Raw genomic sequence first — 144,179 nt, 5'->3', positions numbered from 1 at the left:
GTTTTTTAAATCATTTCCCTGTTTTCTTAGCCTCTCAACACCACAATAAGCTCCACTCTCTTTAGCTCTCCTTTGACAGAAAATTGCCAACATAATGAGTTAGAAACTCAGCTTTGCAAATGGGACCAAATCAAACTTAAAACCTTTTGCACAGCAAAGGAAACCATAAACAAAATGAAAAGACAACCTACGGACTGGGCAAAAATATGTGCAAATGATGTGACCAACAAGGGCTTAATTTCCAAAATATACAAGCAGCTCATACAACAACAACAACAAAAAGCCCAATGAAAAAAAGAGCTGAAGACCTAAATACCGGCATTTCTCCAACGAAGACATACAGATGGCCAACAGGCACATGAAAAGATGCTCGACATCGCTAATTATTAGAAAAATACAAATCAAAACTACAATGAGGTATCACCTCACACCGGTCAGAATGGCAATTGTTAAAAAGTCTACAAACAATAAATGCTGGAGAGGGTGTGGAGAAAAGGAAACCCTCCTGCACTGTTGGTGGGGATGTAAATTGGTACAGCCGCTATGGAGAACAGGATGGAGGTTCCTCAAAAAACTAAAAATAGAGTTACATACGATCCAGCAATCCCAATTCTGGGCATATATCTGGACAAAACTCCAACTGGAAAAGATGCATGCACCCCAGCGTTCACACCAGCACTATTTACAATAGCCAAAACATGGACCAACCTAAATGCCCATCAGCAGACGAATGCGTAAAGAAGATGCGGTGCATATAAAATGCAACATTACCCAGATATAAAAAAGAATGAAACAATGCCATCTGCAGCAGCATGGATGCAGCTAGAGATGGTCGTACTGAGTGGAGTAAATCAGAAAGAGACGGACATACGATATCACTTCTATGTGGAATCCAAAATATGACGCAAATGAACTTATATACGAAACAGAAACAGACATAGAGAACAGACTTGTGGTTGCCAAGGGGGTGGGGTAGGGATGGATTGGGAGGTTGGGATTAGCAGATGCAAACTATTAATATATAGGATGGATCAACAACAAGGTCTTACTGTGCAGTACAGGGAACTGTATCCAGTATCCAGAGATAACCCACAATGGAAAAGAATATGAAAAAGAATGTATATATGTGTATAACTGAATCACTTTGCTGGACACCTGAAACAAACACAACACTGTAAATCAACTATATTTCACTAAAAAAATAAAAAATAAAAAAATAAAGAAAGCAGCTTAGTTTTGCCTGCCCAGAGCCAACTTTATGGGTGTGTTACAGATTCTCAAAGCAGAGAGAGAAGCGTTTTGCTCAGGGCAGGGGAAGACCCAGGGAGTAATGCCAACACACAGGTGATGACATAATAAAGGAAATGACATCATAAACCTAGTCTCACATCTACACCACACCCACCTCACCATGAGGGTTTATGGGCACTCAGTGTCACCACGAGTTCTCATGGTTTCCAAGGAAGGAAGATGGTGGAGGACACATCCGACTCCATTCAGCTGACCCTTTCCTCAACAGTCAGGAAATTTACTGATTTACTCCAGTATTTTTTCTTTTTTTTAAAGGGAAAACTTTGCTTTATTTTATTATTTTTTTTTTAAGTGAAGTATAGTCAATTTGCCAATCATATTAGTTTCAGGTGTGTGGCAAAGTGATGCAGTCATACACACACACACACGCACACACACACTTGTATTTTCAGAATCTTTTTGCCTTGTAGGTTATTACAGGATATTGAATATACTTCCCTGTGCTGTACAGTAGGTCCTTGTTAATTACCTATTTTATATGTAGTAGTTTGTATATCTGTTTTATATGTAGTAGTTTGTATCTGCTAATCCCAAACTCCTAATTTATCCCTCTATCCCCTTCCCCTTTGGTAACCATAAGTTTGTTTCCTATGTCTGTGAGTCTGTTTCTGTTTCGTAAATAACTTCATTTGTTTCATTCTTTTAGATTCCACATAAAGGTGATACCATATGATATTTGCCTTTCTCTGACTTACCTCCCTTAGTATGATCATCGCTAGGTCCATCCATGTTGCTGCAGATGGCGTGATTTCATTCTTTTTTTATGGCTGAGTAATATTCCATTGTATACATGCACCACATCTTCTTTATCCATTCGTCTGTTGATGACCATTTAGGTTGCTTCCATGACCTGGCTATTGTAAATAGTGCTGCAATGAACATTGGGGTTCACGTATCTTTTCAAATTATGGTTTTCTTCAGATATATGCGCATAATCTAGTACACTCTGGAACCTTGGGTTTCCAGAAATAACGAATGCATCAAGAGTTAAAGGTACGTTTCCATCTCTCCTTCTATCTCAAAACCCAGGAAGTTTTCCCAAGTTCCCCAGGACAACTTGGAAGAGAGAGAGGGTTTGGTTCCCACTGTGGCTTTCCTCCAAAGTATTTCTATGGTGCCGGCTGTGACCTTGTTTGGAATACTGACTGCAAGTGCACTGTATTATTTGAATTCCTGAGGTTTCAAAACATCACATACTTGTGGATGTCAATTATAATCCACTGTGATAGGTTCTTATGCTTATAGAAGATGAATTTTTCATATTTAAAAATATTTAAAATGCCAGGAAAGAAGACAAGAGGATGACGGAATTCCAGCAGCCACAATCCAGCATGAGTAGATTTAAACATTAAATTTTCCATTCGAAAGTTTATTTTTTAAAAAAATGTAACATGATCTTCACGGCAAGCCTGTGTCCTGCTCTCTGGCTAGACAACCCTTTTCACGAATCTGTCTTTTATCATTCAAGTGAATACAGGATTACTGCTCATAGACACACACCCATGAATACTATATAGTATTTTTCTTTTTTACATTCAAATAAATTTATCATTCTGCATTGACTCATTTTCACACAACAGTGACTCGTACATATAGAGTTCGTTCATTTTAATTGCTGAGAGTAATCCCTTTATTCCATTTTTTACCACTTATATACGTATTGTTAATTTTGTCATTTTATGTTTGTATACTAACACGATGTTCTTATTTCCTTTTCATGTTTCCTTTATTCCTCTCCTTTTATTGCCCCCTTTTGGATTGATGAAATTTTTTTTTTTTTTTTTTTTTTTGCGGTACGCGGGCCTCTCACTGTTGTGGCCTCTCCCGTTGCGGAGCACAGGCTCCGGACGCGCAGGCTCAGCGACCACGGCTCATGGGCCCAGCCGCTTCCTGGCATGTGGGACCCTCCCGGACCGGGGCACGAACCCGTGTCCCCTGCATCGGCAGGCGGACTCTCAACCACTGCGCCACCAGGGAAGCCCTGGATTGATGAAATTTTGATTAGCATGTTTCCCCTCTATCAGTTTGTAATTTGACTTTTCTTTTCTCTTCTTTAGCGGTTAATCCTCAAATTTTAATATGTGTATACAAAATATATATGATTAATCCACAGCTTCAACGTCTTCCTGAAAGATTCAAGAGTCTTAAAATAACGTAAATGTTACCTTCACCTCCCAACTTCCATGCCATTATTTTCTAGGGTTTTAAATCCAATGTTTTTGCATATCCCACAAAATTAAACAATTATTTTGACTATGGTAGTTATCAGATTTGGGCTCAGGATGGCTTTGTATACGACTACTTACGTTGCTTCTTGGTCTGTCATGTTCTTGAAGCCTACAGGCATACTTCTGTATAGTGTAATGTAAAGTATTATGGCACTTTTCCTGTGCTTGGCAGATAATTGTAGTTTTTTGTTTTTCCACGAATTGAAATTTTGTGACAACCCTGCATTGTCCGATGGTATTTAGCATTTTTTAGCCATGAAACATTCTTAAATTAAGGTAAGTACATTTTTTTTAGATATAATGCTATTGCACCCTTAATAGACTACACTATAGTGTAAGCATAACTTTTATATGCACTAGGAAATTTAAAAATGTGTGTGACTCGCTTTTCTGTTGTATTTGCTTTATTGTTGTGTTCGGGAACTAAACTCACAGTATCTGGGCATGCCTACATTCTCTGGAAGTTTTATTTACCAGAGTCGCAAGTAGCTTCTGCTTGAGTGTGTGCACGCCTGAAAGTATTTGACTGGCTCCTCGATCTGGAATGACATTTTAATTTGCTATCGAATTATTTCTTGGTGTTTCTTTCCATGCAACTCATTTACGATAACTATGGTGTCCTGTAATCTAGCACTGACTGAAATGACGTATATTTTTACTCCTTTATATGTAATATGTTTTTTCACAAAAGCATTTCAGCTCCCCCCGCCAACACACACACACACCATCTCGTCTGTGTTATTGTATTTTTACTTCCATGCTGGCATTTGGAATTTCTCTTTCTTGTTTTTGAGGCCAGTAATGGTTGCGAATGTCCTAAATCCAGTATCTCTATGTGTTTGCAGCTCTATAGGGGATTTCCTGCATCCTTCAGAAAGGATGTGACACAGCTTTTACTGAACAGAGGCAATGATTTGTGTTTTGAGTTTTGAGTTTATGAACATTAATCCATGGATGGCTACAAAGTTCCCTTTTATGTATCAAGCACTGATTAGAAAAAGGTTTATAAAGTCAACAGAATCAACGTCACTGCTCTAAAGGAATTTATAGTGTATGTATCAGAGAATTTGAATTATGCTCAGTCCGCCAAAATAAGAGAGTTTCAAACTTCTGCTCCATTAAAAGGATCCGTCTCTCGCTACGCCTGTGTGTACAAACACACATTTACAGAGATGCCCCCAAAGCGAGGAGTATAATTTCTTATAGATGGAAAATATAAATGCACTCTCGAATCTTCATGTTCATTCAATTTCCAGGTGGGAACCAGGTGGTAAATATCTCTGTGAGACTCATCTTTTCATTGGACACAGAAGATACAAATTCTCATTTCTCAGTAACTGTTCTATGGTAGCCGCTCAATTAATATTTCATATCAAGTGTTAAAACCAAAATGATGTGATTCTTTCATTAAAAGTGCAGCGGGTTTCTGGCATGCCGGCCCTGGTAGTAACTGCATCGTTTCCGGCAATTTCCAAATCCCTCCACGTGAAGAGACAGAAGAAGCAGACAGCAACCCCTGGCACTAGACAAGATGGCCCCCCAGAACTGCCACCAGCATATAAAACGGGTGCTAGTGGGATTCTTCCATGACGTGTTTTAAAACTGTGGTATTTGTTGGTGGATTCCGAACCAAGTCCCACTACTATTACGTGTCCCGAATGAAGTTCTTTTCATGTCTGTTTATTTGATTCTTTGCATACCAGAGCCAGCTGTGCAAACACCCAGATTTTAGTATCTGAGCTAACTTATAGATATGTAAGTTAATGTAAATATTTAACCTCTCTGTGATCCCAAATCAGTCATTCTATCTATCTATCTATCTATCGATCTACATATCATGTCTATCTATCTTTCTACCTATCATATCATTCTATCATATCTATCTAGTTATTAGATCGATATAGATTACATATTGATATATATTCTATATGTAAAATATATCTATATAGGCTATAGAGGATACATAGATATAGGATGTATATATAATATACATGACATAGCTATACAGAATACATAGTCTACATTCAGATTCTATTACACAATAGAACATGTGTAAGACAACTCCCATTTGGCTAATTTTTATCTTAAAAATTGTTAAATACTCAGGTAGATCATGTTTTTATTGAGAGAACTCTCTCGAGGCCATTCCACAGTAGACTGATCTAACATCCTAAATGGAAAACTGCTAGGCAGTGCTAGGGAGTTAATATGGAATGACTGGACTTTATTTTTGCCAGGTGTTCCTTCTTTAGAGTAACTGCTCTTGCTAAAACAAAAATATTCCGTGGCATGATGAAATGTTCACTTCCTGGGAGACACATGGACGGCTGAGTACTTAGCTACCCCTCACACAAGATCTACTAGAAACCTCTCACCACCCTCCACTGGCTCTGCAATTATCGTGTCTTTTTCCTGAATCGGATTAACTGATGGGTCAGAATGATTTCTGAACCTGACCAAGAATGATAAAAAAACAATGATACAAAAACATCAATAAAAACACAAATCATTGCCTCTGCTCACTAAAAGCTGTCTCACATCCTTTCTGAAGGATGCAGGAAATCCCCTGTAGAGCTGCCCACACACAGAGATACCGGATTTAGAACATTCTAAACCGTTACTGGCCTCAAAAACAGGAGCCATGCCAGCATGAAAGTAAAAACAGAATCACACAGACTAATTGTGTGTGGCGAGGTGGGGTGGCGGGAGCTCCCTTTACTGAAGCGATGGTCCCAGTTTAATATTTTGTTCTTGTCGGAGAATCCAATGAGAAGCCGTGTGCTACTGTTCACTGAAGTTAAGGGAAACAATAAAGTTTCAATTGGCTTCTCCATTACTGAGGAAATGTGAGACCGTAATTTGATGCTGTAAATGACCCAGGACTGCGGACAGACATTGGAAAGTGGATAACAGAAGTTACAGGGGAGATGCCAGGATGTGATAGAAAAGATGCCAGAGGCAGGTGTGCGAGTCCTGATGGGGGGATATTCTTTGAGTTGGTGGTACGTTCACCACTACTCATGGAACATTCTGCATTCTAGTGTACGTTCTAACTGGCTGAATGGTGGCCACAGAGATATACCCATGTTCTAATACCCAGAACCACTGAATGTGACTTTACCTAGAAAAAGGGTGACCCCTAAATCCCCTCCCATCCTGTTTCCTTTAAGGGCTCCTGTCACTGGGTTTGGAGTCCACAGGGTTAATCCAAGATGACCTTTTTTTCCCCCAAGTGTCTTTATAAGAGACAGAAGAAGAGAGAGACAGACACAGAGGAGAAGCCCCGTGAAGACGGCGGCAGAGACGGGAGGGATGTGGTCACAAGCCCAGGGACGCCTGGAGCCCCCAGAAGCTGGAAGAGGCGGGAAGGACCCTCCCCTGGGGCCTCTGGAGGGACCGCGGCCCTGGGACACCTTTACCTCAGATGTCTGGTCTCCAGGACTGAGACAGGATGAATTTCTGTTCTTTTAATTATATGTCAAGGACAGGAAACATACATACATATACATAAAAATTATGTTCTTTTCAATACATATTACATAGAAGTGTTACCCCATCAACAGATGAATGGATAAAGAAGGTGTGGTACATATATACAATGGAAAACTACTCAGCCAAAAAACGAAGGAAGTTTTCCCATTTACAGTAGCATGGATGGACTTGGAGGGCATTACAGTAAGTGAAATAAATCAGAGAGAGAAAGAGAAACAGTGTACGGTATCACTTATATGTAGAATCTAAAAAATGCAACAAGCTAGTGAATATATCAAAAAAGAAGCAGGCTCACAGATACAGAGAACAAACTAGTGGTTCCCAGCGGGGAGCGGCAAGGGGGCAGGGCAAGATAGGGGGAGGGGATTAAGAGGCACAAACAATTAGGTATAAAATAAGCTACGAGGATAAATTGTACAGCACAGGGGATAGAGTCAATGTTTTATACTAACTATAAATGGAGGATAGCCTGTAAAAATTGTGAATCACTATACTGTATACCTGTAACATACAATATTGTACAGTAACTATACTTCAATTAAAAAATTAAAAGTAAAAAATAAAGGTTGCATTTTTCAGAACGAAGGTTTTCACAGCTGCCAACAGACGAATGAAAGATTTGGGCAGCTCGCTTCTTAGCAATGACACCAGGAACTGAACGGACCTGCATGAATTCATGCAGAACTTAAAAGGACAACAAAGTCCGCAGGAAATAACACAGCAAAACGCCGAAACCACAGCTCTGGCACCGGGGCAATCACCCCAAACCGCTTCTCATTTTCAGCACTGACAGGTAGATACTTGCAGCACACTTTGTGGTTTTCCACGTATGCTACAGAGTTACACGATCTCTTGTAACCGGTCAGAGTTACCCAGTGGATTACTGTAGTGTCGCCGCCGCCCCCACAAAAAATTGCACAGTAACAAACCACTTCTAGGACTACTAACCCCTTTCCTTAATAGTTCTAGATGTGGATTGTTAACAGAGATTTTTTTGGGTGGAGGGCTAAAGAATAAAAAATTCTGCAAACGTCGCTGTGAACCCTTCCCACACCGAACCTGGAAACCGGCCCCTTGATTAGGAATCTTTGCTTCTCAGCACGGCTCTACCATGAGTGATACTTAGTGTAATGGTCCAAATCTTATAACCCAGCTTTGCCCACATTTACTGTGCTCCTGCAGCCTAAGGTCTTTTCCACGAGAAGTAATGCTATGGGCTAAGGGAACGCAAATCAGACGGAACTCTCGGCAACCACTGTGTATTTTCCTTGCCGTGTTCCATCTGGATTGTGCAAAATGCACTTTTCAGAAAGTCTACCTCTCACTTGTATCCTCCCCTGGGGCTCACTAATTCGATCAAAGAGATAAAATCTGCTTACTATTTAAGTAAAAAGCGTGGATTCCGCCACTGCACAGAATTACAATTGTGTTGTCATCTGGCATATCAGTCATCGGCAGTTCTGCATCTTGGACACTGTGGCATATTTTCCTGGCACCTGCAAGGACCCTGGCCACTCAACCAGCCTTTTTGGAAAGTGAAGTTCGGAGACTATGTGCCTGGCTGGCCTCATTCTATTTTCTTTAGCCTATGATGTCCCTCAAGTTTTTCAATATAATACAACCATTTGCATTTTTAACTCCAAAAAAACTTTGAAAAATAAGGGAAGGGCACAGTGCAACCGCTGGAAGTGAAGAACCACAGGAGATGCAGAAGACGTGGAAAGAAATCGGGCAACTGGTGGTAAGTCTTCACATGTTACTAATTTTCTGAACCTCATTGTTCCTTGATGTGCTTTTAAAATGCACACAAACTTTGATTACACTGTGGGGAACCAAACACCAATGTATATATTAGAGCTCAACTTTATGCCAGATTAGCCATTCGACTAATGCAGGGGCAGCAGAACCCATGTGACCAACAAGAGACTCCAGTTCAGGGATGCTCTGGAGAAAGGTATCCAAAGGCATCTGTTAGGATGTTGCCCTTCACCCACCCTTTCTTGGGACTTGAAACTGGGGGAAAAACAATGAAATAAATGCTACGTTCCAGTTTTAACGTACTGCCCACAAAAACCTCCCCTTCAGTTTTCTCCCATGTTAATAATTATTGATATTTAGTGAGTATCCACTTTGTGTCCAGTTCTAATCGAAAATACATGGAAAATAGGGATGAACAAAATGTTAATAGACATTTCTAAAGTTTCTGCCATTAGTAACTATCCATTTTGATGATGAAGATGGAAAATGAATAACACACGTAAGTATCATGTTTGACAGGTTAAAAAGTTAGAAGGGAAAAATGATGTATAAAGGAAGGGGTGTAAGAAAAGGGATGTGCCAGGAGAGAGAGACAGAGAGACAGAGACAGACAGACAGAGACAGAGAGACAGAGAGAGACAGAGACAGAGAGACAGAGACAGAGGGAGAGACAGAGAGAGAGAGAGAGAGAGACAGAGACAGAGAGAGAGAGACACAGTTTTAGGTGAGATGGGCACAGAAGTGTTGTTTAGATGAAGACTTGAAGGAATCAAGAGGCCATTCTGCTGAGACCAAGACTGTGAGTGAACTTGAAAATGGGAGAGAGATGCAGGTGAGTAGTTAGAACACAGGTGGGCATTTTTAGCCTTTGGAAAGTCCTAGAAGCAGAAGCTTCCTTGATAAAGGAACCCAGGAAAGGAAAGGTCAAGCTATAGCTAAGATCACTGTGATTTAAGGCAACCAAATATGAAACCTGGCCTCTGACAACCCTCTGGGTTAGAATTCCTGCCTCTCAAGTCCCAAGATTGACTGTAGGCTTCCTTCCAACTGGGATGTAAGCTGGATGATGGCAGAAAGCTCCTACCTGGCAGTCTAGCTCTGTTTTCACCTCTCGTGAATCTGAGCCCTGCACAGGTGTTCAAATGATCTGGAGTAAACTCAACTCGAAAAGACACATGCACCCCAATGTTCATAGCAGCACTGTTTACAACAGTCGAGACATGGAAGCAACCTAAGTGCCCATCAACAGACGAATGGATAAAGAAGATGTGGTGCATATATACAATGGAATATTACCCAGCCATAAAAAATGAAATAATGCCATTTGCAGCAACATGGATGGACCTAGAGGTTATCATACTCAGTGGAGTAAGTCAGACAGAGAAAAACAAATACCATATGATATCACTTATGTGTGGAATCTAAGAAAAACAAAAAATGGTACAAATGAACTTATCTACGAAACAGCTGTAGAATCACAGACATAGAAAACAAACATGGTTATCGGGGGGAAAGGCACAGGGAAGAGATAAACTGGGAGATTGGGACTGACATATACACACTGCTATATATAAAATAGATAACTAATAAGGGCCTACTGTATAGCACAGGGAACTCTACTCAATGCTCTGTAATGGCCTATATGGGAAAAGAATCTAAAAGAGTGGGTATATGTATAACTGATCCACTTTGCTGTATACCTGAAACTAACACAACACATACTCCAATAAAAATTTAAAAATTAAAAATAAATTATACAAATGAACAGATCTATGAAACAGAAGTGGACTCACAGACGTAGAAAAGAAACGTATGGTTACCAAAGGGAAGGAGTTGGGGAGGGATAAATTAGGAGTTTGGGATTAACAGATACAAACTGCTACATATAAAATAGATAAACCACAAGGATTTACTTATAGCACAGAGAACTATATTCAATATCCTGTAATAAACCATAACGGAAAAGAAGAAAAAAATATATATGAATATATATATAACTGAATCACTTTGCTGTACACCATAAACTAACACAACATGGTAAATCAACTATACTTCAATAAAAAGTATGAAAAAAGAATGATTCGCCATCTTGGTGACATCACCCTGTTCTTGAGTGGTTCTCAAAGTGTGGCCCTCGCACCTGAAATGATTCTTTAACATTTTCTAAGCAATACAGTCACGTTTAGCCTCTAGAAAAGTCATTTGCGTGATTCCCGTTCCTACAAAATAGAACATGAGCCCCATACGTCCCGGCCACTAGCTTCTGCTTCTGCCATGCTGCCTATTCCTAGGATCCTTCCTTACTTGATGTTCCCAAATAATCCAACTGTTTACACTGCCCCAAGCACACATGGTCCTGCAGTCTAGTTGTTCCCACGCTTTCTTAAAATGTACCTGGTGGGAAGCTACTTTTTCTTTCAATCCTAGGTCACATGCCACCTCTTCCAGGCAGCCTTTTGTGAGCTCTCAGGTAGACTGAATCACTCTCTCCTTAATCCTGTCTCTGTAGTTAAGTCTCCTCTGGGACTGTAAGGTGATTGGGTTGTTTTATGTGTGTTTCTCTCCTAATGAAGTGAATTCTATTAGATTTTTTCTTACATTTCTCAATTGAGTTTTGTATAGGAAGGAAGGAAAGAAGGAAGGAAGAGGGGGAGGGAGGGAGGCAGGGAGGGGAAAAAAAGAAACAAAAGGGATATTTTCTTTCAATGAAGTGTAAGTGATATTTGGAGAAAATGAAATAACCATAGATTGCATAATGAAAATTAAAATAAAATGGTTATGTCATCACCCAAGCTAGCAGAAATGATCCAACACATTGGTAGAGTCTAATACTAATAGATTTATGAGGGGATTCAGTCTCACTTATTTATTTTATTTTTAAATATTTATTTATTTGGTTGTGCTGGGTCTTAGTTGCAGCAGGCAGGCTCCCTAGTTGCAGCTCACAGGCTCCTTAGTTGCGGCAGGCATGCAGAACCTAGTTCCCTGACCAGGGGTCGAACCCATGCCCCCTGCATTGGGAGTGCGGGGTCTTAACCACTGCACCACCAGGGAAGTCCCAGCCTCACTTGTTTAAAGTTGAAGTAAGTGATCATGGTCATGTAATATTGAAGATGGCTGTGGACACTTATTTCCCAGCATCTCCCTCATGATAGGTCCAAAGTGACAAGAGTTACTTCTAAATTTTTTTTTTTTTTCTAATTCCTCAGCTTCTCACAAACCTCTGACACTATCGTTTCTTACAACCCAGGTTCTAACTTCTGACCTCTTCCCACCTCCTAAGATTTCTATCTCTCCGCTCAGCCCTGCAAGTGGCATCCCGTGATTTCCAAAACCCTTTGGTATGACACTTTACTCCTCAATTTGCTTACATTGGTAAAACAAGCTAATGAATTTCTGGTGAAATGAATACTTCTATTAGAAGGAATTTTTATTAGAAGGTTTTATAACAAGATCTACAAATCACTGTTATGATGGGTCATTTGCTAGGGTGCAGAAATAGCTCCATGATACAGAAATGGATCTCATAATGATATCTATTCAAATGATGTTGAGCGTAATATTTTATTTCTACATAATATCTCTCATTGGAATGAATTTTACTTGCTTTATGAATATAAAATGAGGAAGTCTGACGGCCAAAGGGCACGAACTTTTAAAGTCTGATGAACAAGTTCAATGCTGACTCTCTCTTCAGGGGATGATAAACTGTTCAAGACCAATGCTCTGAGCTTTAATGACTCCATCTCTGTGAAAGGTGAAAAAGCTAGTTATCTCAGAGAAATTATGTGAATGTTACATGAAACATGATTACAAAACCTTGATTATTCAGTAGGGTTTATTCTTCTTCCCCATGCTCCCTAAATTGTAACTTTATAATAATGTGGTCATTTTAATCAGCTCTACCCACAACCAACATCGTAACGTTTCTTACTGAGTCCCCTTTGTATTGTATGGCTCTGATCATTGTTTCAATTCCTCAGGAATGCGTTTTTATTAGTTTTCTAATTCTAACTTTATAAACAATTTAATCATCCTTGCATATTTTTTGAAATTTAAATAAGGAATGATTCCCATCAAACTGCCGGTATACATGTATACCTGTAGACAATACGTAGATGATTTCATAATTGATCTTTTCAAATCCCTGTTGTTTTTGTGTTGCCGATGTTTCTCTGTGGGTTTTCTTAATTTTAATTTATTGATTTCTGCTCTAATTTATATCATTGTTTTTCTTCAATGTGCTTTAGATCCAAATTCATCTTCTATGCTTTCCTAAGACAAACACTTAGGTTATTGTTTTCACATCTTTCTTCTTTTCCAATATATGCATTTCATGCTATAAAATTCCCATGAAGCATGGCTTTCACTGTACTGTACGTTTCAATAAACTGTGTTTTCTTCCACGTGTTATCCACGACTGTGTTATTTAATTTCCAATGATTTGGGAGTTCTTCATCTATTTTTGTTATTGAATTCTAATTTAGTTCCACATGGGCTGAGAATACATTTTGTATCATTTCTATTCTTTCGCTGCGGGTATGTTATGTTTTATCACCCAAAATGTGTTCCCAATTCCACGTGAACTTTAGAAGAATGTGTCTTCTGCTATTGCTGGATGAGGTCTCCTGTAAATGCCAATGAGATCAAGCTGATTGATAGAGCTGTTCAGTTCAGTGATGTCCTTACTGATTTTCTACCTGCTGGATCTATCCGTTATTGATGAAGGTAAGTGGAACTCTGGAACTAGAAGAGTGAATTTTTCTATTTCCCCTTTCAGTTCTACAAGTTTTTACCTCATGCATTTTTATATTCTGGTGTTTGGTGGATACACATTTAGTATGGATGAGTCTTCATGGAGAAGTGTCCCCTTTAACATGTTTTTTATCCTCAATAATTGTCCTTCTTCTAAAGTCTGATTTGTCTGAAATTAATGTATCTTTTGGTATTTTCCTTTGATTAGTGTAAGCATGATTTCTCTCTATTTTAACCTATCTCTGGTTTTGCATTTTAAATGGGTTCCCTTTAGACAACATATATGTCCTTTAAAAGAAAATTAAATATGCTGTTACAATCTCTTTTAATCACTAGGTTTAAAAAACGTTAACATTTAAAGTAATTATTGATATAGCTGGATTAATATCTAAGATATTTGTAACCACTTCATTTATTGTATTTGGGCATTTTTCTGTCTTTTTATTTCTCTCATGTTCAACTTTCTGCTTTTATTGGAGGATCTTAAATAATTTCACTGTCTCTCCTCGGAACATAAAAGTTATACTCTAATAGTTCCCCAAGCATTATCACTATGCATTTTTATCTAATATAACTCCATCTTCAAATACTACTGTACGGCATTGTGAGTCACACAGGTACCTCATAATACAGACAGGCTGGGATACCAACTTTTGCATAGCAAAGATTTTAATGTTGATGAAATCCAATTTATGAACTGCTTCTCTTATGGGTGCTTCTGGTGTCACCTTTGCCTAACTATAGATCCTGATGATTTTCCCCTACGTTTTTCTTAAAAAAGTATAGTTTTATGCTTTACATTTAAGTTGATGCTCTATTTTGAGTTATTAAGTTTTTCCCCTGGGGGAATGTAATTTTATTTGGAATCGACATTTTCTAACAATTCTTTAAAAACATAGAACTGATTACTCTTTAAGAAACCACAGTTTTAAGACATCTTGTGAAATAAAATTCATTTTCTTTCCTGTTTTTTTTCTTTTTAAAAAATTCATCAGAAGTTTTCTTTAGAATTCACTATTTAAAGGAATTATGGTGTGACTGCTTTTTGGGAGGGTGGGACATCTTTTGAAGAGTGAAGTCACTTTTTAATGTGTCTGTTTTTATAAAGAAGGACACTCGTTTCAGGGGGAATTTAATTATGCTTTTCTATTTAAATCACTATTGTGGGTGATGTTAGCTATATTTTTTGGTGGTCTTCTTTATTACTGTATAGTTGATTTATAATGTTGTGTTAGTTGTGGGTGTACTATTTTCTTTCTCTGAATTCTTTATTTTGGTATGGATGTTTAATTAGAGATCTACCATCTGAACAGATGGTTCAGTGTACAGTACAGTATGGCCATCTGTAGACACAATATCGTACATCAGATTCCCTCCAACTTATTCATCTTGCATGAATGAAATTTGAAATGGTCTGGTTCGTAAAATCCTTTTCCCTTTCCCTCCAGGCCCTGGTAACCATCATTCTATTCTTTGTGTCTATCAGTTCGACTATTTTATATTTTAAATATTTATTTGGTTGCGCCGGGTCTTAGTTGCAGCATGCGAACTTAGTTACAGCAATGTGGGATCTAGTTCCCTGACCAGGGATCGAACCCGGGCCCCCTGCACCGGGAGCATGGAGACTTGGCCACTGTGCCATCAGGGAAGTCCCTAGTCTGACTATATTAGATACTTATAGAAGTGAAACCATGCAGTGTCTGTCTCTCTGTGACTGATTTATTTCACTGAGTATAAAGTCCTCCAGGTTCATCCATGTTGTCTTTTGTTTTTTTTTTAATTGAGGTATAGTTGCTTTACAATGTTGTGTTACTTTCTGCTGTACGGTGAAGTGAATCAGCCACACGTATATATATATATATATATATATATATATATATATATATATATATATATAACCCCTTTTCTTGGATTTCCTGCCCATTTAGGTCACCACAGAGCACTGAGTAGAGCTCCCTGTGCTATACGGTAGGTTCTCATTAGTTATCTATTATATACATGGTAATGTATATACGTCAATCTTGGGTTGCAGGATTTCCTTCTTTTATAGGCTGGGAAATATTCCACTGTATGTATAGACCACACTTTTTTTATTCGTTCGTCAGCCGATGATGCTCCTGTTCTTAGGACATCTTGCTATTCTATCATTTCTAACGTATTGCATTTATTTTTTTTCCTAGCATCATGGGTTGTGGCTGAGTCCACTTAGAAAGTCTTTCTGGGGTCTAAAGAATCCATTTTGATGTGTATCTCACACACTTTCATTTGCAGTACTTCTGAGGTCCTCTCTCTTGATTTCCACTGTAAATATTGAGTAATTACCAGTACAGGTTTAGAATCCAAACAGGAGGTGGTCAGGTAGATTGGGTTTCTTGTTTGTTATTTTATTATGTTAGGTTTGGTAAAGCTGACGTACGTGCTGTGATTATACTGCAGGCACAGGGGCTAGAACCTGGTCACCTGGCGTAATACATGTTTATTTACAATAAAAAATGATCCTTACATCATGTTTGTTTATTATGCTTGTCAATTTCTCTACACCCTTAGTCTCTGACCTTCTGGTATTTAAGTATTATTGTGGATTTTAAATTTCTCCTTGTAATTATCTGACCTTTAAAACTTTAATCCTCTTAGTTATTCCCAAGGTTTTCATACATCAGCATAAAATATCCGTCTTCATCTGCTATCAGTTCTTTTCGTGTTGGATTCCATTTATCGTATTTTAATGCTAAATCAATGTTCTTTTTGACAGACTCATCTAGGAGATATATATTGATAGCTCCATCTTTATATCTTATATCTATCGATCAACTGATAGATATATATGTCTATCTCTATCTATATATACAGTCATACCTCAGAGTTGCTGCAGGTTCGGTTCCAGAGCCATGCAATAAAGCAGAGACTGCGATAAGCAAGTAACACAATTTTTTTGGTTTCCCAGTACATATAAAAATGATGTTTGCACTACACTGTCATCTAGTAAATGTGCCACAGCGCTATGTCTAAAAACAACGTACAGACAGTGATTAAAAACAATACTTTACTGCTGAAAACGCTCACCGTCTTCTGAGCCTGCAGCAAGTCACAGTAGTAACATCAAAGCTCACTGATCACCACAACAAATAGAATCACGATGAAAAAGTCTGCAATGCTGTGAGAATTATCACATGTGCCACAGACATAAAGTGAGCAAATGATGTAGGAAAAATGGTGCTGACAGGCTTGCTCCAAGTGGGGTTGCCACAAACCTTCAATTTGTAAAAAACACGGTACCTGTGAAGTGTAATTGTACCTCTCTATAAATTTCCTGTATAATTTTGCTTAAGGCGTGTCTCTTCCAAGTGGCACACATTTGAATATAATTTGTTACTCCAAATATGGATATACTAAACATAAGAAAAATATTGATTACAGAAGACTACATTACAATTTAAAACATGTGCTCACCAAAAGACAGGGTTAAGTCAAAAGCCAAGTTATTTATCAGTGGAAGTAGATACTGAAAGCACACGAGACTGACAAAATTTGTTCCCGAAGAATGTAAAGAAAGTAAAAAATTTTCATTAAGTACCTTTTTGATGTAGGTCCCCACTCTAAAACTCACAATTATACGTTCAGATTAGATTTTTCTGTTTACACAAAAGGTACAAAATCTATGTAATATTCTTTTTTGTGTGTGGTACGTGGGCCTCTCACTGTTGTGGCCTCTCCCGTTGCGGAGCACAGGCTCCGGACGCACAGGCTCAGCGGCCATGGCTCACGGGCGCAGCCGCTCCGCGGCACGTGGGATCTTCCCGGACTGGGGCACGAACCCGTGTCCCCTGCGTCGGCAGGCGGACTCTCAACCACTGCGCCACCAGGGAAGCCGCAATATGTAATATTCTTAAAGTTTATGAGAATATTTAGCCGTAACGGAGTAAGTAGTCACTTTTTTAGCAAAATATTTTTATATAAATTTTAATTTTTATTAGAACAGGTAACTTATCTGTTACTGAGTCAACAGTCACTACCTGCTTTAACTAGCTGGTTTACAGACTCCTAAGACATCCATAGCAGGGAAGGATTTTATCACATTCACCCTGACCATTTGCCTAAATTAAATGCCTTTCAATTAAATTCTTTCATTATTTCAATAACATTTAAAGAACAACATGTATATTGGTCATTTTTCTACGTATTAGGGATACAGCAGAGGAGAAAAGACATTGACAAGGACCCCTGTATTTATGGAAATTATTTTTGAGCAAATGTGACATATGACTGGAGACTTAACAGGTGAGAAAGCTGAGTAAGATTCTATTTAGAGGGGTGATGTTCCAGGGGAAAGAACTAGTTTGGGTAAAGCCCGGAGGTGTAAACCTCACAGGCATGAGAGTCATAGCTGGGAGGTGAGTGTGGTTCCAATCCAGTGGCTACTAACGTAGGTTCACAGACAAGAGGGACCAGATGACATCAGCCCTGTGGTCATTCAGAGGACTTTGGCTGTGACTCCACATAAAAAGTGAGCCATGGCAACGTTCTGACAAAGGAGGGACACAGAGGGCTTCTGTTTTCCCAAGAGTAACCCTAGCCACCTTGTTGGGAAGAAAAATAGGAGAGAATGAAGAGAGAGAGGCCAGTTAGGTTGTTCAACAACAATATAGCACATTGGAACTGATGGATGGTCCCACCAAAGAAAAGCAAGAGAGGGTCTGTCCTGGCTATGCCTTGGGGGTGTGGATAACAGGATGCAGGGGGGCAAAAGAGAAAGAGAGATGAACCCCAAGGATATTTTGGTTTAGCCACTGCAATAATGAAAGAAGAAAGCACAGAGGATTTTTGCATCTATGTTCATCAGTAATATTGACCTGTAATTTTCTTTTTTTATGGTGTTTTTGTCTGGTTTTGGTATCAGGGTGATGGTGGCCTTATCGAATGGGTATGGGAGTTTTCCTTCCAAGACATGGAAGCTACCTAAATGTCCAACAACAGAGGAATGGATAAAGAAGATGTGGTACATATATACAATGGAATATTACTATAAAGACTTTAAAAATGGTCCACATCAGGGCTTCCCTGGTGGCGCAGTGGTTGAGAGTCCGCCTGCCGAAGCAGGGGACACGGGTTCGTGCCCCGGTCCGGGAAGATCCCACGTGCCGCGGAGCGGCTGGGCCCGTGAGCCATGGCCGCTGGGCCTGCGCGTCCGGAGCCTGGGCTCCGCAACGGGAGAGGCCACAACAGTGAGAGGCCCATGTACCGCCAAAATTAAATAAATAAATTAAAAAAAATTTTTAATGGTCCACATCAAAAAGATCTTAAAAAAAAAAAAATTGATGTATTTGACTACATTTTATGCATTGCATGGGAAAAGACCATAAACAAAATCAAAAGGTACAAGGAAAAGTCATTAAAGACTGATTTTTTAAATATATAAAGTGCATTTTAATATATACATGTACAAATGAAGAAGCCCAACAGAAAAGCCCAATAGAAAAAATTGGATCATATAAAAAACAGATCACTGACAAAAATGCTATTTAATTTATGAAAATATATTAGTCTCATACACATTAAGAGGAATGTCAGTTAAAACGAAAACATGCACTCATTCGACTGGTGAAGATGACAAAGTTGGACAACACTCACCAAATTAACGAGTAGATGCTGAAACTGTCTCATATATAACTGGTGAGAAGGGAAATCACTGCATCAATGCCAAGTGACGTCACACCAATCACAATTAAAAATTCGCATGCATTTTCCTCCAGTAATTCTGTATATCCCAAAGTTTGAAGTAGAAACAAAATTTCCTCCCACTTCAAGCTTATCCAGGCAAGGCGATTAGCACTCATCTCAGATCTTCTCGGAAAGGAAAACCGTTTTAATTGGTGTCTAATACACATTAATAGCCCTCCCACGCGGAAACACCTGAAGTCAAGCCATACTTGTCCATCAGCACGTGGGTGTGAATGTGGACTCTGCATCGTTTCCCTTTTGCTCATCCTCAGTTTCAAAAGATTTTCTTGTTTTTGGCATGTCTAACTGCCCCTCCAATCAGCGAGGACATACCATGTGGAAAGCGAGAGGAAAAATCAGGTTTTACCTTTGTAGATACAGCAGAAATATTTACATAGTCTTTACGATTTTTATGCATGGGAACTGGTCCCCAGTGGCCCAACGACTCTGCCTTTTTTGAACACTCCAAACCATTATTTAAACCCGGACATGGGTAAGATCTTGCACTCACAGAGAATGCAAACAGGCAGAGAGATTATGTTTCTATTTTATTCTCATTTTCCATCTCCAGCTGGGAAAGTTCAAAGTGTATTAAGACCTAGGAATAGAAACAGAAATAGGATGCTATCCTGTGGGTAGGGGACCACTGTCATCAGAAAATTAGAGGTGAACTAGGGGTGCTGGGATGAGGAACATTGTCAGAATCGGGTTGAAATGACGACTCCACCAATTTTCAGTCATAATCCTGAGTGCGTTCACCTCTCTGAGACCTACTTCCCTGGTCTTTGAAGTGAGAAGAATTTAGCTCTGAGAAGTCATATTTATAAGGATTAAGCAAGAAATTGTTTGCAAAGCATCTGTACTCATGTCTGACAGATGACAGAGAGTCAACCAGCAATATTTTTTCTTTTCCCTAAACCACAATTGCTAAAATAAGATGGGTAGAGAATTCCATGGGACGAAGCAAGATGGTGTTGATAATTCTGTAGGTGCTGGGGGCCATGTTAACCGAGCTTATTTGAATCCCAAGTTTCCTAGGAAGAGGGTTATTGATAATGGATGGAGTGGGCACAGGGGCAGAGGAACGGGGCAAGGTGATGTGGCAAATCAGAAGGAGCTGGTGTAGTTGTAGAACTGGTGATTAGGGGGGAGACTCACCATGCAGACTGTGAGTCTATCTTAAAGAACTTTACGAGTCAAAGGTAAGCAGTGACATGTCGTGGGCGCTGATTAAAGAAAACATGAAGCGTAAGGTGTTTGGTTTTTGGTTTGCTTTGTTAAGAAAGATACATTCTTGGAGATGTGTTGAATAATCAGGTAAAAGTTGGAGAAAACATAGGGAATGATAGCAGCTTACCCATTTGTTACAGGTTGGATTGTGTCCTCAAAAATAGACAGACTGAAGTTCTAACCTCCTAGTCTCTGTGAATATGACCTTATTTAGAAATCGGGTCTTTGAAGATGCCATTAAGATATAAGTTAAGGTGAAGTCCTGTAGGAGTAGGGAGATCTCTAATCCAGCACGACTGGTGTCCTTGTAAGAAGAGAAGAAACAGGGACAGACACACCCAGCGGAGGAGGCCAGGTGATGATGGAAGCAGGGGGTGAAGATGGAGCCTCAAGCCAAGGATTGACAGCAGCCCCCAGAAGCTGGAAGAGGTATGGAAGGATGCTCCCCTAGAACCTCCAGAGGGATCGCAGCCCGGCCCACACCGTGAATCCCAACATCTGTCCTCCAGACCTGTGAGAGGATACCTTTCTGTTGCCTTACGGCACTTTGTCGCAGCAGCTCTAGGACTGTGATGACATTTAAAGCTAAATAATAGAATGGAGAAAGTGAGCACAGTCATCGTAAGAACAGAGAACAAGGCATAGACTCAGTGAATAATCAGAAGTTAGAATCTGAACCTGAGAGGACAGGAAAGGAGAAGGCTGAGTCAGGAAGTGTCTCCTACCAGGACTGGTTGAATAACGGTGTCTCGAATCAGCTTAACGAAGTTTGGGGAAAACAGTGAGCGCACCGCAGATGACACATTTCAACTTTCGGCAGGGGAACAGGAAGACAAATCCAGTGAGAAGTCAAGAAAACAGAAAGGAGACATCAAAGAACTGTGAGATGAAATAAACTAAAAAAAAAAAAAAAAAAAAAAAAATGGAGCAAAGGAGAATACTACCTAAGAAACCAAAAGAGAAGGGATGCCCACGGGTATGGGGTGATCAAAGGTCCCCAGTGCATGAGGCAGCTGTGTTGGGAGACCTACATCTGATCTCCAGACCACGCAAGTCACATCCTGAGTCTCCATTCTGAGAAGAAGCAGAATCAGGGAAGGAGCTGACATTTCCTCACTCCCAGTGCAGGTGTTCAGGTCAGCTGAGACCTAAACGGATGGCCAGTGCAGAATTCTGCAAGGTTGTAAAGTTTCTATCAAAGAGGAGCTTTAGGAGACACGGTTTCTCCCTTAGTCAGATGCATCTGTTGATGGGGCTGGCTCTCATGATAAAAACTCTAGACCCTCCTCATTCACGTCAACTTCCCCTGGAAACTACCTTCTGAGGACGTTTTCATTTACACCTACCCATTACTTAATAGACAGAAAGAAGAGGGATGGCCCCTTATAACCGACTACTTACTAGGCATTGGGTAAGGCGTTCTATGAAATCAGCACTGCAAGGTATGACCGTGTCTCCTGTTTTTCCACACGGAGGAGCAGTGATATGATTTTTCAACATCAGGCAAATAGTTGGCTCACGTGGTCTTTGAAACCAAGCCCGTGTCCCAGGAAACGGCGAGCCCTCTCGACTTTTCATTCTGCTGTATTCCTACGTGACATCTAGTGCCTTCCTGAATTTTCCAAATTACTGTCAAGGTAGCGCTGTCACAGGAGTATATCCGTGCATCCTTTGACATCATTATAAGATATTTTGTCCTCCTTTTGGATATTTTTAAGAAGGAGAAGGGTGTGCTGCCTCTTCCGGGTCCGTGTATCATCTTAGCATAACTAAGTCCACCTCCTGCTTTCTTGACAACTGTCCAACTCAATGTCTGCTTTTGGCTCGGTGTTTCAGGTGATTCTATCAAAAATCCTTTGAGTTCTAAGAGTCTTGCGCTGCTCTGCAAAGGAACATGGCCCCTTGTCTCCTTGTGAATGCCAAAAATAATATAACCCAGAGCCTATGCGTAATGCATGAGCTGACTTCACGCTGGGGTTATTTCTGGCATTGAGTGTGTGCCTGCAAATAGTATATAGTATATGTATAGTGTATAGTATCGATATAGGAAGAAGCAAGCCCTTTTTTTTGATGAGGACTGAAAGATGAAAACAATGAACTGGCATTCAGCCTCGCAGATTCCGGGCTGAAATGTTACATGCATACATCTAATACTTCTAAAAACACAGGTTTGAGATGATTCAGTGGTTTGGCAGATAGATCCCTGGTTCTCTCCTGTAAGTGTGTTCTCTTTATTTAAGTAAGATGAGTAGATTTTTTTTTTTTAAATAGTCTGACTGTGTGGCGGGTTTCTGAATGATGAGAAGCAATTCCCTAAAAGAGCATCACGGCGTTCTCCAAATCTTTTACTGTGGGATAATTACCACCCCCCAGAAACAGCCACCACTAATGAGCTATCCTTGACGAGAGTTCGGTTCATCCCACAGGAAGAGGTATCTTTCCCTATTGAAGTTTGAGTGTTTAGCGGTCAAACTGGCAAAACATCTCTGGATTGCATCCAAAAATCTTTGGATAGATATTCTGATGCCTTTTGTGCCCAAACACACGTTCGAAATCACAAGGAGAAGAAAAGGTTTGGGCATGGGCAAAGATGAGCCCTGCACAGAGCTGAATACCTCGCAAAGTTACATAAAGCAGCCCTTCAGCCAATGTTGGAACATCCCCTCCCTATTCCAGAGAAGGTATCTGCCAAGCTCTTTGCATCAAACTCTAATCATAGCAGCTTCCTACATTGCCGAGTCATCCTATGCATCGTAAGAGCTTTCATTTTGAGGGTCTTCTATTGCTTTGACCTTTGATGAAATACGCCTTGTCTTTCCCAGCCCCTGGTGCCTCTGGACACCCCTTGGCTTGTGGCTGCATCCCTCCCACCTCTGCCTCTATCGTCACCTGGCTTCTCCTCTGTGTCTGTGTGTCTTTTCATATAAGAACACCAGTCACTGGATGCAGGGCTCATGACAAATCGAGAATGATTTCATCTCAAGAGCTTCAATTAATTCAGTGTGTAAGACCCTAATACAAGTAAGGTCCCATTCTGATGTTTTGGGTGGATGTGGACTTAGAGGGACATTATTTAACCTAGCAAAGCCGCCTAGAGGCAATGCTGAAGCAGGGAAAACTGACAGTCCAGAGACAAAGAGAGAGCGACTGCAGGACTGGGCCACAGAAGATGCCTGCAGCATGTATACGACTAACAGCAAGGCCAGCAGGAGTGACCCTCAAAAAAGACGGAAGTGCCTGTCACGAGGTCAGAGGAACCAGGAGAGGGCTGTTTCAGAAGCCCACAAAGGGGATGGATTGAAACAGATGAGGACGGACCCCCAGAGGAGGGAAGAGGGGCGGTTAGTGTTTAATGGGGAAAGAGTTTCGTTTCTGTGACGGAAAGGGTTCTGAAGACGGATGGTGGCGAGGGGCGCACCACATGATGGACGTATGTGATGCCACTGAAATGTACACTTCAAGACGCTTAAGATGGTAAGTGTGATGCATATTTTCCCACAACAAAAAAAATACAGTAAATGAAAGAGAAAGTTTTCCAAGCTTCCAAATGCCCTGGGTCTTCACTTTCTCCTGCCACACAAGTTTCGTCAGCTCCAGGACACGCGGTTACAGCACCTGCCTCGAAGTGGCGTTATTTCTTCCATCTCATCTAAACCCAGAAGACCACAACCTTACGTTTCAGCTGTTGTGTATCTTTCGAACAGCACTGAGTTGTGGTAGCTTTTAAGTAGCCTATAAACATGATTTAAACTAGTAGGGCAGAGAATGAACCCATAGTTTACAGAGAGAAAGAGTAGGAGGAAAGAAAATAAAATTGTCAAAGCCATTTGGAAATTAAGCTTCTTTCTCCAACCTTTGGTAAGGGAAAAATAAAAAATGGAAAGCAGTGAAACCCATGTGAACATAGCAAGAGGAATTTCAGGTTATAAGCGCTTCTCCTCTGCCATTTAAGTTAAGACAGGCTTTTATTCTTAATCATTTATCTAAAACCTACAGTCGTTCTCACGATAACGTGCCAGAAACCATTTGGAGGATGTCTGCTTGAACCTTCTTTTCGGGATAAAAGTTTAGAAAAGCAAGCATGGTGCTGAACACAGAGTTAAAGTGGCGATTCTATGAAAAGCACTATCAAAATGAAGAATTACTGAACACTTTCCACATTTTAATTATTACCATATGCTTACTTTTCATTTCCCATTGATATTCAATAAATCATGACCACACGTTGAGACAGATCATCTGTATCATATCCTTATTGATCTCCTGGGGACCTTGCTTATCTACTCAGCTTAAGGCAGCTCACTCAGCGAGACTTGATTTACAATCAGGGTGTACATTTCTAATGAGTGCGCAGACTATTTTTTCCACAACCTGAAAGGCACCCTACATTAGAGAAATATGAAGATAGAATGGTGATGGTTAATCTAATGCGGATATAAATTGCCTACAATAATCATTTTTTATTAAATATATTCAAGTGGAAAGGACCAGTGTCAATTTAGGTATAGCTGGCATGATTTCTAATGAAAGAGATTACTATATTTATTAAACCACCTTAGTTTCATGGTAACTGCATGACGACATAGGAAGTTACTTGGTATCAGAAACACAGAGAAAAGATGTATGCTACAATGAAAACATAAAATAGAAACTTGTTACTTTTTTTTGAACATGTGGAGATTTGGAAATGAACAACCAAGAAGAAATGAGCACATAACTTACATGCACTTAGGATGGGGTCAGGTTCTGAGTCCACCATGGGTGTTGTTAATTGCGGTACCCAATTAATTACATTTAATTATGTCTATAATTGTGGGCATTCAAAGGCGTCACTTGTGGATCTATAAGACTTATGATTATAATTACTGATCTGCCCTTTTTCATAAAACAAATTATGCATTACCTCACCAAAATACTCAATCAAAAAACATCTAGAGGGCTTCCCTGGTGGCGCAGTGGTTGGGAGTCCGCCTGCCGATGCAGGGGACGCGGGTTCGTGCCCCGGTCCGGGAGGATCCCACGTACCGCGGAGCGGCTGGGCCCGTGAGCCATGGCCGCTGAGCCTGAGCGTCCGGAGCCTGTGCTCCGCAACGGGAGAGGCCACGGCAGTGAGAGGCCCGCGTACCGCAAAAAAAAAAAAAAAAAAAAATCTAGAGAGACGTTGATATGATTACATTCACACATAGATATATGTAGAAATTGTTATGTGTATATCTGATGGACCCTCATAGAAGTTTGGCAATGAGAAAGGACAACACATACCTTAGCATGTGTATCATGCAGTACATGCTTCTTTCAGGACTGCACCTGTGTTTCTGGGAATTGACTGGCTATGTATTGGCTACTGATAAGGCTAATGATTTAGTTCATGAATTCAAGAAATCTGGCCTAAAACGTACGAAAATAAAAATTACGTTGTATTCACCTCTGCCTGACATATTTCCTTAAGATTTAGACACCAGGCACTTCAAAAACTAAAAACTGAATATTCCCAGAAGATATAAAATGATCTGTAAAAAAAAAAATCCATTTAAATTGAATACAAATTATAATAAATGAATATGAATATATGATGAATATGTAGTTAATATAATGAATAAATATATATCATAGTATTTAGTAATATACAGGGTATATTACATATTTCTCTATATAGCAATATATATGAATTACAGTCATGATTATAATAATCTAATCATAAAATGAAAAGCACAATGCCATTCATGATAATACAAAATATACCATACATAGGAATACATTTATCAGGAAAATATATGAACTTAGAGGGAAAAGGAAAAGGCACTATTTATTTATAGAAGGAGACTTGAAAAGGCTAGCTCCATGAGTAGCAGGACCCAGTTCTATTTTTATAATAAATGTGTTTACGTTGGAGATTGGCGTTTGGGTCCCAGCAGTCATTCCCGATACCTGTGCCACACCCACTGCTCATGTCGAGGCTACAAAAGCTCGGAAGTAGTGTTCCACGTAGAATTACTATACAACTGAGCAATGCCACGCCAAGAAAAACGGAAGGATCCACTCAAATACTTAAGCACACACGTGTTCAGAGCACCTTCATTCCTACCAGCCAAAAAGTGGAAACAACCCAAGGGTCCATCCACAGAAGAATGCAAAGAGATTAGGTGGTCTATCTGTGCACTGCAATCTCATTCAGCTACAAACAAGAATGAAGTACTGCTACGCTTGGATGAACCTTGAAAACATAGGGGAAATGAAGGGAGAAAGTCACAAAGACCACACCTTGTATGGTACTGCTTATAAAAGAAATGTCTGGAAGAAGTAACCCACGGGGATAGAAAGGAGGTGTGTGCTTGCCAGGGGCGGTGGGGTGACTGCTAACAGACAAAGTAGTGATTCTTATGGCATATGACTCAAATCTCAATTTTAAAAACTGTATAATAAGAGAATAGATAGGGGTGAATTAAGTGGAAGTGACCTTAAAAGCTCAGGAAAGGGAGTAAAATTACTCATTCATATTGGATTCAAAAAGGAAAAAAATCAGATTTTAATCTCAATAATATCCAGTTAAGGAATGGTACAAAGCCTCTGTAACAAGCTAATGGATGGCTAGAAAATATGAATTTTAAGAAAGGAAAATTATTGACAGAAGGTATGATACAGAAGAAAAAGGAACAGAGTATAGGCACCAACAAAACACCACAATTTACAATACAGTATGGTTACTTTAAATACATCAGTAATTAGACTGGATACTTATGATCTAAATATTCTGATTTCTATTAAAAGAAAATATTTCTAGACTAGATTAACAAAACATCCAATTACATGCTGCCTACTGTGTCAATACCTGAAGTATATTCTAGTAACAACAGTGTAAGTAGAAAAACAGAAAGTACGGCATGCAAACATTAACCAAAGTAGTCATTATTCTCATGTCACACTAGTTAGGCTCGAGGACAGAAGTGTGGGGTAAATGAGATTCTATAAAGAAACATGAGCAATCCAGTAAAGATATTAACTATCTTATTTCACATGCATGTCAATGACAAAAGTTCCAAAAAAATACAAATTGTCAAAAAAAAAATTAAAGATAGACATATCCAAACTGAGAGTGGGTGATTTTAACACAGTGATCACAGAGACTGATAGAAATTTATGGGGGGAGAAAAAAAAGGATAAAGAGAGTTTCAACAGTATCTTAACAAAATCAGTCCAATTGATTGAACCAAAAATACAGAATATGCATTCTTTTAAAGTATATTTGGGGACTCCCCTGGTGGCGCAGTGGTTAAGAATCCGCCTGCCAATGCAGGGGACACGGGTTCGAGCCCTGATCCGGGAAGATCCCACATGCCACGGAGCAACTAAGCCCGTGCGCCACAACTACTCAGACTGCGGTCTAGAGCCCACAAGCCACAACTACTGAGCCCGCGCGCCTAGAGCCCGTGCTCCACAACAGGAGAAGCCACTGCAAGGAGAAGCCCACGCACTGCAACGAAGAGTAGCCCCCACTCGCTGCAACTAGAGAAAGCCCGCGCGCAGCAACAAAGACCCAACGCAACCAAAAATAAATAAATTAATTTTTAAAAAAAGGTATATTTAGAACAATCACGTGATGTGACAAATATACTAGAACATAATCCACATTGATACACTGATAGTTTTACAGTGTATGTTCGATAGTCTCAGTAAAATAAGGTTAAACATCAACAAGAAAATTACAATAAATTTCCAATGTTTTGAAAATGAAGCCACACATTTCCAAATAACGCACAGATGAAAGAAGAACTCACAATGTAAATCAGAAAAAAATTGAACTATATTATAAAAAGCACACAATGTATGAAAGCAAATGTTATGGACCTCCAACTGAATTTCTTCAAAATATAGTGACACTAGTACATATGTCAGAAAAGGACAGAGACTGAAAAACAATTTCTGAATTACCTTTCTCACCCATGTGACAAAACAATCAAAAACACCCCAAAACAAAACAGCAAGTATAAGCCAAAGACTGCGTATATAATTCCAAGGAGGCACTAATAAAATAAAAATAAAATAGTAAAATAAATAGAGGGAATCTGCTTTTTTTGCAAAGAATCATGTAGTTTATAAACCTCTCATGAGACCACACCAAAATAAAAGAAAGATGACACCACTACTAAAATAAAAAATACCAAAGGCAACCTCTACATACATACCACTAGTATGAAAGATATATTAAGAGAATACTATGTGCAGATTTATGCTAATTGAATTGAAATTTTAGATGACATGGACCAATGCTTTTTACAAATTAAAAAAATTGACAGGTGAAGAAAAGAAACTCAATAACCCCTATTAACTTTTCAATTATTCACTATTCTGAAAACCTCCACAAAAGAACATCCCAACCCAATGAATACAATGGTGAATTATTCTAGTATTTTATGAAGAACCGACTGGCTCAACATTAACAAATTTGCAGCTAATATAAAAAAAGAAAAAACTTTTCCACTTTTTTTATGAGGACTATATGATCCTAATACCAAATCTGAAAATTGCATTAAATAAAATTTCCTTCATGCAGAGACAAATATTAGTAAACTAAATCCAGGGGCATATACAAGGAGCAATGCATCTTGTTTTTTTGTTTTTTTTTTGCATCTTGTTTAAGAAGGATTTGTTTGAGAAATGCATAGCTGATTTAACACTTTAAAATCCTCAATATAATTCTCCACATAATAGACGAAAAATATATAATATTCTTAAAAGATGGAGATAAAACTCTTGATAATATCATCGATTTCTAATAAAACTCTTAACTGTGAATATAAGAAACCTTTTTCATCAAACAACGGGTATTTCCAATATCTGTACAGCTAAAATTATTCTCAATAATTCCTTATAGGTTTTCCATAAATATCTGAAATGGGACAAGGATATCTGCTAGCATAATTTTATTATTTCTATTTATCACTGTACTGGAGTTTTTTTTTTTTTTTTTTTTTTTGGCTGCGTTGGGTCTTCCTTGCTGCCCAGGCTTTCTCTAGTTGCAGTGAGCAGGGGCTGCTCTTCGTTGCGGTGCACGGGCTTCCCATTGCGGTGGCTTCTCTTGTTTCAGAGCACGGCGTCTAGGCAAGTGGGCCAGGAGTTGTGGCGCACGGGCTTAGTTGCTCCGCGGCATGTGGGATCTTCCCGGACCAGGGCTCGAACCCATGTTCCCTGCATTGGCAGGCAGATTCTTAACCACTGCACCACCCGGGAAGTCCTGTACTGGAGGTTTTTTTTTTAACTTGAAGGTTGTAAAGCAAATTTTGACTGTATATATATATATATATATATATATATATATATATATATACACACACATACATATATGTATAACTCAGAATGAATTATATATATACATTATTTTAAATGAAATATATTATTCATAGAAGCCATGATCAGCTACAGAGAAAATTTGACAGAATCTATAGATATACCATTAGAAATAATAAGCTAATCTAGCAATGTGTCTGGACACAAAGCAATATAAAAACATCAATTTCTGTATGACAGTAAACCAAATTTAATGATGAAACAATCTGTCAAAACATCAAAATATGAAATATTTGAAAATAAATCTGAGATATACTAGCCATTTACATTCTAAACTGCAAAACACCATTGTGAGAAAAGAATCTAAATTAATGGAGAAACTTATCCTGTTCACAAATTGGGATATTTCTCCCCAAATTTATAAATGAGTTAGCCTAAACTATTAAAAAAGATCCCAAGTTTATGAAATACATACTGGTAAACTGATTGCAAAACTCATATGGAAATATAAAGGAAGATGCTTACCTAAGATATCTTGAAACTTCAGCACAGTACTAAAAGATATAGACTACCAGCTATCTCTAAGTTACTACAATTAAATGGTGTTTTATTGCCACAAATATAAACTAATTGATGAAATAGAACAGATCCCACCTATGACACCAGATCTATGACTACTTTCCCAGCAAACTGCAAAAAGGAATACGGTCTTTAAAATAAATGGGCTAGTTCAGCAGGATACCCTGTGGGGGGAATACACACCTTTATTCAACAGCTTTTATATAAATTCATTCTAGTTGTACTGTATATCCAAATGCACAATATAAAATAATGATGGTTTTAGGAGAAAACAGGAAATATCTTCATGAGACTGGACAAAATTCCTTAAATAGGGCATAATAATGATAACCATGGTGGGAAGCTCTGATAAATTGCACTAAAATAAAATTAAGCTCTTCCATTTATCAAAGACACCATTACAAGAGTGAAAGTGCAACCCACTAAGTGGGAAAATATGTTTAACAGATATGTCCAACAAAGGATTTTTCTTTCTTTCTTTCTATCTATCTATCATTCTGTTATCTACCTATCCATCTATCATCTATTTATCTACCTATATAACATCACTCAGCTTTCATCTATCTATCCACCTATCCCTGCTATTAAAACTCCAGGAAAAGATAAATATTCCAACGTAAATGTGGAAACTCAAATGCCAACAAAAATGTATGAACAGGTTCTCCACATGACTTGTCATCAAGATAACAGAATTTAAAACAAGATGATGCTAATGTACTCTTACTGAAAGACTAGGGATAAAATGGCAGGAAGTACCAAATGTCAATGAGGTTGTAGATAAACTGACAGTTTCTTACAGAACTAGAGAAGAGTAATATGGTGCAGCCACTTGTAAAATCTTTCCTTACACATTGTGATCTAGCAGTCCCACCCTTTAGTACCTCATCTCTAGAAATACAGCCATTTACCAGGAAGCATCCCTAAGAATGTGCTCAGCACAACGCGTTCAAAAGAGCCACATCCCAGAAAAAAGTCCGACACTGAGGAAAACAGATAATCCCATCAATATGAGAGTGAAAAAAATAGTAGTAAATTCATAGAGTGGAATTCTATATTTTATATCCAACGGTGTAAAACAACATGGATGAATCTTACAAACATACTGAAAGAGTTCACGTACCAAAAAAGCATAGCTCGTAAGTTTCCAAGTTTATACAATGTAGAAACAGGGAAAACAACGCTTTTGTGTGAAAACTCCAGTTAGTGTCTACCTGAGGAGGTCAAGACGGATGCAGCCTAGAAGAATCCGGCGTGCCGATGTCTTTGTAGGATTGTGTCCACCCACTTGAAAGAAAATGGGGGGAAAAAAAAACAACCAGTGCAGTGCTGTTTAACAGGAGTTAAACTCACTTTTAACTCCGTGCCTCGCATAAGAAAAGCAAACGTGCTGATAAAAGCAATTGCTGGTGAGAGGGAAGGGAACAATTTCAAAGCCAAAAAAGGATTAGGGAGGGGAGGGGGCCATCCTTGTGAGCATCCGTGTGGGGAAAGGGCCACATAAGGACACTACTCTGTTTATCGTTTCTGAAATACATCTTTTAGGTAGTCGGAGCGCCCGATGTCTTCTCAGTGCCAAAGGGACATCATCTCATTGTTCATGAGGATTTCATGACGCTACCGGGTTTGGTGAGCGCATGCATACTTGTATTCTAACATTCCCTCTGCCCAGGAGGACACAGAGTGTGGATGGCCAGAGTGGTTAGATGGGCAGTGATGCTGTGACCCAGGGGAGAGAGAAGTGTCTCTGTCTGTCTGTGGCAGACTCATCTCCCTGCTGGACCCCCAGCTCCCCATCTGCCTCTGTGTGGGACGTGACCCAGTCCACAATAAGAGGGAGATTCGTGTACCCTCACTTCCATTGGGCCGTAAGAGCGGTGCCCGTGGAGAAGGTTATTTTGGAAGCTGCATTAAACTGTATGAGGCCACCAGGTGACCGTTTAGGGATGCCATTGCCGTCATTTGCCATAAAATTCCTTAATGGCCTGAAAAAGTTAATGCATCTCTCACATTGCCTCCATTCTAAGAAGAGAATCATAGACGGAAAGAACTGGGTTCAGCGCATGCCTCCCCTGCTTCTCCCACACAAGCCATAGAAACATCACTGTCACCTGCTCTTTAGGAAGTGCCGATGTGCAGTGCCCAAAGCTAACGCGACGGGCTCAGATGGAGCTCTGGGACCAGTAAGCGGGAACTGGAAAACCAAGCCTGGAAAGAAGGTCGGCAACACAGAAAATGAAAACAGAGGTCTGGCTTGTTTTCTCAACCCCCTAAATGGAAATTAGGCTTCCATTCCATCACTACTCTGAAGACAAAACGAAATAGTGTATTTAAACAAGTGCTGACAGACAACTATATTCAACGGCCAATGATAAACCATAATAGAAAAGAATATTGAAAAAACAATGCATATATATGTATAACTGAATCACTTTGCTGTACAGCAGAAACTCACACAACATTGTAAATCAACTCTACTTCAATGAAATAAACATTGATTTTTAAAAGTGCTTAGAAAAGTGTATAGCACATAAGAGGAGTTTCATGAATACCTGCAACTCTTACGAGTTCAGTAAGGAGTTTTGAGTACTTATTAATGGCCACAATCCCTGCTGTCCATTTTGGAAGATAGAGCTGACGGAGCATCTATCATAGTGCTTCTGGATCAAACATTATTTTTTATACAATTTTATTTATTTCTACAATTTTGTTTTTATTTTTAACTAAAGTATAGTTGATTTACAATGTTGTGCTAGTTTCAGGTATACAAAAAAGTCGTTCAGTTATACATACATATTTATATTTTTTCAGATTCTTTTCCCTTATAGGTCATTCAAAAATACTGAGTATACTTCCCTGTGCTATACAGTAGGTAGGTCCTTGTTTATATATTTTATATATAGTAGTGTATATATGTTAATCCCAAACTCCTAATTTATCCCTCTCCTCCCCTTTCCACTTTGGTAGCCGTAGTTTGTTTTCTATGTATGTGAGTCTGTACCTGTTTTGTAAATAAGTTCATTTGTATCTTTTTTTTTTTTTAGATTTCACATATAAGTGATATCCTATGATATTTGTCTTTCTCTGTCTCACTTCACACAGTATGATAATCTCTAGGTCCATCCACATTGCTGCAAATGGCATTATTTCATTCATTTTTTATGGCTGAGTAATACTCCATTATAGATATGAACCACATCTTTACCCGTTCATGTCAATGTACACTTAGGGATTTGACCACTTCGTGTGGTCACAGCTCAGGGGTACGGTGGTACTGGCATCTGGTGAGAAGAAGCAGGGATGCTGCTATAAACACCCTACAGTGCAGGGGACGTACCCTGCAAACAAATGACTCTTCTGTCCACAATATTAATAGGGCCACTGTGGAGAACCCTGATCTTGCAGATGCTATTACACTCAGAAGTTTTGGAAGCTGCTGAAACAGAGGGAACAGAGAGGAAAAGGAAAGAGTTATCACGTAGCTGAAAAATGTCCTTCTTGGGGCTTCCCTGGTGGTGCAGTGGTTGCAAATCCGCCTGCCAATGCAGGGGACACGGGTTTGAGCCCTGGTCAGGGAAGATCTCACATGCCGCGGAGCAACTAAGCCTGTGAACCACAACTACTGAGCCCGTGAGCCTAGAGCCCGTGCTCCACAACAAGACAAGCCACCGCAATGAGAAGCCCGCGCACAGCAACGAAGAGTAGCCCCCGCTCACGGCAACTAAAGAAAGCCTGGGCTCAGCAACGAAGACCCAACGCAGCCAAAAATAAATAAATAAGTTAATTAATTAATTAAAAAAAGAAAAGAAAAATGTCATTCTCAAACTGATGCTCCTGAAATGATATTTTGACAAGAAACGCTAAGACCAAGTTAATCTTGGGAAAACGCTTCAGGTTTTTGAAATCTCAAGAGTTTGTTCAAAGGATATGCCAAGTAAGTCAGAATTCCAACGCTTCCGTGGTGGTCAAGCTCACGCTTGTTGAAAGGCTCAAGAGGAGAAAAGCCCACTTACGGGCTTTAGTGCCAAGAGTTTGGTTAAATCATTGGGTGACCGTTTTAGCAACAGAGCATTTTACCGAAATAGCTGCTCATCAAGCCCATTGATGAGTAAGGTCATCCTACGTCAAGACGTGAGTTTAGGATTCTGTAATAATCTGGCAGATGGTCAAAGTCAGCTGCTTCATGTTACGGGTTGAAGTGTGTCTTCCATAAAGATATGTTGAGATCCTAACCCCCAGCACTATGAATGTAACCTTATTTGGAAATAAGGTCTTTGCAGAGGTGATCATGTTAAGATGAGCCCTTTTGGGGGGGACTTTAAAAAGTAGTATGTGTGGTGTCTTTATAAAAAGGGGAAATTGGACACAGATATTCAGACAGAGACAATGTTATGTGATTGGAGTAACGCAGCTGTAAGCCTAGGGATGCCAAGGGTTTCCTACGGTCTCCAGGAGACAGAACAGGCGAGAAAAGATTCTACCGAAAGTCTCAGAGGATTAGGGTTAGGGTTAGCTCTGACCTCATTTTGATTTCAGACTTCCGGTTTCCAGAACTGAGGGAATTTTGTTTCAGGCAACCCAGTTTGTCGTATTTTGCTGCAGCCCCAAGGAAACTAATGCACTTGAGAAAAATGTATTTCTTCTTTAAAAAGCCAGTGCTGTTTCAGAATTTAATTTTATTAACACATATATGTACCCAACTGACTTCATTAAGCAAATTCAAATTTATAAAGCAACTGTGGCAAATACTTAGTTTTTAAATTCTACTTTACACACTTCCAGCCACAGTAATTTTTTATTTAATAAAGCAAACGCTCTGGTTTTAAAATAACATAGGTGTATTGTGAAAGGGCAATAATTTAAATCTATAACTTCAAGTGGAAGGATAAATACAGAGGCCAAACAGGAAGAGATGCATTAATGGGGCATGTAGTTGCACATATTTGCAAGTAAACAGAATCATGATAGAATGGCGAATTTAGGATTACAAAAAGGTTGGCATCAATGCTCCAACCCAAAACACGAAATTAAAAGTAAATAATTTTTACTTATTTTATAAGTAAGTAATATAAGTTATTATTTACTTATATAAGTAAATAATATTTACTTATCGGGGAATCTAATGCAGAATAGAAACGCAGACACTTCTCAAAATTGGAGATTTATTTCTATGCAAGTGCAAATAAGGATAATCCTTGAGCAATAAATGTTTGCATTCTGGCCTGTTAAGATTTAAAGAAGAGAGCATGAGAACACAAAATGATAGAGACTTTCTGATTTCTGGAATCCTCCTGGGAGGTGTAAGCCCAGCTACACCGCTTGAAAGAGTAAACTCAGTTTTGGAAGCAAAAGTGTCAGCCAAGCTCAAAAAATTATGTTTATAAAAGAATACCACTAGGGGCTTCCCTGGTGGCGCAGTGGTTGAGAGTCCGCCTGCCGATGCAGGGGACGCGGGTTCGTGCCCTGGTCCGGGAAGACCCCACATGCCGCGGAGCAGCTGGGCCCGTGAGCCATGGCCGCTGAGCCTGCGCGTCTGGAGCCTGTGCTCCGCAACGGGAGAGGCCACAACAGTGAGAGGCCCGCGTACCACAAAAAAGAAAAAGAAAAAAGAATACCACTAAAAGCTACACTGCGTCATGCTCAGAGGTATGAGCTATTCACTGTTCAAAGTGTGTTACATCGACTTATTTGTCTTACAGTGACTTTACAGCAGAAGCTTAAATGATATGATGATTTGATTTATTTGTATTTATTTATTTTCTCTACGTTTATAATGATGTGTGTGTGGGGAAAAAATGCAACAAATCAATATTAATGTAACTGGGAAGTCTGATGCCACACTAGACAATATTTTAAGGAATGTTTGCTTTGAACTTCTGATACACATGTAATAAAAACTGAAGTGGTGCACATTCCATTGTAACTTTGTTTCCTCTATATATATCTTATGCTTTGAACCTTATCTAAGTGTGATGTTTTTAATATTAGATGAAATAATGTTTATAAAGTGGCCTAAGTAATGAGCCCAGATTAAATAGTGACCAAACAAGTGGATTTCCATCTACAAGCTCCCATATTCTGCTGGTTCTAGTATCTGATTTTCTCCTACTCAATAATTAAAAGACCTCTGACCAGAGTAGGAAGTATTAAGAGGTCAGCAGAACAATGATAAATAATAATAAAGTCTCCATCTTACTAAAAGTTAGACAAGTTACATCTCCATTCACAGAATTTGTTAAAACTACCTCTGATTATTCATAAATTAATTTCAGCAAACATATGATAAGGTGCTTGTGACAGTTAACTGTATGTCTCCATAAAGTACTCAGATATTTGGCTAAACCCTAGTTTAGAAGTTACTGTGAATGTATTCTTTTAAAGATGAGACTGAGATTTAAATCAGAAGACTCTGAGTGAAGCAGACTGCCCTCAGTAATGTGGGTGGGCCGCCTCTTATCAGATGAAGGTCGTAAGAGAAAAAAGACTGAGGTCCCCTGCAGAAAAGGGAAGTCTGCCTCCAGACAGACCTCAGACTTGAGCTGAAACATTAACTGTTGGGTCTCTGGCCTGCTGGTCTATCCAGATTTCAGATGTGTCAATGTCCACAATCATGTTAGCAAACTCCTTAAAATAAAATAAATGTGTTTATATACATGTATAAATATAGACAGAGAGGTAGATAGATAGATAGATAAATATTATTTCTCTGGAGAACTCTGACCAATATGGTTGTTAAAAGTCAAATTGTCGGTACGTGACTTGCTATATTTATGAGATTCTAGCAAAAATTCCTATACGGACAACGCTATTCTCCAAAACTGACACTGAAATCAACAGACACATCCACTGGGCCAAACCCATTTCCCTGAGGAAAACGGGCTACAGTGAAGCCACAGATGATTTTGTACCGTTTCATGACATTTTATTCTCCACATACAGCTTTGACGACAGTTGTTTAGAATTATAACTAAGCAAATAACGCTCTTTAAATAACCCAAGTGCTGCTTGGAAGTGATGGGAATTTCAAGTTACTGTTTTAATTTTTCCCATATGGTGAGGCTGGCCTAAGGCACTGTATAATGTGCAGTCGACAAACTCTTTTATCAATCAGAGGTTATTTAAATTCCGAAGTCTCTTGAAACTTTGCAAAAAAGGGAAAAAGTGGGAGACAGGTGAGGGGGGTTGAAGGGAATCTGAACTAAGCATGTAAAGTCTTGAGATGTCCTCAATATTCTGAGCTGGAGGGCTTCCCTGGTGGTGCAGTGGTCAAGGGTCTGCCCGCCAATGCAGGGGACATGGGTTCGAGCCCTGGTCCAGGAAGATCCCACATGCCGCGGAGCAACTACGTCCGTGCAGCACAGCTACTGAGCCTGCGCTCTAAAGCCCGCGAGCCACAACTACCGAGCCCGCGCGCCTAGAGCCCATGCCCTGCGACAAGAGAAGCCACCGCAATGAGAAGCCCGCGAACCACAACCAAGAGTAGTCCCCACGCGTCATAACTAGAGAAAGCCCGCGCGCAACAACGAAGACCCAACACAGCCAAAAAGTGAAACAAATTTTGAAAAGTATTCTGAGTTGGAAAATGGAAATCTTGAATTCAAAGATGCCACACGTTGAGGAAGCTTACTGAACAGTTTACATGAAAACTGGTGCCAAAGAATCATGAGGAATACTGGGAAAATTTATTTTGAAGCATCCCATTCAAAAGCCCAATACTACATAAAGATAATTAGTTGTTAATTGGTCTACACTTGCATTCCGATACTAACAATGAAAATGATTTTCCTGAAGATAAAACTTACCAAGATTTTAGTGCACACGAAGTTCAATCTCTTTTAAAAGTACAGTGTGGGAGCTTTCAGCAAATTGATTCAGAACCACAATGTAGATAGAGAACATTGCCTTTACCCCCAAACACTGCTTTGTGGGCTTTTGCACACAACCCTCCCCAAGCCCTAGCCTCTGACAACAACTAATCTGTTTTCATCACTGTGGTTTTTTGTAGAATGTAGTACAAATGGGATCACTGACAAACAGACTTGATCATAATATAAAATACCATGTTGCCTTTGTGTCTAGCTTATTTCACTCAGCACAACGCTTTCGGGATTCATCCACACTGTGTGCGCGTCCTCAGTTTGCTCTGTGTTATCACGGAGTATTCCATCTTGTGGCCAGACCATGATCCATATCTCTCCTCCCCAGTTGATGGGGAATGCATTTTTTTCCCTCTTTGGGGCTATTTTGCATGAACTCTGCTATGAAAAGTCACCTACGTGTCTTTGTGTGAATGTATGTCCGCTGATGTGGAGTAAATTTGAAAGACTGAAATTGCAGGATTGTAAGACAAGTGTATTTCACTTTATAAGAAATAGTTTTCCAGTGTGGTCCTACCATAATACACTCATGGCATGAGAGCTCTAGTTGCTCCAAATTCTTGAGGATCTTTGTCTTCTTAACTTTAAACATGAGCTGTGAGGTGGGGTTGATAGCACCCCCATGGTCCTTTAAATTAGCTAGTGATGCTGAGAATATTTGTATGCCCATAAAGATCACTCATACCTTATTTGTATGTGTGTGTTTAATTGGGTTCTGCTACGATGAAGCAGCCAGATAAATTAAATGAGTCACACAGGGTATCCACCTACCTATCTCTCTCTCTCTCTCTCTCTCTCTCTCTCCCCCTCTTTATCTATCTATCTACCTGCCTTTAATAAAGTTACAACCTAGAACAGGAGAAAGCAATTCTAAGCAAACATAGAAAAGTAACAAATACAGAAAACTTTGAAAACTTTCAGGCTCAGTCTATACTCCACCCAGGTCAGCTGTATATAACAAGTCATTTCCCTCTGTTTGACGGCTTTTGTTGTTGTTTAATTTTATCTTTGGACCTTAACAGTTTAATATTTCCTTTTCCCCAATCCTATGAGGGATTCATTACATTTCTTGAACTATTAATACATGTTTTTCACAAAATGACGAACTCTACTGCCATTTCTACTCCATCCTTTCAAAAGAATTTGATATTTTCGTATGGATTTCTGAGGCCCTGTTTATTCATTTATTTTCAACCTTGGTTTTCTTTCCGTTGTTGAGATGGAGTATTTCTATAAATCTCTTTACAAATCCTCTTTCTTCTGCCATCTCCAAATTACAATGTTTTCTATAATCCAATTTTAGGAGTGACACTGATCACCTCTGCCTTACTGTATTGATCACACAAACCAACCCCAATAAATGTACAGAGGGCATTGCACTGGGACATGAAAAAAAAAAGGGGGGGGGGCGGGCCAGGAGGCAAGGGTCATTGGCACCTAACCTGGAGGCTTGCTATTACACACATACAGTTTCACTTTTTACATGTGTTAAGAGTTCAAGGGCTATAGTGAGTAAAGTAGGGTCCTTTGCCTCCAATTATGCCAATTGGAACAGCAGTCACATGACAGTAATTGCATACCAAGGATCAGGTGGTTTATTTCAAACTCCACACAAGAGATGAGGGTATTTTGTAACCTCAGCTGCTGAAATGATGGGCACACGGATAATGATTTTTACTATGATCAAGGAGCGTTTTCATGAAAAGAGTTAAATATGTAAACTGAAGAACTTAAAAATAAGGCCAATTGTATAAAGTGCTCATATGACAAAATGGGTCCTAAAATGTCTCTTTATTGCGCTTTGCCAGAATTTGTAATGAATTCAGAAAGTAATACTTTTCTTTTTTTTTTCTTTTTTTTTTTTTTTAAACATCTTTATTGGGGTATAATTGCTTTACAATGGTGTGTTAGTTTCTGCTTTATAACAAAGTGAATCAGTTATACACATACATATGTTCCCATATGTCTTCCCTCTTGCGTCTCCCTCCCTCCCACTCTCCCTATCCCACCCCTCCAGGCTGTCACAAAGCACCGAGCTAATATCCCTGTGCCTTGCGGCTGCTTCCCCCTAGCTATCTACCTTACTACGTTTGTTAGTGTGTATATGTCCATGACTCTCTCTCGCCCTGTCAAAGCTCACCCCTCCCCCTCCCCATATCCTCAAGTCCGTTCTCCAGTAGGTCTGCGTCTTTATTCCTGTCTTACCCCAGAAAGTAATACTTTTAGATGCTGGTTGGAATTTGTGTCTAGCAATAGAGACTTACAACAGAAATGGCCAAGGATCTGTCTCTTATTATGAGTTCATACATCACTCATTTTATTATAGCAGTAAAGAAACAATTGCAAACAAAAAGTACTGGCAATTTTGACAATATACTGGGATTTTAAAAACTGTGAGTGGTGCTAAGTAGTTCCATTTTATTTCGCTCTCACAAACACATCTCAGAATGGTGGTTAAAATTATACAAGTGTACCTAAATTCACAAATATAAATTTTTATGCTATTTCTCCTTCTGTGTTCAGTGTTTGGAGGAAAAAAGACTCTGCTGTACTTATTTGCCTGCTTATTCCTCTTAATATTCTGTTTTCTTTTATTTATCTACATATTTCTTTTTTTTTTTTTTTTTTTTGCCACACCGCTTGGCTTGTGGGATCTAGTTACCTGACCAGGGATTGAACTCGGACCCCCGGCACTGGAAGCTTGGAGTCTTCACGACTGGACCACCAGGAACTCCTATTATCCTGTGTTCTTTTATATTTCCCTATGGTTTCATATGTAACACCCTTAGATTACTTTGTTTCTGTTTCTGCCAAGTGGTTGAGAGATTGTACCTATCATTACAACTACAAGAGTCTGTCTTTACCCTGTGAAATTTAAACAAAATACAATGAATCTAAGCAACTAATTTGATAAAAACATGGCATAATGTGTGTAGCAGAATGTTTCAAAACTATTAATCATCCCTTTAAATATAGTCCCAAGACCCATTTCTATATTTATATGTAATTCAACACATTTTAATTAACTTATTCATTAAAAGTTAGTAAAATTTTCTCCTTTCAGTTAACTAAGAATTCAGGCAAAATATATTAAAAATACCTTCAATTATTCTCACCTTCAACAAAGACTATTTAAGTGAACTGAATAAATTCCTCCATAGTTATTTAAATGTGCCTGCCTTAAAAATACACTGAACGTATCTAAAAGTTCTTTCCACGTTAAGTGTGTGAGTATGGTAACATGTATTCATTTATTTCTTTTATTTCTCATCAAAAATTAACAATGTTTATCTTTTTTAACCTGTCACTGCTTTCTAATATGATTTCAACTGTGCCTAGAACTTTTATACAAGTAGGCAAGTGAGAACCACATCACTTTCAACTAACACATTCAAAGCTTTCATTTTTGTAGGACAGGTATGGAAACATTCTGTAATGGTATCCTTTACCTCCTCTTAAAAATGGTAGTGTTTCCAATATCAAGCATACTGGCATAGATATACTGTATCAACCTAAACATGGACCATCGGGATTTTAATTTTTGCTAGAGATTTAAAATTGGTGAATGGGAGGCGGAGTCAAGATGGCAGTGTGGGAAAATGCAGAGTTAGAGTCTCCCCAAAACCAGGGCGCCGGCCGGCTACTGGAGGGGGGACTCTGACCCCCAAAGAGATAGGAGGAACCCCCACATGAACCGGCAGCTTGCGGGATCTTGGTTCACGAGCCCAGTGTTGGGCCAAAGCTCTTGTGGTGTGAGCTCCAAGTCCAAACCACTGGACTAACAGAGAACCTGAGACCCCAAGGACCGTTCATCGGAGCGACGTCTCCCGGAGGTCCTCATCTCGGCACCGAGACCCAGCTGTACCCAACAGCCAACAAGCTCCAGTGTTGGAAGCCTCAGGCCAAACAACCAGGAAGACAGGAACACAATCTCACTCATAAAAATGAGATGGCAAAAAAAATACGTCACAGATGAAGGAGCAAGGTAAAAACCTACAAAACTAAATACATGAAGAGGAAATAGGCAATCTACCTGAAAAAGGATTCAGAGTAATGATGGTAAAGATGATCCAGAATCTCGGAAATAGAATGGAGGCACGGATTGAGAAATTACAAGAACTGTTCAACAAAGATCTAGAAGAACTAAAGAACAAACCAACAGAAATGAACAACACAATAACTGAAAAGAAAAATATACTAGAAGGAATCAATAACAGAATAACTGAGGCAGAAGAACGAATAAGTGAGCTGGAAGGCAAAATGGTGGAAGTAACTGCTGAGGAGCAGAATAAAGAAAAAACAATGAAAAGAATTGAAGATAATTTCAGAGACCTCTGGGACACTAAATGCACCAACATTCGAATTATAGGGGTCCCAGAAGAAGAAGAGAAAAAGAAAGGGTCTGAGAAAATAATTGAAGAGATTACAGTCGCAAACGTCCCTAACATGGGAAATAGCCACCCAAGTCTAGGAAGCACAGAGAGTCTCATACGGGATAAACCCTAGGAAAAACCAAGACACATACTAGTCAAACTACCAAAAATTAAATTCAAAGAAAAAATATTAAAAACACAAAGGAAAAACAAAAAATAACAGGCAAACAGATCCCCAAAAGGTTATCAGCTGATTTTTCAGTGGAAACTCTGCAGGCCAGAAGGGAGTGGCAGGATATACTTAAAGTGATGAAAGAGAAAAACCTACATTGAAGATTACTCTACCCAGCAAGGATCTCATTCAGATTCGATGGAGAAATCAAAAGCTTTACAGACAAGCAAAAGCTAAGAGAATTCAGCATCACCAAGCCAGCTTTACAACAAATGCTAAAGGAATTTCTCTAGGCAGGAAACACAAGAGAAGGGAAAGACCTACAATAACAAACCCAAAATAATTAAGAAAATGATAATAGGAATGTACATATCGATAATAACCTTGAATGTAAATGGACTAAATACACCCAACAAAAGACACAGATTGGCTGAATGGACACAAACACAAGACCCATATATATGCTGTCTACAGGAGACCCACTTCAGACCTAGGGACACATACAGACTGAAAGTGAAGGGATGGAAAAAGATATTCCATGCAAATGGAAATCAAAAGAAAGCTAGAGTAGCTATATTTGTATCAGATAAAACAGTCTTTAAAATAAAGACTGTTACAATAGATAAGGAGGGACACTACATAATGATCAAAGGATCAATCCAAGAAGAAGATATAACAATTATAAATGTGTAGGCACCCAACATAGAAGCATCCGAATACATAAAGCCAATGCTAACAACCATGAAAGGAGAAATCGACAGTAACACAATAATAGTAGGGGACTTTAACACCTCACTTACACCAATGGACAGATCATCCAAACAGAAATAAATAAGGAAACACAAGCTTTAAATGACACAATAGACCAGATGGATCTAATTGTTATTTATAGAACACTGCACTCAAAAGTGGTAGAATACACTTTCTTCGCAAGTGCAGATGGAAAATTCTCCAGGATAGATCACATCCTGGGTCACAGATCAAGCCTTGGAAAATATAAGAAAACTGAAATTGTATCAAGCATCTTTTCTGAGCACAACGCTATGAGGCTGGAAATCAATTACAGGAAAAAAACTGTAAAAGACACAAATACACTGAGGCTAAACAGTGTGCTACTAAATAACTAAGAGATCACTGAAGAAATTAAAGAAGAAATTTTAAAAAACAAAGCAACAAATGACAATGAAAACACGACTACCCAAAACCTGGGGGACACAGCAAAAGCAGTTCTAAGAGGAAAGTTCATAGCAACTCAATCTCACCTCAAGAAACAAGAAAAGTCTCAAATAAACAATCTCACCCTACACTTGAAACAACTAGAGAAAGAAGAACAAAGAAAACCCAAAGTCAGTAGAAGAAAAGAAATCATAAAGATCAGAGGAGAAATAAATGAAACAGAAAGGAAGAAAACAATAGCAAGGATGAATAAAACTAAAAGCTGGTTCTTTGAGAAGATAAACGAAAGTTATAAGCCCTTAGCCAGACTCACCAAGAAAAAAAGGGAGAGGACACAAATCAATAAAATTAGAAATCAAAACGGAGAAATCACAACTGACACAGCATAAATACAAAGGATTATAAGAGGCTACTACAAACAACCGTATGCCAATAAAATGGACAACCACGAAAGATTTTACAAATTCCTCAAAAGGTACAATTTTCCAAGACTGAACCAGGAAGAATTAGAAAATATAAACAGACCTATCACAAGTAATGAAATTGAAACTGTAATTAAAAATCTTCCAACAAACAAAAGTCCAGGACCAGATGGCTTCATAGGCGAATTCTAACAAACATTTAGAAAAGAGCTAACACTGATCGTTCTCAAACTCTTCCAAAAACATTGCAGAGGGAGAAACACTCCCAAAATCATTCTACAAAGCCACCATCGCCCAGATACCAAAACCAGAAAAAGATATCCCCAAAAAAGAAAATTATAAACTATATCACTGATGAACATAGATGCAAAAATCCCGAACAAAATACTAGCAAACAGAATCCAACAACACATTAAAAGGATCACACACCACGATCAAGTGGGATTTATCCCAGGGATGCAAGGATTCTTCAAATATACACAAAACAATCAATGCAATACACCACATTAACAAATTAAGGAATAAAAACCATATGATCTCAATAGATGCAGAAAAAGCTTTTGACAAAATTCAACACCCATTTATGATAAAAACTCTCCAGAAAGCGGGCATAGAGAGAACCTATCTCAACATAATAAAGGCCATATATGACAAACCCACAGCCAACATCATTCTCAATGGTGAAAAACTGAAAGCATTTCCACTAAGATCAGGAACAAGACAAGGTTGCCCACTCTCACCACTATTATTCAACATAGTTTTAGAAGTTTTAGCCACAGCAATCAGAGAAGATAAAGAAATAAATGGAACCCAAACTGGAAAACAAGAAGTAAACCTGTCACTGTTTGCTGATGACATGATACCATACATAGAAAATCCTAAAAATGCCACCAGAAAACTGCTAGAACTAATCAGTGAATTTGTTAAGGTTGCAGGATACAAAATTAAAGCACAGAAATCTCTGGCATTCCTATCCACCAACAACGGAAAATCAGAAAGATAAATTAAAGAAACACTCCCATTTACCACTGCAACAAAAAGAATAAAATACCAAGGAATAAACCTGCCTAAGGAGGCAAAAAGACTTGTACTCAGAATACTATAAAACACTGATGAAAGAAATCAAACATGACATAAACAGATGGAGAAATATACCATGTTCTTGGACTGGAAGAATCAACATTGTGAAAATGACTATACTACCCAAAGCAATCTACAGATTCAGTGCAAACCCTATCAAACTATCAATGGCATTTTTCACAGAACTAGAAAAAATTTCACAATTTGTATGGAACACAAAAGATCCCCCAAATAGCCAAAGCAATCTTGAGAAAGAAAAACAGAGCTGGAGGAATCAGGCTCCCTGACTTCAGACTATACTACAAAGCTACAGTAAGCAAGACAGTATGATACTGGCACAAAAACAGAAATACAGATCAATGGAACAGGGTAGAAAGCCCAGAGACAAACGCACACACCTATGGTCACCTTACCTTTGATAAAGGAGGCAAGAACATACAGTGGAGAAAAGACAGCCTCTTCAATAAGTGGTGCTGGAAAAACTGGACAGCTACATGTAAAAGAAGGAAATTAGAACACTCCCTAACACCATACACAAAAATAAACTCAAAATGAATTAAAGACCTAAATGTAAGACCAGACACTATAAAACTCTTAGAGAAAAACATAGTAAAAACATTCTTTCAAATAAACGACAGCAAGGTCTTTTTTGATCCACTTCCTAGAGTAACAGAAATAAAAACAAAAATAAACAAATGGGACTAAATTAAACTTAAAAGCTTTTGCACAGCAAAGGAAACCATAAACAAGACAAAAAGACAACCCTCAGAATGGAAGAAAATATTTGCAAATGAAACAACAAAGGATTAATCTCCAAAATATAAAAACAGCTCATAGAGCTCAATATCAAAAAAAACGAACAATCCAGTTAAAAAATGGGCAGAAGATCTAAATAGACATTTCACCAAGGAAGACATACAGATGGCCAAGAGGCATATGAAAAGATGCTCAACATCACTAATTATTAGAGAAATGCAAATCAGAACTACAATGAGGTATCACCTCATGCTGGTCAGAATGGCCATAATCAAAAAAAAGCTAGAAATAATAAATGATGGAAAGGGTGTGGTGAAAAGGGAACCTTTCTGCACTGTTGGTAGGAATGTAAATTGATACAACCAGTATGGAAAACAGTATGGAGGTTTCTTAAAAAGCTAAAAGTAGAACTACCACATGACCCAGCAATCCCACTGCTGCGTATATACCCTGAGAAAACCATAATTCAAAGAGAGTCATGTACCACAATGTTCACTGCAGCTTTATTTACAATAGCCAGGACATGGAAGCAACCTAAGTGTCCATCGACAGATGAATGGATAAAGAAGAAGTGGCACATGTATACAATGGAATATTACTCAGCCATAAAAGGAAATGAAATTGTTACTTATAGTGAGGTGGATGGACCTAGAGTCTGTCATACAGAGTGAAGTAATCAGAAAGAGAAAAACAAATACCGTATGCTAACACATATATATGGAATCTAAAAAAAAAAAAGGTTCTGAAGAACCTAGGGGCAGGACAGGAATAAAGATGCAGACGTAGAGAATGGACTTGAGGACACGGGGAGGGCGAAGGGTAAGCTGGGATGAAGTGAGAGAGTGGCATGGACATATATACACTCCCAAACGTAAAACAGATAGCTAGTGGGAAGCAGCCGCATAGCACAGGGAGATCAGCTCAGTGCTTAGTGACCACCTAGAGGGGTGGGATATGAAGGTAGAAGTAATCTTGTCATAGGAAGAATTTAATTACAAAGTGGAACATTATAATTTTATTTTATTGAGTGCTTAGCTCATATGCACATTCTTTCAGGCTATGCTAGGAAAACATAGAGAAAAGTATATACTACTTTCCTTTCCCATAAGCAATTGCTATCCACTAGGGCATGGGTTGGGAAACTTTTTCTTTAAGGCACCAGGAAAAACAAAGAAGGAACACGATTTCTGTTTTAGGAAGCATTTCATGCAAATTGCCCCACGGCATTTCAGGTTATCCCCCGAGAACCAAGTCCCAGGACCTCAGCTCACAGCAAGAAAGATGGGATGTGGGGTTTCCATTCTGAGATGACAGGTGCCCCGCAAAGAATTCTGTTCCTATGGAAGCACACAGACAAAAGCCTGACTCAGAAATCATGAGTTGGAGTTTTATACTCTGTCCTCACTTCCAAATTTACATTTGTTTGATAATACATTTCTTCTAATGGAGGACCAACTTTCTCATAAATCTTACCACTTCATCTGCACAGGGGAGACCGCATTCGATAGCTGGGATTTGAGGATGGATGCTGATTTAATATTCTTCTTGGGGTTTTTCTGGGCAGGGGCGGGGCTCAGAATTCCTTTTCTCTTTGATGGAAGGCGTGTATAAAAGAGCCTTTTACCCCCACAGCCAACGTGTGTTGGTGTTATCTCATTCCGCTTCTTGGCTAGCCTTATCTTTTCTTTGCAAACTTAAACAAGCAAAATGCAATATATTCTCCTTTTGTAATCCTCCTGTTCACTGCTGTCTACCTTAAGCCATCATTTAAGCTTTCTTTCTTTGAGTGACAGTTGAGCTTTCGGGGAAAAAAAAAAAAGAGCCTATCTTACTTCTTTGTTGTGGTCTAACCGGGGCACACAGACATCTCTTAGCATCCATGACCTTTCAGACCACCTGACCAACACTTATTTTACAGTGAACCATCTGTTAAAGAAATGAGTAAGATCTGAAGGGCTCTTTTATCCATAAAAATTAATGTATCGATGCCACACGCTTCAACCAAGTTTTACATAATGACCATAGAGCACATTACAGGAGTTCACTTGAGGTCAATCTTATTTTTTAAGTCTGAAACAAATGAGAAGATAGATGACACAGCTCAGCTTTAATTCCCAAAAGGCCCTGATGACCACTATTATTATTATTTACCAAATTCACTGATTTGACGTGGGTTGTTCAGTAATCAAAATGAAAATGAAGGCTAGAATTGGAATTTGACTGCAGTGCATTCATTCTGAGTTTTAAAACCATGCTTCAATGCTTAATTTCTTTACCCCACTTACACGTTTGAAAAGAACTGAAAAAACCGTGACCCCCCTAATGATTTTAGGTTTCTATTTCTCATCGTGTTGATCAAATCCCAGAGGAAGCAATTTCCCCTGAAGCTGCCAATCATCTTTACACCTTGTGAAGTAATCTAATTATTTTTTTAAAATATTATTGGCTAATCAGGCTTAATTTTTAAGAGCCATTTAGTTCAATGTAAAGAGAACGCTTCTATATACATGGCGCACAAGCTAACATTCCCCCCCCCCCACCTCTTCTTCCTTTTCAAGTTGAGGGAGAAACGGTTCAGTGAAGATTCCTGACTATAGTAAAAAAAAATCCATTATAGCTTAAGACAAAGGGGGAGATGAAAACTCTAAGGTCAAAGTTGCCATAAAGATAGGAGACACTTTTTTTCCAGTTAGAAAATGGAGTTGGTTTGGGGGGATAAATGTATAAATTTGGGGTTGGGTTTGATAGAGATGCAGCTTTCCACTCGATTTTTTTTGGGGGGGGTACGCGGGCCTCTAACTGCCGTGGCCTCTCCCGTTGCGGAGCACAGGCTCCGGACGTGCAGGCTCAGCGGCCATGGCTCACGGGCCCAGCCGCTCCGCGGCATGTGGGATCTTCCCGGACCGGGCCACGAACCCGTGTCTACTGCATCGGCAGGCGGACTGTCAACCACTGCGCCACCAGGGAAGCCCTTTCCACTCGATTTTGCTCTTCATCCTCTCAGCTGGCAATCCCCCGTGGTGGCCTCACAGCACAGCTAGAATCCAGGAAGCTTTCGGGATACCACCCTTCCCACACAGAATCAAGTGGGATTTCCCTCCAAGGAGGCTCTTCAAAGCGAGACTGCTCATAGACACCCCCTCCCCGATCTGTGCTGTCTTCTTCTGAAAATTTTTTAAACCATCTTCATTAATCAACGACTGATATACAATAAAATCCCTACTAAAACTTCAGTGAAAAACCATAGAACTTGAGGGATTCTGAGAAATATACGTAAACATGTGAAAGTCATCACAACCAAGATGGGGACCCTTTCAATCCCCTCTACATTCCCAGGTGTCCCACTGCAGTGAGCCTCCCACCCCATCCTTCCCCACGATGGCTCCTAGGTTTCTCCAAGTCACTCATTTTTCTTGAGAAATTCATCGAAATGAGTCTCCTTTTTCTGCCTGGCTTCTTTCACTGAGGTCAATGTTTTTGAGACTCATTCCTATTGTGAATCTTTGTAGTTTGTTGTTTTTTTCTTTTATTGGAGAGAAGTGATCCATCTTGCAGAAACAGGACCATCCATTGACCGGGGGACAGACACTTGGGTTGTTTCCCGTTTTTGTTTGTTATGAGTTAAAAAGGCATAGACAATGCCGTGCTGGCCATGAGTAAAAGGGTCTTTAATCTTCTTGGATAAATACCTGGAGAGGAATTGCAGGATGATTTTATGTCGAGCGTATATTTAATTTTATTTTAAAAAAAGTGAAATCGGGTCTTCCCCGGTGGTGCAGTGGTTGGGGGTCCGCCTGCCGATGCAGGGGACGCGGGTTCGTGCCCCGGTCCGGGAGGATCCCACATGCCAAGGAGCGGCTGGGCCCGTGGGCCATGGCCGCTGGGCCTGCGCGTCCGGAGCCTGTGCTCCGCAGCGGGAGGGGTCGCAGCAGTGAGGGGCCCGCGTACCGCAAAAAAAAAAAAGTGAAATCGCTGTCCAAAGTGGCTTTCTAATATTACATTTCCACCCACATGGAGAATTCTTCCAGGTGATCCACATCATCACCAACACTTGGTATCATCCGTCCTTTGAATTTTAGCCCCCCTAGTGTATGTGCAGCAGTAACTTGTAGTTTTAATTTGCTTTCCTAACGGCTACTGATATTGATTATACTTTAGGTGTTTATTGGTTATTTGCATTTTTCTTTTTGTTGTTTGACAAGAAAGTAGGATTTCTTGGTGGGCATGAGTAAGGAGGGCACAGTTGCCAAGGCTCTCATGAGTGCAGGGCCCGCCATTTGACCAGAGGGACACAACTAGGGATGTATGTGACCTCACAGCCATCCAGGATGAGCCGCTTTTCTGCCACCATGTTTTCAAATTAATCCGCATTAAACCTAGTAAATCCCCATTTCTTGGAGATGTGGATCTTCTGGTGGCCAGGGAACTTGAACTTGGCCTCAATCACACGTTCCTCGTTCTGCAGCTTGGTGCCAGTGGACATTATGACTTGGCGCGTGTGGACCCTGGCCACTGTGCCCTGGGGCTTTCCAAAGGCACCACGCATACCTGTGTGGAGCCTCGATTGGGGACAGCAGGCCAGTCATGAATGTGCACGGGAAAGGGCTGAATCCAAGGTCCCTTAGGGCAACCCATACAGGCGACAGGCTGTCTACACTACCGAGGAGGCTGTTGCTTGCAGCTACTGGACATCGGGTCCCCGTGGGGAAAAGAGCACAGTCGGCTTAACTGGGTTATTTGCAAATTTATTGGATAAAATGTCTGTTTAAACTGTTCGGCCATTTAAATAATTTTGTGATGTCCTTTCTTCTTGCTCATTTCTGAGTGTTCTTTCTATAGTCCGCTGAAAAAAATTTTTAAAAAGGAACCCTTTATTTTGTAAATTCTTTCTCCCAATTTGTGGATTAATATCACACTCTGAAGTCTTTAAAAATGGAAATTTTAAATATTAATGAAACACAACTTATAGCTTTCCTTTAGTCTATGTGTTTTGTGTCCTACCTACAAGATCTTCGCCTAACGGAAGGTCACCAATTGTCTTATAATTTCTTACAGAAAAATTCTATGTTTAGCTTTTATGTTTCAGTTTTGTCAACTGCCTTTTCTATTTCAGCTACTCTTAGCAGCAAATTGTTATTATTCTTATCACTTGGAATCTCATTTTTATTCTATTAATATGCTGACTTACCCTGATGGGTTACTGAGTGTGAAACCCACCATATATTCCTATGTTTAAACCCAACTTGGCCAAGATGTATGATAATTTTTATACATCAATAGATTCTACTATTCTATTATTTTGTTAAGGATTTTTACCCCTAGATTTACGCGGGATTTACTAGATTTATTCATCTGTAGTTTCTTTTTATTATAATGTCTTCTTTAGGTTCTGATTCTACTAGCCTCCTAAAATGACTTAGAGAGCATTTTCTCATATTCTATTTTCTAGACGATTTTGCCTGTATTCAGTAGTTTTATTCCATAAATCTTTTTTTTTTTTTAGGATTCGCCTAATAAGCCATTTTTGTTTCAAGTTTTCTTTGGAAACTATTTCACTGCAAATTATATTTGTTAAATATACATAGGACTATACGTTATTTTTTTTCTTGTGTGAGTTTTAGTAATTTGCATCTTTTATGTAATTTGTTCACTGATTCTTTAAGTTGCCAGATATATCGGTATTAACTTGTTCATAAGAGTCACTAATTATTACATCAATATTTATGAAGCCTTTAGCAGTGCCCCTCTTTTATCTATTTGTGTCTTACCTCCTTTCTTCCTCCTGACTAGATGGCTAGAAATTAATCAATTTTACTGAACTTTCCAAAGGAATAGCTTTGGATTTAATTGGTTTCATCCACTGTTTAACAGTTTTGTCTCTCATTGATTTTTGTTCTGCTCTTTATTATTTCTTTCCTTCCACTTATTTTAGATTTAATTTGCTCTTATTTTTTCTGGCTTTTAAAGTGGAAGCTTAGATATTTTCTCTGAGACTTTTTTTAACTAACGCAAACATCCCAAGACCAATTTTTCTGTTTCTTTTCCTGCATATCCCACATCGTAATGTGTTTTGTTTTCATTTTCATTTAGTTCGAAATACATCTTGCATTACAAATCCCATCCAAATGCACTCATTTTTCTGAGAAAAATAAAGAAAGGAAAGTGAAACGTCCTCGTAAAATAACGGAAGAAAAAAAATCTACAGGGGGGGGAAAAATGCAACACGCTGGTTATTTCCTACCAACCATGAGCTCCAAATCTTGTGGAAGAAAATGGGAATTGATGAGAAGTCCGCGGTCTCCAAACCGGCAGACAGGTGTGGGTGATACATTTAAACAGAGCAAACACGAGCCAGCCTCCACCAAGTGTTTAGAAACCCCTTCCCATGTCCTATTTTTACCTGTTACCTTAACTGCTGATAGCCAGAGAACAGTGAGATAAATCATACGTTGGCATTTCAAGGTTTAAACTAGGTTTGAGCTTTGCTGCACAAAAGAAATATTTCTCCACTGGGGTCTTTTCTGCTTCATTGACTCCCTGCAGGTGAGTGCAGATTAATTTGCTCCAAGAAAGATGGTGGTAATTATACCATCCTGCTGCTTCCCTGTGCTATGCAAACGAATGCAGACAACAGAAAAACACAGAACATGGACCAGTCTGGGGCTCCTTCAACTGTCCTGTTCCCTAATTTAGGATCTCCTGCGTGGAAGACGGATCTGCGAGTCTGAAGGGGAGGGCTTTCTGCAGGGGCTTAGAGACATGCTCTCCATCTTCATTTATCCCTGAGGAGTTTCTCTTTTTTTAAAAAAACTGGAACCTGGGATTTTCACTGATACACAGGCTGTGACTTTCAACTATAGTTCAGTGAACATTTTTTCTGGATCTTTGTACCGAGTTAATGTTTTTTAATAGGGCAACAAAAAAGATACCCTAAGTTAAACTTGTAGACATTTAAATAAATATGTTAACCCACAAACAGTTCAATCTTGCCATACTTTCAGCATTACAGAAAGGACACATCACATGCAGACGTCTGAAGACTCCTAATACTTCTTAGAAAGACAATAAAGTGATAATTGCCATGAATAGCACGTGTGTGGCATAGACTTCAGTTTCAACTTGGTTTAAAATTCCTGGGTCATTTTTAATGTGCTGTCCCTCATGTATTTAAGGGAATTTTTAACGTGGCCTGGCTATAACAGCAATTCGTGATTGGAATAGACTGATAATGCCAAATAAACCTCCACATCAAAATACACTTTGCTTATATTTTCACATACGCTCTTCTCTATCTATTGTGCGCAGGATAAAATGATCACTTTAAAGGAGCAAAGGAGCAGTCATTGGATAATGAGAAAGAATGTCATTCAAAGTGTGAGGTCATGTGAGCTTGCGGAAATCATATTTATGTCTGTTGAAATAAAAAATATAATGTGCAAAACTCGGTAGAAAAGACCTAGCAATTCCAGGCCTAGGTATACAGACCCCAGAAAACTGCAAACAAGTATTTAAGCAAATACACCTACATGGATGATCAGAGAATTAGTATTCATAATAGTGAAAGGTGGAAGCAGTGCAAATGTACAACAGCAGATGAACAGATAAACAAAATGTGGTCCATCTGTTCAATGGAATGTTCAAACATAGAAAGGGATGAAGATCTGATACTCACTACAATACCGGTAAACTTAATTTATAAGCTTTTGCATAGCAAAGGAAACCATAAACAAAATGAAAAAAAAAAACAAAAACAAAAACCCTCAGAATGGGAGAAAACATTTGCAAATGAAGCAACCAACAAGGGATTAATCTCCAAAATATACAAACAGCTCATGCAGCTCAGCATCAACAAAAAACAAACAACCCAATCCAACAACGGGCAGAAGATCTAAATAGACATTTCTCCAAAGAAGACATACAGATGGCTAAAAAGCAAATGAAAAGATGCTCAACATCACTAATCATTAGAGAAATGCAAATCAAAACTACAATGAGGTACCACCTCACACTGGTCAGAATGGCCATCATCAAAAAATCTACAAACAATAAATGCTGGAGAGGTTGTGGAGAAAAGGGAACCCTCCTACACTGTTAGTGGGAATGTAAATTGGTGCAGCCACTATGGAGAACAGTATGGAGGTTCCTTAAAAAACTAAAAATAAAACTACCATATGACCCAGCAATCCCACTACTGGGCATATACGAGAGAAAACCGAAATCCGAAAAGATACATGCCCCCCAGTGTTCATAGCAGCTCTATTTACAATAGTCAGGACATGGGAGCAACCTAAGTGTCCATCGACAGATGAGTGAATAAAGAATTTGTGGTCCATATATACAATGGAATATTGCTCAGTGATAAAAAAAGAATGCAATAATGCCATTTGCAGCAACATGGATGGACCTAGAGATGGTCAAACCGAGTGAAGTAAGTCAGAGAGATGACAAATATCATATATCGCTTATATGTGGAATCTTAAAAAACGGTACAAATATAGAGTCACAGAAGTAGAAAATAAATGTATGGTTACCAGGGGGCAAAGCAGGGGAAGCATAAATTGGGAGATTGGGACTGACATATATACACTACTGTATATAGATAGATAACTAATAAGGACCTACTCTATAGCACAGGGAACTCTACTCAATACTCTGTAATGACCTATATGCAAAAAGAACCTAAAAAGACTGGATATATGTATAACTGATTCACTTTGCTGTACAGCAAAAAGTAACACAATATTATAAGTCAACTATACTCCAATACAATTTTTTTTAAAAAAGATGTGGTAAATATACATAGCAGAATATTATTTACCATAAAAAGAAGGAAACCTTGCCTTTTGAGACAACATGGATGGACCTTGAGGGCATTATGCTAAGTGAGACAAGCCGGACACAGAAGGGCAAGTCTAAATGCTGCATGATCTCACTTATGTGTTGAATCTAAAAAAGCTGAACTGGTAGAATCAGAGAGTAGAATGGTGGTTCCCAGAGACTGGGAGGGTACGGAGTAGGTGGAGATGCTGTTTAGTGATACAAACTTACAAACAGAAGATGCATAAATTCTGGAGAGCTAATGCACAGCATAGAGAGTACAGTCAACAATAGTGTATTACATACTTCAAAATTCCTAAGAGACTAGATCTTAAACCTTCTGACTACAAAAATATAATAATAATTATATAATGGGACAGAGGCATTAGCTAAAGCCACAGTGGTGATCGTAAAGCAATATACAAATGTGTCAAAGTAACCCACTGGACGCCTTAAATGTACACAATGTTATATATGTAAATTATATCTCAATAAAAATCAACCAAAAGGTAAAAAATTGTATACTTTAAACTGGTTAAAATTTGAAATTATAGGTTATGTTTTTTTGCCACAGTAAAAACTTGGAAAGATAAAAAAAATACACATCACAGAGAATAGAGTGCTGAGGCATAAGAAATGTAATTTATGTGAATTCATGCAACAGATCATCAACAAAGCTGAATTTGAACATATTTTGTCCTGACATCAATACACGTGATACTTCACTATCCAGACAGGCAAATAATGACATAAGCATACCTTTCTTAAACTGTCTTTTAACAGGTACTGGCATAGAGAGCAATAAATATCCCTCTGGGAGGAAAAAAAGTACAATTAGAAAAAAGTTAGCTTGAAAAATATTCCTATTGGAGAAAAAGAAAATTAGCACTGTAGGTTGGAAAGGTCATACAGTTTTAAAGTAGGAAATCTGAATTCTAATGGTATCTCTGGTAATTCATTTGTCTCTCCTGACCCTCACTGCCTTGATTTATCAAACAGGGATTATTTAATGCCTAAGACAGAAGGATCCACACATACTGCCCATTTATTTAGTGTTGGATACTTTCATAATATATATAGTTAAGGTGTTTTTTTTAAAGCTGTGGGAACCTGCTTTAACTTTGCGACCATAATTGGATTAAATATATGTGAAAACTGTTATGGAACTTAAAACTGCAAGCAAATATTATTTCTATCATTTAATTTGGGAGAAGGAAAGAAATGATAGGCTGTTCTTAATCTTAAATGAATGTGGATACAACATTTTTCTATTATAACAGTTTTACCCTTTTAGTCACGCTTCAGTAAAAAGTTGTACTTTCAAGTTTGTTTTTTTCAAGGCATTGAATCCCCTCACCCTGGAGAGGTATAGGCATAGGCTGCCGAATAGTTTGGTGGAACGCTGGAAAAATGGTTGAACTAGGTGCAAGATGCTTAGATTAGACTAACTGTTCTTCCAAACCCAGAAGTAATCTGATTTTCTAAGTATCCACATTCTTGGTGAAACAGATTTCAAATATGGTTCAACAGTTCGCGGACATTGTCTTTCCAAAGTGCATAAGTAAATCTCTTGAGAACTGAGAGCCAAAAAATAATAATCATAATGTGAATAAAATTGGGAGAAAGATTGAGAGATTTGTAAACAGAGGGATATTAATCCTTTTATTAAAAACTTTCACGTTAAGGAAGACATTCCTTGTGGTTCCCAATGTTATAGTCAATTTTATTTTTAAAAGAGACTATGCTTGCTTTTTCTTAACTGGGTTTTGTTTTTTTGTTTTGTTATTTATTTTTGGCTGCATTGGGTCTTTGTTGCTGCACACGGGCTTTCTCTAGTTGCGGCCAGCAGGGGCTACTCTTCGTTGTGGTGCGCGGGCTTCTCATTGCGGTGGCTTCTCTTGTTGCGGAGCACAGGCTCTAGGCACGCGGGCTTCGGTAGTTGTGGCACGCAAGCTCAGTAGTTGCGGCTCGTGGGCTTAGCAGCTCCGTGGCATGTGGGATCTTCCAGGACCAGGGATGGAACCCATGTCCCCTCCGTTGGCGGGTGGATTCTTAACCACTGTGCCACCAGGGAAGTTCTGTTTTGTTTTCTTTTCCCCCAATTTTTTTACAAGTTATTTTTTATGAGTTATTTTTGATATACTAGTGTCTTGGTTTTCATTTGATTCCTGTCACCTGTGCTCCCTGGAAAGCACGTGGTGCTCAAATCCTGACAACTCTCCATGAGCAACTGACACTTGGTCTTAAGCCTGTGTCACCTCTATTTTATCACCACACTCAAAGGACAGTGCCTAGTCGAATCTTTTTGAACTCACCCAAAAACATGTACTTGTAAAGAATGGAAAAAAAGTTCCAGCAACGCAGCTCAAAGAAGCTGATGTGGAAAGTATATTTATTAAAGAAAACAACCGGAAAATCCCTGAAGCTGTATTGCTCTTACTACCCCGTCTAACACAGCCCGGTCTTTCACATCGTTTGGGGAAGGGACAGACCCCCACTGCCTAAAAATATTTTGCCACTGTAGCCTGTTAAAAATAGTTCAATAAAGAGGGTCCAGTAAATTTTAAAACTTTGCATTTAACAGCCTCTAGGAAGATCCTGGGTATTTGGAACTCTATCTAAGCAGATGTGATTTTACTTTTCAATGCTAAGCTGAAGTACTGGGACACTGCATTAATTTTCTTGGACATGCATTCTCGTGTATTGAAAGCTACCCACCTTGATGGCCTACCGGACCTGGCATTCCACCTAGACAGCACTGAAATCCTGGGGATTACAGTGAAGTCAAGGCAACACCAGGACGCTCTTAAAACAAGGCAGTTGGGTTTCTGTTTGCATCTCCTTGGGTTCAACTGTCCTATAGCCATTACATGCTAAAAGAGCAAAGCCTACACATAGTCATTGGCTAAGTGAACCAGAATGGGGAAGATCTCATGGATTTTTGACTCCAAACCTGCAGAGTGAGGAACTGAGGAATGTTCTAGATAAAATATAACGCTGCTCCAAGAAAGGTAGACCCTGGAATGTGGAGAGCTTATCTCTGTATTCTAACTTGTGCTAGACCATAACCATGTCTTGATAACCAGATCCACATTTGAGCACAGAATTGAGATCTTTTTCATTTCCAGTTGCATGATAACACATGTAGACATGTAATCACGAAGCCAGCTGCAGTTCCATCCAATTTATAGGACTGTGTGTTATAAATAATGGTGTGATGTTCTCCTCTGAATAGGACTTTTATCAAAAATATGTTGTAGATTCTCAGACATTTCAGGATCAAACTATGTACAAAAGGATATTGAATTAACGCAAATAAAAGTCCTTGTGAAATAAAATCCAATGGAATTATGCGTAAATCATGAATAAGTTCACCAGAGAGAAATTCTCAAGTGTTTTTGTGTTATATGTTTTCATGAGAATTCCTCTTTTATCTCATGGCTTATTCTCATAAACAGGAAAAATAATCTTATACTTAAAACTATGCAATAAGTAGTACACTTTGAAATATTCTTAAATTTCACTTTAATTAAGAGGGGACTCCTGGGCTTCCCTGGTGGCGCAGAGGTTGAGAGTCCGCCTGCCGATGCAGGGGACACGGGTTCGCGCCCCGGTCCGGGAAGATCCCACATGCCGCGGAGCGGCTGGGCCCGTGAGCCATGGTCGCTGAGCCTGCACGTCCGGAGCCTGTGCTCCGCAACGGGAGAGGCCACAACAGTGAAAGGCCCGCGTACCGCAAAAAAAAAAAAAAGGGGGGGGGACTCCTGAGATTGAGTTTTTATTTACTGTGAAACCACTGAAACACTTTCTCTTGATGACCCTCTCAATATACATGTCTCTTCATTCAGCACATTTGCACTGATTTCCAAATTTTATTTTTAATATGTTCATTTTATGGAGGCTCTAAGCATATTTTGTACTGTGAAAGCATATTTAATGGTTCTTAAGGCTGCTCCCAATGCCATGTAAAAATGGGAAAAAACACAGACACTGACAGTTCCCTAGGAGATCATAAAGCCTAGATTTAATATTAGAAGATGAAATTCCCATTTAATAGTTGCCCTAATCTATATTTCTAATTTATGAGAAATAATTTCTCCTAGTTAATTGGCACCATGATCTCTAAATAAACTATAAAACAAATTTGCTAGGCTCAGATGGCTGAAGAAAGACCATACATACAAACTCTTGTGTATAAGATAAATAAGATACAATGTAGAACACAGGGAATACAGCCAATAATTTACAATAACTTTAAATGGATTATAATCTATAAAATATGCTGTACACCTGAAACTGTTATAATATAGAGTTATAATAATCAACTCTAAGTTTTAAAAAGCTCATAAAATCACCACTGACTTTTCCAGTTTGAGATGCTATGAGATATCCAAAGAGACATGACAACGTCTAACCTTCTGGAAAGCAATGTGGATTTTCAGGAAGCTCTGAAATGAAGACAGAAGTCTGGGAGTGGCTTTTAGAAAAGGGAGTTGAATGCATGGCATTAGAAAAGAATATTGGGGGCGCAGGCAAGAGAAGACAAACATCATGATTCAGGAGGAGCTGGACCTACCCCAAATCTTAAGGAGAAATAAGGGAGCACGGAAGCAAGAGGGTTCAATTACAAAGAAATCGGGTAAATACACGATGAAAACAGGCTTGCACATGTGTTCACTACAGTCTCTTAAGAGGACGAAAGCCAGGAGAAAAGGGAAACAACAGAAAAAGTGAGGACAGATGTCGCTCCCTGATAGCAGAGGCCTCACAAAGAATTATCCCTAACAAGGAGGTGTGCAAACTACAGGACTGAAACAAGGAATAAAGGCAGATGGTGGAGAAGGAGGTGAGGGCAGAGTGAATCTCACCTGAAATTTCTGTAGATTTGGGAACTTTGGTGTTGTCATTGTTTGCAGTTGCTATGACTGTTGATCTTGTGAGGAAAATGGAAGATACTACGTGGAGGTATTGACAAATGGAGCAGAAGGACAGAAAAAAACCAAGGAGCATGGACTAAAAGAAAGAATTCAGGGAATAGAAAGTCACACCAAGGAAGGATCCTTCCTGCACTGTTGGCGGGAATGGACATCAGTGCAGCCACTATGGAGAACAGTATGGAGGTTCCTCAAAAAAGTAAAAATAGAGTTAAATATGACCCAGCAATCCCACTCCTGGGCATATATCCAAACAAAACTATCATTCAAAAAGATACATGCGCCCCAACGCTCATAGCAGCACTATTCATAATAGCCAAGGCATGGAAGCAACCTAGGTGTCCATCAGTACATGAATGGATAAAGAAGATGTGGTACATACATACAATGGAGTATTACTCAGCCATGAAAAAGAATGAAATAATGCCATTTGCAACAACATGGATGGACCTAGAGACAATCATAGTGAGTGAAGTAAATCAGAGAAATACAAATACCGTATGATATCGCTTATATGTGGTATCTAAAAATGATATAAATGAACTTATTTACAAAACAGCAGCAGACTTACAGACAAAGAGAACAGACTTGTGGTTGTAAAGGGGGAGGGGGTGGGGGAAGAAAGGATTAGGAGTTTGGGATTAGCAGATGCAAACTAGTATATATAGGATGGATCAAAAACAAGGTCCTACTGTCTACCAGAGGGAACTCTATTCAATACCCTGTGATAAACCATAATGGAAAAGAATATGAAAATGAATGTACAAATATGTATAACTGAGTCACTTTGCTGTACAGCAGAAATTAACGCAACATTGTAAATCAACTACAGTTGAATAAAATAAACTAAGAAAACATCACATGAAGGAAAAAGCAAGGGTCATTTGATCCAATGGCTTTTGTCAAATCATTTGTAGTACAGTGTATCTATTTTTTCTTTTTACCCTGAGGTCAAATGAAAAATTTTACATGTAGTGAAAGCCACACGGCATTCTCAGTCTCGGTGTCTGCCAAATGAGCCTGTTTGTCAGGCAGAGGTTCAACCTAAGTACTTGACTCTGATACAATTAACTGAGGAGGCCTTCATTAGTTCATGAGTCTTTAATATTTCAGTCTTTTTTTTTTTTTTTTTTTTTGCGGTACGCGGGCCTCTCACCGCTGTGGCCTCTCCCACCGCTGAGCACAGGCTCCGGACGCGCAGGCTCAGCGACCATGGCTCACGGGCCCAGCCGCCCCGCGGCATGTGGGATCTTCCCGGACCGGGGCACGAACCCGCGTGTCCCCTGCATCGGCAGGCGGACTCTCAACCACCGCGCCACCAGGGAAGCCCCAATATTTCAGTCTTTAAGTCAATGCAGAAACACAAATTACATCCTAGGAAATTATCTGGCAACTACACTGAATCGTATAACACATGTAATGACCAGAGAGTTTGCAGTAGGAGACAACTATATGCATATGGACCCAATCTCTCTTGTTAATCCAGGAATCTCCTGCAGTTTATTTTTCACTGGGGCAAGGAAAACAACAGTTGTTGCTGGACTGAAAGAATCTGTCAGTTTAATGTATGGGAGACCTTGTAACTGAAGGCAAAACTTTAGGGGGAATATTTAAGCTTAAACTCTAATATTACAGTTTAGTAACAAAGCTTCTTTTATGAAGAAATAATTCAACCAGTAGTGTCTTATTTTGTAAACTACGTAAGCTTGATCCATTATTTTAAGTCATGAATTAAAATAGATTTTGTTGATAAAATCCAAAGATTTAAAGTAAATGAAATGATAAAATGTAAATGAAAATAAAACCATAGATGATTTCATTGACGCCTTTCTATACAAATGGTTATTCTCTTTTTTTTTTAAATATATTTATTTTTATTTAGTTTTGGCCGCGTTGGGTTTTCGTTGCTGCACGCAGGCTTTCTCTAGTTGTGGCAAGCGGGCTTCTCATTGCAGCGGCTTCTCTTGTTGTGGAGCACGGGCCCTAGGCACGCGGGCTTCAGTAGTTGCAGCACATGGCCTCAGTAGTTGTGGCGCACGGGCTTAGTTGCTCCACAGCATGCGGGATCTTCCCAGATCACGGCTCAAACCCGTGTCCCCTGCATTGGCAGGCGGATTCTTAACTACTGCGCCACCAGGGAAGTCCCACAAGTGGTTATTCTATGTACTCAGGCTTGTATAAGGTCAGTATGACCTGCACAAGTAACTTCTATCCTTTTATATTGGAAGTGTTCATCACAACCTGGATTATTACTGGTTTAGTTTATACATGAAAACAAAAATAAGAGGATAATTACAGAGAACCCTGTAAGTTAACCCTGAATAGTTTTCTTTATGTTTGAGAGAGGTTTTCTCATTTCTTTGTGTCACTCTAGAAATCCTTGATTCAAACTTCTCTTCATCAAAGTCATGGCAATTCTTCCTTAAATTGTTTGGGTGACATGGAGTTGGCAGAGACTCAAGGCTTCTTCAGTCCTTGGAATCTCAGGGAGAAGGTAGACCAGTATTTTGTTCCCCGATGCTTTTAAGCTTAGAATCATGGGTTTTGAGGATTGTTTCACCTAGGCTTAAAATCTTAGTGTAGTGATTACCGGCTTTGGGACTTTCTCAACGTTTCCAGGTTACAACAAGTTCAGACAACGTTAGAGAACGTTAAATGCAGTATATTTGTAAGGCAGCTGACAGAGAACCCTCAATCTGCATTAAGTATGCACCTTCCTGTTTACACAGGGCCCTGGATAGAGATTACTTAACTTGCTATAGTTGGTCTGGGGTGTTTTCAGCATCAGAGCAAAAGCATTCTCCCTGGGGCTTCCCTGGTGGCGCAGCGGTTGAAGAGTCCGCCTGCCGATGCAGGGGACGCGGGTTCGTGCCCCGGTCCGGGAAGATCCCACATGCCGCGGAGCGGCTGGGCCCGTGAGCCATGACCTCTGAGCCTGCGCGTCCGGAGCCTGTGCTCCGCAACGGGAGAGGCCACAACAGGGAGAGGCCCGCGTACCGCAAAAAAAAACAAAACAAAACCAAACAACAACAAAAAAGCATTCTCCCTAAAACCAATCTCATCTCCCCCACAGTCAAGTCTTCACAGGTATCAAAATCAAACTTACGGTTACCCAAGGGGAAACATGGGGGAAGTGATAAACTGGAAGACTGGGATTGACACATATACAATACTGTATATAAGACAGATAACTAATAAGGACCTACCATAGAGCATAGGGAACTCTACTTAATACTCTGACAACCTAGATGGGAAAAGAATCTAAAAAAGAGAGGATATATGTGTATGTATAACTGATTCGCTTTGCTGTACACCTGAAACTAACACAACATTGCAAATCAACAATACTCCAATAAAAATTTTTAAACAAAGACAGAATCTTCAGGAAAATGATACTGTAATACAGAAGAACAAATCTGACTCCATTTTGGATCTGTTTTTAACCTCTGTATTCTATTGCAGGGGTTCCCAACCCCCAGGTCGCTGACGGTTACTGGTCCGCAGCCTGTTAGGAACAGGGCCACACGGCAGGAAGCGAGTGGTGGGCAAGCGAGCGAAGCTTCATGCTTCATCTGCCACTCCCCATTGCTCGCATGACTACTTGACCGTCACCCCCAACTCCGGTCTCTAGAAAAACTGTCTTCCATGAAACCGGTCCCTGGTGCCAAAAAGGTTGGGGACCGCTCGTCTGTTGCTTTAGCTTCAAGTTAAAAATGTTGCCTAGAGCCTGAAATATACAGGAAAGCCCATTCTCAAGGCTCTGACCTTTAAGGGTGTAACACTTTTCCACTCCTAAGGAGATAAAAAGTTGCAGAACAGAGAATAACATTCGTCTTGTTGGAGGTTTACAGGAACATCAAGACCCGACCTACCTGGACAGATGCAAGAACAAAGGACTCCAACACAAAGACGTCTGCGAGAACCAGCCACACCCTCGCCCCTTTTTAGTATAAAAGCAGCCTGAATTCTGACTTGGGCACGATGGTTCTCTGGGACATTAGCCTGCCATCTTCTCGGTCTGCTGGCTTTCCAAATAAAGTTGCTATCCCTTGCCCCAGGACCTCATCTCCCCACTTATTGGCCTGTCCTGTGGCAGCAGTATGAGCTCAGACTTGATAACGATGGCTTCTTCCTTTCATGGTTAGGAATGTTCAATCCTCTAGCTGTCTAATCTGTACATGTGACATACAGAGATTTTTTTGCTAAAAGATTACAATTCTGTACTCTGAGTCTATATAGTATATGTAATTCTGATTCCTCAGAGTAAGTGGTCAACACGCGCTTTCTAGGTGGGGTGGCCTGCCTCTGCGAGGTCAGTGAATGTGAGGTCAGGCCTCTGCTCTACAGAGTAAAAATAAACTTTCCACATCCCAGTTTCCCCCAGGTTACCATCCTAAGTCCTTCTGAACCTAGTTTACCACAAACATATGCTGTCAGAGGTGGTCAGATGTCCGAAGATAGAAAACCTTCAGGAAGAAACATACTCGGATCCCTTATTACTGTTCCAAGCTCTGTGCATTTTTCATGCCCGATGCATTTTGACTGTTATGGAATGGAGGCGTGAAAGATGGTAGACAAATGTATCCCATACTTGAAAGATACATACATCACGTTTGGTGGTTGCCAGTGGAAAACTGGCCCTAATTTTAGGAAGCTCATGCTGCTGGTTTGCAAACATCTTTATATCTATTTCTGTGATTGATTATTCTTTGTGTCGGCACGAATCCATCTGCCCAGACTCGCCCAGTAAACTTTGTACCCAGAGAGCGGCTGGGAATTCATCTTACACTTCATGGAGCGGGATATTTTATATTTGCTATGCTTTGAATTCTAGAGAAGCAAACCTGTAGGTGATTTCTGCTAACATGAACACAGATGGCTCTGAGGTGGTTCTTAACATGTTTGTTGGATTTAAAAGTAGTAGCATTTTAGTCAGAAACAGAAATAATTACCATGCAGCACTATGTACGTTTATCCAACAAAAAAGCCATCTCCTTTATAAGCCTATGGGAAAATGAGAAATATACAGGCATGCATGAAACTCCCTCCTTTTCCATTCCTGCTGCATAGACATCAAAATGCCTGGTCAATATAGAGCATTTGGTATTTCCCATCTCCCGTGACAAACTTTCCCTACCTCAGTAGACTAGTACTTTCGTAGGGGCATGGTTTGGTGTTCTAAAAAATAATTGTGAAAAAAGTTTTGAAACTAGCATGATTATATACTCTGACATTTTTAGATACAGCATAACATTTTATAAAATATTTATGTAAAATGTTTATGAACTGTCTATGTTTAGAAAAACAATTTTATAGGATGAGCTTCAATATCAAATTCATTAAAAGTCCACAGCAAAGCAACTACTGAATGAAGAAAAACACAACATAATTGTAAATGGAGAAGCCGATATAATATCATGAAAGCAAGAAACCTGATGCTCCCAGTAGAAGACAGAGAGAGTAATTAGTTGATTAAACTCTTACAGAAAAAATAAGAAGAACGTCTTCAAATGTTCAGAACGAATAAATTGTCTATGGTCACAAGTTTAAATCAGTTAGTGCCCATAGCGCATTTATTTTTAGGATGTGATGAATACTACATTGTATTTTGATGTAGAATACATTTTATTTTTAATGCTCAATAAATTGAAATTATCAAACCATTTATGTAAAATATATACATCACTGACCAACAACTATTCATACAGATTTCATATCTGCAATGTATTGGATTTGACATGTATGAAAATTGAAATAGGCAAGTATGATGATTCAAACTGTCCCACATTTGTGATCAGAAACATTTATTCAAAATGCCGATCAAAAGTAGCCATTTTCAAGTTTGTGCATGTTGGGAATAAAATGCTTCTCTCAAAGGAAAGCCACATGATAAGAAATAAAAGAAAACCAGTAGATAGAAATCCATACGTATTTTACTTAAAGTGAAAAATTCAGCATAAATACCTCTATATTCTTCATACTGAAAAATACGTTATTTCCTAGCTTCTGGTAAAAAGTAAAGCCATAATAATTTGGTTTAAAATAATTTTCCAACACAGTTTTCTATTTCTTCCTCACTGCACTTAAAAACTTACCAGTTGAAAACTCTGGAGAGGGCGTAGAGAAAAGGGAACCTTCCTGCACTGTTGGTGGGAATGTTAAATTGGTACAGCCACTATGAAGAACAGTATGGAGGTCCCTCAAAAACTAAAAATAGTACTACCATTTGACCCAGCAATCCCACTCCTGGGCATATATCCAGACAAAAACTATCATTCAAAAAGACACATGCACCCCAATGTTCATAGCAGCACTATTCACAACAGCCAAGACATGGAAGCAACCTAAGTGTCCGTCAACAGAGGAATGGATAAAGAAGACGTGGTACATATATACAATGGAATACTACTCAGTCATAAAAAAGAACGAAATGATGCCTTTTGCAGTAATGTGGATGGACCTAGAGATGATCGTACTACGTGAAATCAGACAGAAATACAAATACCATATATCACTTATATGTAGAATCTAAAATATGACACAAATGAACTTATCTACAAAACAGAAGAAGAGTCACAGACAGAGAACCGACTTGTGGTTGCCAAGGGGGAGGGGGTGGGGGAGGGATGGATTGGGAGTTTGGGGTTAGCAGATGCAAACTAATATATATAGAAGGGATAAACAACAAGGCCCTACTGTATAGCACAGGGAACTATATTCAATATCCTGTGATAAACCATAATGGAAAAAGAATGTGTGTGTGTGTGTGTGTGTGTACACACACACACACAATACATACATATGTATATATAATAGAATCACTTTGCTGTACAGCATAAATTAACACAACATTGTAAATCAGCTATACTTCAATTAAATAATTTGTCTTTAAATCTTAAATTCCACCCCATCAAAATAGAACAAAGCTGTTCAAAGCTACCTTTTGGGGGGAAAAAGAAAACTCTTATTAAGCAAAAAAAAACCAAACAAGAACAATAGTTAAGGTGGGAATAAAATGTCACTTAACTGACTTTACTTTCTGTGGAGATAAAAACAAAAACTTCTTTATGTTATGTTGAAGGAGCTGAAGACCCCAAGCTGATAAGGAGCAAGTTCACTATTTTGTGCACTTGTTCCAGAATTTTTAATATTCTGACATCATTTTATTCCATATATAAAAACTACAAATGGAAGATGTTAATTAGCCCCAAGTCTTCCGAGCTAGGAGTCAAAAGGGTTCTCTGATTTCAGTTTGGTTATCTTCCAAGTATTTCACTGTCACTCCATAATGAAGCATGAACTTCTTGAACTTCTAATTTAAAAGAAAAAAGAATTAAAGGACTATCCTTGCACACATATATAAGCAAGCATGAGAAAACATGAACGCTATTTTATTTGCTTCCAGCAAGGCTTCAGAAGGACAGCTTCAGCTTTAAAACATGATCATAAGAAAAATTTTACGAAACGAATAAAGTTACATATTTTCCCATCCAATAATATACTAGAAGTAAAAATGCCTTCAAAATTGCATTGTTGAATATCAGAACAAAGTGACTAGACTCTCCATGAAGAAAGACATGGTAGCATAAATCACTCAGGATGTAGTATTCAGCCAAAAAGTTACAACGCTGTAATATGAAAATCTGAAAAGGTGGAAGCTCTAACAGAAAAGCTTGTCTCTCATTTTCCAGGTTGGTTGCTGACTCTGCTCCATAGAATCATGCAGGGATCCAGGCTACTAATAACTTTGTTATTTTCAACTACTTAGTTATGACTGGGGTCCAGCAGCCCCACCCAGCCGGCCGCCTACTACAGGCATACACCTTGGAGATACAATAAAGCCAAAATTACAACAAAGAGAGTTACAGGAATGTTTTGCTTTCCTAGTGCATATAACAGTTATGTATACACTAGACTGTCGACTGTTAAGTGTGCAATAATATTAAGCCTAAAGACAATGCATATACCTTAACTAAAAAAGACTTTCTTGCTGAAAAATTCAAACCATCCTCGGAGCCTTCAGTGAGTCGTGATCTGAGCCATAACCTTTCTGCAAGATGATATCACAGATCACTGATCAAACATCACCATCACAGATACACAAATAATAAAGTCTGAGATGTGAGAATTACCGACCTATGACCCAACGTGAGACACAAAGTGAGTAAAATGCCTTTTGGAAAATGGTGCCAATACACTTGATCAATTAGAGTTGCCCCAAACCTTGAATTTGAGAGGGAGAAAAAAAAAAAGGCAACATCTGTGAAGCACAAGGAAGTTAGGTGTGCTAGGGAAGAAGAAACGGTTTTGGTAGGATGTGGGCCGTTCTTTGCCACAGAAGGGACAACCTGGATGGAAGTACTGAAAGCAGGAACGTTCTTTGGGGTACCTTCCATTTTCTTTTTGGTATTCAAGTGTAATAAGATTATCATAGCACTTCGGCAAATTATGTTTTGGGGTTTTTTTTTTTTGTGGTACGCGGGCCTCTCACCGTTGCGGCCCCTCCCGCCGCGGAGCACAGGCTCCGGACGCACAGGCCCAGCGGCCACGGCCCACGGGCCCAGCCGCTCCGCGGCATGTGGGATCCTCCCCGACCGGGGCACGAACCCGCGGCCCCTGCATCGGCAGGCAGACTCCCAACCACTGTGCCACCAGGGAAGCCCTGTTTTTTTTTTTTTTTTAAACTAGAATCACACTATAAAAGACCTGTAAGTACGTACTGGTTTGTCCCTGGTTTGTGCTGTTTGCATATCTGCCTAGCACAACCTACCTTACCATTGGAACAGCGGCTTTGGAAGCTCTTTTTACATTTACAAATACCTACATGGAACATCATGGTAATATTTTCCCTTTAAAATAGCATTCAGGGCTTCCCTGGTGGCACAGTGGTTGGGAGTCCGCCTGCCGATGCAGGGGCCGCGGGTTCGTGCCCCGGTCGGGGAGGATCCCACATGCCGCGGAGCGGCTGGGCCCGTGGGCCGTGGCCGCTGGGCCTGTGCGTCCGGAGCCTGTGCTCCGCGGCGGGAGGGGCCGCAACGGTGAGAGGCCCGCGTACCACACAATGATAATAATAATAATAACAGTAGTATTCAGATTAGAATGAGTCTGATTTTTATTTTTTTTTCACCAAGCTGCGTGGCTTGTGGGACCTTAATCCCCCGACCAGGGATTGAACCTGGACCCTTGGCAGTGTGAGCACAGAGTCCTGTGCCAGGGAGTTCCCAGAATCGATCTCATATTAACCCATTCTGTAGGATTTGATTACACAAATGTTTGGCTTCATTTTACAAAACAAATAATCTGCAAAATGAATTACAAAATGATTTCCAATACTGCGGTTTTACTATTGTGGATTATTTTGTTTGACTGTACAGAGTCCAATTAAACTACCGCACTGGGCTTCCTTTGTCATATCAATAATTGTACTAAAAGCTCTTTACCAAGTTGCTTAATAGAGCAATCTCTTTCTGTTCAAGTATTTTTAAATGTCATTACTCTGACGTATCACTGCCAAGTGCTATGAAGTCTTATAAACCAACCACAATACGTTTCGTAAAAATGAATATTTCAAGTCACTTCTGCCTTCTGATTTTTCAAAGCGTTCTTTCAAAACAATGTATGATCTTTAAAGGGTAAGTAAAAATAAATTGAGGTCCCCTGAAGATTGGGACATGCTTTCTTTTTAAATGGGATTATGTTTCCCTTTTGGTGGTTTATAACAAAATTTACTTCTTCAAAGCCCCATCTATTTACGTCAAAACAACTGTTCTTGTACAAGACAGACTGTGAACATCTGAATAAGAGCCAAGACTTCAAATCAGTCTCAAGGTATGATGGGTTTTCTTTCCCCTGTTGTATAAGAGCCTCTCACAGTGACACAATCTTTGAGGATTCATCTCTTTTATAGTTAAATTGCCCCGAAGAAAGTTCCCAGTCATCCTTTCCTAATTTCTTAGCAATTCTAGCACAAGCACACATCTAATAATAAAGAATACTTCAAACAGCACAGCAAGCATTAAAACTGCTTGAAGAATTAAAAGTTCGACACTCATAGTATTAATTATGTTTTCACATACCACGCTTTCTCTGTGACAGCATTTTTACCTTGGGCGGCACCATCTAAATGCTTTAAAGGAGATGAACCCTTTCCCAGGACTATTCCTAGGTGAGCTTGCTCCTGTGACCCAGATTCTTATCTTAGCTTCTCATAAAACCTTTCAAAGATGCTTTATCCACAGTGAGTGTGTATGGAGACAGATAGATGGGTAGAGAGATCCATCCAGTCCTAGGAGGGAATCACCAGACATCATTTCATGACTTTCTCTCCTGGACTTTTCTCTGCGTATCTGCCTGAGTGGGGACCTTCCCCCTGACGGAATGATTACCCTGGTCCAGACACAGAGGCCAACACGTCTCGTTTTTTGCTCTACCCTCTTAGTTGAAGTAGGGTTATTTTGAAGTCGGGCTATTTTTATGAGGATACAGAGACAAACATGGATGAAGGAAGTTGCCCAGGACCACAGCGTTGATACACAGCCTGAGGGAGACTTGAACATTGCAGCGAGAAGGTTGAGTCTGTCCCCACCGTGCTATACGACCACCGTGTGAATATGTAACACTCCTCTATGTTATCACAGTAACTTTTATACATTTTTCCAGTCCCGAGAGCCCTCCCTTAGTCTCCTAAAAGGATTCACAATGTCCCAAAGGATATAAGTAGATCATAATTTAATTAGTTAATTACCCTTACTTAGCAGCTTTTAATTATGCTTTTGGAAAACACATCTCCAAATCTTTATTCTACCATTTCACTCTGTTCATAATGCCCTTTTTTCCCCATGATAAAGGTTTAATTTTTATGTATTCCAACGTGATATTCAAATGGATTTTGCTAGTGGATACTCTGCAAAATCGAATTTGTTTTTAAAAAACTTAAAAATTATTGTGATTTTTTAATATATTAAATAGATAGATGACAGAGAGGTGAACAAAGATAGATGATAGATACAGACAGATGCTAAACAGATGACAGATAATAGATATATGGAAGATAATATCGAAAATGGATAGAAATAGACAGGTGATGGATAACTAGGTACAGGCATCTACGGAATCTCTATTTACTTTTATAGATAGATGATACGTGATGGGTAGAGATACAGATACAGAGAGATAATAGACATGATAAGTAGATACAGATAGATGATGGATAACAGAGGTCAATAGATAACACATAGATAGATGATGGAGAGACAGAAAGATAATAGATAGATATAGATGTTTAAGTCATCTAGTATTTACTTTTGTGTATGAAGTGGAGTTAAGATCCAAGCACCTATCTCCTCAGAATAAACGAGTCTGTTCCTTCGAACCCTCTAATTTCGCAATTATTCGAAACCCTACATTTATTCCACCTCCAGTTGCCCTGCAGCCTCTTGTTAAGACTCTCTCTGATACTTCTTAAGCCCCCCTTTTATTTCACACGCACAGATCACTCATTATCCATACTGGAGCAATAGCAGATGCAGGTGGATGGACAGATGCTTGGCAGGATGTGCTTCTCCACATCCTCTCCTCCAAAAGGTGCAGGGACACTAAATCCAAGTATGCTTTCCAGCTCGGAGGTCAAAGAGGAAAACGAGCACGTGGCCAGTGCAAGAGAGAGAAAGCACGCCCTTCCCAGGGCACAGAAGCTCTGGACCACACAGAGGCTGAAAGCAGCCTCTTTGGGAGAAGAAAAACTAGTAAGAAAGAACATCCATTGCATAAGGAAGAGCTGGTACATATGTATACAATGGAATACTACTCAGCCCTAAAAAAGGATGAAACAATGCCATTTGCAGCTACATGGATGGACCTAGAGATGATCATACTAACTGAAGTAAGTCAAACAGAGAAGCACAAACATCATATGACATCCCTTATATGTGGAATCTAAAATATGACACAAATGAACTTATTTATAAAACTGAAACAGACTCACAGACATAGAGAACGGACTTGTGGTGGGTCAGAGGGGGTGGGGGAGGGAGGGGCTGGGAGTTTGGGGTTAGCAGATGCAAACTACTATACACAGAATGGATAAACAACAAGGTCCTACTGTACAGCACAGGGAACTACATTCAGTATCCTGTGATAAACCATAACGGAAAAGAATATTTAAAAAGATTGTATATGTATGTATAACTACATCCCTTTGCTGTAAGAAGTTAACACAGCACTGTAAATCAACTGGACCTCAATTAAGAAAATAAAATAAAAAAATACAAAGAACATCCATCACGGCTAGCCTATGACTGTGCAGTCTCCATCCCTAGACTCTCCAGCCCTAGAAACTGTGTACCCATCGGTTTTCAAGAACGTAAAAAGCAACGATCTTCCAATAATTAGACGGCCTCACTCTTGCTTCGGAGCTTCCAAAGAAGCAGAGAGGAGACCAGAACTCTTGGCAGAGTCCAGGATTTGTCACTTTTAGGATAAAGATCATAGTGGCTGACAACACACAACCCTGAAGAAGAGATAACCCAACCTGTGGACTCTCCCCTGCTATGCCCCATCCAGCCTCCTGGAATTTATCACCCTCGTGGACAGAGGCGAATCTAACCCATCAGCACTAGAGGAAAGAAACATGGAAACAAGAGAGAGGATTTTCATGTCTAGTTTATATGAGAATGTAGGTATTTTTTCAGTCTTCTTTTAAATTCATTTATCTTTCACAATCAATCTCACTTTCCATCCCTTCAATTTTCTTCAATCTCACTGGGGCTAGATATTTGTACATATTTACATAATTGGGACATAAAATGTTTTGTACCAGATTTTTTCACTTAAAAAATTATATCATGCTTCAATTAAAAAAGAGAAAGAAAAAGAAAAGAAAAAAAATCACGTCATGCAACATTCTTCTGATTTATTTAAAATTGGGCATTTAGATTATTTTTAGCTCCTCAAAAATTCAAAATGCTGTGAACCCTCTCCTGTAATAACTTGCCTTTTGGACACATTTCTAAGGATAAAGTCCTAGGACCAGAATTAGAGTCTATGGAAACAACCAGTTTGAGTCCCTTGTTATTTATTGTGAATTTCTCTCAAAAACAGGGTGGCAAATACGGTAACTGACATTATTACTTAACTTAAAATGTATTTTAAGACTAGCGAGCATGTGAAGGTATAAGAAAGCTGATGAAGTTATTCAAAGCGTAAAGTTTGACCTGATCTCCTTAGTTTGAAGGTGATTAACAAAAATTGGGGGACCTAGCCCACCTTCCCACCTTAGGTGTGAATGTCTTTGCAAAACTTCTTCAGGTTTCCAATTCTGTCTGCAACTTAATTTCTGGATAAATGATCCAGTTTTGTTGTTGTTTTTTGTTTTGTATCTTTTGGGTTATATAAGAATTATATGTTTTACTCACAGCGAGGACACAATACAATATACAATTTTTCTTCCTGTAGCAGCGACCTATCTCCAGTGACACATCCTCAGCCTCACACTCGTTTTGTTACACACTTTTTATCTCCTCTCAATCCAATTCAATCCCAGAGACAAATCCCTTCATCAGTTAAAAAGCTGGCTACATATCATTCTATTTGTTTCCTTTATATACGTACACAGATCTACAGACAACACATTCGTTTTTGTTTTAATATACACAGAATTTTGACAGTCGATTTTATGTGTGAACTTGGCTAGGCTACGGTGCCCAGGCATTTGTTCATACAGTCGTCTAGATGTTGCTCTAAAGGTATTTTGTAGACGTACCTCACATCTATATTCAGTTGACTTTAAGGGAGATGACCTTTGATCATGTGCAAGGGCACCATCCGATCTCTGAAGGCCTTACGGGCAAAAAAAAACCTGAGAAAGCCTGGAGAAAAAGGAATTCTGCCTCAAGCCGGTAACACAGAAATTCTGCCCGAGTTTCCAGCCTGCTGGTCGGCCCTTCAGGTTTCACATTTGCGGTCCAGACGATCAAGTGAGCAACTCCTTAAAATAAATCTCGGTTGGTTCTGGAAAACCTTAATCCAGAAATGACTCCATGCTTATTATTCGTGCTATTTTTGCACCTAATATATGTTGTGCCATGATTACACATCACCACAGAATAATTTATGCCTTTCCTTTTAAGGGACACATACAATTCCTCTGCGTTAGGTATACCAGATGCCTACTTATTCATTTATCTCTCAATGGATATTCTGATCGTGCTTCAAATTCCCTTTATGACACGAGACACCGAAGGGACTTATTCACGAGCCACGTGCTCTTCTCAACAAGTTTATAGGGACTTCCCTGGCGGTCCAGTGGTTGGGACTTTGCCTTCCAATGCAGGGGGTGCAGGTTGGATCCCTGGTCGGGGAGCTAAGATTCCACATGCCTCGGGGCCAAAAAACCACAACAGAAAACAGAAGCAATATTGTAACAAATTCAATGCAGACTTTAAAATATGGACCACATCAAAAAAAAAAAAAATACAACACACACACACACACAGACACTCGTAACCACAACATCTATGAAAAGCTCCAGATGTTGGCACTGTCTCAATTTCTGTATCAACAGACATGTCCAACTGGACATGTTCCAAACAGAACTTTTGGTTCTCATCCTACAAAACTGCCTGCCTCCCAGTCCATTTTTACCATTTCTGCAAATGATCCCACGGTGTTGTCTAAGCCACAGTGAAAGGGTCATAATGGATTCCTCTTTTCCCAGACCCTGTGCATCTCATCCATCAGCCAGTACCTTTGACCCTACTTCCAAAATGAAACCCACACCCCGCCCCCGCCCTATGTTTCACCTCGTCCCGTGATCAGCCTTCCTGCTGTTCTCTCTGCTTCCACTGGAGCATAACTCACCCCCTCCCCTTGGCAGCAGCCAAAAAGACACTCCTAAAGCATACATCTGATGGAGCCACTCCCTTATTTTCAACTGGGTCCATCACTGTTCATGGTACTTAGAATCGAGCCCAAGCGTTTGCCAAGGACAACGAAACCTCATTTCCTTGGGTCCCTCTGTACGGCGTTTTCCCTTGCTCATAACACTGCAGCCATGTGCAGCCTTCAGACGCAGCCAGCCCTGTGTCTGCTGCCGGCTACAGGCCTTGGCTGTTCCTGAAGCTTCGGGGGCCGTTATCCCAACCTGCCCATCACCAGCTTCTCCGTTCCCCCATCTGCACGTCAACAGGACCCTGCCTGCCTGTGTGGTTCTGCAGACACGATGGGAAGCAGACACTGACACCTGTCCTAAGGCAAACTGAACCCGTGAAAAGCTTGAGATGATTTCCCTTTTCAGATAAGGCCACGCAAAGATGTTTTTAAGAGCAGCCTGGAACAGGAGTTTATGAGGACGATTTCCTGCTCGTGCTGATTTACGTAGGAAAGGGCTAGGGAGAAACGGTCAAGTGCTGATAAGATGCTTACAGGCCCATGCTTATCAGAGGAGACAAACACCATCGGCTGTTTATACAAGGAAAAGGGGGGAAATGGACGACTTTCAACGTGAAAATAAATCTCTTTGGTGATAACTGGTCTCTTCCACTCCCAAATCTTGAGTTAGGGAAGAAAACTTGCATGCCACGTCTCCCTCTGAGAGGTTGAGGCTGTATGTCTTTATATCTTATGGTAAGATTGACGTGGACTCCCAATTTCATGCCCGTGGTCGAATCTATGAAATCTATGATCCTGTCTCTAGAAACCATCACCTTTTGAAATAAGAGAACGATGATAGATAAAACTTTTCTCTTTCAAGGAATTTTTACTCTCTGGATTGAGGCAATTTGATGTATAAAGACTGAGGACCTAATGGTAAGCCAGGTTATGCTCTAGCCCTGGGTATATTCGTATGTAAATAAGACACAGTTCTTAACACCAGGACACTTGTGGTCTGTTGAAGAGGTGACGGGTTGTACCATTAACGGTCTACAACAGAGGTTGTAACAGGGGCAGTTTTGCTCCCCCAGGCCAGGAACATTGGGCAATGTCTGTCACAACTGAGGACGCTACTGGTATCAGGGGAAGAGACCAGGGATGCTGCTCAACATCCTGGAGTGTACCCATTCCCCACCACAGCAAAGAATCATCCAGCCTCGCTTTTCCGGTAAGCAGCCTGAAGGGACCTCTAAAAATGGGTTGCTATTCACTTGACCCGGAAAACCCTACAAAATCACACGAAGCAAGAGGTTCAAATCTTTGTGTTCACTTTAAGAACACACGTGAAACTGCCCAGGCCAATGAGGGTAGGCATATCCAAAAAGCCACTAAGTATCTAAAGGATGTCACCTTACAGAAGCGATGGGTGCCATTCCGTCATCTCAATGGTGGAGTTGGTTGGTGTGTCCAGTGGGGCTGGATGCAGGGTCGGTGGCCCAAAAAGAGTGCTGAATCTTTACTGCACGTGCTCACAAATACAAAGTGTAATGCTGAACTTAAGGTCTTAGATGTAGATTCTCTGGTCAACAAGCACATCCAGGTGAACAAATCCCCCGCGATACGGCTCAGGAATTACAGAGCTCATGGTCGGATCAACCCATACGTGAGCTCTCCCTGACACACTGAGATGATCCTTACTGAAAAAGAAGAGATTGTCCCTAAACCAGAAGAGGAGGTTGCAGAGAAGAAAAAGATATCCCAGAAGAAACCGAAGAAACAAAAACTTACGGCCCTGGGAATAAATGCTGCAAAATAAGTAAATAAATAAATACAAATAAAAGAAAAAGCAGGAAAAAAAAAAAAGATTATCCAGCCTCAAATGCCAATGGTGTTGTAGCTCAGAAACCCTGCTTTACACCTGAAGGAAAATAATACATGTGCAAAACAGACATATAAACACCTTAGGGCTATGAGCATCTACAGAGAGGAACAAAGATTTTGGAAAATTTCGTAAGACAGGGAGGGTGGATGCATAGACAGGAAATCCAATTGTAGTTGTATCTTACCTTCGTGTCCTTGAAAGAGCAGTTTGCATTTTATGAAAAGACCAGTATTGAATGCAAAGAAAACTGGAGTCACATACCTGATGCCATTCACGGATGGGCTTACCTTGGTGGGAGCAACTGGCCAAAGGTACACGTTGAGGCATCATGGCGGACGGACACCAACCTTCTCCCAGTGTCGACAGGTGGGCAGAGCTTTGCGGCCAATGGGAAGCTACGGATGTAAGGAGAACATCGCGTGAGCATCTTGCAACTAACACCCACCAGCAAGCAACCAACAAGGCTCAGTCGTATTCCAGCTTTTCCCTAGGCAAAAAAAAAAATCTACTTTTAAGGACAGGTGTGCAGTCAGGACATCGTTAATACGACAACCGTCTAATAGTGCTTTAAACTGAATTAAACCTGAACTAGGGGTAGTGAAATCTTTCCAACTTTGTGCCTTGTCAAAGCTGGAGTGCACTCCAGTGGTTAAACCTCGAATAACCAGCTCTTTATGTTTTCACTTTTCCCTAACATGGGTCGAATATCCCTTTTGAACAAACATGGTTGAGTCTATGTAGATTTCCTTCCTTCAACTGGTGTATAAATTTAGAATCGCTGATACATATGACTCAAAAGCCAACGCTTTTCAAAGTAAGCAGGTACATGTGAGAGACAAATGTCATGTGATATCATTTATGTGTGGAAACTTAAAACATGATACAAATAAACTTAATTACAAAACAGAAATAGACTCACAGATGGAGAAAATAAACTTACGGTTACCGAAAGGGAAGGCGGGGGAGGAATAAATTAGGAGCATGGGATGAACACACACACACTACTATATATACGATAGATAACCAACAAGGACCTACTGTGTAGCACAGGGAGCTCTACTCGATATCTTGTAATAACCTATAATGGAAAAGAATCTTCACTGTGTGTATGTATGTGTATCTATCTATATAGATATATCTGAATCACTTTGCTGTATATCTGTAAGTATATCTGTAAGTAACACAACATTGTAAATCAACTATATTTCAATAAAATTTTTTTTAAAAAGAAATTAGGGGCTTCCCCAGTGGCACAGTGGTTGAGAGTCTGCCTGCCAATGCAGGGGACACGGGTTCGAGCCCTGGTCTGGGAAGATCCCACATGCCGCGGAGCAACCAGGCCCGTGAGCCACAGCTACTGAGCCTGCGCGTCCGGAGCCTGTGCTCCGCAACGAGAGGCCGCGATAGTGAGAGGCCCGTGCACCGCGATGAAGAGTGGCCCCTGCTCGCCGCAACTAGAGAAAGCCCTCGCACAGAAACGAAGACCCAACACAGCAAAAATAAATAAATAAATTACTAAAACCCCCAACATCTTCTTAAAAAAAAAGAAAGAAATTAACCAAAGCAAAATGATCAGAAAGTTACCCAAGATCATAAGAAAAGGAAATCATACGACAAAGATCAAGGGATATTCCTTAATCCCAGGCTTGGGCTCTTGCATCAGAAGGGTTTGGAATGGATGGGAGCGGGCATGGCTATTACCATCTACGAAATCATCATTCTTTGCCCCAAATCAGATTGCAACAATGCTTTCCTTTCAACAGCAGTGCTACACGGACAGCAAATGCTTTAAGGCTTTGTCACGGACATAGCCTATACTCAGCAGACGGTAGATTCTCAGTCGCTTAGAACAGCTGGGGTCCGAAAAAAATTAAACAGAAGCCAATCTGTCCCCTCGTCAAATCTTAGGCTGTGTGTACAACACACTCTGCTTAGGTTTCTGTACATTTATATACAACACATAGAATACATTTTAATTAGCTACTAAGCGTGACCCTGTGCCTAATGTTTTGAGGACTGTAAGTTAATCACTGTCTCCTACACGGGCCTGCTTTTAAGACTTGTTCCCTAGCCTCCGACGAGTGTAAAAGTGACTGTATGAGAAAGAGCTCCTCACGTAGTGATTATAAGTAGCACAGCTGCTTCTCCTTTGCTACTTTCAGCTCTAAATCACTAATGCTAAGTAGTGAGACACACAGTATGTACGTCTTTATACTAGACATAGGTCTAATATGTCCTTCTGTCGCTGTATTTGCAAAAAAGAATAAATTCTAGATTTTCATAATTTCATAGGATGCTGCTTGATGATTACAACTCAGTGCACATAATGAAATCATGCTGCTGTGTGTCTTACACACCCAAGAGTAGGGATGGAGAAGCGGTCGTGCCTGCTTCAAACAGGTGTTTGCCACGTGGCCTCCCACTTGCAGTATCAGATTCTCTTGGGATTCACAAGCACAGTAGATCTGCTTTTCATTATGCCTGAGAAATCTTTCCGCTATACATGAGGAATCTTCCTACTTACCTGCAACTTCTACGTTACGAGTAAACAAATGCACCGTGTATGCTCAAACCCACTGTACTGAATATGAACCATGGACTCATTTATTAAAAAGAAATTGTAATGTGTGGGGATCTCACCCGTTCCATAGACCCCTGAGCACACAACTGGAAGGCTCACACAACCGAAGACAGCTGCAGACGGATCAAGGGATGAGGTCAATCTATTTCTTCCCAATTACTGAAGAATTATTGAAACACATCAGCCCCTGTGACTGATGGGGATATCACTGCTCTGTTAGGGATGCATTGCTTCTGTTTTCCTATTGACTATCTTTGGTACTGGCATATCCCTCCTACAGGGTCTATGTGCCTGTGGCTTTGATGAGACCAACCCCATGGGATAACAGCAGTGGGCTTTCTTCTGTCGCTCAGAAAAACAACTTTAGTCTTTGCTGTAGAGAGGGAAATCCAGGGGGAAGGCTATGGGAATTACGTCTTTAATGCAAACTCATCCCTACATCAAGAGGAAAAAGGTACTTCAGATCTTCTAAGTATGGCTCAACAGCACCATTTCTTGACTCAAAAGAACTGCCTTTACTGTATCATGGTTGATTTGTTATCTATTTCTGATTTATTTTGAAATCTAAAAGCAATCTTAAACCTGCAGATTGTAAGCCCTTTGATGCTTAGACACCATCCTTGTTTGAAGCAAACAAGTGAGCAATGTTGATAGCGAACAAGGACTATGGGGGTAGCTTTCTGGACGAGGGGTATTTGTGTAGGAATAGCTTTAAAAGAATTCTACCTATAGGGTTTGATGAATATGAGGTGTTTGCTGGAGAACGGCTGAAAGCACAGACACATGCTGCTGCTACAGATCATGTTACACAAGACACTCAAAGTTTACAGTTCCTTTTCTTGAGACGGCAGTAACTATCCTTTAGCATAGAAGCTAAGGAAGACTTTTATCCCAGGTGAGACCCTTATAAGATGTTCATATTCTACACAACACAAAAAGATGGCATCACATGCCTGTTGCCACGTCCTCATTTAAATCCTAATCGTAACTGCTACTAAGTATTTTTTTAGAATTGAAGAATAATCGTCAATGTAGATGTGTGAATTTTTCTCCTGGTGCTTCATACAGCAGTGTTTTAATTTTTCAACTCCGAGAGCCAGGGCTCCATAGATGGGCAAGCCCGTTTTCTTTGGAGATGGGTGTTTAAACTCTTTTATCCCAAGGGATATCGCATCCTGTGAGGAATCTGTAAGGAAGCATTTCCCATGTTGTACAGAATCATGATCTCTAATACCGTTCTTGTGTGTGTGTGTGTGTGTGTGTGTGTGTGTGTGTGTTCGTATACCCTTGGAGAAAGGGTATTTAACGGTGCTGATTGCGATTTGTTCTTGAAACTACTGCAGACCTATTACCCTTAGATTAACTGTCATTTAATCACATCCTAGACTTATTGGTACAAAGAACAAAGGCTGTGTAAGACCCCACAGAGGATCCATTTCTCACGACAATAGTTGAACAAGCGTCCAATGTTGGTGTAGAAAAGGAACTGGATATTTAAGGAGGGTTGACATAGTGTAAAAAGAAGAGAAGGCACTTGAAAATATTTAAGAAGAACTTGAGACAAGTGAGACAATCCACAAAGACAGGAATTATGCTGCAGCCCACAAATTTCATAGGAAACGTGGGTGTCTAAAACAGAAGAGACACAATGAGACCAAACTACGAGATATCTCAACTGTCCACGAGAGCCTGCGCAGTGGAAGAAATGAAGACGGTTCTGTATGTATGTGAAGAAATGGTCACTGGCCAATGCTGATCATCCATCCGCATTCTGGATGGACTGTGTGTAGGGCGGTGGGCAGACACGAAAGTATTTGGTGCCATAGAATTTAGGAGCGCACGGATGCTGGCACACTGGCCAAGGGTCATTCTCAATTCCCTTACAAAGAACTCATGTGTGAAACAGAGGAGCTTCTGGATCCCTTGTGGTTGGTGGTAAGGGAGCCAGGGCTTCTTAAGAGGAAAACACCTTTGAGACATAAAAACTTTAGAAGAGAAGGTATTCCTCGTTTCTGGACCGTCCCAGCCCCTGGTGCCCTTGTACTGATAGAAACACTGCCAGGGGAGGGAGAGGACTCAGATTAAACTCTGACCATCTTCACTTGGGGACGATGCCGTGTCTGTTATTCAAATCCAGTATTACACCGCTCCTATTATCCCTGATTCATTTGTTTTCCTATCTTTTGGGATTGTCTTGCTGTTTGTTCCTGTTCTATATACATCTATCTAATATCTACCCTCACTCTAGATATATATTGTCTATCCTATCTATTATCCAACTGTCAGCCATTTTTCTATCATCTCTCATTTTTATTCTCTTTTACTGAATTACCAAGAATGTGTCTTCCTTTCTTCCATCCATCCATCCTACCTTCCATCCATCCTTCCACTTTCTTGCAGTCCTCTCCCCTACACTCACCCCATCTTCCGTAAGATAAGAATGTTTATCAATACCTACAATTGGCCACATTTCTCAGATGCAAAGATCAGGGCATATTCTCCATTTAGAGAGAAAGAAATAAAAAGAGTAAAGATGACAAGAGAATAAGAGAAGGAAGACAAAGAAATGAGAGGGAGATGGGGAAGAGAGAGGAGGGGGAAAATGCAGCCCATGAACCACAGAGAGATAAGGCCTCATTTCTTGCTATTTTCTTTGTTGTTTCTTAAATCTTAACTATCACTCCCTATGAATATCTTTAACTTACGTTACCCTCCAGGACTATAAAAGGTGATTTCTGGTATTTTCCCTGAGCCTTGTGAAATAGGAAATACAAAAGATGGTTGACCCGCAGGTCCTATGACACCCATTTTCCATGCAAATGGGAGATGTTTGTGAACTAGAAAATGTGTGTCAGGATGAGGAAGTAAATTAACCCAGGTGTAGTCTGTGCTCGCATGTCCATAACCACAACGTCCCTGACTACTTTCTTCTTCTCCAAATTCCTCGCATCCTCTTTGCCACAGTGTCTTAAACCAATACACAGGGACTTCCCTGCTGGTCCAGCGGTAAAGAATCCACTTTCCAATGTAGGGGACGCAGGTTCGATCCCTAGTCGGGGAGCTAAGATCCCACATGCCGCGGGGCAACTAAGCCCACGTGTCGTAACTACTGAGCTCACACGCCTCAACGAGAGCCAGCGTGCTGCAAACTACAGAGCCCACACGCCACAACTAGAGAAGAAAAATCCCGCACACCACAACTAGAGAGAAGCCCGAGCACCGCAACGAAAGATCCCTCACGTGGCAACTAAGAACCGATGCAGACCAAAATCAATCAATCAATCAATAATAAATCTTAAAAAAAACACACACACACACACATTCACTGGCCTATGATTCCGTAGGTCAGAAGTCCAGTGCAGGATGTTTGGGTTCTCTACCCACAGCCTCACACTCCAGGTGTCGGCTGAGCTGGGCTCCTATCTGGAGGCATTGGGATAAATCCCCTTCCAGTTCATTTGGGGCTTTTCAGAATTCAGTTGCGTGTGGTTGTACAACTGATTTCTTTCCCGGGCTGTTCGTCACCCCAGGGAGGCTCTCAGCTACTAGAAGCCAATCACATCCCTTAGTGCAGCCCCTTCAAAGCTACAGGTGGTACATTGGGTCCCTCTCAGGCTATAAATTTCCTTGCGTGACTCTGTGCCACCAGCCAGAGAAAACCCTCTTCCTTTAGCGAGCACACGTGGTTAGATCATGCCCACCTGGAAATCTCCCCATTTCCTCAAATGTGCATGTAAATATTTAATACATCTGAAATGTGTTTTAGCATACAGTATAACTAGGGTTGTGGACAGGTTTATTTCTTTGTGAACGGTCTGCCACTATTTTTTGCAAAGGGCTAGACAGTATATATTTTGGGCTTTACAGTCCATATACTCTGCCACTGAGCCAAGGAAACCACAGACAAGACAGAAACAAATGGGCGTGTTCCAGTAAACTACTGAGCCTGCGCTCTAGAGCCCGCGAGCCACAACTACTGAGCCCATGTGCTGCAACTACTGAAACCTGCGTGCCTAGAGCCCGTGCTCCGCAACAAGAGAAGCCACTGCAATGAGAAGCCCGTGCACTGCGCCCAAGAGGAGCCCTGGCTCCCTGAAATTAGAGAAAGCCCGCACACAGCAACGAACACCCAACGCAGCCAAAAATAGATAATTCATTTTTAAAAAAGTAAAAGATGATGAGAATGTAAGTGATAATCATAATAGTGTCCTCATAAGTTGACCACATATTGTGTAAAGTGCTGCAGTAAATATGTTCATTTTTATTAGACTTGAAGAAAGCACTGGTACGTATTTCATCTTCCAGATCAACTGCTTAAAATAGAATGAAAAAGTAAACAATTGTAAAAACAACAAAAATGGCTGAAATGCATAATAATAAACATACTCAATTTACACACAAAATGTAAATATATCCTAAAATAAACACTAGCAGTCTAAATAGTACAATTAAAAATAACTCTCACACTGAATGGAAATAAAATTCAAATATATGTTGCTTCCATGAGCCAAAATCTGAGAACAAAAATAGGTAAAGTTTAAAATTATAATTCAGGGAAAATGTGTACCAAGCAAGCACTGACCAAAATAATGTGTGTGTAGCAATACTTGTTTCAGACCAAAAAAAAAGGCAGAATTATTAAAGCTATAAAAGAGTATTTCACTATTTAACCAGAAGATTTAAAATTATAAATCTGTTGGTGACTAGTAAGAAAGTTTCAAAGGATTTAGACCGACACCTCACATACCATAAAGGAGAAATCAGCACATTCCCAAAGACAGACTATTTTAACGTATTTATCACAGTGCCTGACAGAACAAGTCAGATAATAAGGAATGATGAACATCATTTCGAAGCACATTGGCACCTAACTGACAAATAGAAGGCGATTCACCCAGAACTATCTATAGCAAATTCTCTTCAGATCCACAAGGGATAGTGACCATATGCTAGGTCACAAAACAAGTGTTAACACATTTCCTAAAATGCGAGTGTATTCTCATTGCCATGGCATTAGCAGAAATTAAAGAGCAAAAAGACACTTATTCCCAAATGTTTGTAAATTAAAGAAAACACAACTAACTAACCTATGGGGCAAAGAAGATAGATACGGGCAATTAAAAAATACTTTGCACATAATGATATTAAAATGTGACTTGTCAAAGCTTGTGAGATGTACCCAAATTTAGACTTAGAGGGAAATATGCAGCCTGAAATATATATGCATTTAATTAATGCTAAAAATTGATGCCACAGGTATCTATGGCAAGTTAGAAAAAGAATGCAACCAGTGGAACTCGCATATTAGAGAAATGTAAATCAAAGTAAGGGCAGATATTAATAGAATGAAAACTGAAATTGCGTCTGAAATTTTGGAGCAGAAATTAAAGAGCAAAAAGGCTCTAAAAAATCCCCAAATGTTGGTGATTGAAGAAAACACAATTAATCCATGGGGCAAAAAAGATATGGATTATTGAAATTCTTTGAATTCAGTGATAATTAAAGTAACTTGTCAAAGTCTGTGAGATGCAACTAAATTTAGACTTAGAGGGAAATGTCTATTTGTTTACTTAATGCCAGAAATTGATGCTACAAGTATTTATTTGAGCAAGTTAAAAGAAGAATGCAACGAATTGGACTCCAATGTTAGAAGAATGTCAATCAAGGTAAGGGCGGATATTAATAAAATGAAAACTGGAGTTGCTTTTGAAATTTTGGAGCGAGAACTTTTAAGAGTCTGTTCTTCCATAAAAGCATTGAAGATACGCCTGCCTCAGCTGTCAAAATTAAAATATTAAGAAATCTGGGAATAAACCAAAAGTTCGCAACCATCAGTGGAGGGTTTATTCAAGGAAAATGGATGGATTTTCAGAAGAGCAGGAAGCCTGTGGTGTTTTAACTTGATCCATTCCCTTTCCTCTAACCCAGTTTCTTGGTCCATGGAGTTCAACAGATGTGCAAGGACCACAGTTCCTCAAGAAACCCCACGCAAAGAGAATCTACTCTGATTGACCCATCTGGAAGCTCCCTGAAAAAGTTCCATTCTCAGGATTTTTTAAAATTTGATGCTTGCCCTGAGAAAAAAGCTCTTTCCCCACATTAGTTACCAGGATACATGTGGTTCTCAAGTGCACATGGAACTCCTCCTTAGTTAGAACCTGTGTTAGGTCCTGCAAGACCCAAGCAATTTAAAGGGATCGAAATCTTGCAAAGTCTTTCTGTGACCACAAGGGAAGGAAACCAGTAATCCGGAAAGGAAGGGAATTGGGGAAATTTACAAACGTGGAAATGAAACATTCAACATTCACTAATGATGGAAGGGTCAAAGAAGTCAGATAGGAAATGAGAAAAGATTCTGGGATCAATGAAACTAAGCACACAATGTACCAGAAACGTACAGGATGCAGCAAGACTGGCGCTTAGAGGGCCGTTTATTGCTGCAAAAGTCTGTACTGAAAGATAAGTCTCAAAAAAGCAAATGTACCCACTCACCATGAGCATCTAAATTAACAGCAAATTAAACTCAATGCAAGCACAAGGAAGGAGATTATAAATATTAATGTGTGAACAGGTGAAATAGAGAATAGAAAAAGCAGTACAGAAAAGCAATGAAATCAAAGATTGGTTCTTTGGAAAGATAAAAAAAAATTAACAAACCTTTAGTTAAGTTGACCAACCCCCCCCCCCAAAAAAAAGTTGACTCAAATTACTGAAATCAGGACTGCAAGAGGGACATTATAACTGGCCTTACAGAAATAAATATGACTAAGGGAGTATGATACATAATCGTATGCCGACATATTAGAGAACCTAGATAGAATGGAAAGCCCTAGAAAAACAGAAATTACTGAGACTGACTCAAAACAGCAGAAAACCTAAACAGACCTTTAAGAGGCTGAGTTAGTCACCACACACACACACACACACACACACACACACACACACACACAGACACACACCCACACCCCTTCCCACAAAGAAAGGTCCAGCCCAGATGACTTCTCTGGTGAAGTCTACCAAATATTTTAGAATAACTTCATGAAGCCTTCCAAAAATGAGAAAAGAAACTCTTCCCGATTTACTCCATGAGGACAGCATTGCCCTGACACCAGAACCAGAAGATACAAGAAAACTACAGCCAATATCCCTGCTGAACATATACGCAAGAATCCTCAATAAAATCTTATACATCAAAAAACATGTGGCAGCGTATAAAAAGGACTGTACACCGTGACCAAATGATGCACGTTTTACTGTGGTCAAATTTAGAGATAAAGAGGCCATTTTAGCATTTTCCAAAAGGGAAGAGCATTCGCTTGATACCAAGGGAATCTCCTTAGAATAGGACTTTTTACCTCCATCATCACCACAGGCTTGAGTGCTATGGGATCCTCTACGAACAGTTAATGGAAGATTTCTCCACCCCAGAGCCCAGTGTCAGGCTTTGCAGGATGCAGTGTCCTCAAGACACTCATTTTCCTCATGTGAGAATTACTGAGTTCAGCAATGCAGAAAACCCGATGGCCGGATGTGCACTGCACAAGCTCTGAGGTCTTAGCACAGAATGAGGTAAGGAAATATGATGAAATACATAGATTCACACTCCACATGGTTTTTTATTCAGTTTTTTTTTTTTTTTTTTTTTTTTTTGCAGTACGCGGGCCTCTCACTGTTGTGGCCTCTCCCGTTGCGGAGCACAGGCTCAGCGGCCATGGCTCACGGGCCCAGCCGCTCCGTGGCATGTGGGATCTTCCCGGACCGGAGCACGAACCCGCGTCCCCTGCATCGGCAGGCGGACTCTCAACCACTGCGCCACCAGGGAAGCCCCACACACTCCACATTTTATATGGCTTTTAATTATAATCATCCCCACACATAAGAGACACGCAAATATCAACAACAGGCAGGCGTTTTTTCAACTACTGACAAAGATTCAAAAGTTTTATAATGGGCTGGTAAAAAGCTTGGGAAAATTTAAAAGAATAATAAACTCTTCATACATTTTGGATACGTGTAAAATGACTCAACCCCTTTTGGGGATGTTCCTTCAATATTTGCAAAGATAAACATGACATACCTGTCCCTTTGATTCCAACCGTTAGAGTGCCCCTAATAAAACAGGCTGAAATGTGCCCCAAATGGTCACGTAAAGATAAACAATGCAGTATTATTTGAAGTACCAATAGGCTTGAGATAAGTTAAATTTCTGCATGATCAGTTTAAATAAATTGCACTACATAAAATGTGTACATAGTATGCAGACCTTTAAAAAGATGGGGGTGATTTATATTTACTAATACACTCAGGTTTGGTTCAGTACCAGACCACAATAAAGTGAACATTGCAATAAAGCCGGTTTTCCAGTGCATATAAAATCTTCTGGTTTTCCAGTGCATATAAGTGATGTTTACAGTCTACTGTAGCCTGTTAAGTGCGCAACAGCGTTGTGTCTTAAAAAACAATGTACAGACTTTAATTTAAAAACCACTTTATTGTTAAAAAACGTTAACCATCCTGAGCCTTCAGCGAGCTGTAGTAGGAACATAAAAGGATCCCGGATCACAGATACCATCACAAGTATAATAGTAATGAAAAAGCATGAAATATGCAAGATTTACCAAAATGTGACACAGAGACACCAAGGGAGCAAATGCTGTTGGAAAAATGGTGACAGACCTCCTTGATGCAGGGTTGCCACAAACCTTTAAATTTGTTAAAAAAACACGGATTCTGCAAAGCACAGTCAAATGAGGTCTGCCTGTACAGTGGTCCCTCAGTAACTGAGGGGATTGGTTCCATGACCCCCGAGGGTACCAAAATCTAAGGATGTTCAAATCCCTTATCTAAATGGTGTGACATTTGCGTATAACCTAGGCACATCCTCCACTATACTTTAAATCCTCTCTAGATTACTTATACTACCCAATACAATGTGAATATTATACTATGTAGATAGTTTTAAAAACAATGTGAACGATAAGGAGTTGCCAGTATCGGGCAAATTCAAGTTTCACTTTTTGGAACTTTCTGCAATTTTTTTCAAATATTTTCAATCCATGGTCAAGGACTCATGTCATTTAAACGTAACGGTATGCCGTACCGTTTATGTATTTTTTAATGTTTTTTTAATGTATTTTTTAATGTTTACAATAATTTGACACCCTCATTCACAATTTATTCGTGGAAAAATAAAATTCCAGCTTCGAAATAACTAACTCATTAACAGTACTGTTTATTATCACCTGCTATGCCTAAAACAGACTTTCTGGATTTCCGGCTTTTGGAGTTTCCCTCTGTCCCTCTCTTGTCTCTGCATCTCTATGTTTCTCTCTCTCTCTCTCTCTCTCTCACCAACCAGCTTCTGATTTGCTCTTTTGTTTCCTCTGCTCTGGCGCTACTTTCCTTTTGTTCTTCCTATGCAAACTGTTTTCCATTCCTTTCATTTTTTCCTTCATTCCTTTTATTTTTGTTCTGCCCTAATGGGTAAAGACAGAGCATGTAACTGTTTACTCCAACTCTCGTCTTTCCTGATTTAACAACTCAGCATGACTCAGCAGTCTAGAAATTAAAATAGGGGCTCATTTTTAAAAACACAATCAACATTGGTTTATACAGGTTCATGGCAACAACATGGAATACAAAGAAACAAATTTCCTCACAGTGCAAACATTTTGAGATTGCAGCTTTGTATCATCTAAAAGTGGCATAAACATTGTAGGAAACAGCGCGTGACTGATTTCTACTTAATGTTCTTAGAAGAAACCGCTAGGTACAGTTCTCTAAAACGTCCTCATTAGCGAATGATGTGCAAAAACACCCTTCAAACCAAAAATAGAAACGCTTACAACTTTATTGCTGATTGACCATCTTAAGCAATTACGCAGGACAATAAAATTCAATTTAGGCCACTAGTAACTCTAGGCGGAATTTAACTGGGAGACAAACTAAATCCTAGATTATTGCTGCTGCCTACAGACGTGAGCTCAAAAACGGTCCTTTTGTTAAAGTTTAAAGGCCGTATGGCTTCTGTTTTTTTAGGGGCAGAAAAATAAAGAAGCATAGGTTTTTACATGTAGAGGACAAAAGACTCGCACATTGGCAAATGCTCCTTCTCTAAATTAAATTATATTCCTAGAAAGTAAAGACTTATTCTAGTAGTTACTTATAAATGCATTATGATAAGCATTTTTTATGAAGCAAGTATAATACAGAAAAATAAATTATATTGCTATGTTGAATTTGTAGCTTTCTTACCTTTATTATAAAAATATGTTTTCCAAGTGATCATGTGACATTGTACTTCAGTGCATTTTTGGCACAGTTTCCATGTCAACTTAGTGAAGGCTTTCAGAAGGATATGTGTGAGGAACCAAAAGATATCTATGTATTTGTTACATTTATCTGTTAGAAGTAGCACTGTTTCTCCAACACAATGGAAGAGTATCAGTTTGCTCTCTTAAATCTGGACTTAATGGGCGATAGATGCCAGGCCACCAGACGTTAATACTCTTAAAGGTAAGGGATTCCCTCCCTAATCCACCTGTCTCTCATAGACACCTGTCCAATGGTTGCTTAGACCTACAGGGTTAGGCGTAGCTTGGACACGGCATCTTGAATGGTGCTTTAGTCCCACTGGACTTGCATGCTTTAGGGCAAAATTTGGGGACCCCTGGCATCCAGGGTATCCCAGAAACAGGTGAGCTCACAAAGACAGTTTATTCTCAGCTCGGAATTCATGTGCTAATGGCTCCTGATACCTAAGAAGCCAAGGGGAAGATGGACATGTGGGTGGATTCTTCCTTGTGCTAAGCCTGGAAAAGTGTGAAGACACTTGGGAACAGAAAATGTTGTCCAGGCACACCTGGAGAATATTGATGCCTTTAAAATCCATTACCACATCCAAAAATGATACCCTTTCTGGAGGAAACCATAATCTGAAAGGATACATGCACCCCAATGTTCACTGCAGCACTGTTTACAATAGCCAAGACATGGAAGCAACCTAAACGTCCATCGACAGACGAATGGATAAAGAAGATGTGGTAAGTGTAGACAATGGAATATTCCTCACCCATAAAAAAGAATGACATAATGCCATTTGCAGCAACATGGATGGACCTAGAGATGATCATACTAAGTGAAGTCAGACAGAGAAAGACAAATACCGTATGGTATCATTTATATGTAGAATCTAAAAAAAAAAAATAAGACACGAACTTATTTACAAAACAGAAACAGACTTGCAGATATCAAAAAACAACTTATGGCTACCAAAGGTGGGGGGGTGGATAAATTAGGAGTCGGGATTGACATATACATACTACTATGTATAAACTGGATAACCAACAAGGACCCACTGTACAGCACAGGGAGCTCTGCTCTATATTCTGTGATAACTTACATGAGAAATGAATCTTAAAAAGAATGAATATATGTATAACTGAATCACTTTGCTGTACACCTGAAACACTGTAAATCAAACATACTCACAAAGTAAAATAAAAAATTATATTAAAAACTAAAACAAGCCCAAAAATGATACCCTTTGCCTACGCAGGGTTACTGTGATGAACGATAAGGCCTTTCTGTGTTTGAAAATCTATCAGTATAATCTTTTCATTCAACCAGTGGAAGAAGAAAGCCATGTGATTGTATCAAGAGACGTGGAAAACGCATCTGAAAATACTTAGGTAGCTCAATCCAAAAAGGTAACAGGAAGAAGTTAAAAAAAAAAAAAAAACTCACATAAGAAAAACACCTTCTAAAATCAATACCAGAATCAGACTAAAAAAGCAGACAGGCCTGCCTTCTGTTTCCATTTTACCCAAAGTTTTTTTTTGTTTTTTTTTTTTTTTTTAAGATTCTTGAAAATGCAATGAGACGAGTAAATGAAAATGTGTTATAACTACTGGAAAAGAACAAACAAAATGGGAACTCTTTAGTTCATAACATGAACGTGTACCTGAGAGGATGCATTAAAAACCTAATAGGGCAATTTGGTAAAACTGCAGAATACGAAGTAAATTTTTAAAATCTTAGCTTTTTTCCTATACTAGCAATAAAAACCTAGAAAGAAATATAGAGAGATTTTATGCAAAATCCAATAACAATATAAAAATAACGATATAAAATATTTGCAGTGCATTTAATTAAAAAAGGCACTGGGAAGAAACAGATCAGATCTCATTTAAGGAAACAAAATAAGATTTGAGCAAATGAAAGAACATGTTTTCTCTTCAAATGCTTAAATTTCATCTCATGTAAACACCAATACTACCCAAAGTAATATAGGAATCAACCGCAATTCAAATCGGATTCCTAACAAGGTGTTTCCTGTTTTTCATTGGGCAGAGCGATCTTAGACTTTGTAAGGAAGATGCCTTTACAAGTACAGTCAGGAAATAAATTTTAAGCATCATCAATAATCCAGGCTACGTTCTCCTATGTGTGAGGACACCCTGTAGAGACACTCTAAACAAATGAGTATGTTATACTTACTGGAATACACAGGAGAAAGTGACCCAGGCTGCCACACTGGAGAAACCCACCTCTTTTTTTTCACGCTGTAGGTGAGGGAGCTGTCTCCCATCATAATTTGGGATTATGGCTCCCTGACACCCCCAATGTGCATTACCTTGGAAGCAAGTTCTCTACTAGTATTTTTTGTCCCTCAGACAGACCGTGACTCTGATTCTTTTCCTCTAATCCTCCTACAACTAATATTAGATAAAAGCTAGTTTTAACGAAATAAATTATGCCTACTAGTAGGTAAAACACCATCAAACGTGGAATTTGAGCTTTGTCGCCATGTGTTTAGCACTCATTTCTGTGCTGGGGCTTTGGAGTGGAGGGTAGAGCAGAGAGATACAGAAGAGAGAGGAGGCAGAGAGACAGACACAGGAGAGGGACAAAGGAGAGAGGGGGGAAGAAGGAAAGGAAGCAGAGTGAGATAATGCTAAGGCAACATGACTGGTTTTCCTCAAATTTATTGTCCATGCAATTATGATTCCATGGTGTAACGGTAAAATGAACGGTGCCTCATTACCATCCACCTCTTAACTACTTCCCTCACTAGGTAAAGGGTAAATGCAGAGAATACTAGAGAGGGAAGGAGGATCATGAACAGGAAATCCAAACGCCAGCATGCAAATCACAGTGAATGAGCTGGGAGCGCTGAAAATAGCTGGGAGGGTGCCCGTGTGCACTTTGATGTTCAACCCCTTTGAACCTGAGGCAAACGCAGAAGCTGGAGAGGATCTGAAATAGAGGAAATGCCTTCCCCGATACCTCGATCAGCCCCGGCTGGTGTCTGGGGAAGGCTCTCTTCCTGGGTTACAGGGGGGCGGCTTCTAGCTCTGTCCTCACACTGCGAGGGAGGACAGAGAGGGAGGGAGGGAGAGAATGAAAGAGATTCCTTATGTTTCTTATTATAAGGACATGAACCCTATGGGATCAGGCCTCCAGCCCTATGACCTCATTTCTTCCAAGATGAACACCCTGGGAGTTGGAGCTTCAACCTAGGAATCTGGGTGGGGCACACGTGTTCACTCCGTGACACCAGGTCACGCCCAAGATGAGATGACTGATTTTCCTTAGACAGAGACACAATTTCGCTTTTTTCACTGTTGTTACACACACAGCAGCACCCACCAGTGTGCGCACAGTTGGTTCAAGATCAACAAGGGACGGCCCTGGTGGCGCAGTGGTTAAGAATCCACCTGCCAATGCAGGGGACACGGGTTCGAGCCTTCGTCTGGGAAGATCCCACATGCCGCGGAGCAACGAAGCCCGTGCGCCACAACTACTGAGCCTGCGCTCTAGAGCCCGTAAGCCACAACTACTGAAGCCCGTGTGCCTACAGCCCGTGCTCTGCAACAAGAGAAGCCACCGCAGTGAGAAGACCGCGCACCGCAATGAAGAACAGCCCCCCCCTCGCCGCAACTAGAGAAAGCCCGTGCGTAGCAATGAAGACCCAATGCAGCGAAAAGTAAATAAATTAATTTATAAAACAAACAAACAAACAAGGAACAGCGAGATGGAGAAAGAGCCTGGAGATTGCAAACACCTCGGAAGAGGCATGTTTGCTTCCTTCCAAAGAGAAGGAGAAAGCACACAGGTGGCTAGTGAACTTATGGGGAGGTGTTTGCAGCTATCCTAGGATGGATTCAATGTGCATATGCTACAAACATGAACACAAATCTTCAAATAGGGAGGACGGCTGAATGAGCGGGAAGAAAGCATATTCATGGCCCATCCCTCCAAAGTGTATGACTGAAATGAAGTTGGTTTTATGGACACACGTGAGTGAGGACAGCCTCTACTTATGAAAGCGACTTTAGCAAGCCTCTAGGTGTCAGGAATAATTACATATAGTCCAGAATTCATCATGGAGCCATACTGCCCATGCATTTTTTATGACTTTTTTAAGTTAATAATTTATTATTTATTTTTGGTTGCATTGGGTCTTTGATGCTGCGCACGGGCTTTCTCTAGTTGAGGCGAGAGGGGGCTACTCTTTGTTGTAGTGTGCAGACTTCTCATTGCGGTGGCTTCTCTTGTTGCACAGCATGGGCTCTAGGCGCATGGGCTCAGTAGTTGTGGCACGTGGGCTCAGTAGTTGTGGCGCGCGGGCTCAGTAGTTGTGGCGCACGGGCTTAGTTGCTCCGCGGCATGTGGGATCTTCCCGGACCAGGGCTCGAACCCGTGTCCCCTGCATTGGCAGGTGGATTCTTAACCACTGCGCCACCAGGGAAGCCCTGCCCATGCATTTTAAGTATCTCTATACTGACTTGCTTATGCACATCTCAGTTCGTTCCAAAGCTCTAAATTAAGGGCTCTGATGAGAAACACTGAGTAGAATACAGCAGAGGAATCCATCCTCGCAACGGTGTTGGGACCTAATCAGTGTTTGAAGAAGAAGCCTGTGTCACTGGACACAGATTTATCTGTATTTGATTCCAAATTGTGCTGAGTAGTTAGATTCACCACCAAGCCTCTTATGTCTTTTTTAATATAATTTAAATTTTTTTAAAATTTATTTTTTGACTGTGCCGCGCAGCTTGCGGGGTCTTAGTTCCCTGACCAGGGACTGAACCCGGGGGCCCACGGCAGTGAAAGCGCAGAGTCCTAACCAGTGGACCACCAGGGAATTCCCTGTCCTATATTTTAATTCTCTTTTGCGTTGTAATTCTTGCAACTTTTAGCCAACTCTGCTCCTTGGCTTTTCCTTCCAAACAAGGCCTTTTACTAGGAAACAGTAACAGGAATCCAAGTAATAACACGCTTTATGGCAAGTTTCAAATGGTTTAACCACCATTGGGAATTACATAAAAAATATGTGACTGAGAGAAAATCACCCTCCTTCAGTCTGTTCAGAATCAGCATTCTCCTCTTTCAAGTGAAAGCTATGCAAATACTTCCGGGGGTTATTGCTTCACCCGTGACGGGTTGTTACACAAACCCCAGGATGTACCCGTTTCAGTGTCAAGTGCACGGGGTCAAAGAAGCGTGATCGTTTCTACGTATCTTTAGAAGACTTACAAAAAGGCAAGGGCAAGTATAATACTCGATAACATTGCTCACAACGTTTGTAAACACACAACTTCGTGTAAAATAAGGAAAAAATCTTCACTAGAGGTTTGCTTATAGAAGTTCCAGGGTAGAATCCTACACAGGATCCCACACATGGTCCCTGAAACAGGATGGGCTGCTTTTTATTCTGCTACTGTGGGTTTTGTGTGCACGAGTCTGTGTGTCTGTGTGAAGTGTGTGCATGTGTGTGTGATGTACGTGTGAATGCATGTATGTTTGCATACGTGCATGCATGTGCCATGTAGAGACCAGTTCCATTTGCTCTTGAGAGGAAACAAGGATGCTCCTTCTGGAGAGAAGAATTTCTACCCTCTGGTTCCTGGGGAGAGTACAGTCATTCCGAAATTGCCCCAGGATTAGCGCAGCTAAGGCTCTGCAGGTTTACAAGCCTAATCAAGCTGCTCTTCCCTCAATGTGGACAAACTATGGCTCAAAGAATCAACGGACTCAAGCAAAATGATCATTTTGCTGTTACTGCTGTGTTTTAACCTCCTCCCCACATCTCTTCTGGACTTAAACTCTTTCATTCAGGTGGCAAAAATTCACTGAGTGTTTCTCTCTGCAAAAGTGATGTCCTTAATGCTGCTATACTGAAAACCATAATTTGAAAAGACACATGCACCCCGATGTTCATTGCGGCACCATTTACAATAGCCAGGTCATGGAAGCAACCTAAGTGTCCATCGACAGAGGAATGGATAAAGAAGATGTTGTACATACATACGATGGAATATGACTCAGCCATAGAAAGAGAATGAAATCATGCCATTTGCAGCAACATGATGGACCTAGAGCAACGGTCCCCAACCTTTTCGGCACCAGGGACCATTTCCGTGGAGGACAATTTTTCCACAGTGGGGTGGGGGCAGAGGGTTCAGGCGGTAATGCGCACGGCAGGGAGCAGCAGGTGAAGCTTCACTCGCTCACCCACCACTCACCTCCCGCTGTGCGGCCCAGCTCCTAACAGCCCGCGGACTGGTACTGATCCACAGCCCGGGGATTGGGGACCCCTGACTTAGAGGTTGTCGTACTAGGTAAAGTAAATCAGACAGAAACAAATACCATGTGATATCCCTTATACATGGAATATAAAAAAAAAAAAGATTCAAATGAACTTATATACCAAACAGAAATAGATCCACAGACATAAAAAACAAACTTATAGGTACCAAAGGGGAATGGGGGACAAATTAGGAGTTTTGCATTAACATATACACACTACTATATACAAAATAAGATAAACAAGAACCTCTACTGTAGAGCACAGGGAACTATACTCAATATTCTGTAATAAACGATAAGGGGAAAGAATCTGAAAAAGAATATATATATATATATATATACACACACACACACACACACACACACACACATATATATATATATAAATAAATAAAAGAAACTACATACATAGAGAAGAAATGCATCCTCACTTGGAATAATCTAGTCTAATGCAGTCTGCATACACTTCAAAAGGTTCAGTAATGGTGAGGTGACCCCCATTAAGGTTCCTTCATTATGGATTATGAGGTCAGATGCAGGCAGTATGTGGATATGCAGAGCAGTCAACTCTAAAATTCTTATCCTGAAATGGTTCTTCCTTCCTAAAAGGGAGACATGAATATTTCCATCAGCTGACCGCCCTTTGGTTTGGAGGTGATCTTACGTAATGCTTCCTGGCACTGAGAAAGTCCCTGGCCACCAGCTACCTTAGAGTTACGAGTTAGCCGGGGTTCTTCACCGCTGCTCTCAGCGGTAGACTCTGGCTCATGAAGCAGAAAGACACTTACTGAGATCGACTGCACAGACCTCAACACTGTTTGGAAGGGCCAGTGAACCAGGTTACGGGGAAATCTTCCAGGAATAGTCTCCAACAGAAAACTCATGAATTGGTCTGGAGTAGACATTGCCAGGTGACACTTGGTGGTTATTGCCAACTACACTGTCACCCCAAGATGTCATGCCATAAGTCAAGGTTGTGACCTGCCACCATGGGAAGGTGGAAACCCCTCTCACAACTGACACCTAGAAAAACATCTCTGACTGAAGGAGCCTGGGTCACTGACTTGGGTCCTAGCTGCAAGGGAAGCGGGAAACTTGAATTTTATGTGTCTACCTTGGGTAGAGTAGACTCATAAAGGAAGAAAAATCCATGACAGTAGGAGTCAGTGCAAAACAAGTCAAGGAACCAAAAGTATGAGTTTCCCTCCGAGGAAATTTGTGGACACTGGGCATTGTCATAATTGATGAATGCCTTCCCTCCTGCTACAGGAATCTAGTTGAGTTCCGGCTGGCTCTGAGAGGAATGGGTCAGTCTATTCAGGGCTGAAAGAACAACTCCGTTGTTGGTTTGATGATGGTTAAGTAACATGTAGGGACGCACCTGTCTAACCAGCTTAACTAAAAAGCTACCAGGTGTTGTATTTTAGAGTTCCCTGTAACATAAGCAATGTATAACTGCCTAGTATGTGAAAGAAAAAACTTGATTAAAAATGTAATTAGTGGGACTGAAAATACGAGACTCATTTAGCACTTCTACGCTGAGCTGTGTGCAGCTGAATGAACATTTCAAGATGAAAAAAGAATCCACTTCTTTGTAAAAGAAAGCAAAACCTTTCATGGTGAGCTGTGATGAAGTGGCCTGTTCAAGAGAAAAAGAAAAGAATTGCAGATTAAGAGAAAAGGCGACAAATCCAGCTTCTCTGGAGACAGTAGCCTGGGAAGGAAGGCAGCCATTACCACTGGGGGATAAAAGCTTTTCTTATTTCCTCACACTTCTATTCTGTGACAACACCAGACTGTTTATCTCCCAGATCTAAGTGCTCACCAGCGAAATTTGTTTGAACACACCAAGACGAGCAATAAATCCCGATCTATTTAATGAATCTTCATCAAGACTTTTCTGCCCTAAATTCTAACTGCCAGAGGGCAGAAACTGAATCCCAGCACACGTTTCTGGCACAGGATTTATCCGTGGTGTGGTTAACTAGAACCGCAGCCAATCAGTTACGGAACTGTAACTAATTCGGGGTTGCTTATTGAACCTGCACAGTTAGAGGGGAGAAAAAACAAAAGCAAGCTTATCCCACAGTTTTATTGATTGCAAGTAGCCTTGTTCCCTGATACGCCCTCCTTTGAGGTACAGCTTTCAACATACAAAGACAGCAATCCTGGGCTTCCCTGGTGGTGCAGTGGTTAAGAATCCGCCTGCCAATGCAGGGGACACGGGTTGAGCAGCTAAGCCCGCGAGCCACAACTACTGAGCCCGTGAGCCACAACTACTGAAGCCCGCGCACCTAGAGCCCATGCTCCACAGCAAGAGAAGCCACCGCAATGAGAAGCTCGCGCACCGCAATGAAGAGTAGCCCCCGCTCGCCGCAACTAGAGAAAGCCCGCGCACAGCAACAAAGACCCAGCACAGCCAAAAATAAATAAATAAAATAAAAAAAAAAAAAAAAAAAAAAAAGACAGCAATCCTGTCTTTCCCAGTTTCCCGCTCTCTGCACGTCTCCCCCTGGTCAGCATGGAGCTTTTGGACTCCCGCATATAAAATACGCCAGAGTTCTGAGAACACACACACGCCTCACTCTCCCCAACCCTGACAGCTTTCTGGGGTCCAGTCCACCTCCTAAATCTCTCTGGTACCTCTTCATCATGGAGGTGACCGTCACCGGGGTCCTGGTCATCGGCTCTGGCCTAAGGCAGGCTCTTTTCCTTGTAACAGCCCCTGACTGTCGCTGACGATGCTAACAGATGAAGCCCAATCACTGGCCTTTCTACAGCCCTTTAAAGGCAGAGGTCTTCAACCATTTTAAATGGGGGGAGGGGGGTGTTCTTTCTTCAGAGACCAGTAATCCAAACAGAATTAGACTCTGAGCGAGGTCTGCTGGGAGGCTCTGAATTCTCCTCACTCATAACCCTAATTCTCATCATGCAGGCGTTTGCCCCTCACCCACCATAATACTTTGCAGGACACTGTGTGAAAAGTTTTGTCCTAGATCAACAATGTCAATTAGAAATACAATAGGAGACCATTACAGTCATTACATTTTTCAGTGGCCACGTTAAAAACAAGTGAAGAGGAACAGATGAAACAAATTTTAAAGTATGTTATTTAACTGAACGTACAGTATTCAAAATACCATTTTAACATGTAGTTCACATAGAAGTGTTAATGAAATAGTTTCCTTTCTTTTTCATAGCATTTAAAAATAGGACTCAAATAATATCACAAAAGAACTACTATAAAAGAATAGTTCTTCACTGGCAAAAAACGTTTATCATTACAGAGTTTTAATTTTTTTTGAGGTACGCGGGCCTCTCACTGTTGTGGCCTCTCCCGTTGCGGAGCACAGGCTCCAGACGCGCAGGCTCAGCGGCCACGGCTCACGGGCCCAGCTGCTCCGCGGCATGTGGGATCTTCCCGGACCGGGGCACGAACCCGTGTCCCCTGCACCGGCAGGCGGACTCTCAACCACTGCGCCACCAGGGAAGCCCCAGAGTTTTAATTTAACTTTATGTTATAAAACGAATTCTAAAGCACCTTTGACTCCTAGGTGATCAATAACATATTTGGGGGAGATTGAAAACCCAGGGGAAGGAAGCAGATTTTTTAGCACAGTAACGGATCATTCATCAAAACGAGAATTTACACAGTTTTCATTTAACAATTAAGTTGTGAAGTAGTTTTCCCACAACACAAGAATCTGAAAAAATAGGGTATACAAGATGTTTAAAATCTTAACTTCTGAATATCAAAGGAAAGTTTGTTGTGGAGCTTTTTATAAATGCAGATAAACATAAATAATGAAATTCAAAGAATCTATGAATACATCACTGAACAAGTAACTGCTATTAAGTCATATGTGTATCTTTCTAGACTTCTTTCTCTGGATATACAAGAATTTTTAAATGGAATATTACTCAGCCATAAAAAAGAACAATATAATGCCATTTGCAGCAACATGGATGAACCTAGAGATGATCATACTAAGTGAAGTAAGTCAGAGAAAGACATACTGTATGATATCACTTATAGGCGGGAATCTAAAAAAATGATACGGGTGAACGTATTTACAAAACAAAAACAGACTCACTGACATAAAGAACAGACTGGTGGTTGCCAAGGGGGAGGGGGGTGGGGGAGGGATGGAGTGGGAGTTTGGGGTTAGCAGATGCAAACTAGTATATATAGGATGGATAAATAACAAGGTCCTACTGTAGCGCCCAGGGAACTATACTCAATATCCTGTGATAAACCGTCATGGAAAAGAACATAAAACAAGAATGTATGTATATGTATAACTGAATTACTTTGCTGTTCAGCAGAAACTAACACAAGAAACTAACACAACATTGTCAGTCAACTACGCTTCACTAAAAAATCTTGATTGAATTTTTAAAATATTTTTTAAAAACAAATATAGCTTCACGATCTAAATAAATGTTTAGAGACTGAAAATAAACATAGATGCAAATGCACGATGCATGTTCAGAGACAATGATTATATTTTAATGTACATTAAGAGTAAAACGGGCTCGTAAGCTAGGCATTTATTGTGGTTGTGGATGCCTTCTATTCCCTGACCACTACTTATTCAATATACAGGGGGATGTATAGACATAATTGTTAGTGGCTATACAAATCTTTTATTGGAGGATCTGGCTCTCCATAAACAGAATCGCAATAGTTTAACTGTACATTGGCACTCACACCTTAGGACAGACCAATAAGTTAGACAGTGCTTAAAATAATCCCTAAAAGAGAACAACGAAGTGAACACCGAGAATGGAGATTCCCTGCCACGTCAGATCCTTAAATGATATGGTTGACCACTGCACGTAGGAGAACAGAAAAGAGATTCCAAAGTGGCCAACCGTAAGCATATTTTAGGACACTTGTCCGGAAGATTTGGTCTAGGCTTGGGAAGGTGCATGGGCTCAAACAGACCATCCTATGGCGGTATTTCCATTCTGTTCATCCATCAAGTGGCAGTGAATCCTTGAAGATAAGGCTCTGTTTATGGAAACGATGCACAGCATCTCTGTCTTTTTCTAACATCATCTACATCTCTCCACTGCGGGATGCACGGAGTTCAAACCTTTTACACTCAGTCTTGCAAAGTTTTGCCCTGGTTGGATGGTGTAAGCAACATATATTTCCAGCCAGTCTTCCTCTCCCAAAAGCACTGGTATAATCCATAACGTAGCCTGATTGCATGCTTTTTCAAGCCTCGATCATTTCATGCTTCCCTGCTTTTGTCTGAGAGGTTGCATCAGAGCCCGTGAAAATTCTGAGCTTCAGGGGCTTGTAGGGGATCAAACAATAGCCCTCCACCCCCCATGATATGTACGCCCTAATTCCCAGAACCTGTGAATTGGTTAGGTGACATGGCAAAAGAGAATTAAGCTTATAGATGGAATTAACGTTGCCAACCAATTTAGAGATTGGGAGATAATCCTCGATTATCTGGGTGGGCTCCCTGTAACCATCAAGGTCCTTAAAAGTGGAACCGGGAGGCAAAACGCTCACAGCGAGGACCAGTGATTATTATTTTTGAAGACAGAAGTAGGGGCCATGGCCCAAGAAAGCTGGGTGTTCTCTAGACACTGGAAAAGGCAAGGACAGATTTCTACAAACACCAGAAGAAACACAGCCCTGTCAATGCCTTGAGTTACTCCAGTGACAAGTGCATCAAATTTTGATCTTGAGAGCTGTATGCTTGGTTTTCTCTGTTTTGTTTTCTTTGGCCTCGACGCATGGCTTGTGGGATCTTAGTTCCCTGACCAGGGATTCAAAGTAAAAGCATGGAGTCCTAACCACTGGACTGCCGGAGAATCCTCTATTCTTGTTTTTTTTGTTTTTTTCCCTTTTCTTAAAGGCACTACCTTTGTGGTAATTTGTTACAGCAGCAGTAGGTACCCAATACACACCAAAACTTTCTCTGACTACTGCAGAAGCAATTCCTCTCTCCTCCACGACTGCAACAAGTCTTACCACATTTGACAGGTGTGTTTTAACTGCCCTTCCTGTGTTTTCTTAAAAAACAAAATAGGGGCTTCCCTGGTGGCGCAGTGGTTGAGAGTCCGCCTGCCGATGCAGGGGACACGGGTTCGTGCCCTGGTCCGGGAAGATCCCACATGCCGCGGAGCGGCTGGGCCCGTGAGCCGTGGACGCTGAGCCTGCGCTCCGCAACGGTAGAGGCCACAACAGTGAGAGGCCCGTGTACTGCAAAAACAAACAAACAAAAAAACCCCAAAATATACCTCAAGATTTATCACTGTTGGGAATCCTCAATGCTAATACACGTTGTGACTGAAGGTAAAGTTTCTCATTAGGTATGTGGTAAATGAAACAATAAGGTATATTGATAACATTCTTTGAATTGGTAGGGTACTTGATATTCAGGAGAGAAAAACCAAAAACATCTTTTATGACACAGAGCAATGCTGTTTAAGACAAAACGTAGCATTTAGCCTCAACTCATATCATTTAGAATAGAAGGAGAGAGAAAGAATTTCTCAGACAAGCGAAAACTAAAAGAACACAGCAATATTAAATCTATCCTAGAAGAAATATTGAAAGGTCTACCTTAAATAGAAAAGGAGCACAGAATGGGAGAAAATATTTGCCAACGATGCAACTGACAAGGGATTCATCTCCAAAATTTAAAAACAGCTCATGCAGCTAAATATCAAAAAAGAAAACACAAAAAGGACAAACAACTCAAAAAATGGGAAAAGACGTAAATAGACATTTCTCCAAAGAAGACACACAGAAGAGGCACGTGAAAAGATGCTCAAGATGACTAATTATCAGAGAAATGCACATCAACATAAGACACCACCTCACACCAGAGAGAACGGCCATCATCACTGGGAGACTGGGATTGACATACATACACCAGTACGTACAAAATGGATAACTAATAAGCACCTGCTGTATAAAAAAATCAAATCAAATCAAAATAAGAGAGTTCACCTAGAAATTTTTATTAAAAAAAAAAAAAGTCTACAAACAACCAATCCCGGAGAGGGTGTGGAGAAAAGGGAACCCTCTTGCACTGTTGGTGGGAATGTGAATTGGTGCAGCCACTATGGAGAACAGTACAGAGGTTCCTTAAAAAACTACAAACGGAACTACCATATGACCCAGCAATCCCACTACTGGGCATATACCCTGAGAATACCATCATTCACAAAGACACATGCACCCCAAAGTTCACTGCAGCATTATTTACAATACCCAGGACATGGAAGCAAGCTACATCTCCATCTACAGAGGAATGGATAAAGAAGATGTGGTACATATATAAAACGGAATATTACTCAGCCATGAAAAGAATAAAATAATACCATTTGCAGCAACACGGATGAACTTGGAGATTGTCTGACCTACTTCACTTAGTATGATAAAGACAAATATCGTATGGTATCGCTTATATGTGGAATCTTTAAAAAATGATACAAAAAAACTTACCTACAAAACATAAAAAGAGTTACAGATGTAGAAAACAAACATGGTTACCAGGGGGTAAGAGAGGGGAGGGGTAAATTGGGAGATTGGGACTGTCATATACACAGTACTATATATAAAATAGATAACTGATAAGGACCAAATATATAGCACAGGAAACTCTACTTGGTACTCTGTAATGACCTATATGGGAAAAGAATCTTAAAAAGTTATACATATATGTATAACTGAGTCACTTTGCTGTACGGCAGAAACTAACAACGTTGTAAATCAACTGTAAGTCAATGTAAAATAAAAACTTTTTTAATTTAAAAAAGAAAAAAATTTAAAAACGGAAAAGCAGCAGGAATCTATAGGAAAGGGAAGATCACAATTGGAAAGTAAATCACATATATAAGCCGGTATTCAGATAAAAAAAAAAAATCAAAAAAATTTTTGAGACCAATGATAACTACAATGAACAGTAAAAGGAAAAACATGAAGATGTAAAAGAAGTCAAAATTATGAAACGTGGTGGAGGAGAGTAAGAAAACAGATTTTTTTTTAGAATGGTTTGAAGCTATATGACTATCAGTCTAAAGCAAGTACGTAGATATAGGAAGGGGTTAACGTACTTGAAAAACAGGGAAACCACAAATCAAAAACATACAGCTTCACAAAAACCAAAAAAGAAGAGAACACAAACATAGTACAAAAGCACTGAGCCCCAACTTACGGCGACACGGTTTCTATTTTGCCCTTGTGTTCACCGGTTCAGCGCAGAAAAACAAAAAGTAAATCAACCTAAGTCCAATATAACAAAGTATTTAATGCATTTAAAATTCTGACATGAAATGTTCCTGCAATACTTTTTCAGACAATCAATGCCTGGCTTAGTAAGTGCAGAAATGGTCAATCGAGCAATTTATTTGCTAATTGAACAATTTTAGCAAATTAAAAGTCTCTTTGCACTTCAAGACTGAGCGTGCTATGGATGTCATTAACATTTTAACAATTTTTGTGGGTATAATATTAAGTGTAGTAAAACAAAAAAACCTCTAATACATAATTACACCGCAAGCAATCTCTTGGAACTTTTAGCAAATATGCCGCGCTGAACCCTGAGTGTCACACTCTTAACGGCGGAATGTCTATTATGGATCAGAGGACCACTTAGAAGTCTCTCTTTAGAGAGAAAGGTAACTCTTAGCATAAAGGGATCCAGTTTTCAGATGGTAACAATCACCCAGTATAATTCTGAGAACCGTCAGATGTTGGCAGAGGGAAAATGACCTCCCCTTTCTAACTCTTGATGTCAAGCTTCTCATCTTGTAACTCGTTTCTGACTTTACCTCTTTTATGACCGTGTGGTTTGAAAGGACAGAAGACAAAAGCTTCCTGCAAACCGTGAGTTGACATTTGAAGCTAATGGTATCCAGCTGAAAGCCACCAAATTTTGAGTTGCAGGGTGTTGTTGTCTGTTAGGATTCTAATGTGGCTTTGAAACTGTAGGTATTATTTTATGTCGTTTCATTCACATTAAAATACGATCCTGTGGAAGGCAGAGAATGACATCACAGGAGAAATTCTGCTCCGTGTGATATGGAAAAAATCAACATGCTTTGCACATTGCACGCACATGCTGCCTGGAGAAGGATGTGTGTATACACATTTTCCAAGAGTCATTTTGGAAACACCGCCAAGTAGGCTGCAAGCTCTTATTGATAAGAGAAAAATCGCTTTTCAAAAAAGGATATGGGTGCCTCTGCAGTGGACAGATCTGGGTGCCTTTACCTGAGGCCAGACCTCAATCTAGGATAAGGAATTCCCGAGATGAACAAGTGTGCCATTCGCCTAACTGAAGGCGATTTGATGCCCTCAGCATCAAATCTGAAGAGTTGTCCGGGATTATTACCTTCAATCAAATCGTGACTTCAGATCTAAACACTAACTCAACAGGAAACAGAATAAAGAGGCATCTCCCAACTCCAGGAGATACAATCAGATATCATCCATATCCAGGATGCAAGCGGGTTGTTCTACTAAAGCCCTGGTCTGACCTCAAAAAAGGTACTTGAAGTCAGATACCAGTGCAACGTGAGAGACTGGGCCAGATTAGGAGACACTTAACAGACATAACTTGGTCTGTGAAAAGTAACAAATATGACTGGATGCCATGGAGGAAATGTGTATATAAATAATGGGATTTTATGATATCAGAAAAATGAGCTTTATTTTCATGAGGTGTGATAAAAAAAATTGTTGCCAGGCAGGAAAATGTTCTTTTATTTTTTGGAGATGTGTTACTAAAGTATTTTGGGGATGAAATGCTATGATGTTTGTATTTATTTGAATTGGATAAGATTATGTTTCTATAATATACTACATCTACATGTTTATAAATTAATATTCTGTTTCTAACATGGGAATGAGTCTCCCTCCAGTGGGCATTTCTTATTGCCTGAAGATGCTTTTCTGCAGGGCAGGGGACCCATCCTATAGACTTGCAGTGGGCAGGGGCCAGCAAGGACGCTGCATGCTCTACAATGTGCAAGAGCGCCCCACATAACAGATTCATCAGCCCCAAATATTCATAGTCCTTTTATCTATCTATCTATCTAATAATCAATCAATCTACATACATACACATGTATGTGTATGTCTATGTAGCAACTATGATGGAATGTCAACTTTCTGTTAAAACTAAATGATGCTTATTCAATGTATTATTCTTTCGAGGTTTATCTACTTTTTAACATTTAATAGAACAAATAAGGTAATACCTGGTTCCAGAAAAAGAAACACTTCCATCAACAGATGAATGGTTAAAGATGAGGTGCATATATAAAATGGAATACGACTCAGCCATAAGGAGTGAAATAATGCCATTTGCAGTTACATGGATGGACCTAGAGATGATCATACTAAGTGAAGTAAGTCAGACAGAGAAGCACAAACATCATATGATGTCACTTATATGTGGAATCTAAAATATGATACAAATGACCTTATCTACAGAACAGAAACAGTCTCACAGGCATAGAGAACAGACTTGTGGTTGCCAAGGGGGAGGGGGGGGAAGGGAGGGAAGAATCGGGAGTTTGGGGTTAGCAGATGCAAACCAGTATATATAGGATGGATAAACAACAAGGTCCTGCTGTAGAGCACTGGGAACTACATTCAACATCCTGTGATAAACCATCACGGAAAAGAATATGAAAAAAGAACATACATATGTATAACTGAGTCACTTTGCTGTACAGCAGAAATTAACACAACATTGTAAATCAACTCTACTTGAATAAAATTTTAAAAAGAAACACTTATAAAAATGTTGACCTTGATGAAAAAAGTGTAAACGTAGATGGCAGCAGAAATCAGTGTTAGTTATCTCAGAAAAATCAGATTATTTGGCTAGCTGCCATGCTGATCACATGGTAAGCTACCCAGAAGCCCTGGATCTAAATGAACCACCGTTTAATAACGAGGAAATAAAATAACTACCATCTTTGTTTTTACAAGTCAGAACACAGAAAGAAGGTCCTATGAGAACTTAGATAATTTAAATCAAATTGTACCAGAAATATGACGATATGAAAGCTATCAGTCTTCACCTCGAACAGAACTTCAGAAACATTTTGCAGGATAAGAAGTGAACAATATTGATTGGGCTTGGGAAAAACAATCCCTGCTTTTTGTTTTTGTTTTTTTTTTTGACACCTGGGCCCAATGGAAGATACTTCAGTAGTTGTGGGGAGAGAAGAATACGGAAGCCTCTAAAAAATCTTTTTCTTGCAAAACAAAAACTATCTAAATGTATTCAAAGCCTTAACTCAAAGCACAGATGAAAAGGCTGTTTCTACTACTACAGAAAGAAGAAAATGTAATTTGGAACAATTTTGTAAGTTACATTGCTAAGGAGAAAACTAGATGCCCTTAAAAGGTGAGCCCTAAAAGAATCGAGAAGCCTCTAAATTTCTCAAGAGTAAAAATGGAGACACTCCCAACACATTACTCTAAACTAGGGATTAAACTTCCATATTTTCTGGTTTTTCGAGAAGTCCAGGTAAACTAAGATTGAGTGACGTTTCCTGGCTTGCTGAGCTAATATGTATATTCACGTACTTATGCTGTTTGGGACTATAAATAGAACTGGGTACGTTTTTATTGAAATAAATGTACATGAGTGAAGGTCACAGATTTGAGTATACAGTCCAATGAGTATTCTCAAATATGTGCGCATAGGTACACATCTTCCAAACCAAGAGAAGTATACTCTCACCACTCAAAAAAAGTCACTTTCTACTCAGTGTCTTTATTCCCAGAATAAACACCACAGCTATTCAACACGCTGGATTAGTTTTGCCCTGTGTTGAAATGTGTTATGAACAGAATTATGTAGTGGACATTGTTTTTTTTCTCTCACCACTTCACTTCACATAATGTTTTGGGATTCACCCACTTTGTTGTGTCTATAAGCCATTTTTTTCCCATTGAACAGCATTCCATTATGTGAAAAATCTTACAGTTTGGTTGTTCATTTTCCTGTTGAAGGACATTTGGGTGCTTTTACTTTGGTGCCATTAAGAAAAAAGTTTACTGACTTCATAAAGAATCAACGTCTTAGAACTTTATTTTGGGACTTCCCTGGTGGTCCAGTGGGTAAGACTCCACACTCCTAATGCAGGGGCCTGGGTTCCATCTCTGGTCAGGGAACTAGGTCCTGCATGCATGCCGCAACTAAGAAGCCCACCTGCCACAACTAAGACCCAGCGCAGCCAAAATAAATAAATAAGTAATAAATAAATATATTTTTTAAAACTTCCTTATTTTGAAATAGACACACACAAAAGCTATAGAACTGATAGAGTCACTTGTTGTCTTACCCAGCTTATCCAAAGATAACATCTCATAACTATAGTAGAGTATCAATACCAGGACTTGAAATTGATGCAACACTGTGTTAACCAAGCTACAGATCTTATTCAAATTTCACCTTTTTTGTTTTTGTTTTTGTTTTTGCGGTACGCGGGCCTCTCACTGTTGTGGCCTCTCCCGTTGCGGAGCACAGGCTCCGGACGCGTAGGCTCAGCGGCCATGGCTCACGGGCCCAGCCGCTCCGCGGCATGTGGGATCTTCCCGGACCGGGGCACGAACCCGTGTCCCCTGCATCGGCAGGCGGACTCTTAACCACTGCACCGCCAGGGAAGCCCTATGAAAAATTTTGAGCTTGATAATAGTGCAAGCAAATTGTCTTGCAGCTGGTTAGGGGATGGACTTCAGGATGTGATGAGAAGTGTTTTTTTACGGCTTGTTATCAAGCTGCTGGAAGTTTTTTAGGGCTGCACAGAAAAGGCCTTTTCCCTGGTCTTCCCCCCTTTACATGATTGTCCACAGCTTGCATGGATCCATAAAAAACATGCTCATTCTCCAAAGCGCTAGCTTGCTTGGAGCAACATTTCACAGTGTCGAGAAAGCGAAAATGACCAGCCAAATTACAATGAAAATCAACTGAGAAAGGGTAAACCCGTGCATTTCGTTTCTCAAAGGCAGGATGGCGAACTGCTAGTTTCACTGTTCATTAAATCTAGTTAATGGATGCATGATGTGAAGAGAAAGCAGTTTACCAGCTCCCGGTGTGATTAAAGCATACCCGTGGCATTGCATATCTTTCCAATTACACATTTTGAGATACACGTGGAGAAACCGTAGCCAGTGCAGACGAAGGCCACTGAGGGGGTTAAAGGGACTCGCCGTGTGTTTACGGGGAAACTGACAAAGGCTCCCTCTAAGGACTGGCTGTATGGTTGTGAAAAGTGTTCTTGACGAGAGAGAAGGTTTTGGGAGGCCGTCTGCCTCCTGCTGACAGTTTCAAAGGGAGGCTATTTGCCAACTGGGAGAGGACGTGCAAACATGAAGACCTTAAGGTGGAGTAAGCAGGTCAGTGAAAAGGATGCCCATTCTTGTAACCATCTTGGGATCGATGGATTTCGTTTTCAGTGGACAAGGCATGGAGAAGACAAATGAGCTCAAGGAACCCAAGATCCAGGCTGGAGATGAGGTTGCTATTCCTGATGTTACAATCACCACCAGCTACATCTATACAACAGTGGACAAGGCCCCCGAGGTTCTGGCATCGGCCTCACGTATCAACACTCCCAGTGGCCAGGGGTGGAAATGCAACCGTTTACATATGGGGGGCATACTTCCTTCTCTGTCCCTGCGTCTAAGTACTATGTCTGCTTTACTTGTTTTTTCCTTTTTTGTCATGACTGGAGATCAGAGACTTCTATATAATCAATTCACCTCCACATACTAGGAAACATAGACCTCTACCATCTGCAGTTCTTCTAGCCAACTTACAAGCTATCAGATTACCATGGCAACTGCAGGTCCCCAGAGGATGAACACTGAGGGGGGGGGGGGGCTGTTTTGAACCTGAGTCCATCTTTCAGTCCAGGCTGTGCGCTCTTGCAAAAGGTGTGTATTTGGGCTCGTTTGTTGAGATCACGTGTATCTGCTGAAGCTTGTCCTAATGCACGTATGCTACATCTTCAGCTAGAAACTCCTTCAAAAGAATATTATCACAGAAACAGGGAACTGGAGCGAACCAAGGACCGAAAGGCCGCATGGCATCCCTCCTGCGAGGACAAACGTCAGGATGTGCATGTCGGGGGGCCGGGTCAGGGAGTGCTACTTTCCTTCCAAACTGTTTGGGGCAAAGAGTGTCATTGTTTACCTTGTTTTCTTGCCACAGAGTGGGCTGCTCTATAAACTGGGTATTTGCATAAAATGACGAAGGTGATAAGCCCACAATGATAAATGCAGGTGGTGTGAATAAATAAAATGCATGCATAGGGAAAGAAGGGTGGGGCAATCCCCATGTCTTTTTATTAATAGTAGACGTAAGTCTACTATCTTTGTATCTTCTGTCCTTCTCTTCTTTCCCTTCTTGTTCAAAGCAAAAGCTCTATCATGAGGAAAGCAGTGTAGCAATGCTTCCTCACTATTTTTAGAGCGTGGGACTCGGCATCATTTCATTAAGTGTCTCCCCCCCTTTAACACTCTGTGACTTTCTAGGATGTGCTCTCGTGCTTTTTCAACTTCGTCACCCGTAAGCTGGGTGAAGAAGGATTCCAAGTGCCTAGACCTGGTGGGAGCATTTTATAAAATTACTTACACAAATCCCTCCACAGAGGACCTCGCACGTGGTCAGTGATCAAACAGGCAGCCTTTTTAAAAATAATTGTTCACCCCTAGTCTTTCTAGAACAACCCACTCCCTTGCAGAAGAAGCATGTCTTTGGGAAATACTGATGGGGAGTGAGACTCGGCAATGACAGCTCATAGATCTGCGTCCTCGGGACAGCACAAATGAAGGCGGCTCAAGACAAAACTCAATTAAAGCAATCAGATCACCCCTAGTTTCTTCTGCTACTTTTCTTTCTTTCTTTTCCCTCTCTTTTCCCCTACGAAGCCAAGAGGGAATTAACGGAATTCAATCATGGATAAAGAAGATGTGGTGTGTATATATATACAATGGAATACTACTCACCCATAAAAAAAGAATGAAATAATGCCACCTGCAGCAGCATGGATGCAACTAGAGATTCTCATACTAAGTAAGTCAGACAGAGAAAGACAAATACCATATGGTATTACTTATACGTGGAATCTAAAATATGATAAAAATGACCGTATCTGCAAAACAGAAACAGATTCACAGGTGTAAAGACCACACTTGTGGTTGCCAATGTGCAGTGGAGAGGCGAGTGGTGGAGTGGGAGTTTGGGGTTAGCAGATGCAAACTATTATATACAGAATGGGTGAACAACAAGGTCCTACTGTAGAGCACAGGGAACTATATTCACTCTACCACAATAAACCATACTGGAAAAGAATGAAAAAGAATATATTTATATAACTGAGTCACTGCTATACAGCAGAATTTAACATTGTAAATCAACTATACTTCAATAAAATAAAAGGGGGATTCAATCATGGACATGGCTCAGAAGGAAGCTATTGTCACTCAAGCGCTAACAGATTTTTACTCTAAAATTAGAGGTCCACAGATGACAGCCCATAAGGCAAATCTAGCCTGCCACTTGTTTTTCGTGTGGACTACTGCCTAATATTCCTTTCACATTTTTAAATGGCTGGGAACAAATAACTCAAAAGAAGGATATTTCATGACATGAAAAATTATATGAAATTCAAATTGTGTCCGTACAATTATTGGAACACAGCCATACCCACTCACTGACATTATCTGTGGGTCGTTTTGTGCTACTAGGTACAGTTGAGTAGGTGTGACAAGGCACACAAAACCTAAAACATTTAATACTGTCCTGTTCCATAAAATTGTCCAGAGCGTGTGCTGATCCTTGCTCTAAACAAACGTTTTCGGGGGATAACATATCACATGAGATTACCTCACTCAGCAGGGCGATACGTGAATTCAATGGGCTTCTACTCCATTTTTAATAACTTATGGTATGAGAATAATATAAATACAAAGGGAAACCAACTGAGATTAATATTGTTGAATAAATATTCAGGACGCTTTGAGCAAATGCCTCAGAACTTTATTGACGCACCGGGAAGTTTTTTTTTTTTTTCTTCCCCCATGCAAAAGTTCTTGAGAAGACTGAAGGGATCCAGGAAGCCTGGGCACAGTCATTTTCAGTTAGGTACAGACAGTGTTCAGAAAAAAAAGGTGCATGTCCAAATTCCACAAGAAGGCATTTTATGACAGAGAATTCCCTTCCCAAAAAACTGCCTGAATCTGTCTTCTAAAAATAAACAGGACTGTTCCTTTTTCCCCCCCTAGAAGATAACTGTCCACTCTGTGCTGTGATTCAGCATCAAGCCAGCAAGGAAACAATGGCGCCACCTTGGGTTTGCGAGCGTCAACCGTGAAGGGAAGTGCAGTAAACGGTCAGGGGTCCCCGGTCACTGCTGAGCCGACAGCTAATGATTTGACCGCAGACTTTAGAAGGACCTGCCTATAAAGCAAAACAAACGGATGCTATTTGCTAAGAAGCTATCATTAAGTCACCGCTTACAACTGATCTGTTTTTTCACCCGGAGGACATTTCTGCCATCTGTCCACTGAAGCAAGAGATGCTTTGCATTTAAGCCACCTCGGGATTTTATTTTTCTTTAAACGATAGGTTATAGGTCAAGCTGGTTACCAATCATGGCATGATGTGTGAAAACGAAGTAGTAAGGAGAACGTTAACGGGATATGAATTTCTATATTCCATGGAGCCTGAACTTGGCATTCTAAATTTTTCTTGAGGGAAGCAAAGAGGGAAAAAGAGTTGAAGATTAAGAAAAAAAAAAGATAGGAAGAACTCAACTACACGGACTGATGTAAATTTCTTATCAGGTGCTTCCTGTTCTACAAATAAGTAACACAGCTTTCCTCAACAGTTAACAATTTTGCGGATTAGGTTCAGCAAAGTCAGCTAAAGTGATCGACACTGGAACTGTACGACCACGGTAAAGAAATTACCAAATACAAAAAGAAAAAAAAAAAGAACACAATTGTGCTAACATATGGACCCCAGAGATGTTTTCTCAACACAGGAAAGGGAATAGTGATGGTTAGGTCTCCAGGGAGGGGTAAACCACCAAGATCCTAGTTGGAAACAGATCTACTCCAAAGTGATGCAGAAGAGAGTTTAGTGAGAAGACTATTTACAAAGGTGTGCTGAAGACTGCACTTGGCCATCTGCACTGTGGATTTGCACTAGCAGAATTACTAACCTTTAACCAGCTCTGGATGGGAAGGACAAGAGGAAGAAGATGCTCGTCCTAACCTGTAGAACTTGGGAGGCTGCAGGTATGCAGAACGATGGAAAAGCCCACAAGTGGTCATATCGGAGGGCACAAGCCCTACACCACATTAAAGAAGAAAAACAATCTTCGGTGAGTAAATTAGTACCTTTCTATTACACGTGTAGACGGACAAGGTCAACAGAAGAGAAACTCTAGAAATACACCCAACCACATGTGAAAATTTAGTCCATAAAATGAAGAGATCAATCAACAGGGACTGCTTTATATACATGTATATTTGGAAAACTAGAAGAGATTCCCTACCTCACACCACGAATAAAAACAGACTCCAAATGGATTAGCAATCTACACGGAAAAAAAGGAAAATGTAAAATTTTCCACGTAAAGATGAGAGATTTGTCTAAAACCTAGATATATAGCAATGCTTTGAAACTGACTCAATGTTCAAACTCAATTAGATAGACGATAGGTAGGTTGGTAGATACATAACAGACTATAGATAGGTAAATACATGCCAGATGGTAGATGGATAAACAGACACCGCAGGAGTTAGTTTATTTAATAAGTCAAAAAGGCAAACAAACATTAGATATGCTTGAATAATAATAAATTGAATTTTGAATAAATCAAACATTACATTTAAGAAGAATTAAAGGAAAAAGAATCCCGTTTTAACTTCCAATATCATGAATAAAAAAAATTCTATCATCTAAGCAATCGGAAATATAGAAAGAAAAAAAGAAAAGAACGACGCTGTAGTGCACTTAAAATTTTAAGAGGGTAGGTTTCATGTTAAGTATTCTTACCACGACAAAATAAATATTAAAAACATGAAAGGGCTTCCCTGGTGGTGCAGTGGTTGAGAGTCCGCCTGTTGATGCAGGGGACGCGGGTTCGTGCCCCGGTCCGGGAGGATCCCACATGCCGCGAAGCGGCTGCGCCCGTGAGCCATGGCCGCTGAGCCTGCGCGTCCGGAGCCTGTGCTCCGCAACGGGAGAGGCCACAACAGTGAGAGGCCCGCGTACCGCAAAAAACAAACAAACAAACAAAAAAACCCCACAAAAACAGGATAACTACAAAGTAAGTTGAAAGGAAAAACAAATTGGCTGTCACATATTTTCTGTTACAGTGAAAATTGTGACTTAAAATTTTAAATTATTCAGATTATTCAGCAGAAACATACTTCAAACAAATATAAAGTGAGATTGAATACTAAGTGATGAACAAATGCTGAATACAAAAATAAAGAACATAATAAAAGTAATTTTAATATCATATGTGGAATTTTAGGTTAAGCATAGTAACCAGAATCAAGAGAACTTTTAATGATTGAAGATGGAATTTCTGATGCTATGTCATAAATCTGTAGACTTATCAACATGACACTTGAAGATACAAATGAGAAATAATCTGAAAATGATAAAAATAAAATTTTAAACACTACAATGAACCTCATTCAGGTTGGGCAGATTTACTACAAAATTAGGAATGAAGAGAAAGTGGCTAACAATCACCAGTTTGCTTTTGGGTCCACATTCCTATCTATGGGGAGGGGTCTTTCGGCCCTCAATAAGAGAGTTGCTCTTTAATATATCAGTGGAATTTCCATAAAAATCAGTACTTCGATCTTTCCCAGGGCCAAGTCTATCCATAAGCCAACAAAAATTAAATGGCATGCAAAGAAAAATTAAATTAGAAAGATTAGTCATTAAGAAAGGACCAAAACTAAAAACTCAGTATCTACCAAAGAGATGGTCTGAAGTAACAGTGGCTGTCAGTACAGTTTCTGATATTTCCTGCAAAAATACAGAACAAGGACAGATTTAATGACACGACAACACCAGCCGTGACAAAACTCTATGACTGAGCATGCCTAGCCCTCAAAATAACTACGTATTAAATGGGGGGAAAAAATCGTCCAAGTTGCAAAGATTCATGTGTCAGGGCCCACACCGCTGCATGGCAAGGAGCAGTGCAGCCCAGGAGGATGGGATTGGGGGGCGGGGGGGACCTGTCATGTTGCATGGTCAACATGGAGAACACCTGTTTTTATTTTATTTTATTATAATTGATTTGCAACGTGTTAATATCTGCTGTGCGAAGTGCTTCAGTTATACGTATATACACGTTCTTTTTCTTTCTGTACTCTTTTCTATTATGGTTTATCACAGGGTATTGAATATAGTTCCCCAGGCTCTACTGTAGGACCTTGCTGTTTTCCATCCTGTATGTGATACTTTGCATCTGCTAATCCCAAACTCCCACTCCATCCCTCCCCCACCCCCCTCCCCCTTGGCTACCACAAATCTGTTCTCTATGTCTGTGAGTCTGTTTCTGTTTTGTAGATAAGTTCATTTGTGTCATATTTTAGATTCCACATATAAGTGATAGCCTATGGTATTTGTCTTTCTGAGAATACTTTTTAACTTAGTATTTAAAACACTAACTATAATTAAAATAGAGGTAGTATATAGGATAGTCAAAAGACTGCATTAGTGTAAAAAAAAATGGAACTCAAGCTCTTTCACTGTGTATTGGGCACACAGCTTATCTTTCTGGCACTCAGATTTCTAACTTCTTAAATTAGTAGCTGAGCTGACTTAGTTGTTTCGATGTAGTTCCATGGGGGCTTCAAGGGGGTCATTCTATATATACGTGATTTGCCTGAATTTTTCTGGAGAGAGGATCGCAGCTTTCTTTAGCATGTCAGTGTCATATGAGGCTCAAAAGAGACAGAAGTGCTGGAATGCTGACCACTTAGCACTTCTCAGTGCTAACATCTGACTTCAGCAGAAAATACGGGGTTCTTGTATAATCTCAAAATCTTCTAGAATCAAAGACACTGAGACTGGGGTGATTCTCTATGTACAGTATTTGAGTTTGGACATAGCTTATTCAATGCATTAAATTATTTTCATTCCTGAAGTTTTCTAGCTTAACTCTTTTTCTTTCTTAGTCTTATACTGGAAAGACGTTACATCATTCTATAAAAAGGGAAGCCTGCATTCGGATTATTGCCGTCAGCTGAGATAAAATTCTCTTCTCTGGTTCCTCCGTGATTTGCTCTTATGTCTTCATTCCTGGTCAAAATGGCATGTGCTGGTCAAGCTTACACATTTCAATCCCTGATAAACCTAGACCTTGGCTTTGAACAACCTAAAAACAATGACAATATTTCTGTGTGTCCATCCTTTCCTGTAATACTGAAGTTCTCATGGTATGGTTGCCGCTTTACTGTATCTTAATGTTTTCACGCCAAAGGCAAAAGAGACCTCAACTATGATGGCCATGGGAAAGCTATCCGGCTGCATGATGAAACTGTACCTCTGCGTCATAACCAACAAACGGGATTCCCAAAAGCTATCTGGCCAGCAGAATATAACCCAATGACCGTGCTACATGTTTTGAGTTTGGGGAATGTTTTTTTGCATCCTTGCTCCATGCCTGCCCCATTCTGAAGGCAGTTAAAATTAAACCCACAGTTGTAGGTAATAAGGGCAAATAGAGACATGGTGTGTTCTACAACGCTCTCGGAAAGGCAGCAGCATTATCCATTCTGGGTCCAAAACGTTTAATGATAGGAACATCTTAGAGTCCTTCAGACACTGAAATAAATGAAGATGTGCTGAAGACTCAAGTGTGATGTCACCTTAAGTGACCCATTGGATTTCTTCCTGCAGTCTTCAAGGATAAGTCTATCTATAGGGATGTAAGCAGTGAAATCTATTGTTGACAAGACAAAAAAATGAGTAAGGAAATAAAAGAGAGTTTGATGAGACTTGGGCTGTCCAATATGGTAGCAATTAGCAATATATGGATAAACTTAAGTTAATTTAAATGAATAACAGTTCACAGTCCAGTACCTCAATTAAAGTTGCAACATTTCAACTGCTCTGTAGCCACACTTGGCTAGTGGCTACTATATTGAACAGGACAAGTATACAACATTTCCATCACAGCAAAAAGTTCCACTGGACAGCGCCAGTGGTCTCAGAAAAACAATGAGAGCCGAGTAGGATAAAGACGTTTCTATCAGCAGTTACCTTTTAGATTAACGGCTTAACCCAAAGACCAAGAAAGGTGTGAACTGATCATCTTCAACAGAGTTAAAACTCATCAAATGCAAGAGCAGACTTTAATGTGAATGAATTGCTTTAAAACTACATCTTAAAACATACAGATGGCTAGCAGAAAAGATGCTCAACATCACTAATTATCAGAGAAATGCAACTCAAAACTACAAAAAGGCATCACCTCACACCATTCAGAACGGCCATCATCAAAAAGTCTGCAAATAATAAATGCTGGAGAGGGTGTGGAGAGAAGGGAACCCTCCTGCGCTGTTGGTGGGAATGCAAACTGGTGCAGCCACTATGGAGAACAGTATGGAGGGGCTCCTTAAAAAACTAAAAATAGAGTTAACATATGACCCAGCAATGCCACTCCTGGACACATGTCCAGAGAAAACCCTAATTCAAAAAGATACATGCACCCCCGTGTTCTTAGCAGTACTATTCACAATAGCCAGGACATGGGAACAACCTAGGTGTCCATCGACAGATGAATGGATAAAGAAGATGTGGTGCATATATACAACAGAATATCACTCAGCCATAAAAAAGAACGAAATTATGCCATTTGCAGCAACATGGGTGGACCTAGAGATGATCATACTAAGTCAGTCAGACAGAGAAAGACAAATACCATATGATATCACTTATATGTGGAATCTAAAATGACACAAACTTACAAAACAGAAACAGACTCACAGACATAGAAAACAAACTTATGGTTGCCAAACGGGAAGCAGGGAGGGATAAATTAGGAGTTTGGGATTAACAGATACACACTACTATATATAAAATAAACAACAAGGTCCTACTGTATAGCACAGGGAACTATATTCAAAATCTTGTATTACCTAAAATGTAAAATAATCTGAAAAAGTATATATACTTAAGTATAACTAAATCACCCTGCTGTACACCTGAAACTCATACAACATTGTATGTCAACTATACTGCAATAAAAACAAGGAAAAATTTTTTTAATTATGTCAAATTGAGGAACACACTTCTTTATTCAGATATCAAACAAATATTTCTAAATTATTCAGGATATTAATTTACGAATAGGAAAAACGCTTTGCAAAAACAGATTAAATGGCATTAACTTTTGAATTAGTGGTTCCTAGTTGAGGCATTCCCTCCCTAAATATTTTAAAGGGATCCAACTTGTGTGCCAATCCAGAGCCAGCTGAATCCACCCACTTTCTTCCCCACATCATTTTTCCTCTTTCATAACCTGTCGTCTCTGGAGCTGGAAGGCCCAGGCCTTTGTCCCACCCTCCTCCTTCCAAATGACCCTGGAGTTTTGTAAGTCCACATGCTTCTGAGATTAAAAACCAACCATTCTTTCTCAAATCATACCAAAAAATAATACTGTGCATTAAAAAAAAAAAAAAACTTTCAACTTTACCAAATAAAATTTTCTTCTCACAGTTATCATTAGGGATAATGTTTTTAAATGTTGATGGTGTACACTGAAAATAAAATTAAAGCAAAAACATCATTCCCTTCTTATCGCTGAAATGATTTTCTAGGCCCAAGAGGGAGCAGCTCTTGCACAGGGTGCCAGGGCAGCAAACTTGGATCACTTTCGTGTCTCTGTAAACACGTCCCTTGACCAGACACGCAGGATATGGGGCCGGCCAGGCCCCGCCCACCATGGGTGACTCGATGGCCCCAGCCAATCCAAGACTTTCCATGGGTCTCTCTCTGGTTCTTTATTCTTTTCTTTTAATCAAAGCTTCCTGCCTGCCAGCCTATCAAAGGAGCCTGTCCGCTTTAGAAAGTATTAGATAAAGTTTGTTTTTATCTCCTAAACTGTCTTCTTTAATCATTTTCTTAACAGTTTTGGGGGATGAATGGGATCCGTATGTGATGGCTAAACGTCCCAGGACAGGGAGCCACACAGGCCAGGGGTCCACTGAGACCTCGGGGACCTCTGGGCCTCTGTCCTTCCTAAAGCCATGGGCAAGTCAGTCTCGGACTGGAGACCTACTCCTTGCATGCAGCTCCCCAAGCCAAACAAATTTTATTTAAGTATATTATATATGTATATGCATATATACGTACACACATATATATACATACACTTTATATACACACATATATACATTTTAGATATATATACACATACATATACATATGTACATATACATTACCTCTAGAAAGAAGTTTAAGTTTTCAAAAAGGTTCTGAGGTCCCAAAACTGTTCCGAGGCTTATTAAAATTCCCACAAAGGTTCCTGGGTGGTTATGCTGGGTTGTTCAGCATGAATGGCAGCCCTTAGGAGATTCCCAAAGTCTCGGGATCAGTCCACAACGCAAACCACTGGGGGACTGGAGAAATTCATGGAGAAGTCCAGACTCTTTTGGCCATCAAAACCAAAGTCCAACCAGGCGAAAGTGGGACTACTGAAAGCTATCAAGGGTAAAGAAGTCTTCCAGTGAAGGCAGTAACAGATCTACCGTTAACGGGAGTCTTGAAAGTCAACACTGCAGAAGTGCCTCGTGGGCATGGGTCAAGCACTGGAAAGCTGCTGGAGTGCTCACCACCTAAATCTAAGACTCTGCTGTTAGGATAAGGTGATCACGAAACGGGTTAGATTGACACGGGGTCACCCGCCAACCTCATGAGAACGTCCATGCAGGGAGGTGCACTGAAAAATGCCACGCGATCCCCCACCCAGTGGCACGTCCTTCTTAAATATTGTCTCTGAGACCTATAGTTTAGCCAAAGAAGGGGGATCCTCAAGTTTCAAAGAAGTGAACAGCCACCCTCTGGCACACTTGCTTATTTTATGGTTAAGAACATAAAAGCCGAAGCCATAGAGATCTACAGAAATGGTAACACTTTCACTCAGACAAGTGACTTCTGACGGTCATTATGGGGAACACTTAGGGTCATTCATTTAGAAGGTGCACTTGGCAATAAGGAATCCCAGATAAACGAAACAGAACGGGATACCTCGTTCGATGCGCACGTAGAAGCTGCCCCAAATCTTCAAGATTCCAAAATAGCTTCCTTGAGAGACTGACTGCAAGAGGCTGATGACAAATTAAAGACACAAGTGGGACCTAAGACAAAAGACTGTACGAGGGATTCCTACTACTCTCCTCTCTCTTCCTTGACCTTGAGAATCAGTACCAACCCTCTGTGTGAATTGCCTTTCTACTCTGAAGAGGCCACAGGACCATAAACGAAAGTCGGCCAAGTTAGCGTTCTTAAGAGTGCAACAGCTCCAAGGCCAGAAAACCTAACACACCCGGGCCTCCCCCTTTGCACTCTCATTGGGTCCATCCTCAAAACACGAGCCCAGAATTCAGGGTCTCATTCGTAGTCAACCAGGACACCAGAAAAAAAAGATTGTCCTCAAAGGTTTTCTCAAATCCTTCCACACCAAACCGAATGGCACCATATCTACCCTCAAAAGAGGGTCCCCCTATCAGCCCCTCGCAGAGTTGATGGGACGCTTTAAGGGATTCTCCTGTGACTGCTACCGCGTATTCCCTTAAACAGGCAAGGGGAAAACTCAAAATTAATGGAAAATCTGGCCAAATCCTGGTAGGTACCAGGGCTACGCTCTCTAAGCCCCACATTCTGGGGAGCCTGCAGATGGGATCCAGGGATAACTGGCAGAAGCCAGGGAAGGAGAGAATTACCACCAGAGTCAGCTCTTCCGGGATCTCAGTGGCTGGTGGGGAAAGGGAGATAACATCTCATGTTGTCCCTTCCTCTCCAAAGGCACACTCTTGTGAATATGCTTTTGGGGGACCCACTGCCTAGGAAAGCTGTCCATCCTTCCTTTCCCAGGGATAACTACCACCTTCTTGTTTGTCTCGTTTTGCGTCCTGAGAATGTGGCTTGGCTTTCTGCCTGCCCGGGGTCACACAGGTTGCTCGTTCTTGCATATGGGGGCGCCTGGATATGGCCAGAAATGTAGGTTGTACCCCATTTGTGGCCAGTGTCCTACAGACAGTGGCCACCTCTCAGGGGGACTGTCCAAGTCTTCCTTTCTTCTGATTACCTTTGGAAGGGGCTCTGGACCTTTGGACATAGTATACCTGCACCCTCTTTGGGGGATGCCTCTTGCATCCATGGGGGTCATTCAATACTGCCAGGAATATTTGCTGGGTCTTCTCAAGCCACACGAGGTTGGCTACGTGGCACCAGCCAATCAGATATTTCCTATTTGTCTCTTCCGTGTTCTTTATTCTTTATCCTATAAGAGCTTCTTGCCTTCTGCCCAATTTTGCAGTGCTGGGAATGGAGACTGTCCACTTCATAAAGTGCTAAATAAGGTTTGTTTGTATCTGTACTGTTTTCTTTAACCAATTTTTAACATTATTTTCTCTGCTCTGATCAACTTCAAACTGTTCTAATTTTTTAAAATGTATGTTCAACAATAGTGTTCCTTTAAAAGAATTCCTTATAAAAAAGTGCAGGGAAAGACTGGGAGTTTGGGACTGACATATACACACTACTATATTTAATACAGATAACCAACAAGAACCTACTGTATAGCACAGGGGATTATACTCAATATTTCTGTAATAACTGAAATGGGAAAAGAATATGAAAAGTAGATACAATTATCTGTGTAACTGGTTCACTTTGCTGTACCCCTGAAACACATTGTAAATCAACTATACTCCAATATAAAATAAAATTAAAAAGCACAGGGACACTGAGTTTGTAGACAAAAAATGAAACAAAATGAATAAAGTAAAATAATTTTTTTTTCTTTTTTTTTTTTTTTTTTTTGCGGTACACGGGCCTCTCACTGTTGTGGCCTCTCCCATTGCAGAGCACAGGCTCTGGACGTGCAGGCTCAGCGGCCATGGCTCACGGGCCCAGCCGCTCCGCGGCATGTGGGATCTTCCTGGACTGGGGCACGAACCCACGTCCCCTGCATCGGCAGGCGGACTCTCAACCACTGCGCCACCAGGGAAGCCCAAAATGATAAAATTTTTAATGAATAAAGTAAATTATGCTAATGGTAACTGCAGACTATTTGAAGATTTACAAATAAGAATCTTAATTGTGGATTATCACTTCCTTGTGAGGAACATTCTAGAAATAAGTAACTTCTACAAGATAGAGCCATGGAGTTGATGAAACATGTCACTTTTCACTGACAACATTACTGTGAAGTCCACCAGATCTTTGGTAAAATATTTTAGTGATTCTCCACACACCTTTCTCTGTGAGCACACACACATGGCCAATGGATGTAATGTATTGATTCTACTTGACAGAAATTTATCATATTCTTTAGAGAAAATTAAATTTCCAATCCATTTCAAGGGAGACACTGTGTATCCTGCAACAGCTTTTACAAGTGAAATCTAAATGCATCTTTCCTTCAGAGGAGTAAGATGAAAAGATTGAAATTTTGAAAAAAAAGATTGAAATTTTGAAATCAACAGTAAACCAGCTACGTATATTTTTGGGGTTGGAAACAATTCCCCCAAATCGATGATGCTTCACCCTGGGTCGTTAAACCCTAGAACAACCACTAGCAATGACATTTAGTGCCAGAATCCATCACAGTCTGTAATGGAACAAATCTCTACGAGAAAGCAATTGTAGTCTTGAAAGTGCAAATCTGATGGACTCTCTCTACGTTTTGGCTCTGTAATACCTGGAACAAATGTGGGGACTCTTCTTGTTGTAGCTCTGTGTGTGTGTGTGTGTGTGTGTGTGTGTGTGCGTGTGCGTGTGTGATGTTCCTCAAACTTTGTGTTTGACCTGCTTTAACTCAATTGAAATAGTACAGGCTTCTGAGGTTTATTAAACATACGTATAATGACTAGAACTGGGTTAATGGCGGTGATAAATTCCCCGCGCCCTGGTTCAAGACCGTTTTCACTCATTTAATTAAATAATAGAGATAAGAACAAAAAGTTATTATACATTGTCAGTACCACAGTTCGAGGAGGAAAATGGATTATGTCCCTTAGAATAGGATAACTAGTTCTAGGTTTAGTACCTGAAACTCTTCACCTTTAACAAATATGTATGCGCTACTGAATGCCAACTATGGATCTTGCTACTGAAGTGACAGCCATTGGAACTTGACTCCAAATAAATCTGTACTTTTAGACAATGTGATTTCACAAGCTAATCCAATCCACTGCAGCAATAAGAAAGATGCAATCCTCTTTCTACTGTATATGGAAAGGAATTCCACTGCCTTCACGCGCTGGTACGCAAATACCACCTAAAAACTTTCAGTAGCAGAAGACAGACTTGAATCAAGTCCGTGCCTATTTGCGTTCCCGTCGACACAGCTGTCCATGAGCAGAGGAAAAGGCTGCGCTTGCAGCCGAGCCATTTTCAGCCCCAAAACCATTACTGGCCAACCTCCCCAAGTCCAATTTTCCAAAGAAGTTCAGAAACAAACAGCCATTTTCCCCTTTGTATTCACTTTATTTTCACTGGCACTCTACTACCTATGAAGCACTCTGACAGACAGTAGGTGGGCAATACAACCCTTCCTTTCAAAGAGCTTAAAATGAACCACTTGGAAAAGCAAATTCAACAGATTGGAATATCACATGGTCATGATCTGTACTAGTACCTAAGATCTATACCCAAACGCTGCGAAAGGCAATGCAGGTTTTAAGGAAGGTGTCGTACAGAAGGATGCAAAGGGGAAATCATACTTCGAATGGCAAGGTGAGGCTTCCAAAAAACATCACCTGAGTCATACTTCCAGATCACATTTCTTTTGACAGCTGTGTTTTCCTTCCCTTTCACTTTCCTTCTCTGCCTGGTTCCTCTCACGTCTTGCATACTCTGTCTCCCAGCTCTTTCCTAAACAGAGCAATTGGCTACATTACATTCTCCGTGCTTCTTGTCCCCATTCCTTACAGAGTCCGCTCAGCATATCTACCCATCAATCACAAAACGGGGTGCTGGGCAATCAAGTTCTTTCCTCCATGGACAAAACCCAGGGCACTCACGTTCCACGAAGCATGGGACCAATACAATCCTCCCCGAGACAACGCGAACATTGCCCTCCTTCATCCTGAAATCCAGCAGCAGCTTTGGGGTGTTCTTAGTAACCGACTAGTGACGCCATAAATACTACTTCACGATTTAGACTCTCCCATGTATCGGGCTTCTACGGGACCACCGTGTAAGTTCCTTTAAAATGCAAATCTGTTCCCTTTCCCTTTTTATTTGATGAACCAAAGCCCACACACTCTTCATATGTCCTTCACGTTTACCTCATGTCCCCTTGGGATCCCATCCACGGATACCACATCACATTTAGTTGTCTTCTCTCCTGAGGCTCCCCTTGGCTGTAACAGGTTCTCAGACTTTCCTTGTTTTCGATAACCTTGAGATTTCAGGAGGACCTGAAATTGTGTAGAATGTCTATCTCTACTGGGACGTGTTTGTTTTTCTCATGACTAGACTGGGGTTATAGTTTTTTTGGAAGGAAGACCTCAAAGGCATCACACCACATCCAGGGCACACACTTACCAACACGTGTTATCACTGCTGGATGCTGACCGAGACCACCTGGCTGAGGTAGTACTGTCAGGCTTCCCCACAAGTAAGTTACTTCCCCCCTCACTTTTCATATTGTGCTCTTTGGAAGGAAGTCACTCCCCACAGCCTGTCCATAAAGAGTGAGGAATTATGTACCACATCCTCGAGAGTGCAGTCCTTACACAAACTGTATAGAATTCTTCTGCACTGCTCCCTTCTGTGTTTAAGCTTCAGTAAGCATATATTCACCTGTCTTCAACTTGGATAACACCTACTTCCAAATGTTATTCAGAAAAAAATATTTAGTAGGTGCCTGCATTGCTTATTCCATTCACATTGTCTGATCTCCGTGGAACAGATAAGACACTTAAAACCAGAGCTCTGATTTCAGTTCTTTAACTCTGAGATATTCGCCACACACGTGTGTCTTCTGCTCGATTTCAGTCATACGGTCCATTTTCCTTTAGTGTACAACACTTAAATAAGAGGAGAATTTCCACACCAGACTGTCTGCAGAGTCTACGGTAACACACACTAGTGGTATTTCTTCTATTACGTTTTGGGTTCCTCTTTTAGGCTTGTTCTACTTGATTTTAACAATAATTATATTTGGCTATAAAATTCTGTTAGCATCATTTACATCTTGGTTTTTGCATTCAGAGAAGAGTTATACATATCCATGTAAATCATCCATCACGAGCACACTACACGCCATCATTAATATTTTCAAGTATTACGTATGTGATTTACACATGTGCAATGTACAGAGACTTATAATAATCCACACTTCTCGCAACAGGCTCTTAGATGAATTCTAGTGATGGAGCTACAAAGGGCCAGAGACTTCTCATCACCTAATGAATATGCAAAACAGATCTATGAAAAAGCAACCGACTTCTCTTCTCTGATACTGGAAGCAAACTTTGTCTTTGAGAATGCCAGCTCGTTTGTGTAAAGAAATAAATTGCAATTTGGGTGATGTGAAGAAAAGACTCAAGGGCCAAGGCTGGGATATGAGGATGAGTTTGAGACAGGGGAAGAGTGATGACACGGAAAAAGGACCTTTCTTGGGAGAGTTGTTTACATGTAATATTTAAGTAATATTTGGCATTCGTCTATGGACGGGAGGGTTGAGGGTCCCGGTAGCCATGGAAGAGAGGTATAGAAAGACAGGTTAAGGATGAAAAGGGCACAGAAACAGGACAACACCTGGAGGAGACGCATCTCTGGTGACCTTCCAGACTCAGATCTGTTGTTTGGATCTTAGAGACATAAATACCCATGATGTCTCACAGGACATGCTCTGTGCTGGGTTTTCCCTATATATATTCTTAAGGCTTTTGTTCTTTTCTTAGACTCGGAATACTCTTTTGTGCTTATGCTTTGGTAAATTAAGGGTAGTTCTGGTGTCTACTTCTGCAGCAAAAAAATCTCATGGGAGCTAGGCCATAGCCAAGCACTGGTAAATAGACCAAATGTGATTGAGTTCTTAGCTCAAGCAGAGCTGTCCAGTCAGAGAATGACCACAGAGATCTGGAACATGCAATACACTCTAGGAATTCTAAAGATGCTACAAGCGCACCGAACATCATGAAACCATGCAAGATTGGGGGGAGGGGTGTGATAAGTAAGTACACTTGGGATCCAGAGTTATTAGTCTATCACCCCATCACTGTCCCAAGCTATCTACTGTTTCTCAAAGTCGCAATTATCCTGCCACCCTTCTGATGCTATGGCTTTCTGTGGGCAGCATGTTTAGAATCACCAGATCACACCAAAAAATCATAATGTAAGTCAATAAATGGGATATCCCTGGCGGTCCAGTGGTTAAGACTCTGTGCTTCCACTGCAGGGGGCACAGGTTGGATCCCTGGTCGGGGAACTAAGATCCCGCATGCAGCGTGGTGCAGCCAAAAAAAAAAAAAAAAAAAAAATTAAAACGTTGACATTGTACACAATGAGGGTCTAATCTGTAGTCAGAAATGTTATCCGTCAACAATCAGAGAGAACCCTACTACCAATCCAGTAAATCTAGAGTGTGTGACAATCTTACACCTATTTTTGGCTAATCATAATGTACGTATTTTTTATCGAATAAATAACATTGCTATACAGAAGAAGAAAAGTGCTTTTCTAATCGACAAATGAGGAATCTGCTTTATCCTATAAAATGCTGCTTTAAAGAAAAATGCTAATAATTTGACATTTTTGAAATAGTTTAATGGCGGTAATTTGTATATAAATGTGATTTTCCTGTTATTGAAAAAACAGCATAATCTATTACGCAGTTCATTCACCTAAATGCCAAGTAGTTTAGCAAACATTTACTATGTACATGGTATCTGCCAAGCATTGGGTTAACACTGAAAAAAACAAAAAAAAACCCAGCAATATTCTATCCTGTTTTATTGTAAGATTGCCTCAAATGTCATCTGAATTTTTGTCATCTATGAGAATTAATGCTCAAATTTTGCCTAACCGTCCTTATTAAGCCAATCTTCAAGTGTAGTTTCAAACACCATTTGGAGGGAGCTGAAACTCATGGGAAGTTTAATTGCCTCTTTACAAAGAATAAATTGCTCTTGGGAAGAGTATCTGTCTCACTTAGGTGGGAAGGAAGACAGAGCAGATTGTAATCTCGGAAAACATATACCTGTCGCAACAGCATGCCAGGTTAGAGGACACAGCAGAATCACTTCCGTGGGCCGACGGACCCACGGGCATCGGCAGGATACCTTGCTATAGTCCTACACCCACTAGCTGATCTGGAACTTCACTATTACAGGAACAAAGGTCTTTGGCACATGGGCTTTCTTTCTGCCTTAGGTATGTGTGAATTGGAAACAGAGACAGAGAGAGAAGGGAGAGGTTAAAATTTTATTCACAGACACAGCCACCTTTTCTCATGCTGAAAAAACTTCTGGACATCCATGGACATTCACATTAAAAAATTAACTTTAGGGCTTCCCTGGTGGCGCAGTGGTTGAGAGTCCGCCTGCCAATGCAGGGGACACGGGTTCGTGCCCCGGTCCAGGAAGATCCCACATGCCGCGGAGTGGCTGGGCCCGTGAGCCATGGCCGCTGAGCCTGCGCGTCCGGAGCCTGTGCTCCGCAACGGGAGAGGCCACAGCAGTGAGAGGCCCGCGTACCGCAAAAAAAATAAATAAATAAACTTTAAAGACCAGTGGTGTGTTGCTTAAGGTTCTGCCCATTAGGCAAAAAGAAAAAAGCAAACTACAATTTTTTTTGCCTAACTTTCAATGATCAATAATTATACTTCCAGAAATTAATATAGGTAAACATAAAATATATAAAGTAGAGTAAAACTGATGAGTTTTCAAATGAAGGTAAAACATGACATAGGAAGATGAGTTAAGAAAAACACCGCCCCCAGAAAACCTTCTAAAATATTCTAAAGAAAGAAATATATATATTTAGAAGATGATTGAAATGGGGGAAGGATAATTTGAAATTTTCACATAAATGCAAAATAGGTCAAGAAACAAGAAAATGATATGTAGTAAATGAAAGCAATGGAAAGTTAGCCAACTAAAGATAAGACATGTAAACCCAGTCAATTCAAAGAAAAATAAATAAGCATGAAAATGTACCTCCCACACTGATGGTGGGAGTGTAAAGTGGTGCAGCCACTGTGGAAAACAGTATGGAGGTTCCTTAAAAACTTGAAAACACAACTACCATATGATCCAGCAATCCCACTCCTGGGCATGTATCCAGAGAAAACTCTCATTCAAAAAGAATACACTGTACCTTGGAAATATGCTACACAGAAGATCAACTATTTCCCTCATGTCTGCACACTGCTCTCCTCTACCCTCTAAAATGAGATTTCCTAAACTTCCCGGTACAGGCACCTTATGTAAATAATATACCTGCAGTGACAATAAGGTGATGCATGAACAGAAGTATTCACAGGATCCTAGGTTCACCACATCCCTTGTGCTCACAAAACACCCAAGCTTCAGATATTCTGTACAAGATACAGCATCACTGGGTGTGCTTGGGACGCCACTTAAATATATGTTCAAAGTGTTCATCGTTGAATCTCAATCAGCTTGTTCTTTATCGGCTTCCATTGGAAGGCTCATTTGTTATTTCTAAACAATATTTCAAGATGTGTTCTCTACATGTAGGATCATTAAAATTGGTTTCCTCCAGGTTTTATAGTCTCACCACCTCCTCGGTGTTCCCTCTCACGGCCACCAGATTTCCTACACCTTTTCTGCATTCATCAAAGTCTAACTTTTCCTGGAAATAAGTGATTAGTGTAAGGAGGCAGGATACCTTTACAAAAGTCAGTCACTTCCCTACATGCCAGCTACGAACACGGGGAATTGGAATGAAAAAGGCAATGCCATTTACATCAACACCAAACTATGAAATACGTAAGGGTGAATCTAACAAAATACGTGCTACAAGACGTACGTGAGGAAAACTACAAAATTAGAGACGAATGAAACCAAAGAGCTAAATAAATGGACAGGTATACCACATTCATGGATAGGATGTTTCGATATTGCCAACATGTCAGCTCTTTCCAATGGGATCTACAGATCTAATGCAATCCCACTCAAAAATCCCAGCAAGTTATTTTATGGATATCAATAAACTGACTCTAAAGTTTATACAACCGAGAAATAAAATTTATATACCTTCCCCCAGACTCTCTTCCAAATATTTCCAAATCCAGTAGTCAGTTACGACTTTATTCTTTCCTTCTTTTCCTTCCTGCCTGCCCCTCTCCTCTTTCCCCGCTTTTATCTCTAAGCAAACCACATCTTGTTTCTTTTCTGGACACGAAAACCTCTTCCCCTAAATACATCCATGAATTTCTCTGATACTTAACTGCAAACTCTGCCTCTGAGAAGTCACATCCTTACAGAGACCTCCTGTCCATCCTGTAATCACACTTACGCATCTATAAATCTCTACACCAGGGGGTGGCAAACCATTTCAATAAAGGGTCAGACAGTACATCTTTTAAGCTTTACAGGTAAGGCTGTCTCTGCCACACATACTGTTTAAAAAAGTTTTTAGTACTTTGAGGTATAACTTACATACCATAAAATTCACCTGTTGTCAGGTACAGTTCAATGACTTCTAGTAAATCTATACAACTGTGCAATCTTCACTACAAACCCATTTGAGAACATTTACATCCCTTCAAAAAGTCTTCTCATGGCCATTTGCAGTCAATGCCACCTCCAACTCAGGCAACTACTAATCTAGTTTCTAGGGGGGAAAAAAAGCCTTTGCTAAAATTTCAAATGCATGGAATCATATGGTATGTAGGCTTATTAGCATACTGCTTTTGAGGTTCATTCAGCTGTAACATGTACCCGTGGTTTGCTCCTTTTTTTGTGGAACAGGATTCCATTAGATGGATATATCATAGTGTATATATCTATTCACCCAGTGATGGACATGTACATTGTTTCCAGGTTTTAGCTGTCATGAATAATACTTTGAACATGGGTTCAACATGTGTCTTGTTGGAGGTTTACAGGAACACTGTGACCAGACCTAAGCGGACAGCTGCAAGAACAAAGGATTCCGGGACCAAAGTTTGTAACAAACAGCCACACCCCCTCCCCTTTTAGTATAAAAGAAACCTGAATTCTAACTCGAATAAGCTGGTTCTTTGGGACACTAGTCCACCATCTTCTTGGTCTGCTGGTTTTCTGAAAAAAGTCTCTATTCTTTGTCCCAACACCTCATCTCACAGGAACGCCCTCAGTATTTCAGTTAAACAGAGAATGAAAATCTCCCTTAGATCTCCAATCGAAGCCACTTGCTTCAGCTTTTCACCAGAGTTATGCATTGCAAGGCTGCATCTTGCAATTACTAAGCGTTGTTGCTCTTTGATTTCCACTACATTTTTAGCCCTTATGTATACACACTTCCCTATGGGGATAGGAGAAGTGAATGTCATATCCACTGGGGGGGTGGGGGGAAGGCCTCGCTCTAACTCTGCTCCTTAGCTCCACAATCTTACCCATGCACTTAGCAACTGGAATACGGTAGAAACGCAATAAATATTTGATGGAAGCCAAATTTAGATGATAATTCCTGCACATAATGACATCTGTCCTCATGGGATACAGTTTTACCCAGCTGCTCTGCATGGCTTCAGTTAAGGAGGCCGCAGGCTAGAAACTTTTGTAACAACTTCGTAGGAAGACCAAAGAGCTACCAAGATGACAGACAACGTGAATTATTTGTAGTATATCCTGGACCCCCAAGTATGTGTGCAGCCCACGTGAAAATGAGCGTAAAATTATCACCGTCTATATCTATAGCTGGAGAGGGTAGAGTTGTCTGTCTCAAGTGTGACGCAAGAGATGAATATGACTTTTTTCTCCTGTAGGACACAAAGGTCCTAATACATACCCACTGTCACAATGTACTTTAGGGAGAAATATATATACACTTCTATGTATATACATGTATTGACAGATATGACTGAAATGAAAAGCACGCAAACGGTATTAACACATCACAGCCACAGCTGTTTCACCCTTGTGAACAGACATCATATGCTCTTCCATGGTGATGGGCAAACACCTTAGTTGTTTTTCCTCCCCCTGCGCTTTCCAAAGTATCTTCGGTTGATTATGGGATAATTCTAGTGTAAATGATATACATGCATATTATATGCATAATATGTATTATATACAATACATATTAGATATAAATGATATGCAGGTATATTGCATGCATTAGTATATAATATATGTTAGATAAAACACATATTAGACATGATACAATATATTATATATTATATCTAATACACATTATATACATATATAATCCCTTGCAAACCAGCATCATAAACACAAGAACAGTATTAGTGATAATGGTTACAGAAAGTTCTTTTTCAATTCTGTAATATATAAAATGTTGATGTTATAAATTCCCTATCTACTTTATGACCCTTCTCAATCTCATTAAGGCTTACCCCTGCCCAAAGGGCAACCCAAAACAGGCATGTTTGGGGTAGTTTTCTCCATTCCTACGTTAGCTTCCCACCATAAACTTTTACATCCACAAATGATCTATAATTTCTATACTTTACAAAAATTATACAGTATGCTGCTGTACAGGCAACTTTTTGATTAATGCATCTTACATCTGTCAGTGTTCATGTATAAGAAATACAGTGCAGCATTTAACTGCTAATTGCATTCTACTGCATTACATGTTCTACTCTTGAACGTTCTGTTTGCTTTTACTTTGTTAGGTGAACACAGTTGTTAGGAACGAATGCCATTTTATTTTTTCATCTGTTTATTTTTTCATCTGTTTAAGGTAATATACCTAGAGCTATAACTGCAGAGTACCATGGTATAAAGTACCCATTTTCAATTTTAGCAGAGATGTGTATGTTTTAAGTCACACTTCCAGTAGCAGGTTATAGTATTTCTTCCCATTGATGTTAAGAATTCCTCATAATACTACCCAAGGGTTGCTGGTTTCTTCTTCTCAGTACATCTTTGTCATTGTTAACCTTGATGACCGGACTAAGTTGCTGTGTGTGGGGTTTCACCTCGGTAAAGTTATTCTTTGCAATTAATATGGATCTGTGGCAGACACTTGGAGACCACCTTGAACTTCTGCCCAATAATTTTACCAGCTATTGGCGGATAATGGCTACAACAACTATTTCCGTGGTACTTGCCTATTAGCAAATTGTATACTCTCCTCATCCTTCCCATAGGAATTAATCGAAGTTCTTCTGTAAGGTAGAAGAGCTACCCCTTATTTATTAAACTAGTGACTTACAGCTGTGTGAACTCAACTGATTTTTACATGACTCTATGGCGTAACAGCCAGTATTCTTGTTACTTTGTTGCCCAACTCTTTCCAACTTTCAGGATTGGGAGCTCCTTGAGTTAGACTTCTGCATACTTCCAAACTGCAAAACATCCGACAGCCCCAGATCGACAGATATTCCACAGAACACTTGACCATTACTCTTCATAAGCATCCAGGTCGCAAAAGAACAGGAAAGAGGTACGACCTGCTCCAGTTAGGAAGAGACTAAGGAAAGACGAATAGCTATATAATGTGACATTCTAGACTGCATCCCAGAATGGAAAAAACCCACTAATTTTCAAATAGTAGAATCTGAATTATGCCTATAGTTTAGTTAACATCATTGGACCCAAGTTAATTCCTTAGATTTTACCAATGCACCAAAGTTAGGTAAGTGTTAAAATTCAAGAAAGCTGGGTGAAGGCAAATTCTCAGTACTCCACATTCCCGTCAAAAATCAAAACAATCAAAAATAGAACAATTTACAAAAAAAAAAAAAGACTGACATCTGCAATTTCTGAGATTCGTTTATCTTTGCCATGATCCATGTTTTCTATCTGTGCACCAGTACTGGACTGATAGTTTAAATTAACTCATGGCTCTTACTATAGAGCTCTGGGAACTAAAATCTACTTAAACATTTTATCTGCCGCACAAATATGATAACACTGCCTGTTTAAGTATTTTTCTCACCAGGTTAAACAGCAAACATTTTACTAACGGTGACCTAACCAAAAATCAAAACAGAAAAACCCCAAAACACAACTACAAAATATTTTAAATTCGGGAAAAAAAAAAAAAATCAAGAAACTTTAAGTTCTCAATCCAGCAATGAAACCCTCATGATTTTACTATGCAGGGTGTATCTAAACAGGCAATGTGAACCCTGTGTTTTCACTAAGGATAATGAAGCTCTTTAAATTCAGGTTTATAGTGTCATGTGTTAACTGCCTCCTTGCTTTCATTTCATCTTATAGAAAATCACCATTCTTCACGGTAAAAACTGTTGTGATGTGTCTCAATTCATGCAGAGATGACAGGAACGTATTCAGTCTCTAGGTACTTCAAAAACACGAACGGCCAGTTCCCGCTTCTCATGTTGTATGACTTCATTAGTGTAGCCACAAGGCAAGAAAAGGAAAAAGATGAAGAAATTGCGCTGGACGCACTTGACCTTGGGAAGCTCAGGATTCTTTTCATTTCGTGCTTTTTATCCATTATTGCAAACACCTGTATGTCTAATGTCTGCTTTCCATGTTTTTACTCAAAAATAAATTAAAAAGCAGCATCTTTCCCCTTTCACGTAGATGCATTATCACGCCGATGCATTATCACGCCTTGCTTTTGTTTTTCCTGTGCTTTTAGGATATCACTCCTCTACATTACTGTTGTTATTTTTATTTCTCAGGAGAAAACCAATTAGTTGATTACACACTCAGCTTTTTTCCTGCACCTGGGACTCAGATAAGGATTAAGCATATTTATGTATCCAGTAATGTGATCAATGTCAAAAACCCTAGAAGACATGTCGGGTAGAATTTCTGCCCCTGACAAACACTAGAGAGGAAACAGTCTGGTGTGTTAAGAACTTTACTCTGGGGCTTCCCTGGTGGCGCAGTGGTTGGGAGTCCGCCTGCCGATGCAGGGGACGCGGGTTCGTGCCCCGGTCCGGGAAGATCCCACATGCCGCGGAGCGGCTGGGCCCGTGAGCCATGGCCGCTGGGCCTGCGCGTCCGGAGCCTGTGCTCCGCAACGGGAGAGGCCACAGCAGTGAGAGGCCCGCGTACCGCAAAAAAAAAAAAAAAAAAAAAAAAAAGAAGTTTACTCTGACCAGGATAAAGAGAACATCAGAGGGTGAATACCAGTTAGAATTTAATGGTCACTCACGAAAATGATCAACCCTAATAAAACTGAACATCATTAATAGAATTTATCAAGCCTCCAAAACTTTACAGATATGTCTGAAAGGAATGTGTTAAGTCCTAATACATCCCCTAATACAGGATGTATTAGGACTTAATGAATTTAAGGCTCTAAAATATAAAATATGGAGGGTACTAGCTCTCACAAATAGATGAGAGAATCTGAAAGGTGGTGAATTCCTCTTTCTTCTACTTGCTTGTCTGTCTAGATTCTGACTCTCCTGTTTTCTACTCCTATTTATTAGAGGAGGCTGTGGGTATTCTAAAGTTGCTTTCATCACCTGGGAATTAGCCCAGATGTGGAATATTTTAAGGCCAATGGAGAAAGGGGGGTGGTGGGATGAAATCGGAGATTGGGAGTGACATATATATGCTATTGATACTATGTATAAAATAGATAACTAATGAGAACCTACTGTATAGCACAGGGAACTCTACTCAATGCTCTGTGGTGACCTAAATGGGAAGGAAATCCAAAAAAGAGGGGATGTATGTATACGTACAGCTGATTCACTTTGCTGTACAGCAGAAACTAACACAACACTGTAAAGCAACTATACTCATTTCTTTTTAAATCAGAAAAAAAGATTACTTAACTGTTAAAATTAAAAGGCCATATAAAATTAAATCTGTGGCATTTCGTGGAGGCAATTAAGGCTTGAAAAGCTGGAAAAGTTTGTCAGTCGTGTACTGACCATCCCTCATAGATCCATGTTTCTCTAATACTCAAGGCACATGGAAATCGGGAGAGAAGAGAGAATTGTAGACCCCAGAAATAACTGAGTTCCTCAGAGTCACACTGTATGTAATAGATGCTCAGAGTTTATTCAACACACAAACATCTTTTTTCCCTACTTGTTCATGGGACAAGCATGGCTCCTTAGAGACACAGGCTGCTCTGAAATGAGATATCTGCCTTCTGCCTCTCAGACCTACTGGAAACGATGTTGCCTCAGTTTCCTTCCTTTCATGGGGAGCTCTTTCCCTCTGAAGTAGATGTAATTACTCCCTTCTCCTCTGTTAATCAATGCTGACTTTCATTCTGTGGCAGAGTCAGGACCTATTTGTTCCCTATGGGGTCTAAATATAGCAGGAGACTGACCATTTTAAAAGCAGGACTCTTGATTAATTTTTCTTCATTCTGTACAATTCAAGGAATTGTCCCAATAGAATGAATTCCATAGGTGCTCAGATTAGCGTTATTAGTAATGATTTGCACCTGCTGCATCAAATTAGGGCCACTTTAATTGTAATAACCACCTGGTTAGTCATTAATCAATAACAGAAGTGCACTTTTTCCGATGTAGCCAAATTCCTGGGCATTTCCAGTTCTACTCTCTGTCAGATAGTTTAGTCGAAACCCTCTTTCTTTTTGTCCTTGTAGATAAGGTTATGCCCGTAGCAGTATTATTCACTGTTAACATCCTGGCCACAAAAATTTACCGTGGAATTAAAGGGAACACAATTTCTACGTAGGATAATATTTTGATATGCAATTTAGAAGAAAAAAGCTCTCTTCTGCTACACGCAGGGCATATTTTCATCAAATGGCTTCCTTCTTTCAACAGTTTTATTTTTCTTTGAGCAAGCTTTCATAAGACAAGCTCCTACATTTTATGGAAAAATTGATGTTCGATTGTGAAAACTCTCAACCTCTGTGGAAGCTCAATTTTTTAAACACACACTTTTTTGCTTTTTGCCATGCCACGCGGCATGTGGGGATCTTAGTTCCCCGACCAGGGACGGAACCCGCGCCCCCTGCAGTAGAAGCGCAGAGTCTTAACCACTGGACCACCGGGGAAGTCCGTAACAAATGCTTCTAAGACGTTTTCTTTACCGTGGGACACGTGACTAACACAGACCACATTCAGTTTCCCCACAAAATTCCAGAAAAGAAATCTTTACCTTCTTATAAAATCTTAACACTTTTTGCTGGAGGAAGATGCAAGAATTCAACGAGGATCAAATACAACAAGAGGGATATTTAAAAGAAAGACGTCATATAGCATCTAGTGACAGCAACCATAGATTCCTAGAACTGAACCACCAGCCCCGTATCTCATTTCTCCCTTTTCTAATTGATAGGCAGTTTCATTACACCTGAAAACACTGTTTCGATCGTGAGGAGCGATACACTGTAAATTAAAGGGGCTGATGGAAAGCTCGACCAGAAAATGAGCATGGAACCTGCAGAGAGCTCAAAATCGCCGTTTTTTCTTATATAAAATTGTTGTGCGCAAACAAAATTTAATTTCCCTGGATCAATGCGGGATGGATTTTGCATTTTCAGGGGCACAGGCATGATGACGGCTACTGCTGTCTTCTGAGCCAGAGCTCCAGCCATCCATTTCTCCATCACTACCTTTCTCAGAAGCCAGATTTCAGAGAAAAACAAACCTAATGTCCCCTGAATTCAAAATGAGACTCTGAAAAGCATCCATCAGAATTCGGGTTGGCGGGGCAGGGCGGGGGGAATAACATAAATCATCTAAACCGTCAGTCACCAGAGAAGGCTCCATCTGTAAATGTGTTGGGTCGGAGTATTATTAACAGAAATCAAATGCAAAACACTCTGACAGAAGAGAGAGATTAAAATCCACCAACTCCTTTCAAAACTGGATTTCTTTCATCAGTGGAAGGCATTTATTCCCAACTGTCAGTTTCTTTATCATGTTTTGCTATCTTTAACATGGACATTTCAGACATGCCGAAGGACCCTTCACAGGATGTCTCTCTGCTCCTAACCCTCCAAAGTAATAAAGCTGCTTTGAAACCTTCTTTTGAGACATTTGCTTGAATGCTTTTTTTTTTTTTTTTTTCTTTTTGGTGATTCAGGTTCCCAGCAGCATCCTCAAAACAAACTCTCACCTTCTTACTCAACTTGTATTTTTTCTTCCCACCGCTCCCTTCCTGGGGTGAGAAGCAAGAAAAATGCAATGGGGAAAAATGCAATCTATGGCAAAGAAGCTGCCATCGTTTCCAGGGACCCCAACCACTACAGCGTCTAAAGTTATGAGAAGTCCAGAGGATGCTCAGACGAAGGGGTGCTGGGAGTATTTGGGGATGGTGATACAGACATGGGCTAGGACTCCCCATACATGCAGTGAGAGAGGTTTAGAGCACAGCTTTTAAAATCTGTTCTGGGGGGACTTCCCTGGTGGTGCAGTGGTAAAAAATCTGCCTTCCAATGCAGGGGATACGGGTTCCATCCCTGGTCACGGAACTGAGATCCCACATGCCATGGGGCAACAAAGCCCACGCACCACGACTACTGAGCTCGCACACCACACTAGAGAAAAAACCCACGTGCCACAACTACAGAGAAGCCCGCATGCCGCAACGAAAGATCCTGCATGCCGCAACGAAGAAATCCTCTGTGCCACAAATAATACCTGAAGCAGCCAAAAAACAAATAATAAATAAAAAGAGAGAAAGTAAGATCTGTTCTGGATGTTAAGTCAGGAAAATCACCGCTCTCCTACACGGAGCAATATCTCGGTAGCACCAAAACTTCTAGAATGAGATATGGAAGAAACTAAACTACTTCTTGTTTGCCCAGCTGTCCTTCTCAACCTCCTGTCCAATCAACCTTCCAGCTCTGGTGAGTTACAACCTCGGGAGACACCCTCTTTGAAGTATTGAGGTTTCCTGACTTGTCAGGTAGAATCTAAGTGGAGGACCTGGCTGGTGGATTGACATCCAATGAGAAGGGCCAACTGGTCTACGTGAAGCTTATCTGCAATCCTTGAATTCACCTGGTGGATTAGACTAGGGCTTGACCTTCAAGCGTCTTCCCATGTTATAGGAGAGTAGGCACTAAAGGGAACCTGAAAGTTGGGAGGAGAAACCAAAGGGTGTCTTTCTTCCTCTTGGCTGCCCAAGCACGGGCGTTGGTTCTGGTAGGTCAACTTCCTAGGACACTCCCATCATGGACACTCAGATGCACCAGCAGTGCCAGCAACATCGTCTCCTTGGAGTTCTGCCTGAGCCCCAACTTCACAGACTGTCCCAGTCCTCGTGATGGCAGCTTCTTCCTGTGGATGTTATCCCACACCTCACTGATCCTGTTTGGTGCTTTCAGCTGTGGAGCAGCTCTCTAATCAGCTCTCTTCTGAAAACCATAGTGAGGTTTTTTTTGTTATCCTGACTGGACCTGGACCTTTACTGATACATCTAAAGTTAAGGTACCAGTAGGGGTGGACCAAGTGCCTCAAGAAGTATTATACATGGGACTCCCCTGGTGGCACAGTGGTTAAGAATCCGCCTGACAATGCAGGGGACACGGGTTCGAGCCCTGGTCTGGGAAGATCCCACATGCCGCATAGCAACTAAGCCCATGTGCCACAACTACTGAGCCTGCGCTCTAGAGCCAGACAGCCACGACTACTGAGCCCGTGTGCCACAACTACTGAAGCTGCAAGCCTAGAGCTTGTGCTCCACGAGAGAGGCCACCGCAATGAGGCCCGCACACTGCAACAAAGCCCCTGCTCTCAGCAACTAGAGAAAGCCCGTGCGCAGCAACGAAGACCCAACACAGCCAAAAATAAACAAATAAAATAAAATTAAAACAAAGGAAGTATTATCCATGTATGTCAGGGTATTTTATACACATACACACATATAAATAGCATATATAAAAATTTATCTACATATATGTAAATTGCAACTCAATTTCTCTTTTTAAAGATTATTCATAGACATTTCTCCAAAGAAGATATACAGATGGCCAACATGTACATGAAAAGATGCTCAACATCACTAATCAGGGAAATGCAAATCAGAAGCACAATGAGCTATCATCTCACACCTGTGAGAATGACTATCCTCAAAAAGACCACAAATAACAAATGCTGGCAAGTATGTGGAGAAAAGAGAACCCTCGTACACTTTGGAAAACAGTATGGAGGTTCCTCAAAAAAACTAAAAATACAACTACCAATATGATCCAGTAATTCCACTCCTGGGCATCTATCCAGAGAAAACCATAAATTTGAAAAGATACATGCACCCCAATGTTCACTGTAGCACTATTCACAATAGCCACGACACGTAAGCAACCTAAGTGTCCAACGACACATGATGGATTAAAAAGATGTGGCAATATATACAGTGACATACTACTCAGCCATAAAAAAGGATGAAATACTGCCATTTGCAACAACACGAATGGACCTAGAGATGATCATACTGAGTGAAGTCAGACAGACAAATAGCATATGGTATCACTTATATGTAAAATCTAAAATATGTTACAAAACAGAAAGAGACTCACAGACTTAGAAAACAAATTTATGGCTACCAAAGGGGAAAGGAACACGGGAAGGGATAAATTAGGAGTTTGGAATCAAAATATACACATATATAAAATAGATAACCAATAAGGACCTACTGTGTAGCACAGGGAACTCTACTCAATTTTCTGTAATAACCTAGGTGGGAAAAGAATCTGAAAAAGGATAGATATATGTATATGTATAACTGAACCACTTTGCTGTACACCTGAAACTAACACAACATTGTAAATCAACTACAATTTTTTTTAAAAAAAAGCTACATGCACCCCAACGTTCACAGCAGCACTATTCACAATAGCCAAGACATGGAAGCAACCTAAGTGTCCATCAACAGATAAATGGATAAAGAAGATGTGGTACATATATACAATGGAATATTACTCAGCTATAAAAAAGAACGAAAATGCCATTTGAAAAAACATGGATAGACTTGGAGTATTATACTTAGTGAAACAAGTCAGAAAGAGAAAGACAATACTGTATGATATTACTTAAATGTGGAATCTAAAGAAATACAACAAACTAGTGAATATAACAAAAAAGCAGACTCAGATACAGAGAACAAACTAGTGGTCACCAGTGGGGAGAGGGAAGGGGGGAGAGGCAAGATAGGGGGAGGGGAGTAAGAAGTACAAACTATTAGATATAAAATAAGTTACATGGATGCAATGTGCAGCACAAGGTATATAGCCAATATTTTATACTAACTATAAATAATGGAGTATAACCTTGAAAAATTGTGAATCACTATGTTGTACACATGAAACTTACATAAATTGTAAATCATCTCTACCTCTATTTTAAAAAAGTAAAATAAATTAAAATAAGGATCAGATTACAAAGCTGAGAATTCATATTATGAATATTTTCGAAGTTGGATGGACTTGTATCCAAATGAGTATGAAAATAATTTCATTCAGATAGGTCAGATTAAATAAAATATTTGAAAAGAATTTTAATAAGCACAGTGCAATAGATACCTAAGAATCAACATTGGTAAATCTGTCTAGAGTAATATGAAAAGCAAATAAATTGGGGCTGGATCAAAATAAAGACTATTCCTGCTTATCCCAGTTTTGGGGATAACAAAACTTAAAAAAACAAAGTTGAAGGTCTTTACAGAATTTTAAGATTTACTTTGGAGTAATCAGTACAGTAAGGTGTTTGCATAGAGAGCTCGGATAGACCCACCCCATAAATGGTCCATTTATTTTCCACAAAGGCACTGAGCCAGGTTCACGGAGAAACATCTTTTATGAAATATATATATAAATATATGAATATATTTTACAAATATATAAAAGCACTTGATGTGTTATATACTTATATCTTCAAGAAGTACTCACCAACATCAATCGTTACCACCCAATTGAATCCCTTGTGTGCACTTGAAAATTACACATTTTCTCTGTTTAAACAATGTTGAATATAATGCATATATGAAAAAGGACAGCATTTTCTAACTTAAGCACAGTTTAGCTACACAATCTGCTAAGTTGCCACCTTTGCTCAGGTAGAGAATATCACTCTTGAATCCCGCACTTGAGTGATACTTTCTAGGCACGCAATATAGGATTTTTGGCTGCGTGAACAAACGCATAAATGCCTCATTACACGTTTCCTTGTTTCACATATTGAACCAAAGACACTCCAGAGGATAAAAATACATAAACAAGTGATATGACATAAGAGTGCATGTTGGATATTTCCTAAGAACTGCCTGTATTATCTTACAAGAGCTGGTCCTCAACCATGAAGATGCAGACACCTGCATGGTGACTGCAGCCGTCATACAGAGACAAGAAATTCAAAATGACCAAGAATGATGAACAAGAATGCTAGCATCTTAATTTACAACACAGGCCTCTCACTGCAACTGGAATATGAAAAGAAACCTAAAAGCATTACATTCTCCATCAGCTAAGTGGGCAAACTCACATGGCAAAGAAAATGATCATTTGCTCTTTTTTCCCCATGAACACAAAGTTTGTTAGGTGAACCAAACTCTTCCTAGACCAGATTTCCAACACCTAATCTAGTCTCAACAATGGTTTAGTAAAGGAAACTCATGTATGAAATGGTTACTGTTGGCTGATTAGGTTTCCTGTCCCTGTTTTTAGCTGACCAGGACAGGGGTTCCTTCTGAAGGACACAGAGAATGTTTACAGTTCCAGATTGAAATGGGATCAGCCAGTACTTCTTAGAAACTCCCTATTTTCATAGTCTTTCATTTTCAAGTCTCATTTCTAAAGGACTTTTTTTTGTGGTTCATCTCAGTTTCCTCAGTACTTATGGGAAAATCTCTCTCCTGAATCCGTGGGTGAGTCCCAGTCATTTTCCCATGCAACTGTTTTTGTTCAGTTCCTGTTCTAAATTGAGTCGTTCTGCCATGCTCTGGTAAACCGCTGACACATTTTAGTCATATGTGAAATGATTCTCCTATTCATTTGTAGTTACAGAGTTGTTAAGCCCTTTATGATACTTCTGGATATACGATAAAAGTGGAGGCCATTGTCATTATGAGGATCACTGTCCTTTCCAGAATGGCTCGGGGCATTCTGAATTTGTAAACAATCCCAATGACCTTCTCGCCAACCACAAACCGAACTGCCCATCCTAGAATCCAAGTTGATTTACCATTAGGAGCAAAGTCCTATGGTATTTAACTTGATGGACAGAACGGAAACCTCACAGGCGTCACTGCATATACAGGATTACATGAATTTAATGAGGTGCAAAAATTCAGTGCGACCATGTTGGGGAAAGGTTCAACTTTGCTAACAGGACAAAATAACAGGGGTAACATTTCATTTATACTTGAACGACTTCTGAGTAATGCTCATGCAAGGGGAGCAAATGTCCGTTTGTCTGTGAAAGGGACACAAGGAAATAAGTGAGTCTTTTGTGATACAGTCAAGGTTGCTGTAAGCTGAGTAGGCCATTAGAACTAACGAAATACCTTTTCGCACGCAGAAGTATCCTTTTGGGGGAAAAGGGATGGAAAAATCTTGGAGGATGCTGTCTCTGATCAACACCTGTTAGAGAAAGGGACCAGGGCGTCCCTCCCAGGAGTCTCTGCTTGGGACCCAGGTACAAGACCTGGGCCCTCGCAGTTGGGGGAGAGCTCTTTTGAGAAGATTTTTTGGGGGGGTTGATGCAGAGGATTTGTAGACAGGTCTTGGTATCTAGGCATGCTGAATTGGTGTTGGTGCATCCTGAAATAATAACCAAACCGGGACCTTCTAGTCAGTCCAGAATTAGTGTTCAGTATACTTCCTGTGGCACAGAAATAAATGCTCAGAGAGTGGATCAAAATCCACCTTCCTCTCCATTTGTCATTTGGAACAACAGGGACCCTCCTTTTCCATTTCTCTTTTTTTTTTTTTTAAATAGACTATTGTTTTGGAGCAGTTTTAGGCTCACAGAAATATTGAGAGGTAGAGATTTCCCATATAACCATCTGACACACTGACACACACACACACACACACACGGTCTCCCCCATTATCAACACCCCCCCAGATGGTGTAACTGCTACAACTGATGAACCTACATTGACTGAAACATCATCACCACCCAGAGTCCATCGTTTACATCAGGGTTTGCTCTTGATGTTGAGAATTTTATGGGTTTAGACAAGTAATATGAATTCACCACTGTAGGATCATGCAGACCCTGTCTTTAGAAGCCATGCAGAATTGTTATAGAGAAGATTTAAGAGGAAAATATAAAACATCCTGCTAACAGGCCTTAAAGTGGACTATCATTTGTGTGAGAGAGACAGAATGAAAATGAAAGAGTTCTATGTTTTTTCAAAGATGGTGAAACAAGGCATGCATGTTAAACTGGTCATTACCAAAAAAACACCACTTTGTAGTTGCTCCATCAATTTTTTGAAAATTTAAAATAATTTCATTTACCCAATTCAATTTACCCAAATTAGTATCTCTCTAATATCATTACTTCTGTTCATAATGGTACCACCCCATGCTGGTCAAACCTTTCAGAAGTAAGCATTGGTCTATCTTTTCTACTTCTGCATTTTTCTAACATCAGTTCAGTCAATTGCTATACAGTATTTCTTACCCAAACGTAACCCATACTTTCTATCATCTGTTGTTTATATTCTTCTAATCTAGCCTAGTTTTTGTAGTCAGTTTGTGCTTAGATTCTTGTCTTATAATCACTGCTGCTCTTTGAGATTAAAATAAAGGGAGGATTAAATTGCTGTTGCAGGCATTTGCCCAAAATGCCAAGAGAATTTCATCAATTTAGGAATTTTTCCACCCAGAGCTGTAAGGTTCAAAACTTAATCTAATCTGTGACCCTTCGATGGCTCAGCTCCAAAATGCTAACTCTAAACAATTCTTCCCCTCCAGTATCTTTTAAGTATCCAACCAGAGGGGCAAAATTATTA

At 40.1% G+C, this 144,179-nt stretch overlaps 1 non-coding gene across 1 annotated transcript; it reads right to left on the bottom strand.

Annotated features, from left to right (window-relative positions):
* Window positions 1-50,812: 50,812 nt before the first annotated feature.
* Window positions 50,813-50,946, bottom strand: LOC114906653. The gene has a single exon (XR_003796471.1). It is a non-coding gene; the product is annotated as a small nucleolar RNA SNORA70 (small nucleolar RNA).
* Between the last annotated feature and the right edge of the window lie 93,233 nt (window positions 50,947-144,179).

The sequence above is a fragment of the Monodon monoceros genome, unplaced genomic scaffold (assembly GCF_005190385.1).
Source record: "Monodon monoceros isolate NGI ecotype Baffin Bay Population unplaced genomic scaffold, NGI_Narwhal_1 Super_Scaffold_22, whole genome shotgun sequence".
In the NCBI taxonomy this organism is placed as follows: Eukaryota; Metazoa; Chordata; class Mammalia; order Artiodactyla; family Monodontidae; genus Monodon; species Monodon monoceros.
Note: the sequence above shows the minus strand (reverse complement) of the source record. Positions and strands in the feature narration are given on the sequence as shown.